At 49.2% G+C, this 142,358-nt stretch overlaps 3 protein-coding genes across 6 annotated transcripts in view; 1 reads left to right on the top strand and 2 right to left on the bottom strand.

The window, feature by feature from the left end:
• Inpp5a (inositol polyphosphate-5-phosphatase A) overlaps positions 1-21,352 on the top strand; it is a 187,945-nt gene extending 166,593 nt beyond the window's left edge. The window contains exons 12-16 of the mRNA XM_040752163.1: positions 6,515-6,588; positions 16,469-16,580; positions 19,033-19,101; positions 19,871-19,958; positions 20,042-21,352. Of these exons, the coding sequence (XP_040608097.1) occupies positions 6,515-6,588; positions 16,469-16,580; positions 19,033-19,101; positions 19,871-19,951 (336 nt within the window). The 3' untranslated portion in view covers positions 19,952-19,958; positions 20,042-21,352. The remainder of the gene's footprint in view (positions 1-6,514; positions 6,589-16,468; positions 16,581-19,032; positions 19,102-19,870; positions 19,959-20,041) is intronic.
• On the bottom strand, positions 21,066-24,644 carry Nkx6-2 (NK6 homeobox 2). The gene is made up of 4 exons (XM_040752169.1): positions 23,974-24,644; positions 23,721-23,893; positions 22,708-23,543; positions 21,066-21,321 (listed from the first exon to the last, which is right to left on the bottom strand). The coding sequence occupies exons 1-3, from the start codon at positions 24,377-24,379 to the stop codon at positions 23,289-23,291; spliced, it is 834 nt and encodes a 277-aa protein (XP_040608103.1). The 5' UTR covers positions 24,380-24,644; the 3' UTR covers positions 21,066-21,321; positions 22,708-23,288.
• A 20,046-nt stretch (positions 24,645-44,690) lies between these two features.
• On the bottom strand, positions 44,691-129,677 carry Cfap46 (cilia and flagella associated protein 46). 4 transcript variants are annotated; one of them, XM_021228073.2, is made up of 59 exons: positions 129,513-129,646; positions 129,208-129,332; positions 128,874-129,005; positions 128,204-128,268; positions 125,967-126,131; positions 125,026-125,149; positions 124,453-124,547; positions 121,507-121,617; positions 117,605-117,704; positions 113,524-113,622; positions 112,786-112,976; positions 108,913-109,141; positions 108,542-108,662; positions 107,010-107,133; positions 105,452-105,582; positions 104,598-104,722; positions 103,428-103,561; positions 102,254-102,466; positions 101,438-101,603; positions 101,181-101,330; positions 100,312-100,419; positions 99,664-99,830; positions 93,580-93,711; positions 92,882-93,044; positions 91,328-91,472; positions 88,951-89,089; positions 88,527-88,710; positions 85,576-85,747; positions 84,698-84,903; positions 84,052-84,192; positions 83,623-83,772; positions 81,184-81,332; positions 80,394-80,492; positions 78,279-78,411; positions 76,677-76,823; positions 72,627-72,827; positions 72,408-72,514; positions 71,506-71,682; positions 70,371-70,506; positions 65,667-65,855; positions 64,698-64,886; positions 62,082-62,222; positions 61,822-62,001; positions 61,274-61,444; positions 59,463-59,560; positions 58,912-58,988; positions 58,406-58,500; positions 57,789-57,919; positions 56,880-56,953; positions 55,234-55,386; positions 50,762-50,832; positions 50,581-50,641; positions 50,474-50,509; positions 50,006-50,108; positions 49,191-49,303; positions 47,576-47,657; positions 47,103-47,239; positions 46,918-46,998; positions 44,691-45,073 (listed from the first exon to the last, which is right to left on the bottom strand). In XM_021228073.2, the coding sequence occupies exons 1-59, from the start codon at positions 129,559-129,561 to the stop codon at positions 44,952-44,954; spliced, it is 7,809 nt and encodes a 2,602-aa protein (XP_021083732.1). In that variant the 5' UTR covers positions 129,562-129,646; the 3' UTR covers positions 44,691-44,951. The 4 variants fall into 4 exon arrangements, with proteins under 4 accessions (XP_021083732.1, XP_021083734.1, XP_012973017.1 ...); XM_021228075.2 differs by having other exon boundaries at positions 57,789-57,910; XM_013117563.3 differs by having other exon boundaries at positions 71,506-71,637.
• Positions 129,678-142,358: the final 12,681 nt, after the last annotated feature.

The raw sequence follows: 142,358 nt of genomic DNA, 5'->3' as shown, positions 1-142,358 counted from the left end.
CGTGCGGGAACAGGCCACTTTCCAATTCATTTCAGAAGAGTAGAGCAAGTTGGGCATGGTGGCACAGGCCTTTAATCCCAGCACTCAGGAGGCAGAGCAGAACTTGATGAGTTCAAGGCCAGCCAAAGCTATATAGTGAGATGTTGTCTCAGAAAAAGAAAAGAAAAGAGTAGAGTAGAGCAACAACCCATATGAGTTTAGAAAATGCTGCGGAAATATGTTTGGGGGCCCCCATCAGAACTTGCTCCTTTGAGTTCCTAGAAGTAAAGCCATTTGAGACGTTGCACAAGTCAAGAAGCAAATGAGGTCAGATGCAAGGATCACTAAGGACACAGAACATTCTGGAAGAAGCAGAGAGACAGATAAGGAGACTCCAGAAGCTAATAAGAAAACAGTTTGACCTTGGGTAGCACTGGGAAAGAGAGTGGGAAAATGTGTCCTAAAAACATCCAGGGGTGTGCCACTGGAGTCTAAGGACTCTGTAAGGCTCTTAGCATCTAGACAGAAAGTTTGTGCTGTCACTGGATTGACCAGCCTTGTTCTTCTTCATAAGATAATCTGCATTCAGTACACACTGTTGTGGCCTTTCTTTAAGGTGAAATATGAGTGGTTATTCCTGTAGTTCCATTACTGCAGGGCTGTAGGCAGGAGAGGCGGGAATTCAAGGTCATCCTCAGCTGCATAGAGTTTGAAGCCAGCCTGGGCTATGTGAGACCGCACCTCCAAGAAACAGAAGAAGGAGGGCTGGGGGGAATTGTTTGGGGTCAGGTGTTTACCACGCAAAAATGAGGAACTGAGTTCAGATCTCCAGTGTCCTTGTTTGTTTTATTTTGTTTTGTTTTACTTTTAAAGCCAGGTGTGACAGTGTGAATCTGTCATCTCAGCATTGAGAAGGCAGAAAGGGGAGGGTCTTTAGCTGAATCAGTGAGCTCCAGGTTCAGTGATAAACCCTGTCTCAAAATAACTTAGAGAATGACTGAATTAGAAACTTCATGTTGAGCCGGGCAGTGGTGGCGCATGCCTTTAATCCCAGCACTCGGGAGGCAGAGGCAGGCAGATCTCTGTGAGTTCGAGGCCGGGCTGGACCGACAGCCTCCAAAACAATACAGAGAAACCCTGCCTCATAACCCCCCAAAAAAAGAAACTTAATATTGAGCTAGGGCCTCTATGTACATGCACACATATGTGTACAAGCACCCCAACACACACATACATTAACACATACACCAGAAAAAAATATTTTAAAGAAGAGGAAAAGAATAAAGATAAGGAAAAATTGCACTAGGCATATACAGATGTATAGACATGGTACAAGTCTATAATCGCAGACGTGGGAGGTTGAAGCAGGAAAATTGCAACTTTGAGACCAGTGAGGGTTGCATAGAAAGAAAGACCCTGATGGTTGGTTTGTTTGATTGATTGATTTTTCCATTTTGAGTTGCTTTTATTGATTTGTTTATTTATTTATTCTTCTTTCATACAATACACATTCCTCACATTCACCACCCCACCTCCCCTCTCCCCCAGCTCCACTGCTCCCCTGTTTCCCTTCAAAAAAGAGCAGGCCTCCTAGGGATATCAGCTGAACACAACATAACAAGATACAGTAAGACAAGGCACAAACCCTCATATCAAGGCTGGACAAGACAACCCATAGAGAAAATGGGTTGGAAGGCTCCGCTGGTGTAAAAAAAAAGTTTAAACATCCAGGAAGTGTTTTGAATTTAACTCTAATATGAAAGAACTCAGCTTTGAAGTAGGGGACATTTCCACATGGTGAATTTTTGGCACTCATGCCTATCTGCCAGAACCCAGGAAGTCAGGGGGGTTGCCAGGTTCCCAGATCTCAAGTGGCACATGCTTCCAGTGCCCAGCCTCTGCCCATGTCACACATATTCAAAGGAATTGGCCACCATCACTCAAGCCAGACTCTGGGCATCGAGTTTCTTCAGTCTAATGAGCAGTAGAGATAATCTCGTCTTCATGGTCTGGTTCAACACCCTGTGCCACAAGCACTACAAACAAACTACCGTCTACAGGATGGATGTGCCCGAGCCGGACTCAGCCCCCAAAATCCATCGCATCCTTCATCAGCCACCGGTCTTGTACTCATCTGACAGAAATTTAATTCAAGCTGGCTCCTGAAAATAATTATTGTATTTTAAGAGTAGTAATCATTGGCCGGGACATGATTGAATGTGTCCATGCGTATTGACTTTTTCTATGATTTATAGCTTTGTTTAGTCGATATTCCCATCGAAATTGTATAATTAATTATAAGTGTGGCTGTCAGGGCTGCAGGATGGAGTGCCCTGGTGAGGATTTGGAGAGATTAAATTTTCCTTGGCTGTCCCAGGGCAGGGCTTGGGAATTTTCTAGGTGCTTGGCCTGTTGGATAGAGATGTTTTCTGTGTGTTTAGCAACCGCCCGGGCTCCGGGTGCATTGATTTTCCAAGCCCTTTTTTCTTTATCAGTGCGGTGTCCACGCAGCAACAGTGGAATTCGTGCAGCTGGGACGGCTCCTGACAGATGCATGAGGCCAGCAGCTGCTTTATCATTGTCCACACACTCCAGTGGTGCTTTTCACTTTGTAATCAAGAAGAACGCTCAAGATACATGTGAAATTGGTTATCATGTTTGTGAAAAATCTCAAAGAGATACAAATTATCAATTCACCAGCAGTGTGGTGCAATTTCCAATCAGAAACTCCTCACAGTTGATGTTCTGTGCGGGTGGCGGCGGCAGCTTTAATCCCCGTTATCCTGTTGATGTGGCAGGCCTGGAGCTCCGGGCATTCTGCAAGCCTGTCGCACAGGGTCAGGGTTTCACTGGCCTGTCAGAGCCAGCTGGTTGAGCAGGGAACCAGAGGCTCCCATCCATACCTGCCCTCAGCACAGCAGGAGCAGTGTGAATGTGTGATCAGAGAGCATGCACATTCGAGTTCCAGAACATGTCTGTCAATGGGCAGCACCAGCTAGCAGGAGGATGGAGGGCAGGGTCCAAGTGTATCTCCTCCAGGATGAATCTGGGGACGTGGGTTAGGGTATGTGAGAGTAATGGGTAGCATGTGGGCTATGGCCCTAAATAAGGACAGAAGACTGAGCCCCCTTGCCATCTAAGCAGTTTTTAAAATCTAAATTTCAAATTCAATATTTTTCCCCTTAAACATTACAAAATTGAGGAAGGATTCTTTTAGAATAGAGGTCATGGTGTGACAGTGCCCTTGGTATCTTGGTACCTAAGCTCTAATACCCCAGACAGAACAGATGTGACAGGCTCTGTGTGACAGACCCTGTGTAATCATGACTAGAAACCAAATCTCTACCAGTTCTGACCCCCACACAACACACGCCTCCAGCCCTGCTTCCTCTACTCTGGCTTTTTCACAAACTTGTATATGGTTGTTTTCATTGGAGCATGTGCCTGCGTGTGCAATGGGTTAATACTTGCATCTGTCGTTATTAGCTGAACATTTCTGGCGAGTCCATGCAGCAGCAGCTTTCCCCTGAATGGAAGGTGGTACATGATATTCACACTGGTGACTTAAGGCGGGAGCCTAACAGGTCGGCCCTGGCCATCCAGAAATAGGTGCTGACCCTGGAGAATGTTGGGTGAATGACAGTGAAGGCCACCCAAACATGAGTTCAGAGTCACAGGTGCTCAATTTCCTCACACACATATGGACACACTCATGTGCATGGCAAGAATTATAGTTTCTTCACTTTTGGGGAAGTGTCCGGAACTGGTTGTGACCAGTGGCCAGACTGGCATTTATTGGTCTGATACAAGTAGTCTCCCATATGCTGCCTCAGCCCAGCCCACAGCTTTGGGCTGTGTATATAAGCATGTATAGATATGCATGAGTATATGTACATGCATATATATATAGTGCTGTGTGCATATTTACAGTCATGTATATTGTGTACATATAAATGTGAGTTTGTGTGCATGGAATGCTTGTCAGAGAGCTTTAATGTTGATAGCAGGGCGTGGTTACCAGGGCCATGGCAGAACTGAAGAACTGGAAAGCTAGACTGTATGACTAGTGGGTGGGCGGGGACCCTTGGCTAGCCCTGTTCGTCTGTCTTTCTCATGTTCAGGGGTCTTCTGGCCTGTGGTAGGTGCAGAGGAGAAATCTACAAGGTAGAGAAAGGTATGGCCTAAAGATCCAAATGTTTTAGCTACCCCCTGTGCTCACAAACTTCTGTGGATGTTGGCAGTCAAAGGCAGTGACTACCCACTCCTGAGCAACACTTAACCTTGTGCAAAAAGAGCACTTCATTATCTAAGGTTAAATAAATCAGCTTGGGCCAAATTCCATCTCTTCAGGGTCCCTGTCTGTGTTCCCAGCCTTTGTGTCCCCCTGCTGCTTCCAGAAGTCTGACCAGAGCCAGGGTGGAAGATGAAGCAGGCTCAAAGCCCACAAAGGCGAGGAGACTCTACCCTGTTGGCTTTTGTAGCCCAGGCAGGTGTGGTTCCAGGACTGTGGGCCTTAGACCACCAGGTGGCCACAGGGTAGTAGGTGTCGAGCCTACTGTTTACTTGCGAGGACTCAAGAGTTTGTCTGCTGTTGTCTGTAAGTGACTTAGGATCTCTAGAAGACCACATTCTCAACTAGAAATTTTCTCAAACTTTGAACCAGCAAAGACAAGCTCACAACCCCAGTTTGCAGAATGTGGAAGCAGCACTCTGCTTCTGATCAAGAGTCTGAAGGCAACAGCCAGAAGCACAGAAGACCCACGAAAATGTCAGATTGTTGGGGATGTAGAACTTGTAAGGTCATAGCTGTTGGGAACAAGTGGATAAACTCAGGCTGAGGAGACATAGCTGAAGAAGGGATTTGAACACTGGAGGCTAGATGGAGGAGTGGCCCAGAAGCAGCACCAAAACTTGGAGGGTGTGGTAGAAGGTATGGGGCAGAGACAAGTGGGTGGACAGAAGGCGCCATCCCGCGGGAAGAGGTCGCCTGCCTGCTTTCACACTGTCTACATCACAAATCCTCACAAGCAGTGGATCCTGAAGTGGAAGAATGGAAAATTCAGACACCAAGTGAAACAGTCGCGCATCACATAGAAAGAACTTACAGTAACCTGAAGAAGTTGCCATGTAACTCAGAAAGGCAGTACACGTCCAGAATCACAGCAGCCGGAAGCAACAAAGTCACTTAAGTAAAGAGTAGAGTTGCAGCCACCTCTCAGGAGCCTATTCAGGAGACCCCACGAGGTTGCAGGTCCCCCTTAAAAGTCCACAGTAAATACGGAGACTAGGAGGGATTTAAGAGGGTGCGATGCTGTGCCCCTCCCACTTTCCTGCTGTTAGCAGGAACTTCTGTGTTTTGATCCAATGCACCCGTTGCTCGTGGTACTTTCTGACTCTGAGCTGCCTCAGGCTTCCATCCAGACTTTTAGGGAACACTGACCCCTTCCTGACTCACACTGGCAACAAACTTTCTGACTCACACCGCCAAGCAAACTTTCTGCTTCCTCTTTTGTTCATATGGTCAAGACCATAGTAGTGCCAGAGGGAAGCCAATGTAGAGCCATGCCAGACAGGGTCTGAGACCCTCTGGCTTGAGTCCGTGAGTGTCCAGCACGCCACCACATGGCTCTGAGGTTATGATATTAAATAAGGAGGCTCTCTCTGGGGTGATGGCTTATCCTTTTGTCCTTCCCCACACCTCAGAGGGGGATTTCAGCTGGCCTTGACTTGACCCTTATACAGTTCCAAGTCAGTCTGGTTGATAGGAGTGGTGCCCAGCCTGGTGCCGATCTGATGAAGACAGCTCTGAGAGAAACCAGCAGGCAGGAGAGCCATGCCAGTGAGCAGGTAGCAGGCTGGCACACAAGTAATTACAGTGTATACATGCTGGTAATTGCACACTTGAGAATGATGGATGAGGTGATGGGAAGAAGTGAAGACACCGTGTGCTTTTGAGGGGAGCCCCAGCACGGTCCCACGGCTACACACAGCTGTGGGGTAGGAAGTGATTAATGGATAGTATCCCACAGGGTGTTCATGGTGACTGGACCGAGCCATGGCTGGTGGGGACCTCTCCTTCCAGCAGGCACAATATTCTGATGGAAGCCTCCTGAGGGAGCCAGGCTGCCTGCCACCTTCCCTGCACCGCTGCGGTTCATGACGCACTGAGTTAGTTTTGCTCCCTCTGAGGGTAACCTTCAGCACTGGACGTTTTCCCTCACTTTGGAAAGGACATCCAGGCCCCACTCGGGATGCATGCTTTATGGGGAGTTTTCCCGTGTCTCACATGAGCATGACCAGGCAGTCTGAGTACTGCTTTTGTGCTGCTCATGACAAAGGCAGCTGGATGGAAGAGCCAGGCTGGCACTCCTGAGTCTTGGTGGTGATGGATCTTGGTCTCTGAGTAGGGCAAGGTCACACTAGATGCTTGAGTCGTTCCTGTTTTTAGAAATTTACATACAATCCAGATACACACAGACTACCACCTTCCAGTGAGGAAACCAAGTGATTCTGTTTTCTTCTTTCTTTTCTTTAGCTCTTGGAATTTGACAAGGAGTTGTCTGTCTTTAAGGACAGACTGTATGAACTGGACATCTCATTCCCCCCCAGGTAAGGAGCCCTGCACCTGCCAACAGCAGGCAACCTTCCCAGCGACCTCCTCAGGTGTGCGTGTGTGTCAGTGTTAATGTGTGCATTCATGTGTATGTGTGTGCATCTAAGTACATGAACATGTGCACTTGTGTCTGTATGTGCCCTGAATACATAAGCACCTGTGCACATCACCATGCCATCTAGCATGTATGTCTGTCTGCATATATTTACCTGTGTTGTGTGCATCTATCTGCATGCATACACCCATGTGTGTGAATTATACCTCCTCCATCATTTCCATGGCCTGAAGAAAGGAAAAGGAATTGGCTGTGAGAAATAAATGATTCTGGTTTTTTTTAAGACCCCTTTCCAATGTGAAAAAAAACGTTGTAGATTAGCAGGCACAGGTTTATGGGCAGCCTGCTGAGTATCTCCCAAAGTCTTGAGACTCACTGTTGTGTGGCTTCCCTGCCGGGGGCTTCTGACTCTTTCTGAAGCAGATAAGTACTCAGTGTTTCACTCTGGTGCTCCTGGGGTCTTGATAGCTGCCACACTGCCCTGGATCCCTTCAGATATGCAGGGCCTCAGTGTGCTGTGGTGTAAAAGAAAGGGAAAGGCCTAACAGAAAGTGATGTCTGGTATGTAGTGAACCTCAACTGCAGGATTGCCCACCGTCTGCTGCGCCTGTGCCGTGCCTCTTGGGCTTTGCATTGTCCTGGAAACCGTGTACAGAATGTGGCGTCTGAGGACGAGGGATTGTTGCTGGCACAAGCCTCCAGTAGCTGTGGGGGCTCCTCCTCCCAGCCCTTGGGCTGTGTCAGATCCCAAGTCTTGTGACCTAAAGTGGTGAGGAGACTTTCCAACAGACTGAATTATGCCAGCGACTTGATCATGCTGCTGGTGCCTGCTTCACACCTGCCTGGTGGGAAATACTGGGATCTTTTCCTCAGAATGGGGGTCCTGCTTCCAATGTGTCTGACAGCAGGCAGTTTTTTTCCTCTCTGCCAGTGTCCTCCATATCTGTTCCAACTGGACATAATCAAACGTGCAGTGGGGAAGTCACCCCTGCACAAGTCTAGACTCCTATGGCTTCTTCCTCTTCAGCTGCGAGCTCATACCCTCCAACCTAGGAGACTAAGGTAGGGGGCTGGATAGAGTTTCGGGGATAGAGAAACAGGGCAAAAGGTCCTAGTAATTCAAAGACACCTGATTAATACCCAGGACAAGAAATTATTGACTCCTAGCAGCAGGCCTCAAGGAGGTGACCTCATGAGACTGCCCAGAATCCCTAGCCCTGCAACCCAGTGGTGACCAACATAACCCTGGACAACTAGGTGACTTGCCAGGTGCATCCTATCGAGCATTGAGGGACCTGCTCTGACCTTCATGTGGCTCTCAAACACTCTGAGTATCCCCCTAATAAACCATGGGTATTGGTAAAAGCATACATATTCCTGAGCAAGAGCTGAGAGGCCCAGGGTCTACAGTGGGATGGGGACATGCCTGCCCCTCAAGACTTGTACACTGAAATTAGCATCTGTCTTGAGATTTTTCTATCAGTGCTACAGTCTTGAAAGTCACCTGATCACCAAAGGTACCAGGCAGGATTCAGCCAGGCTGAAAATCCAGAGGGCCTTGTAATGTAAGCCCAAGTGACTAGGAGAGAACCCTTGACCCACATGGCAACCGAGGGACCTGCTTTCCCCACCTGGCAGGAGCAGCTGCCATCTCTCACAGGGTTGAAACCATCTTGACATGCTAGCGTGTTCTAGTCAATTGAATGTTGTGTTTTCAAGAAGGGGCCCTGCATGATGTTCCCAGCATCTGGAGGCACCAGCCTCCCAGGAAAACTCCCTATGCCAAACCCAGGCTGGTGGGGGGTAGGTCCACCCCCTCCAGCCTGTTAGAGATCCATTCCCCTGAGTAGGGAGCAAAGACAACAGTAGATTTTTAAGGCAGAATCTTGGGCACAAACAGAAAAGAATGTGAGAGCCACCTGTGTGTTCAGTGATGTAGAGAGGTATATGCAGCACAGTGCCCAAGAGTCCCACTGAGGGGAGGTTGATTAGCACAGCGGAGAGTTCCAGAGTACCCCCCGAGATGACCGTACTTTTATTTCAGAACTGAGTTTGTTTTGTGACTCACCATAGGGGGTGTTCAGAGGCAACTGAGGAAAGTGCCCTTGAAATAGAGTAGTGTCCTGGATATTGGGGTAGAGCTAGACAAATAATACGAGCCCTCAAAAGCAGGGCTGCTTTGGTAAGGGAGTCACATCCAGAGTTGTGAAGAGAATTCACATGTCATACTATATGTCATACTAGCCTGGAAGGTGAAGAGAGCCTCAAACCAATAGCCATCCAGTGGAAAGCTAGTAATGAAATGGGAACCATAAGCCATCATCCTAATGAGCAGGGGGCTTCTAGGCATGACAGTGATGTCTTGTCTTCAGGCTTGAGACCCTGAGCTGGGTCCACCTAGCCGCCCAGCCAGGGAGACGAGGGGTAGTCTGTGCTCTGAACCAGAAGGCTGCTGAACTGTCAGGCAGTTGTCAAGGTTGGTGGAGGATTTGGAGCCCTCCCCCTGCTGTTTGCTGTGAGAGCATCTGTATCCCAGATGAGGCTCCCACTAGCAAGCTCTGTCCATCTTCAGTGGCCAGTTATCTCAGGAGCGCCCTGCCCTGTAGGCCTCATACTCCCATCTTGTGGCACGTATATATTTTGGATCTAAGGCTGAGCATTGCACTGTGGTCAGAGTCCTGCTCTGCCTCCCACCCCTTGTAATTGGATACTGAGGCAAGTGTCACCACCTGTCTATATCAGTTACTGCCTTGCAGGATCTGGGCATAGAATAGACACTCATATCCCTGCAGCCTAAATGAGTTGCCCTCCCTGGTATCTGTGGACGTCTTGCCCCTCTGGCTTCACCATCACACATCAGTAGGTGTGTGTACTCATGCCAGCTGCCAGCCCAGCAGGCAAACTCCATGGAGCCCACATGAACTTATGTTTTACATTCTGAACGCATGGGAGGTACCACCATGTATCTGTTGGCTAGTCTTCCAGATATTTCCCTTTATTTAGAAATAGCATTCAAGTTTTCACGATGGATAGAGGGAAAGGAGAAATGATCCAAATTGAACTGTTATGTCTAGAGTATGGTCTAGTCCACATTCGGAGAGGCCTTAGGTCTCTCTTCCAGTCTTAACATGTGTCTTTGGCATGGGCTTCAACAAGAGGCTCCTGAGGCCTATCCCTACAGCTCGGGATGCACACAAAGTCGTCCACCACCACCTCCTGGGACACTGGTGATGTCCCTTACTTCCAGAGAGCACTGGTGTTCCTTCTCCATTTGGCTCTACTACGTTTGAAAACTGACATCCTGGGAATGGTGTAACATAACTGTTACTCACAAAGATCAAGAAGTGGAAGCGAGCATGGAGTAACACGGAGAGCCTGTCTCAAACTGAGATGATAAAACAAATGGTCAGACAGTTCACAGTCCCTGTTGTGTTGTCAAGTGCAGTTTGGAGAGCCTTCCCAGTGCCAACAGAGCAAGCAAAAGTTTAACCTGGGAAAGAGCTGGGGATTGAAGTGGTGGTGTTGAAGTAAAACAGAGAAACAAAAGGTTTCTGTGCCAGATGAATGAAAACATAAAATAAAAAGTAAAGGACATGACTGCTCCTAGGTGTGGTGGGAGAGAAAGTTTACTGTAGAGAAAAGGGAGAACGTAGCCAGAGTCAGAGGCATCTAGGAGTCAGAGTGGACATGACCTGAAGCCATGTGAGGAGTGGGGGAAGGGAGAGAAGAGAGGGGAGCCAGGTGCAGCAGCCAGGAGGCTCAAAGGGAGTGAGGCAACCAGAATGGTTGGATTATACAGGGAAGGGAAGCTGGAGGAAGGGCAGCCCAGCCCCTGGGCTGGTGGAGTTTAGGGTAGGAGGTGGGGTAGGATATGCCAGCCAGAAGGGCCTGTGACAGGTAGGGACTAAGGGATGCTGGGAGAACCTGGTGGCCACTGTCCATTTTGGCATATTAAGTAGATGCCTCAGCCATTTGTCCCAGGCTTGAAACCTAACAGTATGTACCAGATACATTCTTAGTCTATAATAAAACAGACAGCCTTGGGCTGAGTGTGATGGTATACATCTTTAATACCAGTACTCAGCAGGCAGAAGCAGTCTGATTTATGAGTTTGAGGCTAACTAGTTCTACACTGTGAGTTCCAGGCCAACCAGGGCTACACAGTGACATAGTATGAGACCCTGTCTTCAAAAAAAGAAAAGAAAAGCTAGCCTTAGGCATACTGTATGCACAAAAGTGTGTGTGTGCACACATGTGCATAGGTGATATGTGTGGAGAAATTACTGTTGTTTATTTTGTTCATATATGTACATGTGCACACACTGTGTAGGTTTAAATGTGGTGTGCAGTATGTATGCATATGAGGAACTATTTGTATACTTGTGTATAGCATAGTATATGCATATATATAGTGCATATAGTATATGCATATATATATAGAGAGAGAGAGAATATGTTCATGAACCTTTGTACTGGAACATGGATATTCACACATATGCATTACTGTATATATGTATACATGTCAGTACATATGTGTTGCAAGAATTCCAATTGGTTTTAATAATAAAAATCCCGAGTCAGATATAGGGGTAAATGCTGAAAACTCAGGAAAACCAAGCAGCAGTTCTTACCTCTATTGAACCCTCAGATCGAGTGGATGATCCTGTCTCCAGGAATCCTCAGATTGAATCTTGAGCTAGTCTCCTCCCACCTTATATTTCTCTCTATGCCCAGTCATATCACTTCCTGTCTCTACCTCCTTAAGCTGGAATGAAAGGTATGAGCTACCACCACTTGGCTCTGTTTCTCTTTTAGACTAGTTCAATCTCATGTAGCCCAGGTGGCTTTGAACTCACAGAGATCTGTCTGCCTTTGTCTCCGAGTGCTGGGATTAAAGGTGTGTGCCACCACAGCCTGGCCTCTGTGGCTAACTAGTGGCTTGTACTCTGATCTCCGGGCAAGCTTTATTTGTTATTTCACAAACAAAATATCACCACTCATATGTATATTTTCAGGCCCTGTATAGGTATGTACATATGTGCATGAGTGTGTAAATCATGGGCATGTGTATATAGGTATATGTCTAGGGTTTACATGTGGGAGGAGTGGATTTATACATAGCATACATGTGAATAAGCACATGTAACTATATGAGTACCGTTGTATGTGTGCATAGTTGCTAACACAGCAATTTTTCACTGATGACTTGTGACTTAAACCTGTATATCCAGAACTTAACTCCATTTGGAACAGAGATGTGAACCACAGGATACTGCCTAGGGAAATGTGAGCTTTGCTGTAGCCCTGTTCCATAGGCAAGAGGATGCGCTATAGCCTGAGCACTGTGTTATCTGGGGAGGCCTTCCAATGGGCTAAGAGAAGCAGTACCTGAAGCATCTTTTCTCCCTAAGATCTTCACATCCTAGGTTTCTGCCTGCGTCTCATCACCAGGTATGGCAGGCAAGCATTTGGGAAGACCATGATAATTCTACCACTACACTCTCTGGACCCATACATAAAGCCAAGGTCCCCCTTGGAGTGCACCCCTTTTGTTAAGGGACTAGTGCCACCACTTATGTCTAACTAGTGGATATACAACTGCTTTAGGGTGCCCCAGAGTCCCTGTGTTCCCATTACCAAGATGCCCAAAGTGAATCTTAAATACCCATGCTTGCTTTACTGACCCCAGAGCCACTATGGGTGAGTGAAACTGCTCACCTTTAAAAGCACCCCGTGAGGCCTAGAGCTCAGTTCTGTGTTTCTGTGGCCAGAAGGCCAGGGACCAGTGTGAGGCTTTCTGGTCATTTGCGATGTAGCCAACCTCATGTAGAACAAGGTGCTCCAGAGTACCCAGGTTGCATGTGTGAGGAGCCAGCCAGCTTCCATGCGTCCTTGAGGGTACAGGCCACACCGGGCAGGTAGGAAGCTTCCACGTCACTTGCAGTCCTGCCCCCCACCCAGAGGTCTACCTTATCCCATGATTTTCATTTTCACTTCCATTTTCCAGGCTTTTCCCATTTTGGCTATATCTTGAGGAACCATGTGGGTTCTGGGGTCAAACTCAGGTTTCCAGTCTTGGTGGCAAGTACATTTACATGCTGATCTTGCTGGTCCCCACATATTTATTACTTTATTTTAAAATAATAATAATTAAACTCATCACATGTTAACCAAGTAGCACTATAATGGAAAAATGTGGCGGGCACATGCATAGGGAGAGCCACTCCCCCTGGCTATGGGTACTTTGCTTTTCTTTCTGCTGCCTTGTAGAAGGGGTGATTCCCTAGCTCCTCACCACAGTGCTGTACTGAGAGCCTACTGTGGGCTAAGAGTGGACCTGCTCATGGTGTTTGATGGTAGTGTGTACTGGATGTGAGTGGGGCAGGTGATGGGCATCACTCCAGAGCACATGGTACCTTCATCAGAACACATGGGCCTCGGCAGACATGTCCTCATAGGGGAGGGCTGTCAGGTTCATTGGGCACTTGAATTTTGTGGTTGGCCACGAACACCATCACGTTCAATCCCAGAGAAACAGCTCTTTTTGTGCCATCTTGAGAAGACTATCCTTGTATGTCAGCCTGTCTCAGAAGTGGTGCTGAGCAAACAGACAGTTGTCCAGTAGCACAGCTGTACAGCACTGGCCTAAGATCCCACCTGCCTGGCCTGCAACACAAAGGGCCTGGATGTTCACATCTCACACTTTTACTCCCATGTTTCCCGGGGTGGGGTCTGGGAGGGGAAGTATTTACTCTGCACAGGCTTCTGCCCTGCCGTGACTGTAGCACTGAGTGATGGCATGGCGCATTGCCTGGTTCTTGCCAAGGCACCTCTGCTCTTCCCATAGTAGCCTTTGCTTCATCGGTGCAGAAGCAGCACCATGGAAACCATTGTCATCTTGGTGCCATTAGGAGTGGTTTTGCCTCCTGGATCTTGAAAGGATCCAGGGTTCCCTCAACCTGAGACTCAATATATCAAACTCCATGTAGCCCCAAAGCAGCAGTAACCAAAATGCCATGAACTATGGAATGGACATTTGGAGGACAAACACCTTCAGGCCCTGAGAACAAATCCACAAAGTATGTCTGAGCCAGCCAACGTGGAGTGGACCCTTTGAGAGCCTGTGTGCACTTTACTACCAGCCAGACCTGCTGAGGTGCTGAGCTTGGCATCTCCCACCTTCAGTGGAATCTGCTGGTGTGTTTCTGTCCTGTGTGCACTTTGCCTGATACAAAGCTTAACTTAGAAAGGTCCGTTTAAGTGCTATGCAGATCAGAACCTTTGCTCAGGGACCCCTGAATGGTAAGAGCTACACTCTCAGCAGTGAACAAACTTGGTATAAGATCAATATTTTTAAACGACCCACATGCTTATAACATGAATGTTCCAGTAAGTTAAGCATTGGAAGTAGCGTTGGTCATATTTGCCAGAAATCCAGAAATTGTACTTATATCTGTGACTTGGAACCCAGTCAGGGAGCAGTGGGATGGTCTGTCACTGGGTCCTGGTTGCACAAAGTCCGTGCAACATGGGGACAGTCAGTGAACCAATGGACAGAAAGGCTATGCCTGCAAGCTGTGGTCACCTGAGATTCAGCATGAGCAAGCTGCGCCTGAAGCCGTAGCAAAGGGAACCAGGGCAGGCTCCAACCTCACACCTGCAGCTCTAGCCTCACATGCCCCTCCCGCTTCAGACACTTTAACAGCAGCCAATATCTTTGAAACCTAGTATCTGTTCATTGTGTGGAGACCTCAGTGCATGGAGATGTGTCATTAATGAAATTCCTTCTGTGATACACATGCCCCATGGCTAAGTTGCCCTTGATGCCAGTGCCTTTGATGTGCTGTGTAGTCAACGTCAGAAGCAGTGCAGGGACTGAGAACAGGTGACCTTTCCCCAGGTGAAAGCAGAGAGGCCCTGCCTGGCGTAGTGGGCTTCAGCCCTTCCACTCTCCCCATTCGAGGACAATCTCAGTACTTCCTAATGACCTTCTTACGCTTGTTTTCCTGTGGTTCAAGGAGGGCCAAGAACCAAAGCAAAGGCATGAATTACACTGGTTTCCTGTCCCCACCGCCCTAGGCCTGCACTGCAGGACTCTCAAACACAACAGGCTTTGTGCTCCTTACAGTGTGGTCATGGGGGCCATGGCAACACTATCCAAGCCTAGCCTTGTTACTCAAGCCAGGCTGGCTTCAAGCAAACAGCCAGCAAAGGGCCGCTGCCCACATCCTGACAGAGTTCGAGGGGCGAAGAGGGAGGGAGGCAGCGTGGAGGCGGCACAGGTGGGCAATTGTTAATTTTATCAGCACTGCAATTAATTATGACGATTATTCCCAGAGCTGTACGGAGCCGAGATAGGGTTGATTTGTCCTGCCTCCCACCCTTTTGGGTTTGCTTCCAGATAAGTCTGCATGCACAGCCCTGCTTGCATTAATCATGCAGCCACATCCAGTCCTTGCACTCAGCTGAGCAGCCCCTGGCCCCGGAATAGAAGATGGAATGACTCCATACCCAATGTTGGCCTCTCCAGGCCTGCCTGGATCAGAACTTCCTGCTTTTGTATTTTGGGTGTTGGGGAGCACATCAGGCCGTGGAGCTAAGGTCACCCCCACCTCCAGCAGCAGTGTTTGCCTTGAGTCCCATAGGGTCCAAGGGAACATGGAACTCCCAGAACTCATTAAGTGTAGATAGTATGGGGGTACTATCTACACTTAACGAGTGTTTGTTTACCATCCTGGAAGCCAGGAAGACCATGTGGTCCCATCTTGCCATTCACAACACTGCTCAGGGTGGCCATGTTAACCTGTATGCTCACAGTGAGATGTCGCTATGACTTGGGTGGGCTGAGGAGCACTGGAACAAGGTCACTGTCACTGTGAAGTACAGAAATGGGATTGGCCAATGGCCTTTTGCTCTTCCTGAAAAAGGAAGTGTGGGAAATTTTACATTCTTTAAAATGATAATGTTATGTACAGAAATTACATAGACTTTGTTTTTAGCCTAATTTGGGATAAATTTAAGCAGGTAAAGTGGTAATTCATACAAGATGCAAGGGTCACAAGTCATGGTTTCTATGAAAGACATATGTTTCATGCAGCATCTGCCAACTTTCGATGGTTGAGGTCCAGGGAGATATTAGCGCCTCAGCTCCCTTAGGGCAGTGGGAGTGGGGTCGGGCCCCGCTAGTGGTGTGAGCCCCGTCCCATAGTCACCAGCTGGTAAGTGACCTGACAGCCGCAGGATGGAAAGCCAGTCACATTCTCTTCTCAGATAAAGTCAAGAAGAGCATTCCAGATCCGGGTACTCTGGAATTAACCAGAGAAAACACATTGCACTTTGAAAGAGTCTTTATGGTCTGAAAACCATGTAAAGAGTAGATATGCAAACACCTGGACCAGCAAAATTCTGAGAAAGACTCTCCCCCAGCCAGTTCTACATGGAACCCATTCTGTGGCACAGTCCAGCAAGTGTGCCCATGTGTTGTAGGGTTATGGTTTTGCAACTGTGGTAAGTCGGTAGGTTCCCCTGGGTGGCAGGTACAGGAGGCGTGTGACCTCTCCACAAGGCTCAGGCCATGAGTACTGAGGCCTCTGTGTAAGTAAGGCATATATAGAACCAGCCAGCTTGATTCATGTGATCTATAGATATATACAGGGAAAACTAAGTTTGATGGGGGACACTTGGGTTTCAAGTTTGGCTTTATATTCTAGAAGCGGCACAGGGTGCATTCTTTCCTGGATAGTAGCACACCCTTCCCTTCAGAACTTGGAGGATTTCTGGGACCAGAGTGCAGTTGAAGCTTTGTTCCTCTGTCTCCACAGCTATCCCTACAGTGAGGACTCCAGCCAGGGAGAGCAGTATATGAACACAAGATGCCCTGCGTGGTGTGATCGAATCCTCATGTCCCTGTCTGCCAAGGAGCTGGTTCTTAAGGTAGGAGGGAGCTCTGGGCTAGCCATGGAAGAAGGACTCCCCAGTCTGGGGACATTTGAGTAGACCACTCGGTTGATTGTAAAATGAGTGGAAGGGAAGTGCTTAGTCACCTCCCAGCTGGCACTCAGGCCCCTGTAGGTGCCACTGTCATCTTATTAGAAACACAAAGACCCTGCTCACAGCAGGGTCTAACCATAATTTATTGTATGGTGTTCTGTGTTCTTGTGGGGGTTCATGTGAGTACCTACAGGTTAGGTAAAGCAAAACAGTTTACACCTGGGCTCAGCAGGATCAGGATGAAGGGGTAATATGCTCAAGTCACAGATAGGGAGGGTTTTCACACTTCCTATTACTTTCAGTTCCCATATTTTATAAGTAAATTGTATGTTTTGAAAAGCACCAATATCTGAATTAGCTCTTAGCCCCACCCGTGGATCTAACAGTGAAAGGCATAGGCTCATGAAGGGACAGCGGTTGGAGCTGGGTGTGTGCAAAGCCACAGTCAGACTGAGGTGTGCATGCTTGGCTGAGGAGGAAGTGTGAGAAGAGTCCCCGGGGCTCTCCCGGATGAGCCATTTACGCTCTGCTGCTCCATCCCTGCTCCTGGAGCCCCCTCTCATGGCCTCCCACCTCCACCCCTTCACTGTATAGCATTGTAGTCCCCTTGAGCTGCTACTGGCTGTCCCTGTGCCGAACACCCACTCACACACTTTTGGTCCTCAAGAAACCCTCCCCCAGCTTGTGGGATAGCCCTGCCATCCTCTACCTGAGGCTCTGCTGGTCTTTGCGATGTAGCCACTGACCCCCCAGGACCCAGACTTTTCACCACTTCTGTGTTCCAGAACACAGTGGGTGCAGCTGGTGTTCAGGCTCTGGCCATAGAGAGGGTTTTGCAGGCAGTTCTGCCGGAACCGAGGAAGGGTGTTGGCCAGAAGCCTCTTGGATCTGCAGAAGCCTTAGCACACAGCCCTTCCTTCTAGCTTCATGGGCATGGGCAGTGACCTGGGCCATCTCTGAGGAAAGCCGCTCAGCAACCTGAAGCTACATTATCTGTGGCCTGGGCCTACTCATTGGCTCCCTGGAGATAGAAGTACAAGAATTAGGCATGCAGTAGAGCCGCCCAATTTTCCACAATGGTAGCCTCTGCCTCTCCATGGGACTGAGGTAAATGGAAGAAACTGATGTCATCCACCTAGAAAACAGTTAAGATCATAAAAAGTGCACCTTGTGGTAAGGTCCCTAAGATAAGTGCACTTTGATTAGTGATCAGAAGGCTGCCAGGAACCTGGGGGCCATGCAGGGTGCCATGCACAACTTCAGGAAGGTAACAGTGGAGCTCGATTACATGCACTCACATCTCTGGGTCTCCGGACCCATGATTCGTAATTCAAAACCACAATGCAGACCAGGCTCTGCCTTTTATCTAAGCTGAGAATACAGCCTTTAGGAGAGTTTCTGCCTGCAGGGGCTGGAGTCCCTGGGGCTCACAGAGTGCCTCAGGCAGCCTCCCCGGTACCATCCATCATGCCATGCGCTGGTGCCCTCATCATGTTCTCTTCTGCTTCCTGAGTCCTAAAGCACCAGGCGGCGTGGTGCCTGGGAGCCTTGGTGACGAATGCTCAGTGAGGTGTGCCTGTGTCCTGTCTGAGCCCCTGTGTAATTTGTTTATCTGTCCAAAGATTATGCAGCTGAAAACCCACGATTTTATGCTGCCTTTGTAAATTACCAGGCAGCGTTTGATGGATGTTTCTCTGCTTCCGAGGAGTCAGCCACATGCTCCTGAAAGATGGGCGAGTGTTCATGCATGCCGTGCTGAAGGTTATGTTTTCATACTTTCTGGCAGGCGACTGTGCTGGAAAGTAAATCTGACCTTAAGCTTCCTACTGCATTAAAGATAAGTCAGTTTTAACGTTATCGTCGTAGATGCTTCAGCTGTGGGTATAAAACTCCAGCCTGGTCAGAGTTGACTGACTGATTAGCATTGACAAAAACCTCTGCCTTCAAACCCAAAGTCAAGGGTCTGCCAGGAAGTGCAGGGAGCAGTCTATTAATATGCATACATGGCCCTGGACGGCATGCTCCAGGTTAATAAAGCAGGTTTTCAAGAGCAAGTGTAAATAGGGAAAATGGGAAACAGATGAGCTACTCAGCTCTGAGCACACCCTTAGAAAGGAAGCTCTGAGTGGCACTAATTGCAGGGCTAGGGGCTCTGTGCCAGCCAGCAGACAGGCAGAGGAGACCTGGGGAAGTCCCAACCCCTAGGCTGACCTGCCACCCCTCTCCTCTAGAGGCAGAATTTCTATGGCAGAAGAGCCAGCCACATGCTGACATGTAGCAGCAGCTCCTCCCTTCTCTGATCCCAAAGATCCCTGAAGCCCCTGCCTGTCCCCTCCTGGCAGGACTACAGATTGCCTCAGTCTCCCTACACCCCCCTCTCTCTGTTTGCTTCCAGTCAGAGAGCGAGGAGAAAGTTGCCACCTACGACCACATCGGGCCTAATGTCTGCATGGGAGACCACAAGGTGATGTGTGCAGTGTGTTGCTGGGGTCCAGGGGCTGAACCCCTGAGGGTGGGCATCATATCATCTCCTTTAACCTGGCTTTACCAAGTAAGCAAAGTTACTCTGAGTTAATTTAGTTTTTAATAAAACACCAAAGGATGTGTGAATGAGTGCGCAGAAGAAATGATCGGTCACAACAGAAGACAGTCACACTGTGTGTAAAACATCATGTCATCAGCTGGTTATGATTGAAGGCTGCTTCTTGAGTATACCTTAGGACTGTGTTCCTGGCCTTCCTATGCCGAGCTTACTTCCTTCAGAGTGTGGTAATGCATGTCTCACAAACAAGGTGTGTGTGCACTGACCAGCTGCACAGACTTCCCATGTGTGGCCCACCGTCCCCAGTGACACAGAGGCCAGGTGACAAACTTCAGCCAAATCAGACAAGTCCACATCCTCCATACTCAGGCCTCCGAGGCAGGGACACTGCATACCCTAGTCGTGGGTGCATATATATCCCTCTGCATTTGGAACTTAGTCCACAGCCCCTCACCCTGATGGCTGTCTGCAACCCTACACTCCTTAAAGGAGTACAAAGGGGTAGTGCGGGTCCTTTCAGGGCCCAGCTGTCAGCTCCCAGGTCTAGGCTGTCTCAGTCCCTGCTTTTACACACAGCTGCCTTCATCTCCTCTGGACTCAGGTCCAGATGCTCAGGAGATGCGAGGGCCCAGAGTTCGGGAGGGGTGGACAGCAACCTATACATGCTGACCTCCCCTTCTCTCCACTGCAGCCGGTGTTCCTGGCCTTCCGAATCGCACCTGGGGCAGGTAAACCTCATGCCCATGTGCACAAGTGTTGTGTCGTGCAGTGACGTGGTGGTAAATATGGCTCCTCCTTGCTCTCCTTTGTGCAGCTTTCCTGGTGTGTTTGACCCTTTAACAAATCACTAATTCCACTCCAGGGAAGAGGTGCCAGCGCCATGAGAGGATCCTCGAGAGACCTCCCTGTAGCAGTGTATCGAACTCATCCTCCTAACAGCTGCATCGGAACCCGCCCAAGCATCACCTGCTAGACGGCCGGCCCCACACTTCGCTTCAGCCTCCGGACCTCCGGAAAAGCCTCACATACCTCACTGTCGTGTCTGTCACGTGACATTGTAAACATATTGGGTTTAATCAAGCCACAGTCCTATTGCCAAAACTCTAACAGACAGCAGAGCGCCTGTATTTTAGACTTCACAGTTTTCCATTTTTAATGATTGTCTGTGGAGGAAGCTTCTCCATTTAGAGCCCCAGGTGTCCAGCGTCCCTCTCTGCCAGGAGGAGTGTGCCGGGCACTAGCCCAGGCAGCAAGGCTGCCATGTGTGCTGAAGCCCGAGGCCCCGAGGTCTGACTCTACTGCCATGTGACATGGCGTCTGAATCACACTGCAGCTGCTTTCCATTTTTATATATATAAATACATATAAATATATACTTTTTAAAAATAATTTATAAATCTTACCAAAACTTATGCTGAGTATACTTTCCAGTATGAGTGCACGAGTGTCCTAAGCAGGCAGAGCCACAGCCTGGTTGGATGGTGAGTCCAGCAGCAGTCAGCACAGGTTCCCCAGACAAGACCTAGCAAGTGCCCAGGGGAGAGGGGCCCCTGCGGCATGCCTGTACTAGCAGCTTGTCACTCTTCTGCCTTTCTCTGTGTAATATTAAGAACTGAATGTGAAGTTTATAGCTAGCCTGGGTGTACCTTTTAAGAATTTTGTAAACCGTTTTGTCTGTCTTTTGTTACCGTTTTATGGTGCCAAGTATCCTACATTAAAACCATAATCTCGTGGGAGAAGTAGAAGTAGCCTCGTCCACTTCCCACAGATCGCTTCTAGCATGGGCTGTGTGTAAACGTGGCAGAGAAGCGATGGGTGACGCTGGGCACAGCCTGTCGCCCTTACACCCAGCACTGAGTACCACGGAAGGCGCCTGCGGAGCCTGCTGAGGAAACACAGCGTGCTTTTATTGATTTACTTCTGAACACTACAGTTCCTGGATGGGGCGGAGGCGCGAGTTATTGTCTGTCGGTTTCCCTAGAAATCACCGAAGGCCGGCCTGTGTCCTTGATGCCGGCCGGGGTCGGGTCTGTGACTGCCATGGTCGCTCCTTGCCAATGTGCCATGTCCGCAGCGGTTTTGTCTTTGGGTTCCAGCTGTGGGTCCTTCCTCTGAAGGCCTCTGGAAGTGACTGCTCGGTTCCTAAGCAATAAAATTGATCATGGTGAAAACAGTTCCTGCGTGGTCTCCTGATTCACTCTCCAGTGCCTTTGAAATGCTAAGTGCCGGGAGGGGCCTCCTTTGTGCCCTGTTTGCTCTTGCCCATTCTGAGTCTGGGAATTTCAGTGTCCCATTCTGCCACAGGGCACCAAGCCCTCAGGAAAAAATCACCTCTTAAGACTTTTTACTGTAGTGTAAAAATGCTGGTTCCTCACTATTTTAAATGGAATTATACAAATGCTTTTCTTTTGCTTTGAACAAAACCTTTCAACAAGATTTCTCTACTCTGAACTTTGGTGGGGAAGCAACACAGAAAGAATTACACTGCTCCATTTAAGAAAAACAAAAAACAAACAAACAAAAAACCTTGCTCCCTTTTAAAGAAAGTCAGCCCGTGGATCGAAAGAAGCATTTGGCTTTGGCTGATGGAGCCACAGCACAAAAGGCAAAACAAAACAAGCTTTTCATGGCTCTAATAAATATTTTTAAAATGCCCTACAATAGAAATCTTGTGATTAGCTCATTTTGAAATTCCCCATTCAACAGTCAGTGCGTTAAGGTGCAGCTGTGGAGTATCAGGCAGACTGAAGATGCCCCTCCCCCCCTACAGGGAATTGTAGCCTTGAGAGGTCATAGGGTGGAGGACGCCAGACTCTTCCGTGGCCAGGTATGAGCCAGGGTCTTACAGATAAGTCTAGCTCAGGTAGGAATGGCAATGGTGCACTGCTGGTCACTCCTGTGCTTCCGGTCAGCAGTGACCCTAGCTGAGGGCCCTCTGAGAAACCGTGTTGGGTGTCAGGGCTGTTGACATGGGCTGAAGGCTTTGGGCTACATAACCAGAATTCTCACACCATCTCTGCAACCCTGCTTAAAACCATGCTTTCTCCCAAGGAAAGTGTGTTGACTGACAGCCTGGGGCCCGGCAGGGTGCAGAGCCTCCTGCCTTATTACCCACAGCTGGAGTTTAGTAAGTAAGTACATCATATTGGAATTTTGGCTAAACGGGATAATTAGTATGACATACTTGTGACAGACCACAGCCCATACTTTAAGACAATGCTTATTTGGCCTGAACCAGGACAGGGCACTGACTAACAGGACCCACTCATTGCCCCAGCTTGCAAAAAAAAAAAAAAAAAAAAAAAAAAAAGGAGGAAGGGAAGGGGAGAGAGAGAAGAGAGATTTTAAAATTAGCACGAGGGTGCTGGCTGCTTGCAATGCCATCAAGTCTTGCTGGACTTTGGGGCCCCTTCAAGTGTTTAATGTCTGTCCCGCTTCATTCATTTGAATCAAGGGCACATCATGGTTCATCTTCGGGAGGGGTGCAGCGGATGCCATACCTCTGGCTACAGGAAATAGAAATCATACCTGCTTTGGGGTCTCTTCCACCGAGTTCTCTGCTGGTCTGCCTCCTTCAAGCAGTACGCTGCGGTGTCCTTCCCTTCCCGGGCTGCGGATACTGCCTTTGCTGGTACTGGGGCTCCAGATGCTCAAATCTCACCACTTCTGTATTCGTGTAAGCTGCCATCACTGTGGGATCTGGGACCATCACCATGCGCTGAGCCTCTGAACCCAAAGCGCACACGGGCCCCGGGTCGTCATCAAGCACTGTCGCGCCCCCCTGTGCCAGGCCCTGGCGCCCACAGGGGCAACAGGCTAGGTAGGGGCTGGTCGGTCCTGCCGCCCGCCCGCTGGCACCAGTTCCGTAAGGAAGAAACACGATGTGCAGCCTTGGGAGCCACAGCTCCGACGGGGACGTGTTAAATAATTTATTGATTATACAAAGTGACCGGCCCAAACCCCCGCACTCCGCACCTCACGCCGAGGCCGCGCCAATGTCCGCTTTATAACTTATTCTGTAAAAATATATATACACACTGCGGCTGGGCGGCTGGCGTCGGGGCATGCCGCGAGCCCCGGTTCCCGGGTTCTCTGGCCTGGCCGCATCCTCACAAGGTGTCCCCCGCGCTGCCGCCGCACGGGCTAACCAGCGCCAAGTTCGAGGGTTTGTGCTTTTTGAGTAGCCGCGTGATCTTCTCGTCGTCGGAGTTGGGGTCCAGGGGCCGGTTGTATTCGTCATCGTCCTCCGCGTCTGAGCCGCCCACCTTCAGCTTCTCAGCATCCGAGTCCTGCTTCTTTTTAGCCGACGCCATCTCTGCCGCGTGCCGCTTGCGCCACTTGGTTCGCCGATTCTGGAACCACACCTGGAGGTTGGAGAGGGATCATCAGGCGAGCACCGAGGCTCGCCACACCAAACTAACACTGGCACCAGCGCTTTCCGCGGTCGGGCCGCAGCCGAACGGCCGCTCTCCCGCCGTTCGCAGGACGCGGGCTCTGGGCCCCGCCTCAATACTGCTGGACCCCGGCCCATTCGAGCTCACCTTCACCTGGCTCTCGGTCATTCCCAGAGAGTAGGCAAGCCTCGCGCGCTCTGGGCCTGCCAGGTACTTGGTCTGCTCGAAAGTCTTCTCCAGCGCGAAGATCTGCTGGCCCGAGAAAGTCGGCCGTGAGTGTTTCTTCTTGCCATCCTTGTCCAGGACCCCGCCGGCTTGGGCTGCGAAGAAGAGCCGGTGAGCGCAGTCCGCGGCCCGCGCCCAGCCCCGCTCCTCACCGAATCCCGAGTGGGTCACTTACCCGAGCCCGCCAGGCGCGGGTCCCTCCAGGGAGAGCCCTGCACCACTCCGGGCCAGAAGATGGGCGGCCGCCCAGGCAATTCCGCCAGCGGCTTGGGGTAGCCCCGTGCCACCGCTGCCGCGGGCCCGAAGTAGACACCTGCAGACGAGGCGAGTCCGTTGAGGCGGGGCAGTCCTCCCAGGAGGCCTCCACCCGCTGCGCCCACCGGCCGTCCCAGGATGTCGCTGATGCCGTGCGGAGTGCCCAGAGGCAACTGCGCGCCAAGGCTGCCTAGGGCGGGTGCCTTGAAGCCGGCCGGGCCTTGCAGCGCGTAGGGGAACAGCGACGTCTTCATCTCAGCCATGTTGTGCAGCGCAGCCAGCGGCGCGCTGCTCAGCACAAACGCGCCCGGGCGGTTAGCGTCCATGGGCGCCGCCGCCGCCGACCCGGGCTCCCATCCGGGCCCCGCTGCCACCGCCCGCGCCCTCCGACTCGGGAAGTTTGAGCGCGGCGCCGATGGGCGCCGGCTGCACTAGGACGCGTGGAACGCGTTCAGACGGACGACGACGGCCCCCGAGGGAAAGCAGGAGCTCCGACGGCTGCAGCGCGTTCAGATTGAAGGCAGCGGTCAGAGAGAAGGCAGGGGTACTAGGATGCGCAGCGGCGGCGGCGGCTGCTCCGGGCCGGTCGGAGCGGCGCCGCGCGGGACGGACGCACTGATAACCGCGGGGCCTGGGCGCGGCGCGCGCGCTGATTGGCTGCAGGCACTGGCAACCAGGCCATTGGCCAACGTCCGGCCCGTCTGCGCGCGCCCCCGCCGGCCGTGCACTCCATGAAGGGCCCATTAGCGCGGCAGGTGCCTCCGGGGCTGTAAATTTGCCCCCTGATTTATCTCCCCAGAGATGAAATAAATCCCGTTGGATGGGAGTTTAGTTAGGCAAAGGTTTTAATGAGAAAATCAGGAAAAAATACGAGAACATATTTTATGACCGAAAGAATGTAAATTTCAAGATCCACTGCTCAAGCTCAGTATGCTCAGTTCAGGGAAGAGCCTGGAACTGCTGGACGCCACGGGTCAGGAGGCTCCATCCTGAACCAGGGACCAAGCCGAGTATAGCGGCTCCTCGGCCTTCCCAGTTTGTGATGGTGCCAGCTGGATTGAACTTGTGGGTATCACTTTCCTGAACGCAAAGGGATGGATTCTAGTGACCAAATGGCTAGATTTGACTCTCTCTGATCTACCAAATTCCGCCAACTGACATTGGCTCCAGACAATGTAGGGACAAGGCTGGTGGCCCTGGTACCGTGTACACACCTGTTAGACTACGTTGCCCGGCCCCAGGGTTCTGAACTCCCTGAAGTTGGGTAGGGTATTAAGAGACTTGGCTTTTCCCTCGAAGTTTTCTGATTATGAGGCATTCCCCTGGGAGGTTATCAGAGCCAAACTTTGAGACCCAGGACCAGGATTCGTCTGCCCGTGACTTTCCAGCGAGCTGAAGCTCAGGCGACCAGGCCCAGGATGCTATGACCTCGGAATTCAAGGTCCAAAACGAAAAAGATCACCACACCCAGTGGCTTAAGATGGACACGCGCTTTCAGTCTAGAGGGCAGCGTGGGCTATAGACCGGCCTGTGGGGCCCACTTGGCCCTAATTCCTTTTCTAGTACAGGGGCTTCTCACCCGATAGAATTGCTAGGGAGAGGGTAACTGAAATTGTAGCGGACTAGAGCCTGGAAAGGCAGACTCTGAGAAGTTTGCTCGCTGGCATATTCTTTCCTCTTGGATGATGCCTCCGGTTAACCTTGTAATATCTACTAGTGATTGTGATACAACCTGTGGAAACAGACCGTTTTCTGTTCTAAGGATCTAGGCAGAGGCCCTGTGCCTTTGTGGAGCAGTTTGCTAACAACGACTTTCCCTTTTTGCCCTGATCTGCAGAGTTTTTGTGTCGTGGATGAAAGTGATCCCAGCGGCTCCATGTAGGGGCCTAAAGTCCATTCCCGCTGCTCCTCTTGGAAGTTCATTTTCGTTTTTGTTTCTTTGTTTGTTTTGTTTTTTGTGGGGTTTTTTTTTTCAGTTAGTGTCAGGGTCTTGTCGCCACGGGTCTCCACAGGTCAAGGTTTGGAAAACCGTTTTGTGGCAGGAACTGGAAATAAGTTCTGTGGTCGTCCTTGACTCGTGAACAACCTGGCACCTGAGAGAGTATGGGTGATATTCTCACATACTCCCGTGGCCCCAGCGCCTAGAGGTCTCAGTGTGTTGGCTTCGTTGGCTGAATCTGGACTCGCGGGATCGGTTTGGGCGCAGCCAGCGATTAGAGGGAGTACAGTTCCCTCCAGCAGGGAGCACAGGCCCTCTGGACCCCTGGGCTGCAATGATACCCAGCCTTTAGACCGACCCTTTGCCTCTCTCTCGCTCCACTTTGATTACGACCGCGAGCGCTCCGAGGATCTGGCCATTGGAAGAACAGTCCCGGTAGAGTGTGGACTTTACTGGGCTCGCGGGAGACCACAAGGGAGTCCAGAGACTCCAGCTCTTGAGAAGAGGGATCCAGAACTGTGAGCCGCGTGGGGGGTGGGGTGGGAGAACGCCGAGCGGGCGGAGTCGGAGATGCTGAAACCTCCTACTCTGCTCCAAGCAGACCCTGAAAGTAGGAGCTGGCTAGGGAGAGCGCGGATCCTCGGGAAAAGTGTTCCGCGAGGCACACCGCGACAGGGCAGGTGTGTTACAGCCTTTCGCAAGCTCGCGGAGCCCCCGCTGTGAAGGCAGAGAGTGCCACAGTTCCACTCTCCTGCTCTGTTTTTTTCTCACAGGCCTGTCCCAGCCTCGTTAAATCTGGGAATCCAGAGATGCAGCCGCCCTTGATCCGTGTACACCTCCCGGCCCACTCCACTGGGTACGAAACCCGCGTTCTGTCTGGATACACATTTCGTTGCTCTCTCTGGACGCGATGAGCCCAGTGTGCCAGATGAGTGAAACTGGAGTGTGGGCTGAGGGCTGGAGTGAGTTGTTTCGCTCTCTGCGGGCGCGCTGGACCCTACCTAGAGCCGGGAACGGGGGAGGGGGCGGCGCTTCCTACCCCTGAAGGCTGGGCGTAAAATCTTTTTTCCCCAGCGCAGCCAGCCTGAATGGAGCGGCTAAGCTGCCCCTTCCCCACAGAGTTCCCACTTGCAGGAGCTCCTCCTGTACCCACAAGTTCTGCCCTCTGGGTTGGGCCAAAGGTGATGCCCCTCCAAGCCCCAACCCCGCGCACTCCAACCGATCAGAAAACGCTAGATCCTTCGGCCGGCCCACGGAGACTCGATCCCTAGGGGGCTCCTTCCGTGTGGCTATAGAGAGGTTCGCCATCTCTGGGTCTTGAAGAAAATGTCTGATAAGGAAGACTGATGGCTCTTTCTATGCAAACCTAACTCGAGGGGTTGGGAGATCATTTGCTTGCCATTCGGCACTTTCCTTAGTCTGCGTAGGTAATTTGTTGTGCCCCCGTTGAGTGCCTAGTGGCTCTGCCTTGGGTGAGTGCCCTGAAGGTAGCTAACCGCGGCTTCCAGGTCCCCTCCCAGCTACGGGAAAGGCGAATGGAACTTAGGAAGCAGTGTGGGAGTGGAGACTATTTGTGCTCCTAGAATGGAAGGGCTCGTGGAAGGGGACAGGTTGTCACAGTGATTTGGCAAGCGCGAGAGGCGTCCAGACTCCACGCTCAGGCGAGACCCTAGCCTTGAAGCCGTTGACTAGAACTGCTCGAGGCGGCAGCTGCTAGCTTTCCTGCGCTGGACTCCACCCATTCTGGGCTGCAGTCTTGGCAGCCCTTTCGGGAGCTTTGTCCTCTGCACAGGTGTGAACACTCCCCAAAATGCCTGTGAGAGACTCAGCAAGCGGGGTTCCAGCCTCGGAGTGCTTTCAACGGTTTGGGGCGGGAGGGAGGGGGTGACAATTGCTGAGTCACTAAAGCTGTTGAACTTCCTAACCGCACTCACCGGCGGCTGGGGATAAAAGGGAGGAAATGGGGTACAAAGGCCCCAAGGATTCCCTAAGTGGAATCTACCCTTCCCTATTTCTGGGACTTTTGAAAAGGCCAGCTAGGATGATGCTGTGAGGTTGCTTAAAGCAATAAAATGAGAAGATGGGTGTCCCTTTCTCCAGCGCCCTCTAGCGCCCTACCCCCACCGCGGCAGCAGAGGCTAAGGTTGTTGGAGACCCTAGGCCTGGCCAGGAGTTCTGGGAGAAGAGCATTGGCCTGAGGGACTGGGTGAAGGTCCTGAGGCAGAGACCTTTTCCTTTCATCTCCTACCTGCTCAATTGCTGCTACCTGCCTTGACTCCCTTTCCAGCAGCGGTCAGAGTGACCAGGCTGGGGCCCCGTGCTTCCTGCTCCAGGTCCCCTGTGGATGAGGGGTCCAAGTTCCGTGTACGCTGAGGCTGAATAAAGACGATTAAATAGCTAGGGCTACAAAGAAGACACTATCTAAAACAGTACATGGAGGCTTCATATGAGAGTGTTGCCAACAGTTGGTAAAAGGGAATTGAGGAAGAGGATGGGGAACAGGGAAATAGAGGCCCTGGTACATAGCTGGGTCAGGGAGGGAAGAGGCAGGCCTCCGTTTGCTTGAATAGCACGCATGTGGCTCTCAGACTCAAGAACTGTGTCAAAAACGGTAGGAAGCTGAAAGAGGGCCTGAGGCAGGACGGAAGTCTGCCCTGACAGGAAACCGCCTGAGCAGCAGAAAGGGGTGGAGGAGTCCAGACGTTGGTGAAGGATGAACCCACTGAGATTGGCCATGGAGGGTGGGGCCCCTTTTTCTTTCCCCACACCTTTGGGATTTGCTGAACCTCGCCAGGCATCTTCTGCCCTGTGAGGCCCCCCCCCTGCACTCCATCCCGTCTCCTCACTCCAGATCTCTTCTTTACAAGCCTTTCGCTTTGACATATGCAGCAGCTTCCAGGGAAATGTAATGAACTGAAGACTTTTGCCATCCAGTTTCTTCCATGATTCTGCTGAACTGACTGTTTTCTCCAGAGGAAAATGCTACCAGCAGCATCCAGGACCCCTTTCTGCAGACCCGGTGGCCTGTGACACATTCTTCCAGCCACATGTACTGTAAGGGGTGTTGGTCTCTATCACAAGCCTGTCTTCCTATAGTTCTCTGGGTATTAAGGTCAATCCAGGCTGTCAGGAGCAGCATCTCCAGAAGGAGGGGTGAGGAGGGAACCTTGGACGGGGAAGTTCTTTCCCATGTTTTCACTGAGGCCCTGGGAGAAGAAACTACACTCACAGGGGTGTGAAGAGCCTCTGAGATCTGGCATAACTAGTGCAGGGCAGGAGATTCTGCATTCCCTGCTTCCCAGAAATTCACAGATTCACAGATGGAGTCACAGATCCCTGCTTGCCCGTGCACAGGGGTGACCTCAAAGAGAGACAACCGGTTGTGCTAGGGAGTTAGCTTTGCCCTGCTAGGAATTGGATGAGCAAGAAACTGCAGTGACCTCAGAACTACCTCATTAAGATGCCTAGGGTTCTAGAGAGCTCCAGGCCATAGCCTGAGCAATGACCAAGGGAACAGATGGTCGCATAAGTGGGAAGGTCCTCACAAGAATGTGTGGGACCCCTCTCCAACACACAGCCTCTGTGTGTGTCCACACACAGGTGCCATCCTGGAGCCAGGTAAGATCCTATATGTGTGCAAAGAAGAGGCTAGAACTCCTTAGTTTAGATGTCTTCTGCTGACACGGTCCTGGTACAATTTGTGGTCAGGGCAGGTCTAAGGATGCAAGTAGCTACTTAGGAGCCTGAGCTCTGGCTGTCTGTCTTAATTAGAGTTTCTATCGCTGTTAAGAGATACCATGACCATGGCAAGTCTTATAAAGGAAAATATTTAATTGGGGTGGCTTACAGTTTCAGAGGTTTAGTCTATTATCATCATGGTGGGGCATGGTGGTGTTCAGGCAGATAAGGTGCTGGATCAAAGGAGTTGCGAGTTCTACATCTTGATCTGTAGGCAGCAGAAGGAGTCTGTGTCCACACTGGGGACAGCTTGAGCATAGGAGATCTCAAAGCCCGCCCCCACAGTGACACACGTCCTCCAACAATGCCATACCTCCTAATAGTGCCCCACCCTATGAGCTTATGGGGGGCAGTTATATTCAAAGTACCAAACTGGCACAGAGTAATCTAAAGGTCTCCTTTTGCTCAGCCTCAGCCCTGCTAGGAGACATTCATTTCTGTAGTCTTCAAGAATGATGCTGGATATACATTAGCCTCACTGTGTGGTAGCACTGGGAACCCTAGTCCTCAGGTCTCTATGGCTGCTACAAGGTGCCCAAAGGCTTCACTCCTCCTTGTGGATGCCTTTCTCTGGGAGAATGAAAATCTTTGGCGCTTCCAACTCTCCTGGGCTGCTGTGTTTGGGCTTTGGCCCCATCCAGTCAATTCTTTGGTCCCAAACTAGCACTGACACCACCAGGCACCAAGCTTCAGGGAGCTTGGATGAACCAATGGCTAATAACCCTGCCACGGTGGCAGTTGGATGCTCATGGATGTGGTGTTCCATGAGGTGTTCTGTTGCAAACGAATCTGAGCCCCGGCCTCATCTCCTGGGCCAGCCCTCTTGCCTCTGGTTTTGGGTATCCAGTCCCTTCTACTGCTGTTTGTTGAAAAGTACCTGGCTCTCACTTGGAGACCTATATACCTTCCTTCTCCACAATTGTATCCAAGCAAGTCAGGCAGCAGGACTTCCCCACCTTCTCCTGTGTCCTGGAAACCTGAGTGGGGGCAAGTTAGGAGCCAGAGAGCAGAACTGCCTAAGTCACAGGAGGGCCTGTCCTAGGAGCAAGCAGACTTGCTATGGGGCTATAGAGACCAGGAGGTGGAGAGGGGCTAAGGCTTTCTAGGAGACATTCACATGCCACCCAAGGTGCACTTTTCTCTGGGGGGGGTTCAAGAATCTTGTCTCCTTCAGGGAAGGACAAAGAGGAGAGGCTGTAAATCACAGTGCAGAGCTAATTCCCCAGGGCCTCTCAGGCACAGATGTGCAATCGCTTGTAATGAGCTCTCTCTTGGGGCCTCCAGGGGTCTGACCACGTGCCACATGAGCTAATTGAGTGCTGAGCCTGGTAAAAGATTTGTGTTAAGGCTACTGCTCTGGCCATCACTGCTGTGATACAGGAATGGGATTGGACAACATTGGCTGGTGGAAATGGTAAATTGTGTGTGTGTGTGTGTGTGTGTGTTTCCAGAGGAGCTCTTGGCATGATTCAGGCAGGAGCTCTGTGAGTGGAGGTATCTTTCTGATGGTGAGAGACTCAGTTGGTGCCAAAGTCAGTACCTTCTAAGGCAGGCAACCTCTAAGTTTCTTGGGAAAGACTTTCCTGGGCAACCTTGCACAAAGCCCTGTCCCAGTGCTCCCTGCAGCCTCAGCTGTCCATGTCCATGATGGGGAGGACCAGCAGCAATTGCCCCTAAGGTATGCAATCTGAGTGTTCTAGCATATAATCATTTTTTCCACAGCCCTTAGATTTTTGTCCACCTCTCTATCTGACTAAATGGGGACAGGGACCTTGCTGGGTTCTTTCTTGCAATGGAAGATGGGCACTAACCAAATCAGCAAGTTGCAGGTTGACTGCCATGTACCTTAGAATTGCACCACAAGGGATAGTGGTCTGTTACTGAAGATGCTGATAGGGGAGACTGTTTGTTCTGAAGACAAGTGTGGCACCATAACATTGAGAGTAAAAAATGACAAGAAAGCATAGTAAGTGCACAGAAGCCCTGTGGTCATGCACCACCACTGCCCTACCTGCCCTTTCTCAGATGTTCCCATCGGTTATGGAGGAATTGATGAAGATGGTGGATTCTCTGTCCTGAGACACTGTGTGAACACCATGACAGTTACTAGAACAGATCCACCTTATCCTCAAGGAAGATGCCCCAGTTAATGCAAAGGGGACACACTTGTTCGTTATTCAGTGATCACCATCACAGGAGAGGTCCAAGTGTGAACAGGAAGTGCCCACAAGCATGCCAAGTGTGTGTGTGTGTGTGTGTGTGTGTGTGTGTGTGTGTGTGTGTGTGTGGCAGAATTGCATGTCGGATGAGCCACTTATAAAAATATGCTCAATGTCTCCTTAAATAGGTTTCTGATACTTGGTTGTGAAATAAACAGCATTTACTCTAGTGAGGCCTGGACGTCTCTGAGGGCGCCACACACTCAGGCAGGTATCACACAGGACTGGTGGACAGACAGTCTGATGCTCCCTTTGCTGCTCAGCACAGGACTTTCTTCCTGTGAGCAGGTATCATGCCACAAAAAACAGCACACGTTCAGGTCTTCAGAAATGAGTGCAAGACAAGTGGCTCATTCTCCATGACGACCAGGCTCTGAGTGTTCCTGGAAGCACTGCTTTTGTTTAAGCTCTGAGACGGATTTGAGTGAGGTTAAGTTCAGACAGACCCAATTGCTATAGCCATAGATTTCTCTATGTGCTTGAGCGTATACAAGCGTGTGTGTGTGTGTGTGTGTGTGTGTGTGTGTGTGTGTGTGTGTGTAGACAAGAAGGAAATACACACATGAAATGAAGAATGAGGAACACACAGAATATTTCTGGCCTGTGCATAAGAGCATAATTAGAAAGAGAAAGAACAAATTATGAAATCAGGTCCACCCTGGGGGGCCCTGAAGGGGTGTCTTTGAGAGGGATAGGGGTGCAGTGACCAGATTCAGGCCTAAAAATGTGGAATGAAATTACCCTGGGGAACCCTTTACACCTCTAACCCTAGTCCATGACAGGTCAACCTCAAAGGGGCCCTGGTGCATCCCCAAACTCCTGATGATCCTGACCCGCTTGCAGAGCTGTGGCTTCACCCTACGGAGTTAACTGTGCCCTTGGCATTGTTTTTGACTGTTGTTTTCTTAATTCACAGGGAAGGAGGTGAATAAAGCTATTCTCTGACATCTGCATTTTCCCCTAGTAGCTTTGGTCTTTAGCAGAGGACTTCACCCAGATTGCCCCCCATGAGGAAGTGTGGTGAGCATTCATGGTGCCTGGGTCTGTTGTGAGTTGGGATTTTGGGTGTGACTGAGCTTCACGGGGTGGCATTGTACTCTTGAGCAATTACCCTAGGAGCACCATGGGGCCTTCCCTTCTATTCCCATATTGGGTGCTCACCCTGGAAGTCCTGCGGTGTGCTGCCCTGGAAGAGGCCCGAGGCCCTGTCCAAAGGCCCCTAAGCTGCCAGCCAGCATTGTTTGTGGCCATGGGGGATGATGGATTGGAAGAGGCTCCTCTGGACAGTGTCCTGTGAGTCTCAGATTAAGGAATCATATGTACATTTGACCACACAGTAGCAGATATCCAAAGCTCTCCTCTGGACTCCAGGGAAAGGGAGCTGCCAGGAGATGGGGAGGCATGGGAGATGGTGCTGGGATGAGCAGGAGGGGCAGAAGGACCTCCCTTCATGACCTTTAGGAGCCAAGTCCTGGGTTGGAGCAGTCAGCCCCCCCCCGCACAACTTGAGCCCCATCAAAACCTGTAACTGCAAATCAAAGCCAGTCCAGAGGCCACTTACTCTGTAGATTACTCCGTAGCAATCACAACAGTCAGTGGGCAGAATCGGGAGGCTATGTGATGGGAAATATTGGGATACCAGGTCCCTGCCAGCAGCTGCCCTAGGGGAAGTCTGTCTGAGGCAGTTTGCTGTTCACAATGCCCAGTCCTGATGACCACAGCTGGCAGCAGCGATTGACTTTGACTATACTTCTCAGACACTACTGTCTGCACTGGCAACCACTGACCTTGGAGAAGAAGGTGATAGATAGCCAGGAACTGAGCAGAGCTCCTGGAAGCAGGCAGTCCGAACTAGGGGGCCCCGTGTTTAGCCTGATGTATGACTTGGTGACTGGTAGTACCCATTGTCACACTGCATCTCTGGCCAGACCTATCCTCATTTCACAAGTGCTTTTAGCTTATTATTATCACCCTCATTTTCTGAAGTCCAGATTTGACATCACAGTATAGCCCACCACAGTAGTGAACCCAGCAGCCATTCCAAATGTGGCCTGAAGGTGGCAGTGAAAAGCCAGCCTGACAATTTGACCAACCCTTCACTCTTCACACCTGAAATACCCTGAACAGAAAGAAACAGCATCCTAGAGCAGCCAAACCCCATGAACACCGTAACACACTGGACTCTTAAATTAGGAAACTTTGACTCTTTTTTAGGCAACCAGGCACAAGAGCAGCAGTTTCCCTCCTGTGTGCTAGCCTGCATGCTGGACTGCCCAGCTGCTACTGACGCTGGCTGGTGTCCGGCTCCCTGCTCTGGTGCTATGCACACAGAGGTCAGTTCATGTATGAGACTGGTCAGCCTGCTGGACAAGAGATTCCCTCCAATATCAGCAAGAGAGGCAGAAGCCCCTGCCCTAGCACTATTCCTGACTTGACTGCATTTGTGTTAGTGGGAGTTAAGCTACGCCTGCCATGCCACTCCCTCCACTGTGCCCTCAGGACAGGCCTGCTACCTCCCTAGTTCATCACATGGTTGAATAGCATGCTATAGGTCCCCAAAGTTCAGAGAGACAGATTCCTGTGGCAGAGTCCAGCTTTCTCTTTTACAGGTTGTAAAAACAGAAAAGCAAAACGAACAAACAACAGTAACAATAACAACAACAAAAACGTAGATGTCAGCAAAGTTGTAGGCATACTTAGGAGCAAACACATGAATGAGATCTAATACAACTGGGAAATGGAGAGGAATGTTCCCAGTGTCTAAGATGAATCTTAATGCTCAAATTATGCACAAGACTAGAAACTAAAATCCAGCAATCAAATCTAGCAGAGGAAAAGGGCTAATTGTAAACAAGAACTGCAAATCAGGAGTCCAAATGGCCTGTAAATACAGAAACGCAGCTCACCAACAGGGGAAGTTCAATTTTAACAGTGCAGCAGGTTTCTGGAGAGGTCAGAGTCACCGCCGACCTAAAATGGCACAGGCCCTTCACAGACAGCCAGGGTGAGCAACACCACTAGAAGTGTATGCTGTTTCCTCTCCCATGGCTTGGCTGGGTGCGTGGTTTTTCTCTCTGGTTTGGCCTAGAGGTCCCTGGAAAGTCGTTGTGAACCCTAAAGCTGCCTTACAGCCTAGGGAGGGGCCATTGTGGGAATGTGCAACTGCCTTACATTTTATTTTCTGCTCCTAGCAAATGGCCCTGGTACCCAAGGCTCCTCTAGAACCATAATATGTGTGCTGGCTTTGGGAGCCCCTTTCTTCCACTGGATTGATTGCTGACTTTAAAAAAATCACCATAAGAAGGTAAGTGCATTTCTTTAATTAATGACTGATGTGGGAGGGCCCCAGTCCATTGTGGGTGGTGCCATCCCTATGCTGGTGGTCCTGGGTGCTATAAGAAAGCAGGCTAAGTCAGTAAGCAGCATCCTTCCATGGCCTCTGTCTCAGCTCCTACATCCAGGTCCCTGCCTTTAGTTCCTGCCTGACTTCCCTAAGTTTTGGACTGTAAGGTGAAATAAATCCTGTCCTCCCCAAGTTCCTTTTGGCCATAGTGTTTTATCACAGCGATTGAAACCCTAACTTGAGTATAGAGGCTCCAGTCCATTCACCCAAGTGTCTACAAGAGAGCAGAGAGTGGGAAGGAAGTTAGGCCCAAGGTTGGTAGTGAAGTAAGACATGGATGAGGTAGCACAAGACACAAGAAGGAACAGGCAGGTATCACTCCAGGTCCCCGCAGAAGAGGAGTGCCCATAAAGGTTGATGGAAGCAGCCTGGGTACTGTCTACAGCCATCATGTGGTGAGCCAGAGGAAGATGGGCCTGTGGGAAGACCTTGATGAGGGTCCAGATACCATTTAATTTTTCCCTGAAGTTCTCATTGGTGGGTTTATAGTGAAACTAAGCTCCGTGGGTCCTGCAGGAGTAAATGTATCACCAGGGCACCTCTGCCCTGTTCATTCAGGCCTAAGGGCCCATAGGGACAGCACAGCAGGCTATTCCTATAGAGCCCATGAGAGGAGGTAGGCAGCAGCAGATAGCATTAGCGGAAACCACCTGAGGGATTGAGAGGAGGTTACTGGACCCTTTCATGGGTGATAGAGCCTTGCTCCAATGTAAGAGCTGAACTCATATTCAGAACACACAGGTAGAGAGAAAGTGAAATAAATTATAGGCCTGTTTCTGTACACATTTTCCAATTTAATTTTATAGCTCAATCAGGTCTTATGTGGGGGGGAGCTGCTGCATTATAGAGTGAGAAAACCAAGTTGCAGAGAAGTCTGATAATTATAGTTTATTACAGTTTTCATGACCAAATGGTGAGATGCACACAGCCCAGCCCATCTTGCCCTACCCCTGCTTTGAAGGGTTCAAGGGGGTCTCAGCCTCCACACTTAGGCATTTTCACGCACAGATACAAGCAAACGTCCTTGTGGCCTAAGGCCAACTGCATTTCATATAGGGGGTATTATGCTAGTGCTTCTGGGTCAGCCTCAGGTCACAACCCACTGTCAAATCTCAGTCTTTATATACGCACTCCCCTGCTAAGGGGCATGTGAACTATCCCCATCCCTTTGCTAGTTCGAGGCAAAAATGATACCGAAAGGGAAGGAGAAAGGATAGGATATGAGAGGGGAAACCTGAGGTAGTTGTCTGGTGAGTCATCTCTGCAGAATAAGCTGATGGAGAACAAGAGTATTATAAAGTCAGGAAAACAAATTGTAGGGTTGTTTGGTAATTATAAAACAGTACTAAGGGGACCAGCATCTCACAGTAATCTAATCAGCGCAACTCAACAAAGAAATCTGTCAATGAATTTGACACGTTAATGCACTAAAAGGAGAAAACCTACACAATCATTTAAAAATACTTCACAAAAGGCATTTGACGGTGGAGTAGCCTACTTATGATTTTTATATTCTTTTTAGAAGTAGGAGCAGAAAGGAACCTCCTAAAATTGATAGAACATATTTTAACCTCCACACCAAGGTAAGTCAAGTATGGTGACACAAATATTCCCAGAACTCAGGAAGTAGAGGCTGGAGGATTGAGTTGAAAGTCATCTGGGCTGCATCATAAAACCCAGTCTCCAGGGAAACCACACTTTTTTTTTTTTTGGTTTTACGAGTCAGGGTTTCTCTGTATTGTTTTGGAGGCTGTCGGTCCAGCCTGGCCTCAAACCCACAGAGATCCGCCTGCCTCTGCCTCCTGAGTGCTGGGATTAAAGGCATGTACCACCACCGCCTGGCGGGAAACCACACTTTTAATGAGGGAATTTTAAGGCTTGGGTTGAGACTTAGATACCTGCTGATGCCAATGCTATCATCTAATGTGATCATGGGCATCTTGGTCATCCCAATAGGACAAGAAAAGAAAATAAGATGCATGGGATCAAAGGGAAGATATATATTGCCATTACTTGTCAGTGGTGTTGGTTAGCTTTTAGTTGAAACTGATATGACACATTCCATCAAGTTTCTGAGTAAATGGGTTGGGGAAAAAATCAACATTTTTTTATAATAGCAATGCCACCAAGAGATGTAATAGAAAACATTACTTATAATAGTTGTAAGAACCATTAAACCACTAGGAAATAGCAAAGAATGCCCCAGGACCCACTCAGGCCCTGTTCTGCGTGTTCCTGTGTTGCTGGGAAGCACCTCGCTGACCACCCTCAGCCCTTCTGGTGATACAGGCATGAGCCTGTGGGGCAGGAGCTATTTGACTCATTCAGAAGCCAAGAACCAGAGTTGGAGACAGAAGAGGGGGAGGAGTGCAGTGGACCCCTAAAAACAAAGGGACTAGACTGGGGAGAAGGTTCTCCGGGGTCCCTGATGGCTTGAGTCTGGGCTCCTCTGGACTTGAGGGCAGTTTTTCCTGGCTGCTCAAGTGCTCAGCATCTCTCCTGGATTTCACTACAGGAAGCAGGGAGGCAGGGAGTTGAATAGCTGCTAGAGAAGAACACCAAAACAATGGAGCAGAGACCTGGCCTTCCCCTGGCCTTGGGCCTTTTCTATAGCCCAGCCAGCTCATACATCTATCCACCCTTCTGTGTTTTCATCTGGATAGAATCCTAGGCCGAATCCAGATACATATTCTGCTCTCAAGTGACTTTGGACCTGGACAAACAGAAAGGAAGGCAAGTCCCTATTCTTGGACATAGCCTTCAAGATTCTACTTAGTGACACAAGGTGGATTACTGTCATTCTGTCATCCTTAGTGAGATACTCAGGATGGACCAGTAATCCTAAGGGTCTAGGATACCCAGGTTCCTCTTTGTGACGGTATCATCCTCATCATGTAAATTATGTTTCATTGCATAAAGAAGCTGCCAAGAGACAGCCCTCAGGTTTCACTTCAGCCAGTAGAAAGGGGTGTTCCTCTACAGGGAACTTGGTAAAATGGTCACACTTGTGGTCAGGCAGAAGTGTGGCTATGCTCTCTGTAAGCATGAAGGGCTCTGCTACTGAGCAATCTTCTGACTCTCATTAGTTCCTAAAATCTGCAAAGCCAGATTATGGCCCAGGGAGCCTGGGTGCCTCTGCTCTGCCCTGCCACAGCAGGCACAGTGAGTACCTGGCTTCTCTGAAACAATGGGCTTGGCAGAAGATGCGCATCCAGGTGCTAGGATTGAGCTGCCTCTCTGCATCCTGTCCATCACTGAGGTTTAGGGTCTGGGATCTCCAAGCTCACCAATGAGCAGGACATTCAGGGATTGGGCTGCTCAGGAAAAACCCTAAACTAAAGCCATTGAAAACGCCCACAGGAGCCCACCTGCCCTGTGCAATTTTCTGATGGCCCAGACTTGCCAGCAGCCCCAGCAGGATTCCGGGCTCAGGCTGTAGAACTCAGGCAGGTTCATCCCTGGTCTCTGCCTGGCTGCTCAGGTCACCTGTCTCTCCATCCCCCCTCACCAGCCTGGTTCAAAGCAACAACAGTGGGGGTGGGGTGGCGGCAGAGGGCGATGGCTTCCACCTTGTCACAGCAACACTCTCTCTCACCTCTTGTCACAAAGATTAAAATCTTTAATAAGGACATTTAAGAACTCCCTGTAATTTGGTCATGAGCTCTATCTCGGCCATTAGCCGATGGCACCGGGGTATTAATCTAGTCAATGCTCTGGACTCTGTGAATTGTGATAAAAACGTCTGGTGATGAGAATACACTGGCCACAGGGCTGTAGTGATTGAATGGCGAGGCAGGGAACATCCTGGATCACCCTGACCACGAAAGCCAGGCTCAGAATTTGGCAGGGATCTGAGAAGAGTGAATGAGTGGAGCTGTCCTTTGGAAGCCCACAGCCCTAGAGTCCCTCAGATTCCTACTTTGGAGCCTCTAGGGCCCTGGGGTTGCACAGGTACAAGAGAGCCAGGAAGCCTGCAATGGAGAGGCTGCCGACCTTGACCACAGAAGAGGGCAGTCTCCAAGGTCGCCGAGCAGGGTAGCCTTGGGTCTGCTTTTCTTGGTCCCACTAGGGTAAGCTCACTGTGTCTGTCATCAAGCTGGCAGCAGCCACCTGAACACACCCACCTGCCCTGCCCTTCCCAGGGACCAGGCAGCCTCTTTCATAAGGGGTGAAGACATATTGAAATTGATTTCTCTCTTGGAAATGGGATAATTAAACCGGTTGTTTCTCTCTTCATCATCGTCATAATAAAACGAGAGGACAGTGGGGTTACGTGTGGCATGAAGTAATATTGTGCTGGCTTAATGCGAGGGAGCATTAATTGAATACAAATGGCCTTTCTGGGAGTTGCTGAGTTATATTTCAGAGATATGGGATAATGATGCCATTTAATCATTTTTACAAGATATAAAATTACTGGCTGCTCTAGGAAGATCATTAAGGAAAACAATTGTTCACAGAAATTGAAAATAGGGTTTTAATTATTTAATATAGAAATTAAACTATTACAGACCAATGCTGGACAAGGCAACTTAATAGAAATTTATATACAAGTGTCTGTGAACATTTTAGTTTTATTAACCTGCCTAATTCCTTAATCCAGACCAGCCAGAGGTACCTTAGCTGTGGCTGTAACTTCACTGCTTGGATTGACTGGAGAGGAGGAATCTGGACAGGGCAGGAGCAGGCTGGCTTCTGGGAAGTAGTTAGCTGGTGGATGGGCAATCTGGCCAGTAGGGAAGTAGGGGACTCTCACCTTGGAATTCCAGGGGCAATTCAGGTGCCCCCAAAAGTTCCAGCAGTCGCTCTGTATGTTATATGCAATGGCCCTGGGGGAACCAGACCTGGAGAGAAGAGGTTGTTTTCCTGTGCAGCAAATGGTATCCTAAGGCTGGGCAGGCAGCAGAAGAGGTGGCTGGGATCACCATCTGAGTGCTACCCTAAGCAGGGTGCCCCCAAGAATGATGTTCTGGAGAGCTTCATGAGAAATGGATGGGAAGTGTTGGTGCAGTATGTGGCCCTCAGCTTTGGTGATTCCCCTCCAGAAACCAGGGGTGGCTCCTGAGTGGATAGGAACAGAGTGGGGGTCTGATCTTCAAAGGCCTGACTCTCATGCCGGGTTAAAACTTCCCAGAGGCAAGTTCCTTGGGTGGAGGAGGCAATAGACAGGGAATGTAAGCAAGGGACACCAGGCCCACGGGAGATGACTGCTGGGTCAGACACGTCAAGGACACAGGTTGTGCATATCTGTGTTTCTGCCCCGGGCTGCAGCACACTTGACTGTTGTCTCCACTGCCCCCCACCCCAGCCACATTCCCTGTCCCTGTCTTATGGCTGTGCCTAGAGAATCCTAGGTACTGAGATCTAGTCTCTAGGAGATAAGGGCTACAGGATCAGCCTCGGGGCTTTGTCAGGGACTCTGGCCTATTCCCAGCTTTGGTTGCCACCAACTGGAGGAAAGGAGTTTTTAAGATGGGACTCTGGTTACAAACTGTGGGATGCAATATGCTCCATCTCCAAGTGAAGACTGGGGGAAGTGAGACAATGCCAGGGAGAGACACTTGCCCAGCCTTCATGCAGCTTTGATATGGACTACAGGAAGGTTTTCTCCCCACACATGCTCTTCTCATTTTCCAAAATTTAAGTCTTTATTTTAAAAATTGGACACTTTCACCACATAAAGAGAATAGAGGGACATTTAAGAGGCTAATTGACCAGCTATAGTGGAGATGGTTGGCCTGACGTAGACACTTACACAGCAACCAGAGTAGGTTCATAGGCTATGTAGACAACACCCTTTAGTATTGTCAAGGGGCTGGATGGGGCCAGACCTTTGATCCCCTACTCCTCCTAGCCCTACACAGATAACTCCTGGTTCCTGCTTCCCCTGGGGATTTCCCAGAGGGGAAGGTGGGGCTATCGAGTGACCTGCTTAAGGTTGAGATGAAGACTAGCCAGCATGGCCCCTTTTTGACAGCAACCTGCAGACGGCCCCACCCCCACCTTACCACCTGTGCCGGGTCACCTGACATCAGGAAGTCCAGGCTGGATGTGGACAGCAGTCATCACCCTTGTGTCCGATGCCCCTGCCTATCCTCCTGTCTATTGCCTCCAGGAGAGGCATCTTAAGAGGCAGGGCTGGGTGCCTTACTCGGAGGCCATCCACTGCTGGAATTACATCCTGTCTCCCATTATGACCAATAAATCCCAAGCAATCTTTTTTCTCCTCATAGTTTTTAGGGTTACATAAATTTCACCTATGCAATTTTTTCATGCTTGAATATATTACAGAATGCCACTTCTGCCGCAGGAGCTAATTGATAATGTGATTTGTTATGTTGCCGGGGCATAATTCAGAAAGTTATTTTAACGTCTTTGATACATGGAATAGCACTCACTGTTTAATATTTCTCACATGAGCAGACACGCTGTGAGGTGAGGAATGTGATACCGCAGATGAAATATTTCCAGAAGCTTTTATTCTTGTTGTTTGGGTGAGTGCCAACGTCTTTGTAGAAGAAAGCTCATATTTCCAGTACTGCTCAGATTTCAATTTATCCCCTGGTCGTTAGTAAGCTTTGTGTGTGGGTTTTTCTTTAATTCTGGAACAAGTATGCATATATGTTTTTAAGGAAAAAAAATCAAACAAAAGAGAGGAGAATCACACATAACTCTTCCAACATCATCCAAGACGTTTGCATTACATATTTGTGCGTCAGGTGAAGCATAGATTCTCTGAAGTCAGAGAAACTGTGCAGCCCCCTTACCCATGCCTGCACTGTTGGTGGTTTCAGACACCTGACTTCAAGTGAGGTTAGAAAAAAAGGAAAAACTCCACAATTCAACAGCTTGTAACAAGCTATACACCATTCTGTGTAGCTTGTGAATGTGCTAACATCGTCCCAACAAGGTGGATCATGCTACATGCTACCTGACCGCTAGGCTTGGGCCACCATCTCAGGTATCATAGTTCCTGTCCTGTCATCTCAGGACTGTGTTCACATGACCCTTGTTCTACCAGCTAGTGGAACAAAGCCCAGGAAAGGGGCATAGAGGAGGGGGCAGGGCAGACTATAGGCTCCATCTCCAGCAGAGACTGATTTTGGTATCTCTGGCAGCACCTCTCGTGTTCTCTCACATTCCCCTCTGGGGTTGGGTGCCATCTGTGGTTTTCTTTGAATCCTAACCTTCAGGATAAAGGTCTTTCAGTCCCTCCCCCTCCTTCCCCAGTGGTGACATTTTGCATAACTGTCATGAATGGCAGAACAGAGACAGTGATATTGGTCCCAGGTGTTGCTGAGGTCAACAAGTTTCTGCCTATGTGTAGTAGCTCTGCAATACTATCTCTTGTGCAGGCAGGTATCACTGCCACAGTCAAAATGCAAATGAGGCTGCCACCAGGCTTCCTGCTGCTGTTCCTTGACCTGTCCCTATGCTCTGAAGTACTGATTTACTTGTCTCTATACTTTGCTATTTGATAATGTTATATAATGAAACCTTATAACTTCTGTATCTCAGAAGGGACTCTCCAGGTCCATCTAGGTCACCCTATCGATGGCGTAATTTTTTGTTTTTAATACAAGAATGAGTGCTATGGTTCACTCTGGATGGAGTATTCGCCAAGGCCTGTATATCAAAAACTTGGTTCCCAGGTTGGTGCTGTGGGAAACTGGGCCCAGTTAAGGAGGGGTTCTTTAGGTCTTTGGGTGTGGGGCCTTGAAAAGGTTTGTGGGACTTCAGCCTCATCCCTGTTTTGCCTTCTGGCTATAAAGTGGTCAGCTCTGTTTACCACAGTCTCCACCATGTTGTATTGCCTCTTCATAGGCTCAGAGCAAGACCGTGGGCCAGAATAGTCCTACACTCTTTATCACGGTGAAGGGACACTGGTCCACACTGGGATGCAACATGGATGTTGTCTTCTGTTCACTGAAGGACACTTGTGCTGTTTCTGGTGTTTGGTCATCAGGAGCAAGGCTGATCTAAACACTCAGGTATATGTATGGGGGGGTGGGAGATGAAACTCCACTTCTCTGGGATAAAGAAGTATCCAAGACTGCACTGGGGGTGGGGGTGGGGGTGGGGACGTGCATTGCAGGTTTTGTTTTGCATAGACCTCTTCTGGCATGGCAGCAGTGTTGTGTGACATTGACTTCATCATCTTCAGTTGTTTTAGTAGAGATTCATTTCTGCTTTATAGAAAACAATCTTTGACCACATGTGTCCTGATCCAGGAAACCTTGGCATCGGTCCCTGTGGCTACAGCCAGAGGCAGGGAAAGATGAGTACACAGAAGCAAGGCTCAGGGGACACTGAGCAGGTTTGGCACTCTGGAGATGTACTCGGCTGTCAAGAATGCCTCCTTCAGACCCTGCCCTTCCCTTAGGTGGCATTTCCCCCGGGGCTACCCATCTGTCACCAGTTCTGTGGAGACAGCTCTGGGCCCCACAAGGCTTAGGACAAGGAACAGCAGTCAGTGTTTCTGTGTCCCTTGCTTTCACGGTTCTAGTTCAGAACAGAGGAAAAAAAACCCCACTTATAAGATAGTTTGAGTGCCCCCACCCCAAGAGCTGGTATCCACAAGTCAGCGCCTGTTGTGAGGTATGAAACAGTGGGTGCTTGGGCCCAGCTTAGGAAGTGACTAAGATTTATCAAGGTCATGGTGTATGTAGACCGTATGAATGGATCCTAGAGGCTTTATAAGAGGAAAGGCAGACCAGGGAAGGTATACTCCCTGCCTCTCACTGTCAAATATGTATAGCACCTGGGGACACAGAACTCTTATCAGCAAGAAGGTGACTGCTGGATACAATCCCCTGGGGTTCCAGAACCATGAGGCGAAATGACCCTCTGCTCTTTCTGTAGCGTTGTGTCATTAGCAGAGAAAATGGGAAGTAGCTCCACCCTGACCCTTTAGCAGAGGCAGCAGGGAAGCTAATGGAACGCACTGGGTCTTCAAACTCCTGCCCTGAGGACAGCTCTTTGCTCTCCTCCTTTCCTGGACAGAGTCAGGATGGGCAAAGAAGAGCCACAGCTGTACTTTGTAGTCCTCCAGGACCTCATAGACCACTCTCGACTGTCATACCAGGAAAAGCCTGCTTGGAACTGCAGGATCGTGCCTAAGATGGGCATTTTCCGGAGAGCCCTGACACAGCAGCCAGGAGAGCAGGGGGCAGGAGGACTGCACACATCTCCAGAGCTGTGGGGGAGAGTGTGGTGAATCTCAGTTCACACGAGGAGAGCATCTTCCTGTCAGCTTTGATGGTGCCCGAATGTGCTGGTGTTCGTAGCCAGATGCTCCAACTCCTGCCTGAACCTCCAGAAACACACCACAAACTTAGTTGTGTGTAAACTTTAGTTGTTTACTAAAGCACTGAAACCAAAAACAAGCTTGCAGGCTAACAAGAACGAGCAAGAGCTTAGGTGCTATACCCAGCAACAGCTGTCTTCTCAGGACTAGGTATCGTGGACAGAAGGACAGACATCAGCCCGTGTGTGTCAAGGCTAGGATGAGCCCCAGAAGGTGGGAAAAGGGCCCCGAATGGGGAGGAGCCTCAGAGGGGTAGAGCTAGGGGTAGCGGCCCCAGACTCCAGGGTTTAGTTCACACGATGGCTTGGTGAGGCAGTCCGTACAGAACCAAGCCGAGGGCGGTAGGATGTGACTCAACCTGCTGAGGCTGCAACTCAGAGAATATCTCTTCCTTGGAGGTCTGGGGAACGTCATCTGTGGAGCAGGAGACACAAGTCGTGAAGCCCAGAACCTTCTCTGACAGCAGCTCGGGTCCTACCAGGATGTCCATCCTCACCAAGGTCGTGGCACGAGGGAGAGGGGAGCATCAGAGGGCAGGTTGGTGCTTCTGGCTGCAGGGGCCATGAGTTCTCCCTGCAGCTTGACCACAGCAGCCCTGCCACCCCCCCACCCCCGTTGTTCCTCAGTGCTGTCCAGTGTAGAAGCTATGGAAGTCTGGCTATGTGATTGTCAATGACAGCACCAGAATGTGATCAGGACTGACCCCATGCCCTGTCTACCTCCCCCGAAATCCCTGGGTCATCTTAAACCTGGAGACTGGCCTCATAGCTTCCTCTGTGATGCCTAGGGGCACTCCTACCCTGGACAGGACAACTCACGGGTATAAGCATCATTTGGTCCCTTCCTTCCAAACACAGCTTGGGCCCCTCTGTGATGACAGGAACTAGAGGACCAACCCTGACAGCAGTGGCCATGAGGCCTGCACAGTTTGTCCTTCCTGAATTTAAGGCAAAGCAACATGCTGGCCACTCAGTAGAGCAGGAGGAGTGGGCGGAGTCATGTCCGGTCCTGTTTCTGGTTTGTTAGGAAGGAGTGCCAGACTTTGCCACCTTTGTCCTCCTCTCTGGCCCCTCTTCCTTTCTTTGACTGCTCAGTCACTCGCTCTTACTTATTCTCACAAATCTATTCATTCAGTCACTAACTCACAACTTCATTCATTCATTCCTCACTCATTTACTCATCCATTCACCCACTTAATTCACTCCTCAACTTACTAGGTTACTCACTAATACACTCACCCAGGCGCTCATTCACTCCTCCCTCATTTGTTCATTTGCTCACTCACTCATTCACTCTTCATTCATTCACGCACTCAAACTCATTCACACATTCAACTCCCCTCTTTTCCCTGGCAGCTACGTCCCAGGCACTGGAGAGCACAAGGGTTTTCAAAAGTTAATCTCCTACTGAGTTGTATTGAATGCATTTCAGATTTCTCAATTTTAAACCCTCCCAGGATAAATCTTCGTGAGTTATGGTACATTTTCACTTTAGTGTATTGCTAAATGCAATTAGCTAGAGTTTTATCTGATTTTTTTTAACACTACTATCCACATGTGAAATTTATCGGCAAATTCTTTCACTGCAGCTGGCACATCTTGGCACAAGGTTTGTGTGAAGGATGGGTAGGTGGAGTTTGTCTCATCTAGAACAGGAAGCATCCTGCAACCCTGCCTGAAGCTTTACCCCAAGGCTAGAGGATGTCAGAAAGTTTACAGGGACAGAAGATGCAAGTAGGCTGACCCTCCTGACTCTATCAGGACACACCCTCTGGGAGTTCCTCTTCCCAGATGTTTCCTTGTCCTGGCTTAGGAAGATCAGGCGGCCTCATAGGGCCCATGGACTGGGTAGCCCAGGTGTTCACCCCCCAAAGTCCTCTCTTTGGGCAGAGGGAACGTGCAGGGACCACCCAGACCTCCCCATCTCTTCACAGAAAGTACATCTGAGACCTTTTGCTTACTCTTCCGTCCCTCCCTCTCTCCCTTCTTCTTCCCCCCTCTCTTGTGGGCTACAGGCTGGGCTCCTCTGTGCTCTTGTTCAGCACCGGCTCTACCAGATCTGAGAAGACTACATTGGCTTATTGACTCGTACATTCTTCCCCCCTCCCTTTCTTCCTTCCTTATTCCCTCCTTCCCTCCTTCTCCCTCTCCTTTTCTCTCTTGAAGTGGGGAACACCCTGTCCCTGAGGGTGGTGGGGTGCAATGTAACCACTGGTGACTTTCACAGACAAGCAGATGGGTGGGCAGTCTCTGCCTTACCTTGGTTAAGACTTGTTTCATTGCCTATCTTCTGAATGAGACGAACTGTTTTCCCAAGTGGCTTGCCAATTGCTAACAGGTCTAGAGGGCGGGGGAAAAGTCCCTTCAGGTGGGCTATGGACACCCTTGGCAGACTTCTAGCAAAAGCCCACGAAGACTTTGGCATAGCCAGGGTGTCCACTCACTATCCCACAGAATGGTGGCCCTCAGTGCATTGTCCTGTAGAAGCGTGGGCCACTGGTTAGCCACGATGCTCTCAACTCCCACCAGGCTCAGAAGGATGGCAGTCTCGATAGGCTTCTCCAAGGACTGCTGTGATTCACTGTGGGGATACATAGACTGACACCAAGGGGCTGATGGCCTTCCCTCCGTCCTTCCCTGCATCGCGGCTAGAATGCATGTGTGCACCAAGGCTTTTACAGGTATGAATCTCAGCCACAAAAGTTAAATGTCATTTAACAAGAAATGGCATTTTTGAGTATTGTCAAATCCATCTGGTGGCAGCTCCCAGCCCTAGCATGGAGCCTGGCAGCAGTGAGAGTTGTTACCATGAGGAGGAAGGTGCCGTCCAGCAAGCTCTGGTAGTCCACCTATCCCTGGGGTGAGCTGTACCACCCCCCCATACACAGGTTCTTAACGACACAAGGACACTAGGTACCTCTTGTTCTCTGACGACTCTACCTTCCGCTTCCGGCTCTCGGAGGACCTTGTCAAGTCCAGCAGGACCATCATCTGGCATTCTGCAGGACACAGTGAGGCTCCTCAGTGGTCACCCACACAATTACCAGATCCCCATGGGAGCTGCACTCTAAGCAGCCTGAGGCTTGGGCTTTCACAGGTTCTTTACAGGTGCCCAGGGAGCACACAGGGGAGACAGAGAGCAAGCCTACTCAGGGCCACTTCTAATTCTTAGCATAGTTGACTCTGTTCCCCCACCACTTACTAGTGCAGAGAGAGAGAGAGAGAGAGAGAGAGAGAGAGAGAGAGAGAGAGAGAGAGAGAGAGAGAGAGAGAGAGAGAGGGAACCTCAGTTCTTACCTAGGGTGTGATGTGTTATGCGAGTGGGCCACCTTAGACAGGCATGCTCACTGAAACAAGTGGCAGAGTATGGTCCTGGTGTGACTATAGGACCAACATGGATACAGGGAAAGCAGACATCTGTGAAGGGATATGGCCTCCTAGGGACAGTGGACACCAGGAAGGACTGCCACTTTTGTGCATGCCTCATGTGTCTCCTACTTTATGTGACATATCACCCAGAAGTAGTCCTTCTAAGAGGGGTTTCTCCATCACTGGGACAAAAAGTGTTTTCGGGGTGTTTCTGATGATGAGGGTTCCGCTCACTCCACTGGTGCATGCCCAAGGCTACCCAGGGTTGGAAGTAGACCTGGTCAGCATGTGGTCCAGCCATGGTGGACCCAGGTGCCTTGGTGTGGAAAGAGCATCCAGGCAGTTGCTGAATAGCTCTACAAGGGGCCATATGCCTCACGAGGGAGGAAGGGACATCTCCGAGGGCCTGAAAAGGCTTGCCCATTGGCTGTGCATGGTGGCTGGCCCTGAACAGCCTAACAGAAGCAGCCTCCTACTAGTGGGAAAAAGATCTAGGAGCATCTGGCAGGAATATGGTTCTGTTGCTGAGATGGCTGTGGACCACAAAGACCAGCACACGGCAGCACATTCTCTATATGTCTGAACACCGAGCCTGCTGTCCTGTAGAGCTGGTGATGTCAGTGCCATGTTAGCATGGCCCTCCTGGCAAGGTGCCTACAAGCACACCGTACTCAGCCTGCCACCTGGTACTTCATCCTTCACCTGGACTCTGAGCCCTTCATTCCCTGGGATGTCTGGGTACAGCACTTCCGGGGCTCACTGACCTCCTGGGTCTGTTGTTAGTAGACACACAGAGAGAACAAGGCTCCCAAATTACCATGTTCTGACTGGATGGGTTCTGCAGGGAGCTATCAGCCCAGCCATACAAGGTGAAACTCCACAACTGACTCTCATCTGTGAGGGTCTGGAGTTCTGAACAGGGGTCCTCTGTATGTAAGAAGGGCTGAGGGCAACCGGGAGAGCTAGTGGCCCTGTGGCTGCCATACCATTGATAGGAGGAGGACAGAGACAGTTTTCCAATAGGTGGAGGACAGGTTAGGGCGGAATGTTATGCCTTCCTGAAGAATCGCAAGTCTTGGACTCCGGATCAAGAATTTCTCCCAGTGATTTCACTTGTGCCTGAGGCTCTGGCTGTTAGGCTGTCGAAGGGGGAGGGGCCTCACCTTGTAGATCCATGGCTACCAGTCTTTCCACTATCAGGTGGGACAGGAAGCCCTCCATTCCGTAAAAGAAAAAGCCTCTGCAGCTGTCCAGTACCTGCTCCCAGTCAGTCTGGCTACATGGGGAAAACAGCGGTGGGTGTGACCACACATCTGGGCTGGGTGCATGCATCTGCAACCCCCTCCTCCAGATCTGTTTGCCAAGCAGGGAATGTCCCTGTCACTCGCACAAAATCTTTTATGCTTCTGTGGAACCCAAATGATTTTTGTTTTCCCAATGTATAGCTGGCCTCAGATGGGTTTTCCCTACTGAGAATGGCAGTCTAGGTACAAACGTGCATCTCAAGTCAGTGGGGCTGGTCTGGGAAATACTGTAGTACCTCTAATATAGGAAAGAGGATCTAGGCAGGGTATGTGTCACCCTCCATGTCCTACCTCCACCAGCTCTGCTTTCTATGCTCCACCTGAGCCCTGCATAGGCTTACTCCTGTACCCCTGTTCCAACAGCCCTGGCTCCCCCATGCCCTAGTCCCATATACATTAAGGGACAGGGATGACAGAATGCATGCCACAGGGGCCAGTGACATGTAGCTACTTGACCCTATGCTAGTAGCATACCTTCTTTGGGTGGTTTGGCCTGAAGGGGACCTGAGATCATCTAGGACAGATTCTGTGTGGATGAGTGACCTTGGGATTATAACAGATTCCCTTGCCTAGTGCTGTGCCTGGGGCTCTACAGGACATATCCATCCAGTGTGGAAGGTGTTGCATGAGGGCACCAGCCTCTCTAGCCAACTTTTGGAGACCCAGGTCCCAACCTTAGAATGTGGTAGCTTCCCAGATGCCCCGTCCAACGTGCAGTGTACGTGTCTCGGAACTTCTCCAAGATTTCCTGGGTTATGGAGACGGGACTCAGTACCTCTGCAGAAAGAATTGACTTGGATAGGCTGTGGCTTCCTCATCAGAGCATGGGGGGCGTGGGCCCTGTGCCACTGGGATGGGACAGGGGCTGGGAAGGAGTGAGCGTTAAGCACAGGCGGGAGTGCTAGTGCTTCTCCTTTCCCTTGTAGAGGGAGGAATTGGTAGAGGAGGCTAATCAGTGGGAAGAGGAGGAAGAGGGGGAGGAAGAAGAGGAGGAAGGAGGGGGCCCCAAGGGTTAAGAATGGCAAGGTGGTCAGCTTGTGTTCAGACCCAAGACTCCTAGGCCACTTGAGGGGATGAGAGCAAGTGGCACAAAGCCTAGGTGGCCTTGGCCTATATGCCAAGGGCCCGTGTGATGTGCTCACCTTTGACCTCGGCCTCCTCATAAGGGTCCACAACAACTGGTCTGAGTCAAGGACAAACAAGAACAAAAGCAGAGTCCTGGGGACCGTGAGCACCCATCAAAGGATACACTTGATAGTGTCGGAGTCGATTAGGATGCATTCGGGTGGGGTGACCCGGATCATGGCGCTCTGCAACACAGAGAGAGGTGTCAACACCTGGGGCCACCAACTGGGCCTCGGTGGACAAAGTGGGCCTCACTAAACTCAAGCTGAGAGGAGCAAGGGGCCCCTGGCTTCCCACCAACCTACCTTCCAACCTTTCTTTCCTGGACTTTTCTTCTTGAATTCCTTGCCTTTGATCTCTTTCTTCATACTACCTTCTGCAAAGGACAATGACAAGTGTGATGTGTCAGCAGGTGCTGCTCAGCTCAATTTTGGGTGAGAACAATTGGCTTTCATTTTCGTCATGTCAAAACACAAAGCTTCTTCTCTGTATGTGTGTGTCTGTATGTATATGTGTGTGTAGCACACATACAGAGCCCCCTATGGAAAGAAGACTTTATTAAATTAATGCTAGATAATTCTGTGAGACACATAGCACATAAATGAAACATAAAGCTTCATAGGGCCAAGAAAAGCTCTTGAGGAATGACCAGACCCCAAGGCGTCGAGGCACCCATTTCTGACCTTCACACAAGGTCACTGTGTGGTCACTGACCTTTCACACAAGGAACTCGCCAGAATGCCTGTAGTATTTGGATCCCTGATGGCTCCATAGTCTCTGTACAGAGACTTTTAGCCTGTGTCTTTTCTGTGCTGACTTGTCCCCGTGAGCAGGTCTTCATGTGGATAGCTCCGCACCCCACTGTGACCATCTCCCTTCTCCACCCTGTGTCTTCTACTCCATTTTCTGCCTTTCAGAGTCGGATTTCCACATGGATAGGCATGGCTCTCAGCCATCCTCATTCTGCCAAGGACACTTATCAGAGACACACTAAGAGGCTACTTGGTTCTGATGGATCTTCTGTCAGAGCCAGACCTGGCCTTCACACAGGCCCTTAGATACATCTCAGTCTTGCATTTCTAAGTGGAAACCAATTTACCCTTTGCAGAACTTTTCAGAAATGAAGGCATCTGCTGTGTGTTCTCTTTTGAGTCTTTCCCTGATCACAATCTCCTCATTGATGATATGTTCCCATACGCCCTCAAGTGACTGCTCAGTTGTGGGGAGCAGAGGAAGACCTTGATGAATGTGTGCTTTTGACAAGGACATGGCCATGGGAAAATGGCAAAGATCACTCCATGTCCCAAGGTAAGGCTCAGAAGAGAATGGCAAAGTCTTCCTCTGGTCCATATGTGGATGTTGGTAGTGTGTTAAGAAAATGTCCACCATGGCTTTCTCCCTCCAGCAATTTACAATCTGAGGACTGCTCCGCTACTCCTCCTCCTCCCGACATTAACTAACTTGTTTAGTTCTACAAAATAATTTTGCCTCCTTGTTTATCTATCTGTAATAACCCACCTCCATGTCCAGCCGTGTGCGATAACCCTACCTCTCTGTTCAACTCTATATAATAGACATGCTGAGCTTCCAGTATGGTCCTGTGACTTCTCCATCAGGGAACCCAGTCTTCTCTCTCTCTTTCCCCTTTCTCTCTCTCCTCTCCTCTCTCCCTCTCCCTCCTCCCCCACCCTCTCTTTCTCTCTCTCTTCCTCTCTCTCTTTCTCTCTCTCTCTCTCTCTCTCTCTCTCTCTCTCTCTCTCGTGTGTGTGTGTGTGTGTGTGTGTGTGTGTGTGTGTGTGTGTGTGTGTGTGTGTGTGAAGTCATATCTTCATTCCTTCAGTCCCCCAAACTGCATCAGGACATGAAATTGAGTGTTTCAGTTCAGTGACTTCCAGGTTTGAACTGTCATAGGGAGTTGTAAATCTAAGATTTTTTTTATGTCTACACATGCCTTCTTGTCTCTTGTATAAAGTCCTAGGAGAGGGTGCATGGGTCACCCTTGGCCTAATGTGTTATGACCTCTTTGAGCATTTCCCAGGGTGGGTCTCATTCATGCCACCAACCCCATCAACAGTGCACAAGCATGTGCCTCTGCATCTTCCCCATTACTTGGAATGGTGGACCTTTACATTTAGTTATTTATTTAAAATTCTAATCATTAATCTTACACTTGAATTAGCAAGCACAATTGGCGCATGGCAGGCTACTCTGAAGCATGCATGCACTGCAGACTAGTGGAGCTGAGCCTGCCAGTCACGCCACTCAATCCCGTTGCTGCTGCTTGGCAAAAATCACCTAACCCTACTCTTAGCCACTTCCAAACAACAATAACAAACAAACAAACAAACAAACAAACAAAAAACCATGGCATTGCATTGCTACCATCACCATGTCACTCAATCAAGCTCACAAACTTTTTTCTCCAACTAGGATTTTGTGCCCTGAGCCAGCAGCTCCCTGCTGCCAGCCCCTGCCTACCCCTTTCTCTCTGCTGTGGAGTTGAACCTTCTAAGACTCCCAGTGTGAGTGACATCGTGTATTCTTGTTGTCTGTGCCTGGCACAGTGCCCTCCATGCTCATCCATGTCGTCTTAAAGTAAGACGTCCTTCTCTTCTAGGACTGAATAGTGCTCTATTGTGTAGATACGATCTACCTACTGTAACCATTCGCCCAGTGATGGACACTTAGGCTGCTGTGAATGGGAATGCCACAGACAGGAGAGAACAGGTGTTTCCTCACCCGGCTGATTCTATTTCCTCGGATGGGACACCCACGGTGGGATCCCAAAATCGTTCATCCATCGGTCATCCTTGGACATGGAGGCCTCCAGTCCTCACCTTCCACAACTAGTCACCTGCAGCCGGTCTAGAGTAAACTCTGGGGCTTGGGCTGTTCTTAGCGAATTGCTTGAGGGTTTAGTTTACATTTTATCACAATATCTCTTTAAGTAGCACTGCCCTGGATCAGTTACAGCATAGGGCCCTTACATAGTTTGCATCATCCCCCTGCCTCAGCTCTTGCCCTGGTCTTGTCACACATGTTGTTATTATTTTCTTTCACTCAAGGGTTTGCTCAAAATATTCTAAACAGATTTTTGAAATGAAAAAAAAAAGTTATCACCCCCTTGCTCTATGGCTGCTAGTTTCTTTCCCTGACTTTTGGGTGCACCATTGCTGGCCTCACTTCTGCTGGCCTCCATAGGATCCTCTGTAGGCTTTTTTAGACAGTTGTCACTTCTCGATAGGTTGTCCCCAAGTTTCTCAGCTTTCCCTCCATGCTCAGCCCAGGAGCCCCCTGGGATATTCCTGCTGTTCCTGCCCATGTTTGAACTACAAGACTCTAAGAAGCACATGGGTCATGCGTGGTGGTTTGAAAGAAAATGGCTCCCAAAGGAGGTGTGGCCTTGTGGAGTAGGTGCGGTCATGATGAGGGAAGTGTATCACTGTGGAGTCAGGCTTTGAGGTCTTATATATGCTTAAGATACCACTCAGTGTCTCAGACTACTTCCTGTTGTCTATTAGTTAAGATGTAGGAATTAGCTTCTTCTCCAGCACCATGTCTGCCTGCACGCTACTATGCTGTACCATAATGATAATGGACTAAAACTCCAAAAATGTAAGGCACTCCCATTAAATGTTTTTCCCTTACAAGAGTTGCCTTGGTCAGGGTGTCTCTTCAGTGATAGAAACCCTGATGTGATATTTTGTTTATGATCTAACAAATAAAGCTTGCTTGAAGATCAGAGGGCAAAACTAGCCACACTAGTCAGCCATAGAGGCCAGGCAGTCTGAGGAGACAGTCTGAAGAGCAGTGCAGTCTGAATTAGTGTGAGAAACCAGTCAGTCTGAGGAGGCAGTCTGAGGACAGAATCGCCCTTTGGTCTGAGCATTGGTAGAGATAAGAACTCTCTAGTGACTGGCTGCTTTGTTTCTCTGATCTTTTAGCTTTCACCCCCTGATAACTGACTCTGAGTTTTTATTATTAATACCAATTAGAATTCATGCTATAAAACCGTAAGACACCAAGTATCTCCCCTTTCTTGGGGGTGAGCGTGTAGCCATCTTGGGTTGACTAGTACCTTGCTTCCTCTTTCCTGGTTTCTTGTCATCCTGGTTGGAAGAATGTGGCTGGCATTATTTTATCCAGACAACAGACATCTAATTGATTTTTAACTTAATTTGGTATTTATTGATCACTGTATGCTTTTCTCTTTTTGCCGTCCTGGGTTTATAACCAAGGACCCTGTTCACCCTGGGTGAATGCTCCATCATTGAGCTATATTTTCAGCTCCAATTTAGTATTTATTGATGTACAACACGTATTTCAAAGTGGCAGTATGCCCCAGGAACAGTTTAGAGACTTTCACAGACCGGAGTATCATGCAGTCTCACAGATGATGGTCTCCAAATCCTTTTTTTCTACCCTGCCCAGGCCTGACTCAGGGCCTGCCTTCCCTCACTGCCCCTCAACATCTAGGCAAATGATTCTGGGTATCATAGTTTTCGACCAGCAGGATTCTTCATGAAACATGGACTCAAGTGGGCTTCCATTCACAGTACCGAGTGTCTATTCTGGAAATGATTTTGCATGACTACGGGCCAAGGAAAATGTTAAAACACTTGACCCTGTACATGCTAGTCAAGCACTCCACACTGGGCTGCACCCCGGTGCCTTGCTCCATACCTTTTGACAGGAGTCAACAACGATTTATCTGAAACGTAAATTTTAAAATTTCCATCTTAAAACTAAGCATTACTGTGGCTAAGGCACTGCTCACCTAGCTCCTCCTTATGGAGACGATTCCACAGCATCTGGAGAGAAAATTCTCTTGACAGGGAGGTGACCTCATTGAGCCTAGAGAGTCCCTCAAGGGGCAACTCTAGTAGGAGCTTGTCTACGATCAGGATCATGTACTCGGGGTCAGGCTGCCCTGTGGAATGGAAAGGACAGCAGCTCAAAGCGGGGAGAGACCAGCTCTGGAGACAGGGCAGAGCCTGGAGCCTGGGCTTCGTCTCTCCAAGCTCTGACTCTGTGGCTAGGTGACTAGCCTGGTGGCGGCTGACCCTGTCATGGAGATATGAGTGAAAAGTGTGACCCCGCCCAGCTTGCAGAGGTACAGCTACACTGGTGACGTGATAGGAGAGATGACATGCCAGGGTCCCTGAGCAGCCATTGGTTTTAATGGTGAGAACAAGCTGACAATGTGATCCTGGACAGAGCCCATACTTAGTGGCACACCTTACAGTCTCAGAGGACTTTCCAAACAGTGAGTCCTTCAGAGGGCTTGGAAGGAAGGCTCGCTCTCATGACCAGCCTCTCTCTGCCCATACATGTGGGCTGCCAACTGATGATACACTGCCATTCTGCCTGCTTTATGCTGGTTGCAAAACCAGAACAGGTTTGCTTGAAACCCAGCAGTAACTCTTCGCTCCTGTTTTAATCCTGGGAATTTAATGCAGGGCAGAGATTCGGTTTAGGAGAGAGGACTCAGGGAGTGACCAGCCTGCCCACAGAGTGCAGAACCTGCACTCACTTCCCTGGTCGCTGCAGTAATTCTGAACAACCTCCCCTCAGCCCAGCTTAGGCCTGACCCATGTGTAATTTGCAGGTCTTATGGTGCTTGCTGTGTCTGGGTCATGGCAATATGGTCAGCTTGACTTGGGAGAAAGCTTGTGACTTTTTGCAGGAGGAGGGCAAGCAGCCACCCCCTTGACAGTCTATCAATAATTCTTTGTGGGGATAGAAAAGCAGACAACAGTTAAGATAGGAAATTGTCTTTTAAAGGGGAGGTTGGTAAAATCATAGAACTGGCCAAGATGGCACCCACTTGGCCTTCCTGCCGGGAGTCATGCAGCAAACATTCCTCCCCTTCTTTCCAGCAGGAATAAAAGCTGCAGGGTTGTGCTAAAAGTACCCACAGACAGTGCCACCAGCAGAGCCCACACATGGGTATCAGGTGGATGGGACGGAACCCCTTTCAGTGAGTTGTCAGTCTCAGTGCCCAGATCCTTCCAGGCTGTAGTCCTCAACCTGTAGGCCACAACCCCTTTGGGAACCAAATGACTCTTCATAGGGTTTGCCTAAGACCATCGGAAAACACTGATATTTACATTACAATGCATAACAGTAGCAAAATTACAGTTTTGAAGTAGCGATGAAAATAATTTTATGGATGGGGGCCACCACAACATCAGGTCATCACATTAGGAAGGCTGAGAGCCACTGACCTATGGCCTTTTACCTAGCCTGGGGTGATTGTGTGCTGGGGACCTCAAGGGCTCTGTGTAGCACTTGGGGTGGGACTTGCTTGGATGTGGAATCTGTGACTCTTGACCCACTTAGGTTTTGCCTGAGGGGAGGGCGAGTACCTGCACAGGCTCCTGAGGTGCCAGCACTGACCTGTGGTTCTGTCCTGCCACTCACCTGAAGGGACAGACAGTTTCCTTTCCTTGACTTTGTGTTTCCCTCCATCAGTATTGGCTGTTGACATCTGTGTTCTGAAGTTAGAGTGACAGACTTTAGATGGGGAGATACTCAAAGACTATGGGAAGCCCCACTCAGCCTGTTCCTCAGCCAACGATTGCTGCTTTGTTTTGTGTTTTTAAGACATAGTCAGTCTCACTATATAGCTCTCGCTGGCCCACAACTCTCTATGTAAAACAGACTGACCTCAAACTCACAAGATCCACCTGCTTCTGCCTTCTGAGTGCTAGAGTTGAAGGCATGTGCTTCCATACCCAGCAATCACCGAGCGCCATCTCTACACCAGGGGAATTTCACAGAGTGTCAACAGATCGGGACCACAGGATGCCCTCCTGCTGCTGGAGAAGAATGCCACCTCCAGCTCCGTCTGCCATTTCTTCCAAAATGATTGCCAGAGGCTGAGTCCTGGGGACTTGCCAGTTCTCCCACACCACACTCAGACAAGGAGGTCAGTGGGGCAGGGACAGCAGCAGCAGCTACAACAACTAGATTCCTGCCCACAAAGCACACAGCCAAGCTCTTACGTTGTCCTTAGTAGGGACAGGGCGCTCAGAGACCAGTTTCCACATGGAGGGAGATCCTAGAAACCAGCTCTGGCTTTCTGCCCATCACAACAGGCTACTCAGCTCCCATCAGTACTGTAGGGTCCAGATCTGGGCTTAGAGCTGGCCTTCAGTCACACCCAGCTTGTCTTTCCTGTGGGCTCCAGATTCTGGTTAATGTGGGATTTGTAGCCCACACACAACAGTCTCTAAGCCCCTTCTGCTTCAGCTGGAGATAACTGCCTATCACCTGGTGTTGGAAAACTGGCTGCCCCGGGAGCTTTCAGAGGAGACGACATGCTGATACCTGACATCTGGGAAGATGAGCAGGGGTTCGATGGGCTTCATATATTCCTCCATGTGCTCCAGGATGCTGTTGAGCCTCTGCATACACAGGTCTCGCTCCGTATCATGCAAGGTGTCCGATTTCTGTTCCAACTCAAACCACAGCCTATTGTCCAGGGCTGCTTAGACATGACTTCCCACCAAATTGGGGGAGACCCCAGGGAAAGAACTGTGCTCCAGTCCTTCCACACAGAGTGCTGGCATGCTCTGGTCCTTCCCAGCACCGTGCTCCCAGTGGTTTTCCTGAGGCTATCCTGACTTCTCAGCCCTGTCCCTGTCTTCTGCGGACACTGCGGAGTAGCCTGCTGGTAGGAATAGGCCCAGGACAGCTAACCCCATGCTCTGCAGAGAAGAGGTAACCAAACACCTTTGCTGGGGCCAGACTCAAGTTAAGGACTCAGGGGAGCACTCCACCTTTCCCAAGGCTTCACCTTCATCCTCTTGAAATCTAGTCCCAAACCCTGGCCCAACCCAAACTTGAAGGCCTGGCTTTCCCTGGGATGGACTACAGTCTGCAATATGGCTTGAGAGCCTTAGACCTCAAGTGCTTGGGTTCAAGGTCATATCTTTGCTGTGTACCTGGGTCTGTGTCTGCTTCTGGAACCACTGGACCCTGGTCAACAAGTCTGAGAAGGCAGTTGGACTCATAGTCACCCGCATTACCTTGCAGTAACCTGTATGTAGAGACATACCCATGGCCTTTACAGGACTCAGAGTGAACCAATAGGGGTGTGTGAACAGTTACAGATGTAAGAGTCCTTGTGGACATACTCAACCTTGATGTGTCAGAGGTGAGGCATGTGATAGGAATGTCTTCACATGTCCTCTCTGGGCAGCACAAGGGCTGGTACCCAGAAAGTTCAGGCAAAGACAAAACACAGTGGTTATTGGCAAGGGAGCTCTTCGGAGGTATAGATTCTCTGGATCCCTGAGAAAGATGTGATGATTCTGTTTTCTATTCTGGGCTCAGCCTCCCCTCCCCCCCCATCTGGAAGTGAGAGGTCCTCCTGTGTGGTAGGGATTTCTCAACCCACCGCAATCCATCTGGAGTCTATGGGAGGAGCCCTGCTTATACCCAAGCTTACCGCCCACTGGTACCGTTTTCCCCTTGGGTGCAGGCATGGACTTTGGTCTCTCAAAGGCAGCACCATACAGATAGGACCTGCAAGTAGAGTGACGGTCACAAGCCCATTCCCAGAGGAGGTAAATAGCAAGGCACACAGGTCTCAGGAGCGCATCGAGACAATCTGCAGCTGGCACCTAACAGGTACCTTTCCTTGTTTACTTTGCCAGGCAGAGGACTTGGAATTACAAGACTCAGCAGTGTAGGCCTACACAGACCTAAGAGGAAAACCCTGTGTGGGCACAGATCACAGAGTGTCTCCATCCCAATATAGTCCCCAGTATCATGGAAATTCATCCTGGCCTTCTCCAGGAGGGTCAGAGGAGGACTTTCCAGGTCTCTGGATTGAACGCCTGTCAAGTAGGCTAGCTGAGTCTGCCCATCATGCTTTCTAGCTGGACCAGTCTGCCTCAGTGTAGGAGCTGAGGTGTGGTAAACTTGCTATGCCCATGCCTCCTTGCTTGGCTTCTCAAAAGGGCAGAGCTTTACAGCGATGGGTGGGGGAGACCTCACCTGTCTTGTGAGTGCTGCAGAAAGAGGATCCGGAACATGGGTGGAATCTCATTCAGGAAGGTGAAATGCTGATCTGTGACACAGAGGCCCTGCCATGCCTGTGTGTGACAGGGGAAAATCACTCAGGGCCCAAGGCCCTTGCTCTGTGAGATGCATTACTACCACAAGAGGGCAGTGGAGGCATGAGAAGTTCACTGGCTCCTCTAAAATGTCCTGCTCTGCCTATTTGTTGAAGTGGTTTCCAGAAACCTTAAGCAGCATTTCTTCAATAAGGTCCTTACTGCCGGGCAGTAGTGGTGCATACCTTTAATCCCAGCACTGGTGATGCAGAGGCAGGCAGATCTTTGTGAGTTCCTGGCCATCCTGGTTCCATGACAACCAGGGTTACACAAAGAAACCTTGTCTCGAAAAGCAAAACAAAACAAAAACAAAGCCCTTACTACTTCTTCCAGAAAGAGTGGCATGTGGCCCTCAACACTTGCTGTGGGGATGATGGAGAGAGTGCCTGATGTTCCCTGCAAGAATCATAGTTTGGCCTGCTGCTCCTTTTGTATCCGCTGGGGGATTTGTCTGAGTAGAATGCCACTAACCTGGCCCAGAGTTCTCACTACTCCGAGGTATCCAGGGGTGGCTTCTCATGGGGTTTGTGCTGGTGTAGGGTCACCTGCATTTCTGAGTCTGTGGTTGTCACTAGTGCAGGGACGCTCTCTGTTTTACCTCTATACATGGTCCCCATCCTGGTAATACTGAACACACATCAGCTCTTCCTCCAGGCCCAGCATCCAAGCCAGTGGCCCTGCTCATTACCTGGCCACCCTTAAACCTTGCCCCTCTGTTTCCTCTCTTCCAAGTCCCAGGGAGGCTGGATTTTTCATCTTGGGGGATAGACCCTGGTTCTCAGGTGTAACTTCACCCCCAGTGGTGATGCCCAGAGATGTCTTGAGGGAGCACTGCTGTGTGGTTTGGGAGTTGTCACAGAATGCTCCCAGGGTCCTTGTTGGTACAAGATGTACCTCGTACAACAGAGAAAGAGCCAGTCTGAAGTGAAAAGTGAGTCTGCAGGAAGGGAAAATATCCGGGCCACCCCCAAAGAGGACCAAGAGGCAGCTAGGGGTGAGGAGGAGTGAAAGGGGCTTGGCCAGCCCGCTCTCATCATCTGTCTTGTCTGTGGTTGGCGAAATTTCATCACAGTTTTTCTTGACCCACTTTGTCAGAGCACAGATGAAACTGGCTAGTCGCTGCACTTTACCAAGGTCTAGGTGTTGTGGAATATTCCTCCACACTGTGTGAAGATACGTCACTGTGACTGGTTTAATAAAAAGCTGAACAGCCAATAGCTAGGAAGGGTTTTGGGTGCCGAGAGAAGAAGGGCGGAGTAGAGAGGAGTAGTCAACCAGATGCAGAGGAAGCATGACAAGTAGGAGATGAGTCATATGGCAACTGCAGATTAATAGAAATGGGTTAATTTAAGTTATAAGAGCTAGTTAGAAACAAGCTTAAGCTATTGGCCGAGCTTTCATAATTAATAATAAGTCTCCATGTCATTATTTGTGAATTGGCGGTACTACAAAAAAAAGTCTGACTACACCTAGGCTCCCCTGGGGCAAGTGAGGGGAAGGAACTACAATTCTCTCAGCTTGCTTGTCCTTGTACCCACAGCGACTGAGGCTCAGAGGGGTTGAGTGGTTGGTCCTCTAGACCCACACAGCTAGACTTGGTAAGGCATACATCGCTGTCCTCTTAGCCGTCAGTGAGCGAGCACAGAGGCCTGTAGGCCACAGGAGGAGGTTTGTAGGCTCCTTTCCCATTACCCTGGAAGTGGCTGCCAGCCTCTGCTCCACACTGGCAAACAGGCTGGTGGAGGTCCTGTCCTGCTGCCTCAGCCGCTGGTGGAGGTGCAGCAGGGCCGCCAGCTGGGAGCTGCTGGTGTTGTTCGTGGCAGTGAGCAGAACATCCCGCATCATCTGTGAGGTGGAACAGCTCTGAAAGCAGAACAGAGAATGGCAGTCTGTGCAGTGTGGAAGGGCAGAGGGTGAGTGGGCATCTGGGAGTCTGTGTGGGTCACCCTCAGCTGGACTCCGTCCACCGTGTAGCTGTACTATGCCAGCTCGGAGGGTAGTACATTATGGAGACTTGGGGTACAGGGTGAGCACAGCATGTGTTCGCTAGCTACAAGAACAGGTACCTGGATGGCTTCCATTACTTGAGGACTAGCACAACCTAAGACTCAGAGAACAGGGTGGGGTCTCTTCATCTTTCAACCACAGGGCCACCCTAGTCCTGTCTAATAGAGAGCAGTGTGGCTGCCTGAAACTTACAGACAAGGGCCCTTTTAGGGATGGGCAGAGGATGTGCGTACCTGAGACAGTGACAGGAACTGACAGGTGGTTATGGGGTCCAGGATGCCAATGCACTCCACCATCTCTAAGCTGGCCATGGCTGCGATGTCCAGAAGGCTGCTGCTCAGGGCAGCCTGCAAACACTGCAGCAGTACCTCTGACGTCTGAGCCAGGAACCTCTGGGCCAGCACCACCCTCTTCTGTGGACAGTGCAAAGTTCAAGGTAAGGCGGGCTCTTCAGGCAGAGGCCACCAGGAGACAGGTAGGGAGTGCTGCATACCTTCAGACCCTCAGCCTTCCGGTTTTGCTCCCTGGGGGCTTCCTTCAAGCTTGTGGAGTCCCTGGAGGAGGTCTCTGCATTCTTGTCGCTTGTGTCCGTCTCCACCTCCATCGATCTCAGGCTGTTCTGTTTAGCACCTACCTATGGTGTACACCATGTGGTAAGAGGTGTTTGTGGATTCCTACCTGGTTGGCAGGGAAAACAGACGCCAGGGGAGGGGAAGATGGTAGGGATCTGTAGGCCCTGGAAGTTGTACGCAACCTGGAGCCATGTTTTTTTTTGGGGGGGGGGTCAAAGGTGTTACCAATTTGGTGGGAAGGGAGAAGCAATCTCCCAGTGGCACACACAAAGAGTGCGAGAAAAGCCAGGCCCTGGCCCAGCTGGCATCGGGGGACGCCACCTCTCATACTTTGCCAAAATTTGTCAATGCTGTCAAAACCCACCAGACCCTGGCCACCAGCAGCTTTAACAGATCAAGGAAGAAATCACAGTGGCATTTGGGAAACAAACTCGGAGAATGAAAGTTCTACACATTAAACTTAGAAGGTTTCACAGAAATGTGCTTAGAGGAAGATCCTGCCTGGAAGACAGACAGAGAGAGCTCGGAAGAAGGAAGGTGAGCTTTGGTGTCAGCGGCAGCCAGCCACACCTAAGGAAGAGGAAAGGAGCAAATTATGTAGGCAGCATCTCCAGGGGTCTGGGAGGAAGCTGGTGTGTTTCCTGGAGCCTCCTGAACTCCACACAGGGGTCATTACCGTTTAGAGATAGCCTTCCTTGTCTTACAGATGAAGACCCTAACTCGGGACAGACAGGCGAGGGGCTCGTGCTTCTGCATCTCAAGCCCCTGACTTTGTGACCTGGGCAGGAGTTACAAACATCTGCTTACCCAGCGTGGGTCTTACTGGTCTCTTGCTGTCTACATCCTGAGGATTCAGGACAAACAACCCTGGGTACTAAGCCAAGGTCTTCAGAGCCAGCTGACTGGGAGCTTCTCTGGGTGTTGAGTCCTGGGGAATGGCTTGCTACCCTGGGTTGTGAAGGCTCCTATAGGAGCTTGTCTGCTAAGCACTCTGGCTTGTCCCTTGAGGCTGGTGCCATCTTGGGGTAGAAGTGCCTCTGTGCAGGCTCTTGGGAAGGGGACCTGTGCTGAGAGACTTCATCATTCATTGCTGAAGTAGCAATTAATGATCAGAATTAACCTCTGATGGAGAAAATAAACTGGGTGCTTTATATTCTCAAAAAGGCCCTCGAAAAAGGAAATTCCTTCTCACTGGGGCATCACTGGTAAGAGCTGCAGCCCCTGATCTCATGTAGGCCCTCCCTTTGTTCTAGTGCTGAGAGAAAATGCGAATATGAACCAAGGGTTCATTTTCCTTCCACAGCTTATGCAAGTTGCCATGGCTACTGTGATGCTGTGTTTCCAGCTACCTTGAAAGCAAAAGCAAAACCCAATGCATACATTTTTACATTTATCAATTCTAGTGTTTCCTCCTTGTTTTACATTTATCAATTATACACTTATAGTTTAACTAACCACATAAATGTAGTTTTACGCACTAACCCCTTTCTCCCTTCTTAGCAACCATAGCCATTTAACCCTTCCCCACCTCTTAAATTTACAAGTTGAGTTCCCCCTGGGACTTAAGTTTGCCTGGTGAGTCACATATCCTAGCTTTTGTCAAGACCTTGCCTGCCTTGCTGGCTCTGGGAGATATGCATGCTGGGTATCCTTACTGTTGTCAGAGCATCGCTAATTGTATCGGTGGGAATACAAACTTGAAACCTTGTGGGGATCTAGGAGGATTTTTAACGGGAGAATTTTTTTGTTTTGTTTTGTTTTGTTTTTTTCTAGACATGGTTTCTCTGTTTTGCTTTGGAGCCTGTCCTGGAACTAGCTCTTGTAGACCAGGCTGGTCTTGAACTGACAGAGATCCACCTGCCTCTGCCTCCCAAGTGCTGGGATTAAAGGCGTGCACCACCACCACCTGGCTAAAGGGAGAATTTTTTAAGAAGAAACTTCTGAAGAGAAATTTAAGAGAGCTTTTAGAGAAAGAACTTTTGAGGTGAGAACTTCTGGAGAGAAACTTTTAATGAGAACTTTAGGGAAGAACTCTTATTGAAGAATAAGGGGTCTTGAGGAGAATGATACCTGTGTGAACTGATTTGTTTTCAGCCTCAGACCTTTTTAGCCGACCCCTACCCACCTGCTATAAGCCTCCTGCCTGAACTGTCATTAGACCTGGAACAGGCAGGCTTCTAAGAGCTGTCACAGGGTTCTGAATTGGGAGGGTGCTTCTTTCAGAGAACTCAGCCCTAAAAGAGGGTGGACCCTGGGAGGAGCAGAGGAAAAGGTACCCAAGCTGTGTGTTATATAGAGGGCCAAAGAGGCAGACAACATCCATCCTGGTGTATCTTAGCATGGAGACACCCCAGATAACGCACAAGCTTTCTGAAGCTCTCAGGGGCCTGTGCACAACCAGACATAAGCCACCAAGACGGAGAAGCCAGGGCCAGACCCTTCCTACTTGAGTTGTTGGAACACCTCTTACATCCCAATTCTACAGCCAAAGTGGAGCAATCGAGGATTGGACTTCAGTGGGAAGAAGGGGCACCTACCAAGAGGTCTTCATCCCAGCAGAAGGAAGCATACACAGGGTCTGTCTGCACGGAAAGCAGATGGAGGGCCTTGCCAGCCAGGACCAGAAGCTGGGCACGGATGTCCACGCAGCCGACACACAGCGGTTGCAGACTCTCCAGCTGTGCCAGCACTGTGTGCGGCAAGGTCCGCTTCAGCATGAACCATTGCTTCAGGAAGACAAGAAGGTGCCATGATCACCAATGGCTGCCACTCGACCTCCACCCAGTCACCTAGAGACCTCAGATAGATGCCTTCTAGGGCTGCCTCGCAGGGAACATCTGGGCACTTTGAGCTGTGCCTTTGCTCTGTGCAGTCCTGTATGGTAGCGTAAGGGGGTGTCCCTGGGACTTAGATATTGTGAGAATAATAAAAGACAACTTCTAGTAATATAAACCAGAAGTCATTATAGATAGAGGTTAACTGTAGGATTCATTTATGTTTACCCTAAATTAACCTGACTCGTTTCATGGCATTTAAGAGAACGGGAGAGTGCTGGAGCTACAGTTGAGCATGTGCAAGGCCCTGAGTTCTATTTCTAGAACTGCTTAAATGTAGGAAAGAAGGGAGGGAGGAGGGAGGCAGGCAGGCAGGGAGGGAGGGAGGGAGGGAGGGAGGGAGGGAAAGAAAGTAGAAGGGGGGGTTTTCTTCCAAATAGGTATTCACTTATTCAGTTTATTCTGTTTACAGTGCTGGGAGGGATTGGGGCAGGGGCTAACCCCAAGGCCTGGGAATGGAAACTGTAAGCCTACACAGGAAACCCCTCCTAATAAGCTCTTCATTATTAGTTAATTCCTCTTGGTGATCAGACAGTGCCTCTCTGCACCAAGGTGTGAGAGTGGTCAAAAGCTGGGTGGGTGGGGACTGGAGGTCCCATAGATTGGCACCCTGCTTTCAGTGTGACTGCAGACCCCCAGGAGAGAACATAGGCTAAGGGTCCCTGCGGTCACCAGGCCAATGGATGAGTAGTCGCTGGTGTTCTGAAGGAAGTCTGCAAGTAGCTTCTCAAAAGAGCCCTGCTCCAGCTGCAACTCCAAGGCCTCCTTGCAGACTAACTGCTGCATGTCCACGCATGTCTCTACCAGGCGGAGTTTGAGGCGGGCCAGCCTCCTCATCAGTGGGGAGTTGATGTTCTGCACCTGAGACAGTTGGGAGGTGGGTAAGGCAAGGCGCACTTCCCGCTGAGACCAGCCATTGGTAAGCACTGTGACAAAGGCACAGCTGACATGTCATAGACAACACACATTTGAAGTGGAAGCTGAAGTGTAAAGTGGATATACTTTGACATAGCAATAGGTGCCACACCATGCCCAGCCCAAGTAAAGGAATGTGGCCTTCACTCTCTGGACTTCCCCACATCCTTTCTTGAGCCTGTGTTGACATCAGGCTCTTTTCTGCTCTAAGTTACTCCATATTGTATAAACAGTGTTTTTTTTTTTCTTCTTCAGGCTGGGCCTTTGCCCTAAGAGACTCCTCTTCACAAACAACTTTGAGGGTGGAGGTTAACTGAATTCCTGGCTGGACCCACAAACACCACCATCTGTCTGGCACCACCCATGCAACACAGACAGATAAATGGGTTATTCCTGGGAAAATGAAGCCACGCTATACAATTACTGGGCTAAACTGAAACCATATGGGTATGTATATGAGTGTATCAAAATCATATTAAGGAAACCAGGCCTAAGAACTTTATCAGAACATCAAACCAGGAAAAGGACTTGACTCCCTCACCTGCCCCCATTAAGGGATGGGCACCTAACACTGTTTATCATCTGTTACCTGGTATGTGTACATCAAGGACTCATGGGCAGAGAACCTCCAGCTGTCCTGGGGCACCTAACACTGTTTATCATCTGTTACCTGGTATGTGTACATCAAGGACTCATGGGCAGAGAACCTCCAGCTGTCCTGGGGCGTCTGCTCTGCTTGGTTGCCCAGCTCTCTCTAATTGTTCACACATTCGCCCATTCAGACCCAACCCTGCTCTGACCTGGTTGTGCCCTGTCACCCCTGCAGTTGACTAGGTTTTTGCTCTCAAACCTGACTCTTCCTCAGCTCAGTCTCTATGGCAACAGCTTCTTCTTTTCTGGATTCCTTTTCAATTCACACTCCACTAGAACTTCTCTTAGCCCACCTCCAGAACGTCTTGAACCCTTCAGTAGCCTCTTTAACTTGCATTCTTTCTGTAATTCACACATATTCATATGTAGACATATTTCCTGTGTGCTGTGTGATATAAGAGTCAACATTTGTAATTAAGATTGGAAAACAAAAACTCGAATTTGTCTTGGCCAGATTACTAAAGTAGGCAGATAATCTGGCAAATTGCTGCCGTTAACACTCTTAAACCTTGTGAATTTATTTTATTCAACAAACCCTCATGCTGTAAAAAACACACAAATATGTTCTTCCCTGTTTCTGACATAGCAGGATCAAGGCAGCTTTCCCTTCTCCCAAGTGACAACGACTTTGTGGTGCGATAAACCAGTGTTGTATAAATGGCATCATACAGCACGAGACAGTTTTGTCCACTTTACCTCGGTGTGGTTATTTTGAGACTCATCCACATGCACAAGGATGGTGCTTGTCTCTTCACGCGCTTGTTTTCCATGTATTTGAAAAGATGTCTCTTCAAATAATTTACTTACTCTTAATATTTTACCTTTAAAGTTTGAGAGTTCTTCATGCATTCCTCTATCGAGGAATAAAATTTGCAAATGTTTTCTCCAAGTCTGTGGTTTTTTTCACCTTTCTCTTGATAGTATATTTTAAAGAGAAGAATTTATCAATTTATCCTTTCATTGGATTGTATTTGCCAAATATGCCATCACCAAGGGATTTTTCCTGTGTGTTCTAGGCTTTTGGTTTAGGTTTCTGATCCATTTGAAGTTATTTTCTTCTTCAGTCTGAGGTATGAGTGGAGTTCAGGTTTTGAACATGCATTTTCTACTGTTCTAGCATCATCTAAAGACTATCCTTTGTCCATAGAGTTGTGCATCTCCTACAGACTCTATGTGTGTCTCTATTTCCGGACTGTCAGGTTTGTTCCGTTGATCTGTTTGTTTATTTTCCTATTAAACACACAGTCTTTCTTTTTTCAGCTACTGACCATGTAACATTTAAAAAAAAGATTTATCTATTTATTTATTATGTGTACAGTGTTCAGCCTGCCTGTATGCTTGGATACCAAAAGAGGGCAAAGTATATCATTACAGATGGTTGTGAGCCACCATGTGGTTGGGAATTGAACTCAGGACCTCTGGAAAAGCAGTCAAGTGCTCTTAGCCTCTGAACTATCTCTCCAGCTCTGGATTGTTGTACCTCTATAATAGGATTTAAACAGGTACCACTGGACTTCTAATTCTCTTTTGAAATTGTCTTGGCTATTTTAGACCTTCCTTACTTTAAAATAATGTTGTCAATATGTATCAACAAGTATCTGTAGTAATCAGTTATGGTTAAGGAATAATTGACATCTTACCAATATTTAGTCTTCTGATGTAGGAATGTGAATTTTTGCTTTCATTAATTTAAGCCTTCTTTAACTATTCTCAGCTGTGTTTTGTTGTTCTCAGAGCATAAGCATTCACATTTTGGGGGTCAAATTTTATACTTAAGTAGTTGTAAATGATACTGCTTTAATTTTAATATACATTTAATCATTCTTTGTATAGAAATATAATGTATATACTACATAACCATGAAATGCAACTAAACTTGCTCATTAACTTTAATTTAGCTTGTAGTTTTTCTTTTTGGTATATTACATGATTTTCTATAAAATCATGTCATTTCTGAAAAAATGTTTTCCTTGCATGTTCCTTCTGTCAATCTGGATGCTTTTTAGTTTTGTTTTTGTTTTTCGAGGCAGAGTTTCTCTTGTATAATTTTGGAGCTTTTCCTAGAACTCACTTTGTAGACCAGACTGACTTTGAACTCACAAAGATCTGCCTGCCTCTGCCTCCTGAGTGCTGGGATTATAGACGTTGCACCACCACCACCTGGCTGTGACTTTGTCCTTTAAAGAGTTGCAGTGAGTTTGAGCCTCAGTTCAGAGCCTCACTATGTCCAAGGTCTTAAGAATTCTTGTTTGGTGGATTTTATTTGTTTTGGGCATTGCTGTGAATTTTCACTGACTTTTTCCCTCCATCTTTAGTTCCTATTCTACTCTTTGTTTTGGATTCAGTTTGTCCTTTGTTTTTTTAAGGTAAAGGGGAGACCATTGACTTCTGGCCCATTACTGTAACTGTTATTACTCAGACATTTAGTGCTTGTTCCAGATTCCCCCGAAGTACTATACTGACAGCATCTCAAACTCCTTGATGTCCTCTCCTTCCTTCATCTCAAAACATTTCATCTCTGGCTTCTTCCATGGCCTAGAGCTGCTGGCTGTATTCTACTTAAATTCCAAACATTTGGGGTTTCCCATGCACACAATGTTTTTGCTTTTTTTATCTGAAGTAAAAGCAAAATAATGGAATTAACAAATTTGAAGTATGAAGACTAGAGAGATGACTCAGTGGTTAAGAGCACTTTCTACTCCTGCAGAGGACCCAGGTTTGATTCCCAGCACCTATGTGGTGGTTCACAACCATCTGTAACTCCAGTTCCAAGAGATCTCATACCCTCTTCTGACCTATATGAGCACCAGGCTTGCAGGTAAAGCACTCACAGGCAAAACACTCATAGACATGAATCTACAGTGTTATGAAATCATTATTGGTCCAGTTCCCAAACATTACAACATCATTCTACAAGGACACTAATGCTAGTAGTCACTCCTTATTCCCATCCTTGTTCCCCAGAAACCACTAGCACATTTTCTGTGTCTATGGATTTTTCTACTCCCTGTTATTTTTTAGGATTTATTTATGTATGCCTGCATGCCAGAGGAAGGTGTCAAATCTCATTATAGGTGGTGTGAACTGCCATGTGGTTGCTGGGAATTGAACTCAGGACCTCTGGAAAAGCAGTCAATGTTTTTAACATCCTAGCCATCTCTCCAGCCCCTACTTCCTGGTTTTGTCGTCCAATCTAATTCCATCCAATGCTCTGTGTGGTTCAAATTTGATGACACTCATCTTATGGTCCTTCAGGAACCATCTATCTTATTTTTTGAGACACAGTCTCTTGCTGGTTTGGACCTTGCCAAGTATGCCAGGATGCCTAGCCAGTGAGCCTAGGGATCCACCATCTCTTCTCCAGTGCTGGAATTAGAAGCACAAGACATCATGTCTACTTCTTCTGCTACATGGATTCTAAGGTTTTAGGGGTAGAAGGTGAGGTTTTCTTCTATACAAGAGTACTTCCAGCTTCTGGACCAGATCTGATGGAAGGTGCTGAGGTCCAACGTGAGAGAGGCCTAGACGGCCCAGAGAATATATACAACTTTCTTGACTGAACTATGTCCCCATCCCTTGTATATGGGTTTTTAAAAAAAATACATTGGTGTGTGTGTGTGTGTGTGTGTGTGTGTGTGTGCTTTTATTGGATTGGACCTCACTGGGTAGCTTAGCTTGGAACTCATCCTCCCCTTGCCTCAGTTTCCCAGGCATGCCCCATGCACCTAGTTGGTTTGTCTTAAAATCAGATCTGTTAGGCAATGCTGTCCTATACACAGACATGACTACAATGTGCAGGCTCATACTTACATCGTGAAGGGACAGTATCCCCTGGATTCTGTGAAATAACTCTTCTTCCTCAGCGATAGCTCTCTGGGACAAGTCATACACTTCTAGGCAATAGGCAGTTTTTTGTTCCTCATCTTCCTCCTTTTGAGCACATAACCTTTATACAATAAAAGAGTGAAATTTAGAATAAAGATGTTCTAACTAATATATTATACTAGTATCTGTTATACTGCTTAATATATAATATACAATTTCTACATAATTGTGGTATACATTTTATCGGTACCTAAAAATTTTGCAGTTAAATGTTTTATGAAGTTATTTTCAGTACATCTTATGTATTTATTTTCAATGTGTATGTAGATTTGTTCATTTATATTTAGGGGTACATGTATGTGCATACGGAGGTCAAAGATCAACCCTTTCTTTGGAGACAGGATCTCACACTCACACTGGCCTAGAACTCACAAAGTAGGCTAGACCGCTAGCCAGCAATCCCCAAGGATCAACTTGTCTTTATCTCCCTAGTGCTGGCATTGCACACGTACACATCATTCTTGACTTCTTTGTATGGATTCTGTGGGAATGAACTCAAGTCCTTGCGCTTGCAAGGCAAATGGTTTACCAACTGAGCCATCTTCCCATCCTTCTAAATACACTTTAAAACAAGATGTCTAACAGTTGGAATGACACAGTACATACAATGTGATGAAGCGACACACCAATTTCCACCTGCTGGCTCAGTCACCTACTTCCCTGCCTTCCTGGTGGCCCACAATGGTGCTGCAGTACACCTGTGGTGACTTGGGTGTTGGCTGATCATGGCTCCTGGAGGCAGGGTCACACCTACACAGGATTTGTTCATATGTAAAAGACGTGTGGGTATCCAGGACAGACAGAGACACCGTGAGAAGCACTGGGGGCTGCACAGCCATTGGAATATGCAGCTGTAGCAGCAATAGGAATAGCTTCTGGGGACCCTGCAGGATTGAAGTGGTGGGTGGCAGGGAGGAATTTGGGGAGGGAGCTGGTTCTAGTCATGTCTGGGGCTGAGGAGGAGAGGGCTGTCTGGGGGAGCTCAAAGGTGGGCCCTGCTCAGAGGGCAGAGCCATGGGCAGCTCCACTGTGTGGGTGGAGTGTGTGGTGATGCCCTTACTTCTTTATCTGCGCATGCTCTAGTTTTAAGTCCACACATTTCTTCTTGTAGCCATTGAGTATCAAGTTTTTTTCCACTTCCAACAGGTGCTGTTCTAGATCCTCCAGCAAAAATGGGCACTCAAGAAGTTCTCTGTCAACCAAGTTGAATGAAAGTTGGACTTGAAGTGTCACACACCTGCTAGACAAATATCTCCTCAGGATGGTGGAGACTGAAGTTTCCCCCACCAGATTCAAAAGCCCAAGACCACAGCAGCCCTTCTTCTGCCCAGTGTCTACCCAGGCACATTGAACCTAGTACCAAAGAGCCTTTTCCCCCATCTAAGATGGACATCATACAGCCATGGCCTTGGATCAATAAAGTTAGAATCTAATAACCCCACCTAGGTATCAGATTCACCCCTGGAAAACAGGAAAACCATGCTGATATGAGACTGCCTACAGACTCCCACTAGGACCAGCTGGTGGGACACAGAGCTCACAGCACTTTCCAGAGAGGAGTCAGAAGCAGAAACAAGGCAAGGATCCCTGCATCTGTGGTCAGTGAAGCTCAGAGGACTCTTGGGAAAAGGGTCTGTGATGTGACTTGAAGTCTGTGCTGGCATGTGTGGGAGAAGAGGGGTTCTCTGACAGTACCCCACAAGGGGGCAAAATCCAGAGGCTCGGGGAGTCATTGGAAAGACACTGGACATGTGAGCTGTCTGGGAGGAAGTCATGACTCCTCTGTGGCACATGGTAGAAGGAAGGTCTGCTACTCAGAGGAACCTGAGGACGCGTGGGACACCCAGAGCAGGGAAAGAGTGCATGGTTCTGAAGGATTTGAGCCTTCCTGGGTTTGGCACATATAGCATGAGAGACTGTATGGGGAAGTAGCTGTAGCTTTGGTACAGTAGGCATCATTACCTGACCTCCAGGTCCATGATGAGGAATTCCAGCAGGGATACTCGGTTTGGCCTTTCTTTCTGGAGGACCTTGAAAGTATCTATGAGTTTCTGAAAGAGTCTGCAAACCTGGACGTGATGGTCATGTGTCACCATGTCATTCAGCAAGGTCTGGGGACAGGACCTCAGCACATACTCTCCCCCATGCATCCCACATTGTCCATTGGCCACCCTGACTCACTGTGATTTCTTTGTCATCTTCTTCAGAGGATAAGATGGCCTCAGCCAGAGTCAGGGTTGAGTTGTACCAGAACTCTTCAGCTCCACCTAGCTGCTGGGCCCTCTCAATCAGGAGCATAGCTTGTCCATGGTTCTTTTCCTTGTTGGCCAGCTGTGCTAGAAGCAACATGCTCTGTGCTTCTGAACAGGTATCACCTAGCTCCTAAAAACAGGAATAGACAATACGCAACAGACAGATGGGCAGATCCACTCAGGTTGGCACAGCCACTGATTGGGAGTGATAGTCCTCAGGAGTGGAAAGCAGGCCCAGAGAGTCACAGGAGCCAGCCTGTGCAGGATTCTGGTTATGCTGGCAACTCCTTTCTGCCCTGCAACCTGAGGTTGGCAGCCTCTTCCCTATGGAGGCTACTGTTAGAATCAGCTTTGCCATGTGTGGCAGCTTCCTGTCAACTTAACACAAGCTAAAGTCATCTGAGAGAAGGGTGTCTCAACTGAGAAAATATTTTCATAAGATTAGGCTGTATGCAAGCCTGTAGGGCATTTTCTTTTTCTATCTTTTTGTTTTTAAAGACAGGGTTTCTCTGTATAACAGCCCTAGCTGTCCTGGAACTTGTTTTGTAGACCAGGCTGGCCTTGAATTCAGAGATCTGCCTGAGTGCTGGGATTAAAGGCGTGTACCACCACACCTGGCTTTGTAGGGTATATTCTTAATTGATGATTGATGTGAGAGGGCCCAGCCCTTGTGGGTGGAGCCAGCCCTGGGCTGGTGGTCCTGGATTCTATAAGAAAGCAGGCTACACAAGACAGTAAGAAGTACCCTCCATGGCCTCTGCATCAGCTCTGGCCTCCATGTTCCTGCCCTTTTTGAGTTCCTGTTGTGACTTCTTTTGATGAACAGTGATATAAAAGTGTAAGTCAAATAAACCCCTTCTTCCTCAAGTTGTTTTGGTCATGGTGTTTTCATTACAGCAATAGAAACCCTAACTAAAGCAGATGGTGGTGGCACACACCTTTAGTCCCAGCACTAGGGAGGCAGAGGCAGGTGGATCTCTGTGAGTTCAAGACCAGCCTGGTCTACAAGAGCTAGTTCCAGGACAGACTCCAAAGCTACACAAAGAAACCCTGTCTCAAAAAGCTTAAAAGAAAGAAAGAAAAAAAGGAAAGAAGGAAAGAAAAAAGGGAAGAAAAAAGGGAAGAAAGAAAGAAAGAAAAGAAACCCTAACTAAGATAGCATACATGGACTTAGGGTCAGATAATCAATAACAAGCAGTGATGGTTCTATCTGGACCTGAGGAAATTCAGGTCTAAATATGGGCCAGAGGGTGTCCTTTGGAAGAGGGTATGTGGTGACCTATCTGAGCAGTACAAGGCCAGCTCCCTAGTCCTCCCAGGTTCTTGCTGGAACTGATCTCTCTCTTTGCAGAGGACTTCCTGGGGTCAAGGCCCAAGGGCAAGTCCACATGTGGATATTTCTTGGTGCCCAGAAAGATTCCAGCAACCATCCTCACCTATTCTAGGCAGCTGTGTAGCAAATGCCAGGGCAAACAATAAACCTTATGTGAAACATTAAGGGAGGGAGAAGACTCCCCCAGCACTGGACACTACTGTTCTCACAGCGGGAAGTACAGGACATTGCTTTCTGAGAAAATGTAAAGTCATGTGTCTGCTCAGACAGAGACAGATGGTCTGCTTTTGCAAAACCTGCTGAGACATGGGGTGCTACCTGTGCCCTGTGATGTGGAATAAACATAGGCAAGTTCTGGGAATGGTGTGATGATCATTCTACAGATTCACATATTGTTGGCCAATGGGATGGACCGGACCAGGAGTCTGCAATCCTACCCAGCACATGTCCTACTTGGATTCTATACCCTGAACTTCCCTGTGCTGGTGAGAGGGTATGCTGGACTCCAGATCCACAGGACAGCCTGGCTGTCTGCGGGGAGAAGGGGAGATTTTCATCTATACAAGAGTATTTCCAGCTTCTGAACAAGATCCTGTCAGGAGGGTGCTGAGCTCCAAGGTGGGAGAGGCAGGGACCTAGTGCGCCCAGAGAACAAGGCTAGCACACAAGCAAGATCAGCTTCAGCCAAGGCTGGGTTCTAGTAGACAGATCCTGAGCTGCAGTAGGGCTGGTGTCTGGGCACAAGCTGAGCAGAACCCTTTACATAGAAAGGACAGCATGGAGCCCAGGTAAGACTGCTATCTGGGAGGAAGATGATGGTGGGAGAGGAGTTAGGGAGCAGGGGTAAGGTTACATAGGGTCCTGGACTCAAGTTTGTGTGCTGAAAGTTGAGATTAAGAAGGGGGACTCCCTTCAGACATCCTATAAGGGTCACCCTCACATGACAGATGAGCCTAAGGTGATCGAGATGAAGGACGTAACCCCAAGAGAGGTGATGGGAGGATCCGAGCATGCCACAATGAAGGAAAGTACCAGAAGAAGCAGAGCTGCACACTCACATTAGCTCTGGCCCTGTAACTGGGATCTTAGTCATGCCGTCTGTGTTAGACAGCAGTGAGTCATGGGTGAGATGAAGAGGAGGAGGAAGCCAGGTGTAGATGTAGACTGTCAGGGCGACTGCAGCTGATGACAGAGTGCCGAATGCACAGACTATAGCCGACCTGTCAGCTCTGTCACCTCTAGGACAGGTTATCTCTGTGTACATACCTGTCCCCTCTCTGATACATGAGCACAGCACCTGTCATCTCTGAAATTTGAGCACCTGTCCTGAGTGGCTAGTCTTATGCCAACTTGACACTAGAAGTTAGAGTTACCTGAAAGGAAGGAACCCCAATTGGGAAAATGCCTCCATGTGATCTGGCTGTAAGGCATTTTCTTAATTAGTGACTGATGGGGGAGGGCACAGCCCATCACAGTGGATGGTGCCATCCCTGGACTGGTGGTCCTGACTTCTATAAGAGAGCAGGCTGAGCAAACCATGGGGAGCAACCCAGTAAGCAGCACCCCTCTGTAGCCTCTACATCAGCTTCTGCCTCCAGGTTCCTGCCCTGTTTGAGTTCCTGCCCTGACTTCCTTCTATGATGAGCAGCAATATGGACATGTAAGTCAAATAAACCCTTTCATTCCCAACTTGCTTTTTGGTCATGGTGTCTTGGCCATGGTGTTTTGTTGCAGCAATAGAAACCGTAACTAAGACAGTCCCTCTCTGTTACCTGAACATCTGTCTGGTCACTATAACCTTTTACTTGTTCCCTTCCTACTCACTTACATCTTTCTCCTCTTTTGCACCTCCTTCTCTGAAACCTGCAATCTCTTCCGCTAACAATACCTTCACACTTGTTCTCTTCACTATGCCTCTACATGGCTCTCATCTCTGCATACCTGTCTCATCCCTGATGTCTGCACAGCTGTTCTCCTACCCCAGCACCTGCACATCTGTTCTAAACCTGCTCCTTACATACCTGCTCCCTCTCTGGTACCTGCACTCCTCCTCTTACTGTACGGACCAGGGCCTGGGCTCACAGCTTTCTGGTGACACTGGATTTTTCCATCATTGCTGAACCTTCCTCTTTCCTTGAATTCTTCATAACAAGCCACAGGCTGCTTGTATCAGGATCTTGACCACATCCTCCCACTGAAAGCAATTCTAAGTCTGTCTCCAGGGGTTTGGAGGAGTTATGGGGATTGTAACTTGGGAGATTGACATTATTAGAACAGACAACTCAAACAACTTCTTCCATCCAGACTATCCAAGGTCAGTCATTCATTGAGGACAGAGTCCAGGATAGAAAATCCCTGCCAGGTGTAGTTTGGATCTTGGCACTCAAAAGTGGGCACTGGGGCCCCAGGTCTGGGTGCAAGTTCCTCTAGTAGGCAGTTGCTTAGAAAAGAACAGTCAGTGCTCCCAAGGCTATTGAGAGCTGGGCTCTGAGCAGTGCTCTGTGGAAGGTGCTAACTCAAGCCTCTCTGGGGACTCGGTGGAGACTCTGAGAAGTCTCTGACATCCTTAGATGAGGAGGAAGAATATATCTGAAGAGTTTAGGCCCGGGTCAAGATGGCTTCAGTGGGGATGGTGAGGTGTATTACCTGGAAGGTCTGTTGGGCCTCTGACAGGAGTAGCCGTGCTGGTTGGTGCAGCTCCAACTCCAGTAGGACCTCCCCTTTGAGCATCCACAGCTGGGGGTAGGACATCCCATCCAGGCCTTTGCCAGTCTCTCTGTTTAGCTTCAAAATCTGTGAGACACCGTGGCGCTAAGATACTCTGCCCCAGTCTGTGTCCCATGATGTGCTCGAGCTTAGAAGCAGTAACGCTCCATGACGCCAGCGTGCCACGGGGTGCACTGCCATAGGGACATCCCCAGCGTGCCCTACTCAGAACCTCAGGCCTTAGGCTTCTGCTTGCCTAGCTTCTGACACACCCCAATGTGGTTTCCCTTCTCCCTCAGGAATCATCAGCTACCTGCCTTCCAGGAGGGAGGGAGCAGAAGTGAGTGATCAGGATAGGATGGCTTATGGGTTGGTAGAGACAGCTCTCTGGGAGACAACTTCTGTGAGTCAGCTCAGCTTTATTCCCAAGTGCAGGGAACATATAGGATTGCAGATGATAGCTGGGGAATCACCTAATCTGAATTAAACAACACACTCCTATCACAAAGTTCCTAGTACAAGTCTTAGTTATTTGTAGAAGCACAATGTCTAATTACCATATGGGCAGCAGGGGGAGAGCACTAGCAAGGGATTATGCTAAAGGTCACATCAAAGACAAATCAGGCATCCAGGCTTGGGGAAAGCTTTCAGATAAGGGCAGGTAGAGAGCAGGAAGTCTCACTGGGGAAGGAGTCCTCTTTGTTGTAGAGTTTGGAGAGAGCTTCAAGACTATGGTAGACTGCAGCCTCTGACCAGTAAGGCCTCCCAATGCCCCAGGCCTTTGGGTCCCTTGTTTCTCCTTATCTACCCCATCCTACTCTCCCACTACTGATTGTAACTGCTGCTGAGCTGCCTGGGCTTCCCCTCTGTGAGTCTATCTGGGAAGCAGATGTGAGACCTGCAGGGCTGCCTTGTGTACAGCTGTGCTTTTTTTCTCCCTTTCCTGTGTCCCCGTCAGCATCCCCTAACCCCATTTTGGATGGGTCACTGAGTCCTTGATCCTCATTTGTCCTGAGTTCAGGTCCCAAAACAAATCCCACAAGTACTGACTTTAACGGACTCACAGATTCAGCACTCAGAGGAAACAAGGTTCTTTGGGATGGCTGTACATGGACTGAAGGGGACAACCAGTTGGTGTCAGGACAGCAGGGGCTTCAGGAGTCTAGCCAGACTAGATGTACTCTGCTCTGCAGAGCACCGCCCTCATTTTACTTCCCCTTGCTGGAACCCAGAACCTTGCACATTTTATGTAAGCAACTACACTGTATCTCTAGCCTGCTGATGCTTTAAGTTGCTGCTCAGGCCCCTGGTGATCTGTTTTATGTATAATTCTTGCCTTCTCTGAGGAAATTCAGGGTCCCTTAGTGGTGCAAACTTGGTCGGGTCTCTGAGTTTCCCATGACACCATGCCTAGCAGCGTATACAGTAAGCACTTCAGAAATCAATGGTGGATGGCTGGCTGACTCTTAGGTCAGTCCTACACTGCAACCAAGATGATGCCACCTCTGGGCTATGGAACCCACCGTGGCAGTGCCAGCCTACCTGGTCTTCAGCTATCAGTGGCTTCACCTCTACAGGGCGGGTTGGAGCCAGCTGCTCATGCAGGACTGGCAGACTCTCTTCCATCACAGGTTCCTTGTTCTTCTCCTTTTTAAATGCAATCTCTTTTCTGCAGCTAATTGAGGTGAAATAGCATGATGCAACGGAAGAAATACAATCGCTGGTGACAACGGTCAGTTTCATTGTAGTCAAAGAAACACAAACTAATACAACTAGGGGTAGCCACAATTCACCCATATGGTGGTTTGAAAGAAAATGGCCCCCAAAGGGAGTGGCACTATTAGGAGGTATGGCCTTGTTAGAGGAAGTGTGTCATGTGGGGACAGACTTTGAGGTCTCTTTTCTCAAGCTTCCCTCAGTGTGACTGCAGTCAACTTCCTGGTGCCAGCAAGAAGTAGGACACTTGGCTATTTCTCCATCACCATGTCTGCCTGCCTGCCTGCCACCATGTCCTACCATGATGGTAATGGACTGAGTCTCTGAAACTTTAAGTGAGCCACCTCAATTAAATGTTTCCTTTTATAAGAGTTGCCATGGTCATGGTGTCTCTTCACAGCAATAAAAACCCAAATGAAGACAACACATGTCTATGCACGCCAAAACAGCCTGCAGTTGGGCAGCAATCTGGTTCCCGGGACCATACCAGGCACCTATTCTCTCTGCAACTGTCTGATGAGCTCATGTGTAGTTTAATGAGCTTCTCAATCTTAATGTATGTGTAGCAGACCTGCCTCTGGAAGCCCTCCAAAAGGGTAAAACCACTTAGTGCTCAGGGTTTTTTCCTACAGAGCAACAAGGCAGCCCCTACACCAATGATGGTTCTTCTCCTTGCCACCTACCCCAGACCTGAGTCACCCACCTTACTACCGAGCAGTTCATTGGGAAGTGGGCCAGTGTATCACAGCACTCAACCTAGTCAGGCCAGATTCTCAGTCACGCAAGGATTCTTCCCTTCAGGGTATTTAAAACTTCCACCCCAAAGTTGTCACTTCACAGATCCCCAAAAGTCTTGCTCATCCAACTGCCCAGGACTCCCTGACTGCATGCACTTGGAACCGAGGCCTCTCTGTATCCCCAACCCTGATATCACCATTGGCACCAACCCTTCCTGTCAGTCTTGGTCATCTTTCTTCCTCCACAGGCCACCTGCAGTGCCTCCCACACTGCACAGCAGGTGCTCAAAGTGAAGCCAAGAACAAGAGGAGGCAGGAGCCCCTCTCAGGCTTGGCAACTGCATTTCTTAACCCCATCGGAGGGCAGGGAAGACTCAGCAAACACTCTCCCAGTCAGTCCAAGGATGCATAGATAAGTGACTGTGCTAACAGCATGAAAATGATTTCGTAGACAGATATTTGTTGCCAGAGGCTGAAAGTGAAAAATTGTATGCAGCAGAATTACATTTTCATAACTGATCTAGTGTGCAATGGCAAAACCCCAGAGGGAATTACTGCCAAGGGATGGGGCCTGCAGGGACGTTTATTCTCTTCCTTATCTGTTTTCTAAAATTTGCACAATGATCATATAATTTATATAGGGGGAGAGCCACATTGCAACAATTAACAACAATATGACTATGTATACATTCTTACGTATTCTTAGCATGTCTAAGTCTGAAAAGGATTGCTACAGAATCTGTAATTGGCTAATATAACTGTTGGACAACCCACTATCAGCCAACCACAAGTGCTCCAGAGTAACCCCAAAACCCAGAAACAAATATGTGCCTCACTCAGCGTCATAACTCCTGGCACCCCCTGGGAGGAGCCTAGGACTGGTGAAGGGCATCTTTCCCCTATCCTGTCCTGGAGACCCTCCTTCCCTTTTCCCTGCTGGGCACCCACAGTTCAGCAGTTCCCAAACCTGTCATGAAAACCATGAGGGAGACTCACACATTTCTCTATGCACTGCCCTCCCAGGTACTGTTTCTAGAAATTGCCCCCAGGACCTCCAGGCCCAGACTGAGGATCCAGAAGCCATAATGGGCTGGTACTGAGAGGAGCCACAGCCCAGGGCTAGGGTTTCCTCAGTGCCGTCCTTAACGGATTGTACGTCACTGGAAAGAGTAGCCCCGCACCCGGGAGCAAGTACTGCAAGTACCTGGCTTGCTCCATGTCCCCGATGTATGTCTGTCCAACCACCTCTTCGTGGTGAGTCGTCGCATTGTGCAACCTCAGGTCGGAACACACCTGCGCAAGTCTGAGGGGAAAGGGCAGGGAGGGAAGAGGTGCTGTCACATGGGATGCTTTCATCTCCAAAGGAAGTAGCACTGGATTTGGCATGCTTAATCAGAGCTGGGAAACTATGAAAAATGCACTTTGGTGTTTCAGCATTTTTCAGTAAACAAGCTAGGAGGTTCCTAGAAACGTCAGGGGAACATTTTCTCTGTCATTCACTCACATATTTTACTCACTATTTCTACATTTTGGGGCACCGTCAGAGGCTAACAGTCATGTGCCCAGATGGGCTCCGCCAAACCCTGCCGTAGCCACCAACAGGAAACTCAACTAAGGTTTTGCTTAAAGCACTTCATTTGGACACAGTCATGCAAACACAGTCCAGAATTATCTGTGTGCTCCTCCTCCCCAGAGTGTTACTGTGTTCTCTTTGCCAATGTCTCCTCCATTTTTCCTTCTAGACCCTTGGTAGGAAGCATTGTGTCCCTTGATCCTTAACTGTCACATCATGAGTGCCCTCAAAACAAGGTATTCTCTAAGGATCAGGTAAAGATTTACGATAAAGATACCGTTCCATTGTCTGGCAGTCTTGGGGATTTATTATTTACATAGTCAGCTACAGAATTAATATCTAAGGTGCTGTTGGTTGTATATTGTTTTGGACACACTGTCACTGTCACTCTCACCACTCCAGGTAAAGGAGAGATACCAACCGCAGGTGGTAGAGGTCTGCAAGGCTCTTGCTCTCCACCACGGCATCTGCAATGAGCACAGCCAGCTGCAGGATAGGGATGCTGAGCTCATGAAGGTGCATCTTTTGCAGGGCTTTGGCCAAATGGTCTATGTAGTACAAGCTGTATGTCTGCATAAACACATAGCAAACAGGTCACTAGTGGTCACTAGTTCCCTAAGGTGATGGTTAATACTGATTGTCAACTTGTCATGATTAGAATCACCTAGGAGGCAAGTCTGGGCATGCCTATGAGAGATTTTCTAGAGTAGATTAGAGACTCTGGGTTTCTTTTATGAAGGATTATCTTGATTAGGTTAATTGAGGTGAGGAAAGCCACACTAAATGTGGGCAGGGCCATTCCATGGACGGGGGTCCTGGGCTGCATAATGAGGAGAAAGCTAACTTAGTGTGACCATTCATTGCTCTTTGCCTCCTGAACGCTGATGGGTTGTGATGAGCTGCCTCAAGTTCCTGCTGTTGTGGTTTCCACACCAGCATAGACCCTCAAACTGTGAGCCTAAATAAATGCTTTCCCCTTTAAGGTGCTTTGCTATTTTGTTCATGGCAGCAAGAAAAGTTAGCCAATAACACCCAGCTTTGCCTGGCACAGTGCCGGCACTCAGCAAGTATTGGACAAGTTTGTGGGCTGCCCTCTTCCCTGTCTGTCATTACAGGTTTTGCTTTGTCATATACAATTCTGTGGTTGTCCACACCAGAGCATGGTTAAAGATCCACACGAGTGATACATCCATTAATTCATTAATTTTGTATTCCATTTCGTTTTTTTCGAATTAAAACTCATGATCCACCAAATGCAGAATCTCTTTGTGTGTGTATATAACTGGGTATATAGGAAAAAAAGAACTAGTGTCTACTATGATGTTAAGGGTTGTTATATGGGATGTCGGAGACATTAGATGAGATATTAAACACAATTTTATGGTTGCTGGATAGTGGACAGTGTAGAGAAAAGAACAGGGCTAAGATCTGGAGGAAGATGTGTGTCAGAGATGTGGGCTGGCCTGTGGGCACACTGTCCAGGACTAGTGTCAAGGCTGGGTGGTCTCTGACCCCTGTACACACAGAACATGTATGATAGACTAGATTCAAATTGGACCCGAGGCTGTGTAGGTGAAGACTATTTGTACCTTGGGGAGAATACTAGAGAATACTATCTCTGGCCTCACAAAAGGAAACAGTGTTTTTAAAAAAGGACAGAAGGAAACGCCCATCATAGAGGAAAAGATTCCTAATTTTCATAAGAGTAAAGTTTCCATTTCTCATTTCTACACAGAAGACCCCATCATGGGAGGAATGTGTACAAGGGCTGGCAGTGTCCCTCTCAGAAGAGGCCTGTGTGGTTTTTGTTTTTTGTTTTTTAGTTCCATAAGAAAAAAGAAAAATTGCTAAATTATAGTGATGTGCTGGACAGACACATCACAAAAGAGGAAGGGCTAGTACAGTCTGATAGGGCATCCAGCACTGATATAGCCATGAGAGATGCCATCACACGCACAATAGCACAGGCTGGCAAGGATGTGGGCATCAGGAGCTCCCCCACCACCAGGGACAGGGATGGAAGTCAGCACAGCATCCTTGGAATGCGATCTGATAATTGGTAATGTTCACCATCATTGGAAAGTTTCCCACACTGTGGCCCAGCAGTGTGGGCACCGGCATTCACAGATGCTTCTTTTGTAAGAATCGGGGAAATGGTGTCCATTAGCAGGTGAGCGGGCGTGCAAGCCAATGTCTGTTCACAGCATGGGTGAACCCCACCAAACTACTGACCAGGAGGAATGTGCCAAACAATTCCATTCCTGTGAAGCCCCAGCCAGGCAGAAGAAGGTGAGCTGGATTATGGACCCCAAGAACATGGAGTCCTAACACATGGAACTTCTGAGTGTGACTGCGTCAAAAGGTATTATGCTCTATGACCAGGGTGAGGCTCTGGCCACAGTTTAGCCCTGAATGTATAATCTTGGAGGTCTCTACAAGAGCTGGATTTGCTAGAGAGGAGAGATTGTGTGGCCTTGGTGGTGGAGATGTGGTAGGGTGAAGTATCCAGAGGGACAAAGTCCCTGCTGATACTGTGATTCTTGTGGTCACAGCTGCCTATTTTGTGGAGATATGACAGCAGGCAGAAGTGGTGCCAAGTCTAAGTATGTAGACCTGGGTATGGATGCAGCAGGACAGGGCTTCTCACAGATGTTGGCAGCTGTTTGAAAGAAAGAGTATGTAGACCGTAGCTTTGTAGGTGGAAAGCTACTCCCTTTTGACCCTTACTGTGAAGCCTCTGTCTCATGGGTCCCTCTTTGGAAGTATTTGCAGTAGAAATCCTAGCTGTGGCTTTAAGGGAGGGAGGTTGGCTTTGCCAGCCCTGTGGCATAGCCTGGGCTGGCTGCTCAGATCCACTCACCGGCTTCTGGAAACTTGATGCATTAATAGTAGAGTCACTCCTGTCTTGCTTGAACACAGACAACAGATCCTCAGAGCAAGAGTAGGAGGCCCACTCTTCTATGCTGGTGGGAATGTCATCAGGTGGCTTGTTGGGAACTGGGGTTGAAATCTGTGCGTGAGAGAAAGCATGGTTTACTGTACAATGTGGAGTCCGGAAACCGATGTTCCCTGTGGTACAATATGGAGAGGACAGGCTGCCAGCCTCTGGCACAGTGTTTGGAGGCTGTGGCCCAGGATGGGGATAGCATGTCTTACAGAAGGGGAAACTGAGGCATGGCACGATTGTAAGACCCCCCAATGTGAATCTGGTGGAGTCGGGGTTCAGATTCCATCACCATTACTCTCCACCTCCCGCTCCAGGGGAGGATGCACCATAGAGACCACTCACCTGTTTGATGTCTTTCATCTTCTCCTTCTCCTTCTCCTTCTCTTTCCCCCTTTCCTTCTCCTTTTTTGGCAGTAACAATTGGGAACTAACTACTTGTAAAGTTTTTTCTGGAATTAGTTTTCCTCCTGCTATCAAGGAAATCTGGGGGGAGGGGAGAAAATACAAATTGGAAGCATGAAAAGTAGAGCTTGTATCTCCCCTTTCTGCACCTGTCGGAGGCAGCTCTCAGATCTGAGGGTGCTGCTCAGCCACGGTTGAATCCAGGAGCCTCCACAGCACAGAGCAAGCCTGGTCAGTGACCCAGACCCACAGGTTTTTGTGTTGGATGGAGAGCAGAGTGGGGACGGGTTTGGGGAGCATCCTCCTCTAGGAGCCTCAAGAAGAGGAGTGTGGCAGGGCCTAGAGAGATGCTGATGTATCTTTCAACCCAGAGGAGGAGTAGATGGTGCAGGAAAAAAAAGGTGTGTGTGCTTCTCAAAGGCTTTTACAGAGTACCTGGGAAGGCTCTGACTTCTTTGAAACATAATATTATGATTTTCCAAAGAAAATGGTGTAATAAGCCCTTCAGAGTCTCCTCCCAGGGGTTGTAGGATGGTGTCGGTGGGGACCTTTGCTGTTTGGTGCAACATCTCCAGCCTGCCCTCACCTGCCAGATGTGCCTGAGGAAGCTGTAGGCCATGAAGCAGTCATCTTCATAGAGAGGGGAGGTTGGGGACACCATCAAGGCCCGAAGGATGTGCACACGGGCCAGGGCCTCCAACTGCCTCACACTTCGAAACTGGTCCAAGGAGATTGCCTCCAGATTCAAGGACACTGCACTCCCTGTGAGAGACTGGGGAGAGGAGGCCTGCCCTGCACAGCATGGTGGGGGGGAGTGAGTCTGGGGCCATGGACAGGCTTAGGCTCCTGCAGGCCCCCGGGTATCTCCTCTTCTGACTTGAGATGCTGACCCAGCCACCTGACTGTTCCAGGTGCCTAACTGTGTGCTGCTGCCTGCCCCAGACAGGAGTTTCTCCAGCAGGGATACCTTCTATGCAGCCTTTCCTGCGTCCCAGACTTTTCTCTCTGAGTCTGGGAGTCAAGGAGACCCACTTTCCTTTTCTGTGTCTCAGACTTCTGGAGTTAAGGAGACCCATTTTCTGGGAAGCAAAGGGCTGCTGGCCTTGGACTTTGTACCCGTGCAAAAGCCCAATTGGTGTCCTGACACCTTTATACCAGTCAAATAGGCCATAGACTGGCTGCTCTGTTTTGTTCCTAGCTAGTTTGACCTGCCCTATTCTGCTGTATGGATCAAATGCTGAGTGGACAGGCCTACAGCTATCCCTTCACACAAGTTCTGGAACTTTCCAACTTTGTATCATTTTCCGTTTTCCCACTCCTAACTGATGTAAGCCAAAAAGGAAGGTATGCCTGTACTAGAGGACATTGGTGGCCCAGCAACAGTCCACCTATGTCCTGCCATCCTGGGCCCAGCTAGGATTTACAGTGTGTGGGGTCAGCAGAAGCCAGCATGGTCACTCTCACCTTCCTTCTTGGGCTCTGGCTCCGGGGAGTCTTCCGTGGGCTTCATGGATAGCAGAATCTCCATTGCCCAGTCGAGGTGAGAGATCACATCTTGCAAAGGGAACTGCTTGTAATACATCCACTGACTGAACTCCACGATGTAATCCACCTTCTGCCAGTTGCTCTCTGGCTTCTTTGGGACAAGACAGAAAGGCATATGACACTTGTCAATGTGCCATTAATTAGCATGGGGAAGCCACCTATAGCAGAAAGACTTGATGGTTCATGTCACCCTAGAATTTACCATGGAGTCCCTCTCCCACTCCAGGAAGATGTGTTTTGCCACCAAGATTGCTCCAGATGTGTGGTAGGAAAACAAGGATTTGGTCAAGTCCCCCAGATCATCTGCACCTGTTTCAAGTGCGCCCTACCTGTCCCACTGGTCCCTGTATTTCCTAACACTTCTCCAAGTCTCCATTACAACACAGAAGATGCTGAGCAGGGCTCCCTGCCAAGCAGTCTGGCTAATCTGAAGCCTTGGATGGGTGGTTTTGGGGTTAGGTCCTCTATTGAGGGTCCCATACCTCCCTCCCCATGCATGCACAGCTTTTTCCTAAACTACCAACAGTTTCCATGGCTTGTTGTGGGCCTGTGGGAGGGGGTGTCAGAGAAACTCCAGCCCAAGGCGTAGCATGGCACATGCTTGGCCTATGATCACTGAGAACACGCAGGCCAGCCTCACAGAGCAGAGTCCCGTGCACAGCCCATAGCTTTAGTGTGCTGACCTGCTGCATGCCACCCTCCTTTCCAGGCCTCTCCCTTGACTCAGCCTCAAGGCATCACCCCCACACCACTTATCAGGACCTAGGTTCACGGCCCCCTCGCCTCTGTTGCTGACTCTGTAGCTTTCCTGAGTGCTTGCCTGCACTTTCTCGTTTGCTGTGAAATGAGCACCTGTGAAAGGCTAGTCTGTGCTCGCCCCTGCAAGGGGCTCAAACAAGAAAACCAAACACAAAGAAGTGTTGCAGGTCAGGTGGCGGTCTCAAGTGGGACGTAGCCATCTATACAGGGATGCTGTTGGCAGCAGGAACTGGCCTCAAGAGGAAGGGGGAAGAAAGCCCCTGGGAGGACAACGTGGGGGGCAGGTAGGGTGTGACCCCCAGGCAGGGTGCAGGGCCATCCAGTGGAACCCAAGATCCAATGGAGGAGAGAGCAGGCATCGTGTGGAGATAAGAGGGAGTCCAGAAATGCCATGGAAGCTGTGACTTAGACAAAGCTGTGCAAACATGGGAAGCATGGGTACCTCAGGAGAGGGGTTTAGGAGGGAAAGGACAATCCTCTTTTTTCCCATTTTTAATTGATTTAAATTAGAAACAAGCTTGCTTGACATGTCAATCCCAGCTCTCTCACCCTCTCCTCCTCTGCTGCCCCCCCACCAGCCCCCGAACCCCCACCCTATTCCCCCTCCGCTCCCCAGGAAAGGTGAGGCCCTCCATGGGGAATCTTCAAAGTCTGTCATATTATCCCGGGCAGGGCCCAGGCCCTCCCCCTGTGTCCAGGCTGAGACAGCATCCCTCCATGTGGAATGGGCTCCCAAAGTCCATTTGAACACCATGGCTAAATACTGGTCTACTATGCAAGGCCCCATAGATTACCGAGGCCTTCTCACTGACACCCAGGTTCAGGGAGTCTGGATCAGTTCTATTCTGGCTTAGTGGATAGAATGCTTATTGCGCAAATGTGAGGACCAGGGTTTGAGTGCCCAGACCCACATAAAATCTGGATGTGTCAGTGTGCATCTATAATACCGGTCCTCCTGCAGCAAGATGGGAGGCCAAGCCAGGAGAAAATCCAGGAGCTTGTGGGTCAGCTACCCTGGCCTAGTACACACAGTGGAGAACAGACCCTGCCTCAGACAAGGTACAAGGCAGGAGAAAGTCCAGGAGCTTGTGGGTCAGCTACCCTGGCCTAGTACACACAGTGGAGAACAGACCCTGCCTCAGACAAGGTACAAGGTGAGGACTCACACATGAGGCTGTCCTCTGACCTCCATGGGCATGCCATAGCCATGTGCATGCTCATGCTTGCACACATGAAAACACATACACATGTATATACACCATGCACATATTTTATACCAAGTACATTTAAATGATAAATAAGTAAAAACAAATTTCAAGGATGAGATTCAAGGTCACTGAAAACAGATATACCTACAGTGTCCATCTGAATGTGTTGAGCTCTCTGCCCTTCCTCTAGGCCAGCCTGGTGGCTTCTCCTTCTCAGGGAGCTGCCCATCCAGTTTCCTCATTGAGATGCCCACATACTGCCTGACCCTGAAACCCAGCAGTGAGACTTGAGGTGACCAGTTACTTGGGCTCCAGGAGCAAAGTACAGGGCTCCCTTTAACCACATGCATTAGTGTCAGGTCTCTGAAGCCACAGCCTGTGCCTTGAGGTGGACCTAGTTTTCTTGTTGAGAGCTGCCCTGGTCCATGGCACTCAGGACCTCATCATAGCAGGGTATGCTAATGGCCTGTGAAACTGACTAACCTCCCAAGGTGGTTTCTCACAGTTCAGACCTTTCTTTCCATTTAGAGGCCTGCGCTAGGGTCCCAGGGAGCCCCCATGTGGGTCTCATTCATGAGAACCAGTGTCATCAAATTAGAAGTCAGAGCACCCTCCCACTCAAGTGCTTGGAATGGGGACAACAAGACCTCCTTGCTCAGCAGTCCCAGGTTCCAGGAAGCCCAGGCATTTACCTCAGGGCTCTTCGGAATCTCTCCTTTTCAAGATGGGAGACTAAAGGGCAAATCAGCAGAAGGGAGTCTCTCCCCTAAGCCAGGGCTTGCTGCACAGTGGCTTCCTCTGAGCTGACCCAGTAAGTCCTTAATTCTGAAGCTTTTCATATGACTCTCTCCGTAACCAAGAGACAAATCTGCCTGCCATTGCCGACATGGACACCACACAGACCTGCAGTGCCTGGATAGCATTCTGATAACAGGTGAACTCTCCACAGATGTTCCTCGAGTTCTGGGCCAGACGGTACCACATGTGTGCCAAATAGTCTTCGCTCTCATCCTTGAACTTCTGAATTTCCATAGTAAAGTTCTGGCCAAGTTTGGCCTTCACAATGACCATGTGTTTGAAAATCAAGCTAAAGAATAGCAAAGGATGGTCAGCTGAGATAGCAAAACATGAAGCACATACATGACACACACAACTACAGCTGCCTGTGCTCTTGTTGGCAGGGAGGGGACCAGACAGGGACCTAGCTGGGGTTTTCGTGCTGGGGTATGCTAATGGGGAGGTGAAGTCCTTTAGTGGAAAGGAACCATGGGGAGACCCAGCCGAGGGGTGAAGAGAGCACTCTGGGGCTCAGGGTGAGGGCACTCACAGGCGGTGGGCTGTCCTTGGCAGCACTTGAACAGCCTCATCCAGCACCTTCAGGCCCATCTCCCAGTCATTCTGGTCAGCGTGGCTGTGGAAGAGCAGGCTATAGAGCGCAGCACGGAGTGTGAGGTCATCCTCAGACCCTGGGGTAAAGAAGAGATGGAGTCTCAAGGGGACTGGGTGGGCAGTTAGCTCCTTGCCAACTGACTTGATGCCCTCTGACCTCTTACTCCACACCCCTACTCCCTCACAACCCGTGTCACAGTCTTCCATTCATACGCAGGTATGCATCAGAAGACGAGAAGCTGCCCTGTAGGGCAGGTGGTAGGTCAGTGTGGCCCTCGCCTGCAGCGCCCCGCAGCTCAGGTACTCCTTTGTCTGAAGGAACCAGCTCCAAGTGGCCCCGCCGGTCTCCAAGGAATTGCTTCTAACTCTCAGGGAGTGTCTTGGTTGCCTAGCACATGGTCTGAGGGCCAGGGTGCCAGGTTTTCTGAGTCCCCATGACCTCTCTCTTCTCAGAAAGCCTGCTACTTTTCTTTCAATCTAAAGGTAAACAGCATGACTGGGAGGAAATGGAAACCCTTTCTTCCCTCTGTATGTTACATGCTCCCAGTCACATTTAGGGAAGGCTGCAGGCCTGGTCACCTAATTTGTCACACATCCCTAGGGCCAGCCCTGGACTGAGCGAAGGTGGGACAGGAGGATGCTTCCTCTGCTTTTGTCATGGTTCTCATGCTGAGTGTTCCAGCACAGGGGTGCTGGGGCAGGCATTGACCATGTCCTTGCTCTTGTCACTCGCTGGTTGAGGCACTGCCCAGGTTGGCGGCTTGGCTGGCTTTCCCCTAACTCAAGGTGGACTGGAAAAACTGGCTAACCTTGGGCACTTGGGGACTTCATAGTTCCTTTACCTGCTGAGTTCGTTCTCTGAACCTGCCAGCCACACTGGAATGGAAGGGATGTTTATGTGCATGCTCTTTTTTTTTCATTCTTGAGACAGGGTTTCTTTGTAGCCTTGGAGCCTGTCCTGGAACTCACTCTGTAGACCAGGCTAGCTTTGAACTCACACAGATCTGCCTGCCTCTGCCTCCCGAGTGCTGGGACTCAAGGTGTGCACCACCACTGCCTGGCTGGCGCATGCTCATTCTTAATCCTACGTAGCAGCCCAGACTCCACTTTTGGTTCTTGGTTCCTTATTGAAGCATACCACGTACACACCTGATGCTTTACCAGTCAATGGGAAAGACACTTAGAGCAGAGAACCTGCTTGTCAAACCTCCCAGCCATCCAGCGGCAGGGACAGGGGACTTCCTATCAGTATTGTCCTTACATGGAAGCTCAGTTTCAAGCCTCAGGATGCACACTGGGGAAAAGAAGGAAGGTTTGGAAGAGCTGAGCCCTGAGCCAGAGCACCATGCTCATCTGACACGAGTAATTGATGGGTCTTTGACCTCCCACAGCTGCCACATTGAGAATGAGGATTTCCCACATTGTTATTCCTTAATTTTTGCCTTTCTTATTAGTTGTAAAAGTTTGTGTGTTTTTTTTTTTTTTGTCTGTTTGAAAGTGTGCCTCTTTCTACAGAATTGTCTGATTCTACCTTCTGATGCTTTTCATCTGGAGCAGAAAGTGGTTTTGTTGTTGTTTGTGTGTTTGAAAGTTTTACTATGTAGCTCTGGCTGACCTAGAACTCGCTGTATAAACTAGGATGGCCTCGAACTCACAGCAATTTGCCTGCTTCTCCCTCTCAAGTGCTGAGATTAAAGGTGTGCACCACCTCTGCCCAGCAGCAGAGAATCTTATCATGAGAAGAAAATGTATTCTTTTCAAAAACTTGAGAAGGAACTGAACAGAGCTCTGCTGGGCTGTGGTCAGAGTGTTTCCTCGTTTTTCTGAGGAGCGCATCTCCAAATGTTTTATGGTTGAAAATATGGTTAAGATGACATGAAACTGGGCACATATCTTTAATCCCAGCACTCGGGAGGCAGAGGCAGGCAGATCTCTAAGAGTTTGAGGTCAGCCTGGGCCACAGAGTGAGTTCCAGGACAGCCAGGAAACCCCTGTCTTGAAAAACCAAAAAAAAAAAAAAAAAAAAAAAAAAAAAAGAGGAGGAAGTGGAGGAGGGGCCGAGGAGGAGGAGGAGGAAGAGAGGACTCATCTAGCACAGTGAAGGGCTCTTCACTTTGGTAGGATGGAGGGCACTGAGTGTTCTTTCTGCAGAATGGGCTTCCATAGGATCTTAAAGAAAAACATCGAGTCAGAAGCAAATGAACTTGTAGGCACAGTCGTGGTTGTGGTGCCTCATGTAAGGACACAGGATGCACAACATGGAATGTTCAAACTTCTAGAAGTCTCCCTTTGCCACTGGCCCCACAGTTACCAACCTGGAAGGAATTGGCCTTCAGGTGCTGTCCCTCCACCCTGGAAGTCAGCTGTTGGCCACTGGTGCAGAAGCAGGGTTTTTTCTGTCTCCTTAAGTGAAACGAACGGCACATTTGGAGGGGACTGCTGTGTTCCTCCATCTTGTTCCTCATTAGCATCAGTAAAAAAACGAACAAAAACCAGAAATTTCAGAACCATCAAGTCACAAAATGTTATAAGTATATACGCCATACATGCTGCATGTACACAATACCACATGTGCACAACACAGTGTGCTGTATTATACATGTACCATATCATACCTGACCATACCATGCAATACTAGACATACAAAAACCTTCCATACCATTCATACATAATGTCACAGCACACCACACCATACCACACACTCTCACGCTATATACAAGACACTACATTGTGTACACACCCTACTACACACATTCCATGCACACCATAGTACATAGCTGGTCTTTCACTTGTTTGGTTAGAGTTATTTTATGTTATTTGTAGCTATTGTAAAGGGTGATGTTTCTCTGATTTCTTTCTCAGCCTGTTTATCATTTGTATATAGGAGGGTTACTGATTTTTTTTAGTTAATCCCATACCATAGTACAATACTACATAACCATACACATATGGTATCACACACAATTATCATACCACACATACCAAATTATAAGCAACACACTGCACACACTCATACACATATATGCATATATGTGTATACTATACCCAACACATACCATACCATATATAATACATCAAACATTATGCCATACATACACTCTACCATACCACCCACACTTCATACAATACATACCTCATACCATACAACATATACCATCCACATACTAAATCACAGCACAATACACACATAACATATCCCACATTATATACACATGTACAGCACACAGACTACTTCCTCAATATAATATAGTTGTTTTCAATGATGTGAAACATGTTAAATCAGTGGAATAAAGAATTAGAAAAAAAACTTCTGGGACATAGTGAAAGCAATGCTCAGAGACAAACGAACAGTTGTGACTATTCCTGTCAATACAGAAGATCTCAAATCAATACTTTGCCTTTAATTCTCCAGATAACAGAAAAAGAATAAACAAAACAAAACCAGAAATGGAAGAGAATAGAGGAAATCCTCCATTTCAAATTTGCTTGAAACAAAGAGGGAATGGGAGAGAATTCTGGGCCAGGGGGACAGGAGGTCAGAGGCCACCACTGAGGCCGGTTAAGAACCTCCTACCTCCCTGGGATCTGGAGAGTGTTGTGCTATCCAGCAGGAGAAGTTGTGAAGGAGCTAACTGGTAGAGATCATGTCTAAATGTGGGTCATGTGTTGTTGGGAGTCATAGTCTATGGGAGCCATGCCCCATGGGGGCTGTGTCCAGTGAAAGTCATATCCCACAGGGGCCATGTCTTAATCAAGGCATAACCTGAGGCAGTCATACCCAGTGGGAGCCATGCTGAGGCTTTTTCTGTGAATCTGGTCAGGCCTGAGGGTAAGGCCTCCTAGGACCCTAGCCCGTGTCCCTATAACACCTGTTTCTTGGACTCTGTCTTGTTGATGATGCTGATGATTCGCTGGAGGGATCCCTTGGCCTTCTTCCTGTTGGCCGGTGAGGACAGAAGTGGGAGCCATGTGTTCCAGTAGTGCCGGGCGGCCATCATCACCAGGGAACTGCTGCCTGCCAGGCCCCCAAACCTGAAAGGACATGCCTCATCCAGTTATGTAGGCTGCTCAGGTTACTCAGTCACACCTTTCCCCTGGCACAGTCAATCCAGAAGTTTCTAGACTTGGTAGGGAAGGAGTAGAATCAGGATGGTACAGCTTTGGCACTTTGTGGCAGGCACCATGGAAGGGCAAACCTGCCATACCTTCTCCTTAGCAAGTGGTTTGGGCCAGGTGCTGCCCACATCACAGGGCAATGATGGACTCTCTTGGTCTGACCCTTGCTGTGTCTATCTGTCCCTTGCTACTTAGGCCCCTGTATGCTTAGGGATCCTTCAGACAGCCTTGGCAAACCACTTAGCTTAAGCTCAAGCTCTGTTGAGCTTCTTCCATTACTGCCCATGGATACCCTGGTGTCTGTGAGCTCGGCTGCATGAAAGGATATAGTTGGAGGTTTACTGGCACTACCCAGTTCCTTCCCTGGGACTCAGGAATATCCCCATAGCATCACTGTGGTTCTGTACCAGTTTCCCCACACACATTGCCAGACCATTCCCCAGTTACACACCTGGCACTCTCTACAAAGACCTTGGCTGCTGCTAGCCGTAGCTGCTTCCTACCCTTCAAGTTTTCCATGATGCTCCTGCCCTGGATGCAGGACGCAGTACACAGCATTTCCGCCGCCAGCTTGGCATCGGTCCTGGAGAGGGCACAGAGCGATTGAGAGGAGGTGGGGAGTAATGCTGCCCTTTCACCCATGGCCCTGCAAGTGCAGCCAAAGATGAAGGTGCATTTCTACCTCCACCTGGGCCTTAGGGACTCACCCAACTGAGAGACGAGGACAAGTGACTCTGCCTTCTGAGGCATTCCTTGATAGTGAGCCGAGATGCCTACATCTGGCATGGGTGTCTTGAGCGCTCATTGAGGGAATGGTCTCTCGGTGCTTGCATTCACAGAGATACTACACATCAAGGCCCATGGCAGTTAGTTCCTGGAGATGCCCACCCACAGAGAACTTCTGGGGATGTGGGAATCAGCTGTATGGGTGCCTGGCTGATGAGCTCTCTAGTACCCTTATAAGAGACCCCAAACCAGAACTAATTGGCAGAGTCCAACGAACCCACGGAACCATGAGACAGACTCCTTAACTGACTTTTAACCACTTGTTTGGGGGGTGGCTTTCAGCATCAGTGAGACAGTACAACTATCTGTTGGGTCTGTCCTCAGCTCGGCTCTGCTTCCTGGGCAGAATGTCTTGTCCCAGGCATTCTGTACTCTTTTCTCAGAGGGGGCACATAGGCCTGCAGTACCATATCAGTGCTCCACAGACACTCTCCCGGTTCCCAAACCGGTGCAGCAGTGAGTGGTCTGAGCACTGCAGAGTGGGGGTGGGGTGGGGTGGGGTAGGGTGGGAGGTGAGAGCATGTTCCGGCTACTCGGCTCCGCAGCCCAGATTTTTATCCTGTGAATGATGTACTTGTTCTGAGAACATTTCCTTTGGATCCTGGGGCCCTAGAAGATGGGCACCTGCTTGCTGGAACAAAGAGTCGCATATGTTCCAAGGAGCCCGTGGAGGGGAGGTGCATCTGACCCTTTGCCTGCAAGGACCTGTTGTACAGTGGGAACTTGTGTTTGGAGGTAACCGAGGCTGGGTGGTAATGAAACCTCCCTTCAGAGGTGGTAGGATGGTGTAAAGAAGGTTGTGACCCTAGCCTGGGGAGCCACAGTTGGAAATTTTGACCATTGCAGCCTTCAGGGTGCAATGACAGCAGTCACCAGGAGGGGACAACAGCGATCTACTAAAGATCTTCAGAAGGCCTAGTGAGGCACTCAGCATGGCCGCCTCCAGGTTTCCTGTTGCCTGTACACATGGGCGTCTTTGCTTTATGTATCACGGGAATTTCCTTTATAAATTAGATTTGACTTAGTATCACTGATGGAAGGGTGTGTTATCCTTGCCGAGTGCTGTGCCTGGCTCTCTTCCTGTGCCCAAGCAGGTCGTGGCTGTGTACGGTAGCACAAACAGCACACAACAACCCTTTCTGCAGAGATGCCCAATTTGCTTATTTCTTCTAAGGATAATGTTTGAGTGATGAAGTGGATTTTGCACATGGTTGAATATGACCACCTCTGCCAGCACCCCACAGGGTGAGACTTCTTACTGTTCTTTGCCTCATGCATGCTCCTGGCACTACCCTGGGGCCTTGTCAATCTTTCCTGCAGGGCCTATGGCAAGTGGACTTCAGCTCCTCTGCCCTCCCACTGCCCCTTCCAATTCACTGTTAGATCTAAGTAAGAGCGAGACGAGTGTGGGTGAGATGGGTTAGTGGCAAAGGCCCTGCCCACTAAGGTCAGGCACCCAAAGACACTGCATTAGTCACTTTTCTCATGACTGTAATCAGATTCCTGGTAAGAATAATTTAAGGAGGGAAGGGGTTATTTTGGTTCACATTTGAGGGAATATAGTCCATCATGGTGTGTGGCGATGCAATCTTATGAACATATCTCTCCCATTCTAAGAGACTGGACCTTTTGCTGGACCTCACAGGCAGCCTTAACCACTGTGAGGTCACTTAAGATTTAAGACTGCTGTCCTACTGTGTGCTCAGACTTTTTCTTTAATCTGACTTTATCAATCAACCTTACTTGCCTTGAGTTTACATGATGTCAACTTTTCCAAGCTAAACTCATGCATAGCATTAATCTTGAGTTATATACACTTCCTTGTCCCTGACTCAGACAATGCTTGTGTATCATTTGCTAAAAGCAACAAACACAGAGGTTAAAAACCACACCCTAAAACCTAAAATGAAGGTTGAAAGCCACCATTTGTGGATATTGGCTGATAAACAATGATGTCTGTTGTCTGGGCCATTTGGAACCAGAGACCTGATCCCTCATAAAACTCTGTTAAAGATTTCTATAAAGCACCCTATTCCTTCTCCAGGTACTGTTCAGAAAAGCCAGAGGGAAGTCCTTTGTTAGACACACACAGACAGAACAGCCCAGACACTGGGAGACAGACACAGGCTTCAGAGGACAGGCACAGATTCAGACTCAAGCACCAGACAGACAGAGGACAGAAGACACAGGGAGCAGAGAGTTCCAATCTGAACTGGCTCTTAGTTAAATGACTTCAAGGGGAGGTACTTTTCATTCTTCCTTTAATGTGAGCCTGATGTCTCGGAGCTCGCCACTAATGCACACGACGGGTGTGATGGTGGAGAGGCAACTGGCCACGTGGATCTGACCCACAATCAGAAGGCAGGGAGAGATGAATACTGGTGCCTTCCTGGCTTCCTCCTGTCCCTCTCTGTAATACCATCTATGTCCCCAGCCCATGGGATGGTGCCACCTGCATTCAGGATGAGTCTTCTTCTCCAGTTAAATCTCTTTGAAAACAACCTCAAGGACAACCCCAGAGGTCTGTCTCACTATCGTTCTAGGTACTTCTTAATACAATCAAGCTGGCAATTGAAGCAAATTAACCACTACAAGCCTACCTATTGTCAACTTGACACCCAAACACTTCGCTTTAAGCCATGACATCCTACCTCTGAACTGAAGTTTCAAAGGAAAAAAGAAGTGTTACAGAGGCTATAGGACTGACTGGTTAGAGCATCATGATTGCGGAGACCTGGGATGCTGCAGATCCAAAGTCAACATCATCCTGGGCTGTCGTTAGTCCTCACAACAGCCATTCATTTGTCTTCTTGGTATTTGACTGAACACGTTCCTAACTAGAGGTAAACCCTTGCAATGTATCAATATAAAGATCCTGGATTATTCTTCCAAGTCAAAAGTGGTGGATGTGACCAGAGAGCAGAGTTCTCTGCTTTGCTGCCCTCCTGCTGGCCCCACCAGTGTGTTGAGAAATACACTGATTTAGGATTTTCTTTTGTTCTGTGACTAACAAAATGCAACTGCTTTCAAGGAGGAACATAGCGTTCATAGCAATCTGATCTGAAGTCCTGTTTCCAGGCCATGGTCTCTCACATGTGGCTCAGAATGAAGCTATCTCCTATTCCCCGTGTGTTTGCACATCACTGGTCTTCCAGTCCCATGGTTATCTCATAATGGAAAAATGAAGCTGTTCTAACTTCTAAAGTCCTCATGGTTTTAACCAGTTCAATCCTTCAAAAGACCCAAATCTCTTCGGAGACTCAGCAGTCTCTCACTTATGAGACCCTATAAAAACAGCTTAAAAGTTACAAACTTCAATATACAATGCCAAAGAAATACAGACTCAGCAGGGCTAACACCAAACCCAGCAGCTCACATGCAACATTTGGAATTATCATCATAATGATATGGGCTCAGCAGCACCAAGGGGCCCAAACCTCCAGTTCTGCCACTTGCAATACAGGGAGCTTCTCTCTTGGACCAGTGCCTACAGCGTCCCTCAGTGGGTTTCTGTGGTCCTGGCTTCTCTAACACCCTGGGGCCCCTACTGATGCTTAAGCAACACCTTCACATTTCACAGATGGTTTCTTAAGATATCCCTTCAGGAGACATGATTCTGTCACACATTATCTGGTCCTAACGACTTTCTAGAACCTGGGTGAAAGCCTCTGTAAATCTCTCATTCTTGCATTTTGCCTGTCTACAAAACCAGCATGCTGTGGACACTGCCAAGTTCTGATGTTAGCCTGAGATGTAGTTAGGTCCCCTCCTACCACAGCTGTGGTGGTCTCTGTACCCTGGCTGAATCTGGGAAAAGATTTGCCTAGACAGTTGTTTTTGAGCAGAGGAGACTTTGTGTGTCCTTTCCTATCTTTCAAATGAATTTGCATTTCCAGAGGCACCTTTCCTGTGATCTCAGTGCAGAGCTTTAGGTTTCTCTCCAATGGCACCAATCTCATTAAGAACATGTGGCTTTGCTAAGACCGCCATAACTGCACAAGTTCAGAATCTGCCACCTCTCCTTTCCTCACCAAACTGCACACTTTTCTTACCTTGTGGCTCCTTCTCGCTGTAGATCTAAGAACAGCAGCCAGTCACCATGCCACAGCTTGGTTGCTGTGCTATCATGAATTTTCCATTGCTTTTGAATTCAGCCTTACTAAAGTGGTCAGGACACAGGAAGAAAGCAGCCAGATTCTCTGCCAGAATAGGACAAGAATGTGGCCCAGTCCCTGACAGAGCTTTTCTTCCTCTCAAAAACCTCACAAGCCGGGGCTCCCCCTCTTATCCCTCTCAGCATTCTGTTCTTGCACACTCTGACCAAAATGGTCCATTAAGTTTTGCTTATAGCATTTCTAGGAATTGTCAGCCCTACAGCTACTATCTCTTCCACACTCCTACAAACAGTTCTGAAGGCCCATGAACCACATGGTCACGTTTGTCATAGGAACAGTGCCCTATTCCTCAGTGTCAACACTCTGTCCTCGCCCCCACATGTGCAGGAGTGTCTGGACATGTAAATGCTTCAGTTACAGACATTGCAGGTCATGGGGTTCTGCTGACTCTCAACTCTCAGCAGCTGTATGAACATAGCCGTGGAGCTGTCACTGTGAGCAAGACACATGCTTGGCAGCTCATGTGTTTGCACTGGTTCCTAGCTGTAGGCACTGTTGTGGAAGGTTGTAGAACCTTTGGGGGGGACACTTCCTCGGTAGGGGAAGCCAGTCATGCAGGACAGGCCATGAGGCTTTTGTGGCCTGGCCTTACTCCCTGTCTGCTCCCTGCTTCCCGTTCTGCCAAACAAAACATGTGGTGAGGGATCCCAGCTGCACACTTCAGCTGCTTTCTGGCAGCCTGCTGCCATTCCTTCCCTTCATAACAGACTGTACCTTGAAACCAAAACCCAAAGTAACCCTTTCCTCCCTTGGATTGCTTTTCATCAGTCCAGGGCAGTGAGAAAAGCAGCTAATACACTTGGTGACTGGCAACTCCAGCAGTTGCCATGGGAGACCTGAGAGAGAACCTGTCTCCCATCTAACAAGCCAGGAGATGGCCTGTCCAGGGTCGTTGCTATTATATCTCAGTGTCATGCATCTTGTCTCTCCAAAACTAACTTGGGCAAAGCTGTCTGCACCATGATTGGAACATGGCTGATCTGAGAACTACTATGTTCCCTAAAGTCACATACTGAAATATTCCCCGGGTGACGGCAGTAGTAGAAGGGCTGTTGGGTGATGAAGGCAGTGATGGGTAGGCTTGGAGCCTCAGGATGGAATCCTGTCCCATAAAGGAATATAAAGGCACTTCTTTCTCCTTCCCCAAGGGAAGTGGCCATGACATTCACTAGACACCAACTATCATGTCCTGAACTTGAACATCCAGGATCTATGCCATGAACAACAAAATCCCATTTAGTGGGCTTTCCCGACTGGTATTTTATCACAGCAGACTTACCACAGAGAACCATCTGCTCTTATCTGTCATACACAGATAGCTGCTACACAGACCTCCTCACCGAGGCCTGTGTGTCTCGAGCCGCTGTTAACACACAGCTTCATGACTCTGTTCACTGTGCTGTCCTGTAGCGCGCACAGACAAGCAGACAAAGGCTCATGGCAGCCAGATTCCTGCCAGCTATCCCTTGCTCAGTAGGGCTGCCCCTCCGACCCCTGCTCTGTGGCATGGGGCACACTTCACACTCTGCTTATGTTACTGTATGCTCTAGGACACCATTGTGGAGGTCACTTACGTGTCAAATGACCTCAGGTGCTTGAGGCCCATCTGCGTGGCATTCTGAGAGCATGCCATGGTGATCTCATGGTCGTGGGCCACGTAGGCGAAGTGGGCGAGGCGTGTCAGGATCTGCAGCTCCACCAGGGGTTCTGACCAGCTGCACTCAGAGGCCATTCTCACCACCTTCCCAGCATGTGACGCAGGGGACAAGGACACCACATTAGTACCAGTTACTTTCTAGTAGTCTGCAGCCCTCAACAATGACCACACACGTCTTCATGGATTACTAAGCATATGGAGTTCTAGACAGACCACCTATTTGTGAAGCCACTGATCTCAGCATCTCCACCCTTGTGATTTTCCCGCCACACAAGGCATGCCTGGCCTTTATATACCTCTGCCTGTGCTGAGGTTTCGGGATGAAGTAGGACACAGACAGGCCACATGGCATCTTCCTCACACTGGCATAAAGGACTGTTCCATACAAAAGCCAGGCATGTGCACTTTGAGACAAGACAGTGAGTTGTCAGGAGGCAGAGGGAACTGTAGTGTGGATGTGGGTTTGAACTCTGACTGCCCTGGGCAGGACCCGAGGCCTTGGCTTCCTCATCTTTCCTGGATAGGGTCTGTTGACTTACCGCTTGGGATACCTGGGAAAACCCACCTGGGCTAGAGAAGGAACAGTGAAGTCCATGAGGCCCAATCCATTGCATGAGTACATCTCAATGGCAACAAGGACTCTGGTTATAGAGCTGATGTTCTCATTGGTACTCTGGAGGGATAGAAGGGCTAGAGTGTCCAGTTGCCCAGGAAACAGGGAAGGAAAGCTGTGGAAAACTGAACCATTTTTTGAGATAATCCTGTGTAGCATTAGTCTCAAGGGAGAGCCAGACCCCAGTATTTGGAATGTTACTATCTTAGACTATTTTGGTAAGAATCAACCTCTCCACTATCTTCTTAGGCAACAAGGTTGAAGTCTGTATATTCCTGAGCCTTGAAGGCAGTGTGTCTGGCCACTAAGGAGGGCTTTCTAGAGGGAAAATGCTGCTGAGCCCTGGTAAGGAGGCTGCTGGTATGGGAATGTCACATTAACCCCTTCTGTTTGGCCCAGTATAAATGTCCCTCCTGGGCCCTCCCCTGCTCCCTCCCCCCAGCTCCTCACAGTGATTTACTTGCTACAAGGTCAGGGTCATGGTGGTAGTTCTTGAGTTCATATTCCCTTCTCCTTCCCAGACCCTGTTCCCATAGGTGTTGTGTTGGGGGTGCGCTGGTGCCTGTCAATATGATGACTCTGTCAATGAGTGGCAGCGAGGGGGGGCAGCACCCCAGTGACCCAGAACTCAGACCTGGTGGAGACGTTTTGCCTTGGCTCCCAAGAGTGGCAGCTATGTGATGGTAGAGAGCAGCCTCAGACCTTACTAGGTGGAAAGATCCCCTTGCCAACGACTGTGACTACGCTTCGGACCATATGATGAGAACACCGGGAAGGGCAGTCTGTGGGTCCTAACCCCCTAGGGTGTCCTCAGCATCCACCTGTTCATCAGTGCCCAGTCGCTGCCCAATCTGCTGCTGCAGTAGCTGCTTGGTCTTCACCCAGGTGGCGATGAGATGTTGTCGCACACTGGTGGGGACAATGTCATCTGGCACGTTCCCGTTGGTAAGGTTCAGTGCGAACTCACAGACCTAAAACAAGCGAGTCTTCATCACAAGGCAGACACAAGAGGGGTCCTTGAGCCATCCTCCCTTTGGCCTTCCCCCATGGCCCACCCCTGGGCTGCAGGGTGGAGTACCTCCAAGGCTGCTCTAATCTCAGGTGAGGCAAAGGACTCCACTGGAACATGAACCAAGTTGGGGCGCACATTCTTTTTCAACTTTTCAGGTGTCTGGGTGGGAATAGAGCTGATGATCAGGCCCCGAGCAAGGGCATCACAGAGCATGACCAGCATGACAGAGTCCCTGGAGGGTGTGACATGAGAGCTTCTGTCAGTCAGGGCAGGACACGGCTTAGCCCCACGTAGAAGCTCACAGCACCACACCAGCAACTTCGGCCTCCCAGTCAAGATGAGAGGATGGTTGTAGTTTAACACAGACCATGGGCGAGGGCCACTGAGCATTAGCTTGCTTCTCCTTCCTCCCTCCCTTTCTTTTTTGCTTTCCTTCTTGACAGGTTCTCACTATGTTGCTCTGGCCGGCCTGGAACTCAGTTTATAGACCAGGCTGGCCTCAAACCCAGCCTAACGTGATGCCTTCAGACTTGTAATTTCTGCTGGGGAAACATCAATCTAAGGTCTCATTAGTCTGCATAAGAAACACACAGTCATGGAATTCCCACCCTCTCCCCAGCCCCAGCCCAAGGTGGGATAACCACTGAGCCGCTTCACAGAGTGCAAGTGCGTGGGCCTCAGCTGACCTCTGCAATGGCTTGGAGCAGAGCCACCAGAGGGCAGAGAAGCAGCTGAGTACTCTGGGCCATGGAGACCATGCCTTCTCCACGCATAGGCCTTACACATGCCTACTAGTCTCTCAACTCATTGTCCCCACAACAGTCATGCCTGACCCCACAGCTCTGACCCCTAAACATAAGCAGGTGTGGTGTCCACACCTACCCTTTGTAGCCAGTGACCTTGAGGGTGTTCAGGAGGTGACACAGGGAATCCACCAGCTCTTTCTGCCTCCCAGCCAAGATGAGGTGGCGGTTGTGGTTCAGAACATAGACCACAGCATTTTGCACGATCCAGGGCTCCCCTAACTCCTGCCCAATCTCTGCAGCACGCAACCAGTTGCTCATTGCATACTGTGACAGGCTTTCTATCCAGGTTCTGAAACAACACATGGTGCATGCAGCAGTTAGCTCAGCATCCCGCCTCCACCTTCCCCATCCCACACACCACTGTGAGCCTGGGCTATCTGAGTCATCCCCATTCGGGTCTGGGGGCATTTCTAGCTGTCTGCATAGGCCAGGGATCCAGGCTCTAGAGAGACTCTCTTGGTGCTGCTCCCATCGTGCAACTGTCCCAAATGTCCCTGATTACATCTGGTCCTTCCTAGCCCTTGCCATGCCCTCTAGACATGCCAATCTGTTCTTCCTTCCTACCCAGATACCTCTCCTCCCATGCTGTGAGTCTTACAGGCCCTGCTAAGAGCTCCCTGGTTTGAGGAGTGCTGGCCCAAGGCCTCTTCCAGGCTGCCTTCTCTCACCTCTTTGGCTGCCTGCACCCCCTAGCTCCAAGAAGCTCTATAGCTGTGCCTGCCCCCAGCACACGTGGCCTGCTGGGTGGTACCTAGATCAAGCAATGTAGCCACTCATCACAGTGCAAGTAACTCACTCCCTCAGCCCAGACGGGAACCTTTTTCCCATCAGGGCCAAGTCGGTATTTTAGTAAGTCTCTAAGGTCTCTATATCATGCTTCTTCTGTTTGGTTTTACAATTGTTTGATTAGTCCAAGCCACTCTTAGCCACTGCTTACAAACAGCCTAGGCTCTAATTATGCATATCCTGCTTTATCCACTATGGGGTCTGGGCAAATGAAACAGTTCTTCAATCCTTGGTCCAGAGCAGTGGTCCTCAACCTTCCTAATGCTATGATCCTTTAATATATGCTGTGATGACCGCATACTATAAAATTATTCCATTATTACTTCGCAATAATTTTGCTGCCATTGTAAAGTGTAGTGTAAATATCTGATATGCTGGATATCTGATTGTGACCCCCCCCAAAGGGGTCATGACCCACAGATTGACAACCGCTGGTCTACAGGGTGGCTGGGACTCCCACCCACCTGTATGTGATCCACTCTGGATTGCTATCTGGTGGCTCAGGCACATATCCAGCTGGGTGTTGGCTCAAGTCCTCAGGGGGGATGGCCTGGTCATTCAGGTCCACACCTTCCAAGCGCAGCAAGTGGACAGTGGCCTGTGAGGGAGCATACAGTCATAGAAGTCACAGCTAAGCAGACTACAGCACTGGGGAAACGTGGAGAAAATCCTGCTTTTGAAAAAGCCAAACACAAATGTTGAGTGCACGATGGACCTGCATAACCCACCTGCCTCAACAGCTGCCAATCCGCGCATCCCAAGAAGAGGAGGGCGTCTTTCAGAAGCACGGCCCACACCCACCATCACACCTGTTCTACCACAGCAGCTGGCTGACTGTTCATCTCCCTGAAGCCTCCCAGACTTCGTCCGAAGCCTCAAAGGCTGCAAAGCCCATCTGGCAGGTAGGTGGAGTGAGTGGGAGGACATGGGTCAGGCCAGCCCCGAGCTGGCAGTCGGGTTAGTCAGTCTCAGCTACTGGTCTCCTTGCAGGTCAACTCTCAGCACTGCCGTTTGGCAGTTTGCTTCCTGAGCACAGGGTTTGTCTTTGGTCACACTGTGTCACTAGACTCTGATGGAATAAACCAGTGGGTGCTCCCAGCCTCTGCTTTGTTCCCACTGAGCGAAGCCAAAGGAAATGCTATATAATTGTGAGAGTAAAACGGATGGCCAAGGTTGCCTCTGACTTGGCAAAGGTGTGGGGGCTTTGGGTTCTGCTAGGTCACAACACATGCCGTCCAGCACTGGCTCTCAGTACCCTGTCAGTAGTAAAGGAGCAGGCCTATTGGTTTTGGGGAACCAAGATCTAGCCCAGGTCTCCGCTGAGCCCACAGAGTTCTACAGCAGAGATCACAGCTCCTTCAAGAGCTTCCTGAGTCAACTCCAATCCCCGAACATAACTTCACACCCAGAATTCAGAAATGATTTCCCAAAGATAATTCAGACCAATGCACACCGCACTGCAGCTCCATTCACACTTTTCTCACGCAATCCTCGGAGAACTGAATTCATTTCCTCTCTCTAACATACTGTTAGGGATGTGCGCGCCAAGGGGAGCCCGCATGACAAATGTCTCTGGTGTGTTAATGGCCACCTCAACACTGGCAGCTACAATGGCCAAGACCTTCATGACGCACCTCAGCACTGAGGAATGCCACCTCCGCGATCTTCCTCAACAGGTCAGGGGACATATGCCTCTGCAGGATCACCTCAGTTGGCCCCCATTCATGCGCCAAGCTCTCTATACCTTTCTTTTTCTTCCCTGGGGGAAGAGCATTAGGGAAAGATAGGTTCCTTTTGAACAAGTCAGAACAAGTCAAACCGCAGCAGTGTCTCCCCCAGTGACCTGCTGCCCAAGCCTCTGCCCAGCTCTTTGTGGGACGAACCCTTCAAGAGGGACAGCATGGGTTGCTCTAACCATGTATCTCTCGTGGCTACTATTGGTCAGTTTTAAGCACAGCTGCTACTCAGTGTTGCTGGGACACTCCCAGGGGTACTGAGGCACAGTCCCTTTTATAAAATGGTTTCATTTTATATAACAGCCCTCCTTTGAACTATGAATCATCTGTAGTTGACTGACATTAGCTTCAATGTACACTCTGTGTGGACCACAGTTAAAGGGCAATGTTCAGGAATAATGGCCAGGAGGCAGGCAGTGTATGCTCAGCATAGATGCTTGTTTTTGTTGCAAATACTTTCAAACCTTTGCGATTTGACATTGTGTATACAAAGTCTACAGATACAGAGGCCAGACCAAATATGTACTCAGAAATGTTGCTATCTGTGCAAAGGCCCTTCTAAACAAACACATGATCAGCACCCATGGGGGGTGTCCCCTGGCTCTGTGTTACACATCCTTTGCCTGGTGTCCCATAGTGGGATCTACTGGTTCAGAGGTGCTGTGGCTGCCACAGCCACCAGAGGTCCATGAAGCCCTAAAGCCCAGCCTACCCACATGCCAAGGGGACACACACATGGTAGGATTGCATACCTCGTTTTAGCTTTGCAGTCTTCCTTGCCTTGGCATTGTCATACAGAAGGCAGAAGCGGGCTGCTGTGCGACAGACATCACACACATCTTGCTTCCAGGCAACCTTGGCTAGCTCGGCCCAAATCACAATTCTGTACATCAAGACCCACGTGGCAAAAAGAAAGCACAGGTGAAATTAGGAACACCTGGAGGGATTGTTCTATGGCAAAGCCAGCCTACAGCACCCTACAACACCCTACAGCGCCCTACAGTATCCTGCAGCATCCTACAGCTTCCTACAGCATCCTACAACACTCTACACAACACCTTAACACCCTACAGCATCCTACAGCATCCTGCAGCACCCTACAGTACCCTAACACCCTACAGCATCCTACAGCACCCTAAAACACCCTAACACCCTACAGCATCCTACAGCACCCTACAGCATCCTACAGCATCCTACAACACCCTAACACCCTACAGCATCCTACAGCACCCTACAGCATCCTACAGCATCCTACAGCACCCTAAAACACCCTAACACCCTACAACATCCTACAGCACCCTACATCATCCTACAGCATCCTGCAGCATCCTGTAGCACCCTACAGTACCCTGCAGCACCCTGCAGCATCCTGCAGCATCCTACAGCACCCTAACACCCTACAGCATCCTACAGCATCCGACAGCATCCTACAACACCCTACAGCATCCGAAAGCATCTGGCAGCATCCTACAACACCCTACAGCATCTGACAGCATCCGGCAGCATCCTGCAGCATTCTGCTGCATCCTACAGCATCCTGCAGCATCCTACAGCATCCTGCAGCATCTGACAGCATCCAGCAGCATCCTACAGCATCCTGCAGCATCGTACAACACCCTGCAGCATTCTGCAGCATCCTGCAGCACCCTACAGCATCCTACAACACCCTGCAGCATCCTACAGCATCCTGCAGCACCCTACAGTACCCTGCAGCACCCTGCAGCATCCTACAGCACCCTACAGCATCCTGCAGCATCTGACAGCATCCGGCAGCATCCTACAGCATCCTGCAGCATCCTACAGCATCCAGGTGCCAAGTTCTGACTTGAGACACACAAGTGAGCTGGCTGAGGATTAGAATGGGAAGACAGTCCTAGATAGTGGGGTCATGCAGGGGTCATAACTCAGGGTCCAGAGTTGGAACATTTTGTAGGGTCAAGGCCCAGAGGTCAGAGCTAGGGCTGTCCCCCAGGTCATGTGTAGCTCTCTGGCTGTCCTCTCCCCAGTGCCAATGACACTTCTTGTCATTTAACAATGAGAAATGCCCCCACACAATTCATTTCCCTGTATGTGGTGTGGGTGGGTCTCCCTGGGATATGGACTCCTGTGGTGGCCTTCGCCAGCATGCCCTAAAAAGTGGCTCAGTGTTCCACAGGAAAGAGCCACACCCTTCAGCACAGAGGCTACATGTGGAGCATCTGTGGCTTGTCATCTCTCACAGGGTCCCAGGTACCCGTGAGCTCAGTGCCTGGATGAAGGTTTCAGCAGACAGACCCTCCTCCTGGCACTGTTTCCTCCTTCCTGGCTCACCTCTCTCTGTCATTCTCATATCCCAGACGCCGCAGGTGCCCAGCAGCTTTGTCCACGCTGAGGATGTAATGTCGAGCTTTTGCACAGAGGTAGGTGAAGCGACCCCTGGTTTTCCCGGTGGAAACTGAAAGCATGAAGCATTCAAGGTGAGGAGGTGGGCCAGGATTGGGCACTGCTGATCCAGGCAAATGGGACCATAGTCTGCAATGAGGTTTTGACAGCTGAGATCATTCTAGGGATATGAAGAGGCCATCACCAGGGCATCTTTTCTCTTGGACCAGCAATGACATTGAGCTACTGTGGTGTGTGTGGAGCCTCCTGCTCTCAGAGACAGCCTGTGCTAGCTCAGAAGGACCAGGCCTCTCAGACAGCACCCACTATGCACTTCCAAGCTCAGCAGTCATGTCTGCCTGATGTAGAGGCTCCGAATCACTGTCCCTTTTCCAGATCTAAGATGAACACCCACCCAGAGCTCAGCTTCATAGTGAGAGCTAGCTGCCAAGTGCAGAGCCAGGCACAGGAGACACCAGATAGGAAACTAGGGCTTGGGTTTGGGTGGGTGGGAATGCACCTCCTCTTGGGTGACCTCCTGCTTCCTGTGTGCTTCCGTATAAACACAGGTGTTCACTTGCTGGGGTATCCTCCACACTGGAACCCCATGCCTTGGTAAGTCCTACAGGTGCCAGCCTGGCACTATGTCCTTGGGTGAAAATGCAGACTCTTGGCTAACCAATTATGTTCATCTAATGAAACCAAGTAGGACAGGCTGACCCATGTAATGTCAACAGACCTACAGCTTCTCAGACTTTGAGAGTCAAAACAAAACCAGAGCCACAAAAAGGGCAAAGGATACGGTGGAGTAAGACAGACAGCTCCTGGGCTGGGAGGCCTATATTTTCGGGGGCTTCATTCATCCCAGCACAGGGCCATGACTCCATCCTCCCTTTCTTGCCCCTGCCTTGGATCCACAAAATGGGCTACAGCCAACTCAACTTCAGACTGTCATCTTCAAGGCTCACGTCTCTATAAGACTTTTTGTCAGAGCTGTGCTGGAGCTTTGATACAAAGAGCACCCCAGAGCTGCCATGTTTTTCCTTAGATGGTACCATGGACTGAATTGTGCCCAGAAACAGGTTGCTTCCAAGCCCTGTCTTTGGGACTCCAGGATGAAGGCTTGTTTTCAAGAGAGGGGGTCTGAATAAGTGATAAGGTTGAAGAGACTATCAGGAGGTCCTGTTCACTCAATGACTGAGACCTTGTACAAAGAGGACATTGAAGTAGACTTACAGGACAGCCAGTGAGGACATAGAGCAAAGCTGACTATCTACAAGCCAAGGGAGATGGCATCAAGATAGACCAGCCCATCACATCCCCATCACAGATGCCAGCATCTACAACAGTGAGGTTAAGTTCTGGTTGTGGTAGTCTACTAATAATAGTCACTTGTAGACACAATCCTTCTCTAGTGCTTCCAGAGACTGACATGATGTGTCACAAGGTCAAGAGCAGTGATTACAAGGTTAGTATTTAACCTTTGGCCTCATTCTCGCTGTCCAGCACGATCTGGAAGGTGTCAGGGGCGAGGGCCAGGCCTGCATTCACCAGGAGTGCACGCCTCTTCCGGGCACTGTCTTTCAAGGTGGCTTTCTTTGCCTGCAAACAGTATGATATGAACAATGTGAGGTAGTCCCACCACTGGGACAGCTGAGACTCTTGAGGCACCCTAAGGTTACACCCTCAGGCAACAGAGCTCCCACGGGCCTTCTGTATGCCAGACAGACCTTGAGCAGCTAAACTTGGGCCTCATGCCTGGGTCTGCATGGCCCCTAAGATTTTCTCTGTCTAGGGTTCCCCCTTAGACTCTTCATTTGAAGGCTGGCCTCACAATGGGTTGGGTCTGTACCTGCTCAATGGCCATGGTGGCCTTGTCCTCAGGGCGGTCGGGGGACTGGTACAGCATGGTACACAGCTGCAGCCGGCTGTAAGCTGTGCTCATCTTGTCCTGGTAGAGGCCTTGGCTGTCCAGGTGCATGGCCTTCTGCAAGTGCTCAATGGCGGGCTCCAGCCGGTCCTCATCCTGCTCAATATAAGCCATCTCCATGTGGACTTGGCAGCGCATCACGGTCATGAGGCTAGAGATAACAGCACGTGTGAGTGAGGAAGCTGTGGGTTGCTGATGTGCCTATGGGACTTTTGTCCAGTCATCAGCAAGAGGCACGGAGTCATATGACTACCCAGGACCCTGCTTTCTAACCTCCTTCCTGCCTTGTCTAGAAATCTGACAAAGGGAGAGAAAATCTGCAGTGGTTGTTATAGGCCCCTGGAGTCATGCTCACTGAGTCAGAAGAAGCAGACAAGGAAAAGGTTAGTGTAGTGCTTCCTGCTGTGGCACAAACATAAAGGCAGGCTCAGCTTTCCTATGGCCACCCAGACATCACTGTCACCCTGCTGTCTACTGTGATGTACCTCTGTCTCCGGAAACATACTTGGTGTCGATGTTGTAGTTCATTGTCTTTGCTGTGACGGATACACTGCTTGTTTGCCCAGGAGGCTTAGCCACATTCTGACTGGAGCTCAGCCAGGTTTGGAGAGTAAAAGCTTCATACAGTAGTGATGGGGGTGGATGGCACCTCAAGCACCACTTCAGAACACAGAGCTAACAACCTATGGACTGCTGGATGGAGATGCTCTAGGGCCTATACGCTCACCGACTTTCTACCAAGATGGAGATAGAAAGCATTCTCATGACCTCAGGGGTAACAGAAGTATTTTGCGGGTGTGCAGAGAAGTGGAGAGAACCTGTGTTAACAGGTGTTGGGGCACTGATACCCAGAGAAGCAGGGATCCAGTGCATCATGGTGCCCACTGTGGATGGAGTAACAGGGGCCCATGTGAAACTTGCCAGGAGCAGATAGCAGGACATCATTCATAGAGAGAAGCCCATGGGGGATCAGAAATGGAAATCACAACAGGAAGATGTAAAACCAGAGTTCACAAAAGCCAGATAGCTGCCCCAAGACTACATCTGCTTCTGCTTCCAGCTATGATAGAGTCACCTGGTCACCCATAGCATCTGAAAAAAAACGATCTAACAAGAGGGCAGCTGTTTATAGGCAATAATAGTATGTAACCGGGGTCCCTTGGAAGGAAACATATGAAGGAAGTAGCCATGGGCTTCCCAGAGGCAGAATAGGTGGGCACAGTGTCCTCTGAACAGGTGGCAGTCACAGCATGTGATTGCTGAACAGCAGGGATCTCTGTACCTCTGCCCCCGGCAAAACACAAAGGTCAGTCTGAAAAGAGCCCATGCCCCAGGCAAATTTTCTCTGAGAAGGGTGTGGGAAACCCCAGAGATACACTAGGACAAGGTGGACCAGCCAATGTGACTTTAAGACCATCAGCTAATATTAAAGTGCCCACCAAAACAAAAACAGCACTTCTTTTAAAACAGAAACAATCATGGTGCATTCAGAGTAGTTGGGAAACAGAGGCAGGAGGATCATTGCAAACCAGAGGCCAGCCTGATTTATATAAGAAATTTAAGGCTAGTCATGGCTGCATTGTCTACTAGCTATATAGGATCCTATCTTAAACAAATGCAAATGCAAATACTCCATAGGATACCATCTACAATGCTTAACACAGACTTATTAGTCATTTTAGTCATGCCCTGGGGTGAAAGACTATAACATAGATAGGCTGGCTGTTGGGTTGTGCAGATAAATCTTTTAAAGTAGATATCACAGCCACGAAAAAAGGGAAAACAGTGGTTACAAGTAAATACTACACCCAAAAGCTGTGTTAAGTGAAAGAAGGACCGTTCTAGACAAATACAATGGCAGAATGGACAGTCAGGAAGGCCATGAGCCTGGAAACAGCAGTGACCTCATCAGAAGAGAGCAAGAGAATTTAAAAAAACCAAACAGTGCCCAGGAACTGTGAGGAATGTCCCACATTCCATGTGTGTATAGCTAGCATCCCAGAAAGAGGAATGCATTCAAAGAAACCATAGCTCATAACTCCCCAAATCTTATAAAAGTGTCATCTAACATGCTTGAATTATATTAAAATTTTAAAGGCTCCTAAGAATATTATAATTAACATGCTGAAAAATTAAAGACAAGCTTAAAAACAGGAGGGAAATGGTGCTCCCAGAGAACCACACTGCACTGGACTGTCCATCAGAGATCATGGAGACCAGAAGAAAAACAAATCCCTGCAAGATGTTTAAAGAACAGTGTGTCTGCCAGTCCCCCATCCAGTAACAAGCAACATGTTTTCTGAAACTGAGACGTGTGGGATCCGTTCAGATGAGCAGGGCTGAGGGTGTCCACCAGCCTTGCCCTGTGGTTCGGGATGGATGCTCCCCCCCACATGGTGAACTCTGCTCTGTGGAAGAAGGAGATGGTCCTGGAAGTAGCAAAGATGAGGTGAGCATAAGAGGCCATGGTTTTCCTAGAATGAAACGATTATCAGCAATAGGCACAGATTAGCTGTGGGGTGGCACCTTGGTGGCATAATAAGGCCAGCATCTCCACGGGTGGCAAGAGGGGTGGTGGGAACTAAGTGCCTCAGGCAGGCTGTGCCGGGTAAAGGGAGCCCAGCTGTGACCTCGGAGATACATAAAAGGCAAGGAAGCCAACAGAAGGAAGAGGGAATTCTAGACTATTCAGCTAGCTCCTGGGGATAGCACAGAGGCAGAATGGAGAGAGGAAGAGCATACTGGTGAGCGTCCAGACTGTCACCTCATGGTAGACAAGCTGTGTAACAGTGGCACTGGGAGCAGGCATGTCAGAGTCTGCATCGAACAACACAGAATGCCAGACTAGGCGTGCACACAGCCTTAATGGAGAGTGCAGGGAAGGCAGTGTATCACACCCTAGCTAGGACATGCAATGCTCCCCTCCCTCGGGTCTTTATGGCTGACAAAACCAGGATGCAGAGCATGAGCCATGTGACCACCCAAGCATGGTGACACAGTGCTCTGAGGATGGGCTCCCTCATTTCAGTCCACACTTAGGGACTGTCTCAGACTGAAGACTTCCAGGATACAGATGACAAGCACACCCTGGGCCTGGATGATTTCACTGACGATTATGGGAAACAAGACAAGTAGTTGTATCGGTTCCTCTGGAAAGCAATTTTCGAATGACACCTCATAAGTCATTGTATAAAGCCAGCATGACCTTGGTGCTAAATTGGCAGAGACATAAGGTCTGAGCAGGCAGGTCATCAAAACAGACAGGTGAATGTCAACATCACGGCAAAGACACTTTGTTCACACAGGTAAATAAAAAAGTACCTACTGATGAATAAAAATGTATATCCGCAGAGCAGCTGAAGTCAAGGAATAAATAAAACCAAGCGTTTGTGAGGACAGTGAATGACAGAGCCCCTGCAGTATGCTGGGTGAGCAAAGAGCACTTAGAAGGAGTCTTTAGATTATGGTGATAGCCTGTCTACCACATGCCCACAATGGCTATTGAGGCTACGTCTACAAGTCTCTCTCCAGACAATCACCACCACTATATATCGTCACGGAGATAGAGTGAGGCCTGCTTATGCCATGAGGGTTCTTGATCTGGTTCCCCGGGTGACAGAAAGGCATCCGCTGAACAAGTGCAGCTGGGCTCTTGTACCTGTGTGCCCCTCAAATGATGCTGAGAACAGTGTGCACACACCCTGGACTCTGTATGTTTGTAGTACTAAAAATCCCTATCCCGGCTCTCCCCCCACTAAGAGCCCTTGGGGCTAACACAGGAGAAATGGTGCCTACCTATCAACTTTTTCCAGAATCTCAGCGATGGTGGTCAGTGGCTTCCGGAGGTAGTGCCTCAGGTTGCGCTGCAGCAGGGGGAGGCAGGCGTTCCACTGTGTGGTACATAGCACATGGATGGTTGTGGGGTCACCCAAACGGATGGCCCGCTGCAGTATGACGTCCAGTCTCTTTATGATGTCCAGCTGCTCCTGTAGGGATCATGTTGAGTAGCCAGCTAAGGGTTGTGAGACTAGGATAGGAAACTAGCTATGATCACCATCTGGAAAGGCCAGTGCTGGGGATGGCCATCAGGGTAGATGGCAGATTAGGGGGGTCAGGCACCAGCTATTTCCAGGTCATCAGATCCCTCTGAGAATGCCACAATGATCCTTCCCATTCCATAGTGGGCACTTGGCGAGACATTCAGACAAAAGGCTTAGACAAAGCGAAATCAAAGTTCATTTATTTCTTACTGGAGTCTACTCATTCATTCACTACTGAGACCCACCACCTCTGGTTTGTGTTATGTGTCCTTTCCAGAAGAAATGCTCCCAGGCAGGAATTTTAGAACACTCTCACCATGCTCTGAGCCTTCCTCCCACCCCACACCTATCCTATTCTCGGCCGCATGCCCCATGGCCTCTGGCTTCCTGGCCCCTGGCACCTCACTGTCACACTGTACCAGTGCTTTCAAAGCTGGCCTGGCCCCAGTAGTCCTGGGCCTAGGGGAACTCTGACTTGGGCTTAAGGATTTACCTCAACGGCTCCTCGAAGGTACATTTTAAGTCTACTCTCCAGTCTCAAAGCTTCTAATTCACACTCCAGGCCTTCGATTTCTAGCTGCTTGGCAAGATCCTGTGGATGCAGATGGAGTTTGGAGCACAAAGACATAAGTGACAGCAATCATGCACACTCATCAGCCTTAAAGACCCTTAAGATGCCTTGAATTTCCCAGAAGAAACAGAAACCAGAAAAATGGACAATCAGAGAACGGCACAAAGTCACGGGAAGAAAACATGCTGTGTCTCAAAAGACACAAAGGGAGAAAGACTTTCTGAAACCTTTTAACAGGAGGGGAAATAAAAACCTCACTGATTTTTAAAGAACTTGATTTTCCCTTATTTCTTCATTTCTCTCTTTTGTAAAATGTAGACTCTCACATTTTAGCTAAGACTTCCCCAGAAGCTCAGGACTCATGCCAGTCCTACCTCAACTTTCTGAGTGTGGGCATTACAGAAGTAAACCACCACATCTGACCTAAATGAAAAAAACATGATTGTGTGAATGCATGTGTGCGAGTATGGAAGTCAGAGAACAACCTGCAAGAGTTAGCTCTCTCCTTTTGCTACGTGGATTCCACGGATCAAACTCAGGTCCTCGGATCTGGTGACAAGCACCTTTACACTAAGTCATCTCAATCTCTGGTTTACATTCTTCTTCCCTTTGTTTTTAATTAAGAATTTCATATGTGCATATAATGTGTTTTAATGAAACTCACCCCTATTCACTCCCCTTTAACTCTTCTATCTCCACAGCCTCTATTCTGTAATGTTGGGGGGAGTCTGTGAGTTCCTAGCTTTATTTTTAAATAATAAAACTAGCTTCCAACATCTATGAAATTTAGCAACTGGCTTTGGTATGAGGTACCATGCCCTTGTGGGAGAGTGTGACATAAGCCCTGTCCCTGCCATCATTATGACCATTGCAGGGTTCTTTGAGTGAACCTTGTTCAAGGACCTCATCCCAGTCTTGAAATCTCACAGCTGGAAATCTGAAGTTTAACGAGGCAGTTTATGGGGAGGCGCACAGCCAAAATTTCTGAGCTTCTCAGTGTTACACAGTTACACTGTTCAAGTCTTAATGACAAAGCATTTCAGAGAACACATGATGCCTGTGCCCAAGGTACAGGCTTCCATAGATGGATGTGGCTCCTGCATGGATGAAACTCATCTCTGTATTTCACTACCAGTTTTAGTTTATTTAGAGAATAAAGGGCATATAGTCAGCTCAAATATTTGATGTGTACAATTTGGCAAACCTTGGCTTGCGCCTATACAAATCCAGGAGAGCCTAACCAGCTGAAGACACAACACTGACCCATCTGTTTCCTGTGCCTATGCCCCTGCCGACTGGCCACCCAAGCAACTCATCGACTTTTCAAACAGCATCTTCATTTGCTTAGAATGAGTGAGGGAATCACATGGTGTTCCCTGTTCTTAAACTTTGTTATACACAGTGAGAGCAAGGTAAAGTGGAGATGCTTCCCCTACACTCCTGAGCACTCACTTGAGAATTCAGAGTTTGGTTCTCTGGCTGAAGAGGACGGGAGCTATATCCAGGTTGTCTGCAGAGAGTCTCGCTGTCTTACTTCTCCAGGTAACCTGCTTTCCCAGCAGGAATGCTGCCCTAGTGTGAATGTGCTTACAGTGTCCAGCAAAGGGGTCAGGGCAGCTTTCCCGAGTGCCTGTCTCCTGCTCCTCTGCCCGGTGACCTGTAGCTGCTTTATCCCCACTATATCCCACCACTAGCAGGTTGACGCCTAGGCTTCTCCTGAGGCCCCTTACAGATGGTTAAACGGCACAGGACTTTCCCTCATTATCTGCTGTCCAGTGCCTTGAAGATTGTAGTTTCTTGTATGCTGTGTAGTGTTTAGGTACTTCTGACTTGAGGACAATGTTGCTGCATCTCTGCTGTTTGGGCCACAAGGTAGACTCCATCACTGTCTCTCAGCACTGCTTCACATGGCAAAAGGCTCACTTATTTCTGGACAGTCACGTAGAATTGTGTTTTTGCTTTTATTTTGCCAAAGTTCCAGATGTTTGGGCTCAGCGCTTCTTCCTCCTATGTATGTCTCCATACTGACCCTGAAAGTGGCCTGACTCTTCCACTCCTAGCCATAGGTTCCCTGAAAGTGGCCTGACTCTTCCACTCCTAGCCATAGGTTCCCTGAAAGTGGCCTGACTCTTCCACTCCTAGCCATAGGTTCCCTGAAAGCTGGCCATCTTCAGCAAGATGGAGACGTTTCTTGAGTACCTCTTAGGCACCAGCTTCTGTACCAGGAGGTAGCGGTATAGGAGGGAGTAAGCCAGATGTGTTCCATTCTCAAGAGGGCTGCATACCAGCAGGGAAGATGGACAATGAGCACAATATGGCGCATACTTCTCAGGAGACCCAGGAGACTTCACTGGCAAAGCATGGCCAGTCTTCCCTGAACTTGTACCAAGGACCGTAACAAATAACAGATGTTCTTTGCCAAATTGAGACATCTGTTCTCACAGGGAAAGAATGGGGTGTTTTTCACAGAAAATAAAAACAGGGCAAACAGGATGTAAAAAGTTGGAAAACTTACCGACACTAACGTTACTATTTCACAGTTGTCTACAGAAGCCTTAACTAAAAATATAAATTTAATGTCTCTCAAGTATACATGAATAAGAATGACACACTTTAGACACATTGAGGTGGAGGCCTAGAACAGACCAGTGAGGAAAAGGGAGGGTGTGTGAAATCAGAGGCACAGCACCCTCAATCCCCCCTTGTCCCTGAGTTAAAGATACTCAGAGCAAGTGGCCAAGGTACACTATTACAAAGACTGCAGCTTCAATTAGGGAAGGCAGAGCCAGGAAGCCCAATGGCCTCCTTGGCGTGTTAGTTGGGCTGCTTCAGCAGATGACAGAGAGCCTTGTGGATGGGCAATAGCTGTGGAGGAGGAGGAGAGAGGCCTGCCCCTGGGCAGTGCTCTTGGGGTGGAGTTGGAAGCTCTTTGGTATCGTAGGTTTCCCTTGCAGGCCTACCTGGCAAGGTGGGTCTGTCCCCAGCCCTCTCCCCTCACCAAGTACAGATGTCATTGTGAGATGTGCCCCATTAGCACTGCTCTCTTAGAGACAAAACCCAGGATTCAGAGAGAGAAGGAAGCTCTTGTTTGGTGAAGAGGGGGCAATGCTGGGTTTGGGTGCTGGTGTCAAAGACACCTAGAAGAGGAAAATGGACCACAAAAGAGTTTGGTTAAGTGCCGCAAAATAAACCCCACGTATCCCCAGCCTCAACTGCCTCCTCCTCACCCCGCTGGCCTGTCCTGTCCAAGTGTCGCCCGATGGTTAAGGTCCAGATAGTCTTATTTAAACCAGTTCTATGTTGGCACCCCATACGCATCCTGCTCTCCCTTTGGCTATGTGAACTGCTCTTGCTTGTCTGCTGTCCTGTGGATTTATTTAGTTAACAAACTACAGGCCACATAAGGTCACCCTCATAGGTAACCGGGACTGTGCAGGTGTTCAATCGAGACAGCAGGAAGCGGTGGTCCAGACAGAGACCAGGTTCTCCAGCACAACCGTCATTTAACCTCGTTCTGAATGCAGCAGCTCCACTCTGGAAATGCCTCATTAAGAGCCCTGCCATCCCAAAGCCCGCTTCTAAGCCTGCGTGTGCTCCTAAACTTCCCCTGGATAGCAATATTGTCATAAGCATAAAAAATTTAACAGTGACAGTTCTTGATGATCCGTGTCACCGAGGAATCCCTAATTGCTAAATTATTAGTTTAGGCATAGAACTTCTATTGTAGTCCTTTGTGAAATAAGCAAAAACTAAGTATGACTTAAATGTCCAGGGGTCAGAGGAGCATGAGGTATGTCATTACTCCTATGAGCATTACACAGCCCTTCCCTGAGCAGTGGTGACAACACAGGTCAGAGCCAGTGACAAAGGTGAAAGGAAGGACCAGCAGACACAGCCAGTACACTCGTGCAGGAGGCTGAGGACAGAAGGCCTTTCCCACCAACACTTCTTCTTTTCAGCCCTGGGGCCATAGTTTTCTGAGCTACCCCCTGTAGCCACTTACTTTGGTTTCAAGTTTCTTCAGATCTGAGAGGCAGTCGCTGGCCACTGACACATTTTTCAAGGTCACAGACAGGCGGCCCAATTCAAAAAGCAGAAGCATTCTAGAAATAGAGGAACAAGCAGGCACTGGCTCAGCACGGGGAAGAAATGCACTGTTTGACAGTGACAATGCCAGTCTTGCTGCACCGTGACAGTTGTGTGACAATGGCTAAGAGTAAAGTAAGGAAAGCTACAGACCTGCTGTGCTGGCCCTGCCCCGTGACCCAAAGCTCTCCGCAATGCTGCATCTGTCCGTCCCCACTGGACACACTCTTCCCACTCAGAATTCCAGGCTACTGCCCAAATGCTGTGAGGCCACAGCAGCACTGGGCCATCACAAACTCCCTGTACAGTTACCCTGTGAGGCTCTGCCGATGTTCACCTTGTGAACTCAATTTAGGAAGGCCATGTGGGGAGAGACACGGCACAGGCTCTTCCTCCCTGTGACGGGCATATGGGATGTCACCAATGTAGTCAGCATCACCAATCTGAGTCACAGTGGGTGATGCTTAAATGTGTCTTAAAGTGTAGGGCCTGTGATTTGTTCTTTGAAAAAGAACAAATTGGTAGAGGCAATCGCCCATTTCTAAGACTTACGCCAGGCTGTCGTTCTTCAGGAGACTGGCCAGAGCTCCCTGACCTCGACCTTGAACCTTCCCCGACTCATCATACTCTGTTCCGTCACCACATCCCTGCTTTCCTCCCATTGGACTCCAGAAACGTCACCAGCAGTGACCACTAAGGGTCTCCAGATACTGGCAGCCATTCTGGCAGAACAGACCCAGTGTCTCCCTGACTTTGTAATGTTAGAAACACATCCAGACAGAGTCTCAGTGACTACATGTGGTGGCGCCTCCTGTTGCTTTGGTCTTGAGCTGTTTCGGGTGGGAGGCAGGGTTAGGAAAGGGAAATCTATTTTCTGCCCACCCTTCTCTCCTCGGGCTCTGCATATCCAAGGCATGGCCCTAGGACTTCTGCTTCCAAGCTTCACCTGAGCTCTGGGCCTGATAGGCAGGTCTAGAAGGGGGAACTCAGGGAAGGGTAAAAAGTTGGTCCCTGGACCATTTTGGTTTTGAACAAATGTTACATTTTTTTTCCTCCAGTCAGATTCCTAGACACAGAAGCCCAAATGAGGATATTGCAGTATGGATCTGTAGTGTTGGGAAGCTCCAAGGCTCTCTGGGCGTGGGCAAAGGTCCTACATCTATTAAAAGGCAGTTCGGGCTGGTTATGATGTACCCTGGGCAAGTGGGGAGCTATACAGCTGTTCCCTAGAAGTGGTAGTTGAGTATGGATTGCACAAAGAGCTGTGAATCTGAAACAGTCCTGGGGTCCTTCTAGACACAATGGGTTCAGCTAGAGGTTCAGATGGAAGTAGAGCCTTGGAGAGTAGCTCCCCAACAGCTCTCTGTAGAGAATGCCATCTGAGGTATGTCGATAAGAGGAAACATCGGCCAGGAGGCTACGGCCAGTGAGTTCCTCAGAAGTCACATATCCTTTCCCAGGTTCCCCTAAGTAGCTGAGTTCACACATGTAAAGGACCAAAGACAGCATCTGGCCCAGGATTGGTGGGAATACATGTTAGCTTACATTAGTCTTATGTTAAGTATAACATTCTGTATATCAAAACTTAGAAAAGCTTAACTGGTCACCTGGATAACTTGTACCTATAATAAAGCTGAAGGGCTCAGATCTCAATACTTGAAAGACCTTACAGCCGACTGCATAATGGGTATGTATACCGTATTTTAAAAGTCAGATAAAAGAGGGAGCATGGACAACAAAGAAAGCGGAGCTCATACATGTATGAGTAAATGTCTGGCTTCATCATGGCCAAGCACTGGGACTTCGATCTTACAGGCTCAGCGGAGTCACCAACACATTAGAAGGCAAGTTCCCTGTGTGCCTGCCCTGCGCAGCACCCTACAACTCCATTTCTAGGAGTTTATCTCAGAGAGAGATGCAGCAAGCGTTTTCTCATAAGGGGTCTCACCATCACCAAACCCCTGGTACAATACCCTGCTATGGACAGGACGGCTGGAGTCTGATGTTGGGTAAAGTAACTTGGAGAATCTGATGACAGATTTGGCCTTCCTTCCAGGAGCAAGCACATATGCATGTTCACATGTATATGAGCACTCAGTCCTCTCAGAGAGCTGTTATTAACCTGATGAGAGGGTCTGGGGGCTGGTGAGGGGAGCCCAGAATACAGAAAGACCTGATCCCTCTCCTCTGGCTATCACTTAGGCTTTAGGGTCCTTGGGACTCCAAATGCGACCCTTTGCATGCCCCTCCCCCTGAGGAGTATGTGTCACACACTACACAGCCACTGTGTGCAAACAGAGTCTACCCCAGGCCTGAACCACACATTGCCAGGTCTATCGACATATGGTGCTTTCTGTGGCTGTTCTGATAAAGCAGGCCATCCTCACTGGAGATATGCTATGGGCCATAGGGAACTAATTGTGCCAGCAGCCATGTGAGCAGGGATGCTCTCTCCCAGCTTAGCTGCTAAAAAGGCCTGGGGGAGGCAGCTAACATCTTGCTGGTGAATGAATGGGAGTCTCGTCCACAGACACAACCCGATAGATACAAATGTGCCCTGTTACAAGCCTCAGCTTGTGGCCATCTGTCACACAGCCACAGACAACTGACACATGCTCTGGGTCAGTTTTCTGGGTTCCTACAAGCCAGGCATCAAATGGCGGGCATGATTGTCTCAGACCTCAAATCAAAGCATTCCCCAGGCTACATTCCATTTGAAGACTCAGTAGAGGATCTCTCCTGGCTTCTCCAGGTTGTGGCCAGTAATTGTTGGTACTTCTGTTCCCATATGAGTCTCTGTGCCTTAATTTTCCTTTTCTTAAAAGGACACCTGTCCTGGGTGTCCTTATTGGGCATGACACATCTGAACTTATAGCTACAAAGGCCCACTTCCACATTTCTGCGCAATCAGATGCAGACACCATTACCATCAATGGTGCATCCTCTTGGACATAAAACTCTAGACACTTCAGCCCAAGTCAGTGGTCAAATGAACCTAGAGGCTAGCCGGTGCTCTGCCTCTGGTAACACTGGCTGTCATACGGAGAGGCTCTGCGGCTAAAACAATTATCACAGTCAAGTGGTCAACAGGTTTCTTACATTAGAAGTGAACATTAGTTAGTGAGAAAAATCATTGAGAATTCAGAAGACAAATCCTTGGAGGAGGCTATTTGAAAGCCCCAAACATAGGTGAATGATGAACCCCAGTGGTGACCAGAGACTTGGAAATCAAAAGCCACCATGAGGGGGCAATTACGATCTCATCATCTCAAATAAATGCAGTGCTCACAAGGGTGTGATGAACAGTCACTGAGGCGAGAAACAGACCCCTGCCACCACTATGGGAGAACATTCCAGATCCCCTCCTCTGCATCAATACCATCGACTCTTCATTCGAGAGCCAGCCCAGAACTCCTCCCAACTCCACCAGTATGCAGAAATGCCAGAAACCTCAGAACTAAGATGAGCTACTGGGAAGGACTCAGGTCAATGCATTCTTCTGTGTAGCTACTAAGAAGTTTACGAGGCTCCATGGCGAATTGAAAATGATTGTGCTTAGAAGCTGCAACTGATTTTCCATGGTAGGATAAGAAGGGTCATACCCCAAGTGCAGTACCTAGACAGTATAAATGTCAGAACAATATTGTCAGAAAGGCAGCACCAAATCCTCCCCCTGGTGTGGGGCGGGTACTTGCGTGGTTCTAGGTGCTTATTTTCATGTATCTATATCACATTTTTTTAAAATGGTACTTTCTGAATAGTGTGTGGTCGCCATGTAGGTGTCTGTGTGTGTGCAGACACAGGAAATCTTACACTTACTTTTCTTCTTTGATAGAAGGGAAGCGGTGGTGATTATAATGACTTAAATGTTTATAGGTTTTTCTCAGAATTCCGTCGATGTCTTCTGGCAAATTATGTTTATCCAATTTCCTAGAATTGATTTAAACGCTATGTTGTCAAATCATCCTGTCATATTTATTAAAAAACTATTCTCTGGGAAACTCTTAAATCAATGAGCCCATGCTTCTTAAGAATGGCAATCTTAAAACATCCCTTCTCTCTTTGTGCCTAATTTCCCAGGCAAATTTTGATGACTCCTTATCTTTCTCTTTGAAGGCAATATTCCTTTTCTTATACCACTGCAGGGAAATGCCAGGGAAGTGTGCAGGGCATGTCTGCCAAGCCACCATTGTATGTAGGAGCCCTGTTCTGTGATATTTTGGCCCTTAAAAGACACTATGTATCTCTGCATTATTACCAGGATGTCAAAACCACTCTAAAATAAGCAATTCCCTCAGCTTCAAACATGTTCTTGTCTCCACACTCACATCAGGACTGAACATATTGCAGTTTCTCACTCTGCTCAGGACCAAGCATCCTGTAATCTCCTCACACTCCTCAGGACCAAGCATCCTGTAATCTCCTCACCCTCCTCAGGATCAAGCATCCTGTAATCTCCTCACCCTCCTCAGGACCAAGCATCCTGTAATCTCCTCACCCTCCTCAGGACCAAGCATCCTGTAATCTCCTCACCCTCCTCAGGACTAAGCATCCTGTAATCTCCTCACCCTCCTCAGGACCAAGCATCCTGTAATCTCCTCACCCTCCTCAGGACCAAGCATCCTGTAATCTCCTCACCCTCCTCAGGACCAAGCATTCTGTAATCTCCTCATCTCCTCAGGACCAAGCATCCTGTGATCTCCTCACTTTCCTCAGGACCAAGCATCCTGTGATCTCCTCACTCTCCTCAGGACCAAGCATCCTGTAATCTCCTCATCTCCTCAGGACCAAGCATCCTGTGATCTCCTTTTCTCCTCAGGACTAAGCATCCTGTAATCTCACTTTCCTCAGGATCAAGCATCCTGTAATCTCCTCACCTTCCTCAGGACCAAGCATCCTGTGATCTCCTTTTCTCCTCAGGACCAAGCATCCTGTAATCTCATCATCTCCTCAGGACCAAGCATCCTGTAATCTCATCATCTCCTCAGGACCAAGCATCCTGTGATCTCCTCATGACCAAGCATCCTGTGATCTCCTCACTTTCCTCAGGACCAAGCATCCTGTGATCTCCTCACTCTCCTCAGGACCAAGCATCCTGTGATCTCCTCACTTTCCTCAGGACCAAGCATCCTGTAATCTCCTCATCTCCTCAAGACCAAGCATCCTGTAATCTCCTCACCCTCCTCAGGACCAAGCATCCTGTGATCTCCTCACCCTCCTCAGGACCAAGCATCCTGTAATCTCCTTTTCTCCTCAGGACCAAGCATCCTGTAATCTCCTCACTTTCCTCAGGACCAAGCATCCTGTAATCTCCTCACTTTCCTCAGGACCAAGCATCCTGTAATCTCCTCACCCTCCTCAGGACCAAGCATCCTGTAATCTCCTCATCTCCTCAGGACCAAGCATCCTGTGATCTCCTCACTTTCCTCAGGACCAAGCATCCTGTAATCTCCTCACCATTCTCAGGACCAAGCATCCTGTAATCTCATCATCTCCTCAGGACCAAGCATCCTGTGATCTCCTCACTTTCCTCAGGACCAAGCATCCTGTAATCTCCTCACCCTCCTCAGGACCAAGCATCCTGTAATCTCCTTTTCTCCTCAGGACCAAGCATCCTGTAATCTCCTCACCATTCTCAGGACCAAGCATCCTGTAATCTCATCATCTCCTCAGGACCAAGCATCCTGTGATCTCCTCACTTTCCTCAGGACCAAGCATCCTGTAATCTCCTCACCCTCCTCAGGACCAAGCATCCTGTAATCTCCTTTTCTCCTCAGGACCAAGCATCCTGTAATCTCCTCACTTTCCTCAGGACCAAGCATCCTGTAATCTCCTCACCCTCCTCAGGACCAAGCATCCTGTAATCTCCTCACCCTCCTCAGGACCAAGCATCCTGTAATCTCCTCATCTCCTCAGGACCAAGCATCCTGTGATCTCCTCACTTTCCTCAGGACCAAGCATCCTGTAATCTCCTCACCATTCTCAGGACCAAGCATCCTGTAATCTCATCATCTCCTCAGGACCAAGCATCCTGTGATCTCCTCACTTTCCTCAGGACCAAGCATCCTGTAATCTCCTCACCCTCCTCAGGACCAAGCATCCTGTAATCTCCTTTTCTCCTCAGGACCAAGCATCCTGTAATCTCCTCACTTTCCTCAGGACCAAGCATCCTGTAATCTCCTCACCCTCCTCAGGACCAAGCATCCTGTAATCTCCTCACCCTCCTCAGGACCAAGCATCCTATAATCTCCTCATCTCCTCAAGACCAAGCATCCTGTAATCTTCTCACCCTCCTCAGGACCAAGCATCCTGTGATCTCCTCACTTTCCTCAGGACCAAGCATCCTGTGATCTCCTCACTTTCCTCAAGACCAAGCATTCTGTAATCTCCTCACCCTCCTCAGGACCAATCATAGTGTAATCTCACTCTCCTCACTCAAAAACACTATGGATTCCTCATGGACTACCTCAAGTCTCATCTGGCAGGACTTGTGAGAAGAATCTGATTCAGTTGTGGACTTTTTTCACTTGCTGGGACTCTAGTTACTCTGTTGGTGGCTTCACTACCCCCTTGCTTCTCAGTAATGGATGTAGTAAACGAGGATTACTTTAGAGCCTCCCCACAAAACTCTAGTACCACCTCCTTTAGAGTAGCCCCTACAGCCAGCCCTAGACCCTAAAACTCCCTGTCACTGACAAAGGGCATCCTAAGGGAGGGGACAGTATCCTGATCCCAGCCCAAGCTCAACTTTCCCAAACCACTTACGCTTTTAGTGAATTGATGTGGTATGTGATGGAGAGACTGGTGGAATGCTTCTTCTCTTCTATTAACTGATGATTGTCCATCAGCTCGTAGCGAACCTGTCCAGGAATGTGGCTGAATGTTACTTGGCATTCAAATAAGGAATTGGAGATTCATTCAGATTTTGTGCCTAGACATTATTTTATCCCCCCTATAAAATTAATATTTGTAATTAAGACAAATTCTCACTAAGTTTTATACATTTCATATATAACTTATGCTGATTCTTATACATCAAAATTAACAGATTGTAGACACTTTGGGGGCATGATGCTATAGTAGTCACTTGTATTTCACAAATTTTCTGTTAATCTTTTTTTAAAAAATTGAAGCTGTTACAAAGAAGTATTTGAATAGTAATGAAAGGACTTCGCTTTTTCATATAGAATGAACTGCTTATTTTTCTTGCTTTGTTCACGTATGTTTGTATTTTTATATTCCTCAACAAATGGGCCTATTGTGGTTTTGTGCGTAGTCTCTGAGCAATGACTTGTAAGAATGCCACTTCTTGCCTTTCCTTTTAAAGTGTCTGCTTACCATGATTGAGAACATATACCGGTACTTGTGCGGCACATGGGTTTTGATGAAGGGTGCAGCCGTCAAGCAGAACTTGGCAGCCTCCTCATTTTTTCCTGCTTGCAGGTAGCATTCAAGAAGTTCCCTGGACAACAGAAGGCAGCCGGCATCAGCCTCCTTAGCGGTCTTCTGTGGAAAATCTCTAGGAGCCAGGTTCTCAGGCTTTTGCAAACTCTGTGTTTCACAAACTTTCACAAGTTTTCCCAGGGCAGCGCCTGACACTCAGCAGGATTCATGGCAAGGCCAGCAGGATGGAAGAAACTACTGCGGACAGCCATCGGCATTTTAATTATCAACAACATTTCCAGACACTTTGAAGGAAGATCTCATTTGCATCAACTTGCTCTTAGCGGCTCCCCAAATGGTCACACTGTGGTCTAGACTTGAGCTGACATCTTTGGTGCTGGGATCTAGATTGTCAAAAATCTACTCCGCTCCTTGCTTGTAGCAAGTTCCTGACAAAACCTGTGGAAGATCCCCTCTGGGTCTAGCTGCTGGCGCTGTGACCAGGTGTTTGCTGGTGTCCCGTGGCTTCACAGCAGCAACCCCAGAGCTCCCATGCACAGTCACCTGGGAACTCAGACGTAATGCTCATATTGGCACGCCCATTTGCCAAAGTGCCTACCAACACGAAAACCACAACGAGAGCGCCAACAACAAAACCCCACCGCACTAAGGTTTCGAGGGCCAGGACTAGTGACTGTGTCACATCTCCTTTCATCTGAACCCTCATGCATCTCTAAAGCCTGTTGCAATATCCATAGATCTCTGGAAAGAACATTCTGACAAATCAGGAACCCAGCCCCTCCCTAGGAAGAGAAAGAGAGGTACATATGGCCTGGGTCATAATAAGCTTAGGACTTACCCAGGGCTGTTAATTAAGGTCTACTGTCCCCACTCACGTCATCAGCTCTGCCTGCCACTCCTTGTCCTCTTCTTCTGTCTGGTTTAACACGCTGATGATTTGAGAGAGACTAGGGATCACATACTGGTGGTATCCAGGCTTGAGAAATGGCCGCACCATGTGCCAGTAGAGAACAGAAGCATTGAACACCAAGAAGTAATACCTGGGCGGGGAGTGGACGTCGGAATGCTAGAGGCACAGGGCTGGACCTGGTTCCTGGACCCATGGGATAGGGGAGGTGTGTCCCATCATCATCAGGTACAGGTACCTCATTTGATGTATTTCTCTGCAATCTGCATCAGCACCAGGATGCACAGCCACCCCTGACAGCCCTGTTCCACATAAACAGTGGTGGTCTCACAGTGGTGATGGCATGGTACCTGTCTGGACTAGGTTCCTTCCAGGAAAATACAGTCATAGGCAAGGAAAGAAGGGACATGGAAAGCTTCCTGGAGGAGTGGCATCCTATTGTGACCAGGAAGAAGCCCAAGAATCGGCTAGGGACCGAGCAGACGTAAGATAGCCAGACGGAGTGTTGAAGGTGGAAGTGAGGGGCTGGTGACAAACGCCATGTCTGAGCATAAGCCCTTGAGGAGGTGCTGAAGGTGTGTGAAGAGGCGCTTCCCAGACGTCTCCCTCTGCGTGGCAGGGTATCACGTGTGGGGGTCACATGGGGGAGCTGCAGGACTTTCTTTCTGTAAAGCCACTGTCTGGAGTGGGCAGCCCTGCCATTCTGTCAGCTGACTGGTCATCAGACAGGCCATTACTGCTCATTACTCAGGAAGGAGGAAGGAAAACCAAGTGGCCAGCAACCAAAGCAGTGAAGTCCCAGTCACCCCTCGGCCCATCTATCATTGTCTCCAAGACCCTTGCAGTGGAACATGGCCAGGAACTAAAGGCTGTCTTTGGAAACATTCATTCCACTTAGATCTCTGGTGCAGGGTCGGCTCCTGACCCCTGGAGGGAAGGTCTACGGGGCTGAACTCTGTGCCCTTGTACATATGTAGTTTGTGACCTGACAGGGCCTTCCACAGACGAGCAGAGGGCACGGGCAGAGGGAACGAAAGCTTCTTCTAATGCTGGGTCCCACTGCATGTGTGCCAATGGAAGTGTATGCCAACTTCACTTTCCAATGATGAATTTGGGTTTGGGTGGGGAAAAGACAAGCACCAAACAGAAAACTGCGCTGGTGTTTTGCAGAGCCAGAAAGAAGTGCAGGGGACAGGAAAAGGTGAAGACGCAGAGCACCACGGTCCAACAGAGGATCCCCAGGGTGTGCCCTGGGGGACAGTCCAACAGAGGAACCCCAGGGTGTGCCCTGGGAGACAGTCCAACAGAGGCTCCCCAGGGTGTGCCCTGGGGGACAGTCCAACAGAGGCTCCCCAGGGTGTGCCCTGGGGGACATGTTCGGAAGGAGGCCATAGAGAAAACCCTCTGACAGTCAGCAACACACCTCCACAGGTCCTAAGAACAGCAAGGATGCCACTTTTGGGAAGGCTGCATGAACGTGTCTGATACTACCAGGTAATAAGACTGTAAGACCCCGAATTTATAGAAATAAAATATAAGCTTAAACAGGGAGGGCACCCCACTAGAGAACTTGGGAAGTGAACAAAGGACCCCATCCCAGGAACCGGCCATACCACAGAATGGAATGTATGGGTTAGAGACCTTAATTGCAGAAGGGCTGTAAATCCACAAAAAGCCAATTATGGGCTGCCACCTGTGAAGAACTGACCAGGGCAAACAAGACTAGTGGGAAACAAGGAGATAACACTATTTACTTAGGGAGAGATAAATTAACTCATGCCAAGGTTTGATGTGAAGAACATCTACTTCCCCGGGACAGGAGTCACGTACCCCCTTCCCCCGTCACGAGATAGGGACCCCTCCCAAAAGCTTGTGGTTTTTGTCTTTAAAAGCTGATTGTAACTGAACCTCGGGGCCAATCGGTCTAAAAGCTGACCGAGAGGCCCATCTGCAGATGCCTAATTAAAGCCTCTTGCGTGTTGCATCAATTGGCGCGTGGACTCTTGATTCTTGGGGTGATGAATCCGGCTTGGGGACCCCTCCTCAATTCGGGGCACCCCAACAAGACAAGCCTGTGCTATAACTCCATTAAACGCAAAACAAAAAGGAGAGGGATGGATGATAGTGCAAATAATTAGCATCACTTGGTACTTTGGGGCACCAAAGTCTTATGCAATCAACTAGAAGGCAGTTTTGCATGCCTACCTCGGTTCTCCTTTTGCGAAGTTTATAGCCTTCATGTATTGAGTCACGCAATTTTCAAATTCCTCCTAAAACAGCACAATGAATGCACAGGTAAGCACTTTTGCCATTCAAGCACCCATCACTGCTCATCTCCATTTCTGTCACCAAATGCAAACTACTTGGTACCCTAGCTTGTGCACAGTTGGGGTACAGTGGAAGACTCTTGGGAAGCCACAGCTGGCTGTGCTCATGGGTGCCAGATTCTGCCCAACTCAGGGAAGGCTATGATAGAGAGATGACAGAAAGGCCATAGCACTGTAGCACAGAGACTGAAGGTCAGACGGACTCACCCCAGGCACTGGCAAATTCGGAGTGGAAAGAAAAGCACAAAAAGGAACTGTAAATGTTCTGCATCGCGGTGGAGCAGTCTTTCTTTAAATCTACTCTTTTTTTATGTTATGTGCTTTGGTGTTTTGCCTGCATGTATGACCACATGAAGGTGTTGGATACACTGGAGCTGGAGTTACAGACAGCTCTGAGCCACCATGTGGGTGCTGGAAATTGAACTCCCGTCCTCTAGAAGAACAGTGTTCTTAGCGGCTGAGCCATCTCTCTAGCCGAAAAGCTACTCTTAAGACCTCCCCGCTGCCATCCCTGGAGGTCGGGTGAAAAAAGAAGGGGGTGTTCTCACCAGGTTTGCCTCTGACTGTGGGGCACAAAGCTGAGCCCTGCACAGGTGCGCTCGCCCCAGAAACTGAGTGACTGGCGCCTTCACTTTGAAGTACATCTGGATGCAGTCCTCACTCATCTCAGGTTCCCCCATCTGTAGGACATTGAAGCCAGGAAGAATAGGGAAGATGCCCAGAATAAACGAGCTTTGGATCACTGTGAGACTAGCTTGGCCATTCCCATCTCCACAACACTCATCAGCGTCCCACCCACCCTCCTCTGTGCCATTTACACCCAAAAATGGGAGAGGGGGCAGGTTCATTGTGTGCCAGTGCCAGCCAGGCTTGGAGCTCCACCTTGAGTGCCTCCTCTGCACACAGCACGAAGAGGTCCGGGCTAAAGCTCTCTGAGGGGTCGAACTCCGACTTTCCCAGGTTTGCCGACTTGATCAGCTCATAAGCTCGTCGCAGGGCAGCAGCGTCTATCGGGCAGAGGATCAGCAGAGGAGCCCGGCATGATTCCTGGCCAGGCTGCCCACAACCCTCCCGACTCAGCAATCAGGCCAGGTTCAACAGCTGTAACCACCGCATAACAGGAGGCCTTCTGTGCCATTCTACTGGGGCCAAGGGGTTCCCATCAGCGGAGCTAGGATGAGACCCACCTTGTTGGTTCTGGGCACGGGCCAGTTCCTGTGTGATGACCAGGTCCATGGCACCTAAGGCCCACAGCCAGACAGCTGCTTCGCTGCTGTACCGGTTGCTGTTGCCTAGAGACGGACTCAGACCGAGGACGCTGGAGCTCGGGGCGGGACTACACTTGGGGGCACGTGACGCCAGGAGTAGAGAAAGGGAAGGAGGCCAGAAGGGGCGGGGCGGGACTGGCGGAACACTGAGTGAGGCCAGGTCAAGAACTCTTGAATGTGGAATTGGTACCAGCGACCTGTTTTCCTCAGTTTCCTCGCCAGGCTGCGCTCACCTCCCATCCATCCACCCATTCTTCAGTGTTCCGCTTTGCTGCGTCAGGGAAAAGATGAGCGCTCCACAAAACTTTCCTGCTCTGGGTGAGCACGGGTTGGACGCATGCCCGCAAAGATCAACAGAGGATGTCTACAGGATCAGGAAGGAGGGCTGCTGGTTACTGGCGGACAGGGAAGCCACCAGCCTGGGAAAAAGTGCCCACTTCTATCTTCAGGTGCCACGTTGGCAGGTCTACATGTGATATCCATCTAAGCCTTTAGGAATCTGAGGAGTGGAGACTGGGCAGATGTGCCTGTAGCTGCGGTCTGGGTAGAAGCTCCAATTGCAAGGAATTGGAGCGGTCGTGGGGTAGGGAGGGTGGAAAGACTGCTCCTAGACTCTAGGACTTTTGGGCGAGGACGACTGTCGGAGAGGACTCCACAAAGACACAGTAGTCTTGGAGGTCCTATCTGGGACAAAGCTCCGGGCTGCAGATGCGGCTGCGCTTCAGCGGTTGAGAAGCAATAGTGGGTGGGCAGCGATGGAGACCCCTGGAGCATCAGGTAAGCAGGCGCATAGGCAAAGACAAAGCTGGCTCTAGAAGCCCAAATGAGCACTTAGCACGCAGTGTTGTGCGGAAGGACAAATGTATCCAAGTGCTAAGGAAGGAGCGGCGGTTCCCAAAGCCACGCCTCCAGTGACCTACTTCCTCTAGCCAGCGCCACCTGCTGGGGTTATGAGTCAGCACATGAGCCTGGGAGACCTTAGCAGACACAAACAGAAAAATCACAAAAGGAGAAACAAACTGATCCTCAAAAGTAAAGCCTTCTGATCATTGAAAGAGGCTGCTAGGAAAATGAAAAGGTAGAGTACAGGTTGGGAGAAAACACTCACAATAAAATCTCTGATACAAGACCAAGAGTTCAACAGATAACTCAGACAAGTTTAAAAGATGCTAAAGACTTGGATAGACACGCGACAATGTGAGATACGTGACTATGCAGCGAGCACAGAAAGAGTGCTGACGTGGTCAGTAATCAAAAGAGACAACACCAAGAGATGCCTCCCACATCCAAACCCATCGCTGCAGCTAAAATTAAGAAGCCTGATGAGGACAAACAGCTGCATTTGCCACACAGCTGATGGCAATGTAAAATGACAACCGCTGGAAAACCGTTAGCTCCAAGTAAACTGAGGCATGTGCTTGCCTCATGACCCAGAAATTCTCCTCATAGGCGATTGTCCCGAGGGATGGATGCATCTACCCTTTGAAGTCCTGTAGAGTGGCTGCTTTATTCATGATAGCCTGAGGGCAGAAATGACCCAGATAGCCAACAAAAACCTTGCTAAGGATGGTCAGTTACACAACTGGGCTGTTGCTCAGCAATAAAAGAAACAGAGGAGGAGTTGATGTGGGGGAGAAGGGAGATGGAGGGAGGGGAAACTGCAGTAGGGATTCAATGTATGAGAGAAGAATAAAAGTTTAAAAAGAAAAGCAGAATGAACCTTGGCAGGCAAAAATACCATGATGAGTTCTGGAAATGTGAAACAGTGGGTCCAGCCCTGACACAGCATCGTGTGTGTGTGTGTGTGTGTGTGTGTGTGTGTGTGTGGTGTATGTGTGTGTGGTGTGTGTGTGTGGTGTGTGTGTGGTGTGTGTATGTGGTGTATGTGTGTGGTGTGTGTGTGTGTCTGTGTGTGTGGTGTGTGTGTATGTGGTGTGTATGCGTGATGTGTTTGTGTGGTGTGTGTGTATGTGGTGTGTGTGGTGTGTGTATGTGTGGTATGTGTGTATGTGGTGTGTATGCGTGATGTGTTTGTGTGGTGTGTGTGTATGTGGTGTGTGTGGTGTGTGTATGTGTGGTATGTATGTGGTGTGTGTGTGATGTGTGGTGTGTGTGTGGTGTGTGTGATGTGTGTGTGGTGTGTGTGTGATGTGTGGTGTGTGGTGTGTGTATTGTGTGTGGTGGGTGGGTGGTGTGTGTGTGGTGTGTGTGATGTGTGTGTGTGTGTTATGAGCATGTTGGTGAGCTGTGAAGGCTTCAGTTTGAGAAACTGGGGTGTTGCATTCAGACTTACTGTCAGCTAGGATTGATGGTGAAGTTCTTGGTGGTGGACACTCGTAGTACGTGGTTACCAGACCTTAGAGGTTGGGGTTGGTCTTTTTGCTGGGGGCCTCTGGTTTATGAAGAGCCCCAGTAAGGAGCCCCACCTGGAAGGCGGTGTGACGAGACGGGTGCTCCCCCGGCCCTGGGCAGTTCAAGGAGTGATATGTCTACCTCAGGGGTTTAGAGCCGGGAAGCTGAGACCTGAGACATCTCTGAGGTACTTTCTTACTTTCTAGAACTTAGGGATGTGGAAGGTAAAGGTCTGCTTGGGGTGGCCACGGATGAGTGGGGGGCACATACATGATTACGGAGTTGGTTTATGACTCCAGCTATTGCTCTGTATCACTGAAGCTTTGCCTTTCATATGGCCAACCAGGGAAGAGACTGGGATTCAATACTGAAGTATGGATTCTACTGAATATGGGTCTCTTTTGCATCATGAGGTGGGAAATTCCCCGTGAACCATCTGAGTGTGTGTGTGTGTGTGTGTGTAATAAAGTTGGATATGCCTGATACAATTTTGAAACTTAAATGTCACATTTTTTTCCAATGATCCTAGAGCAGTATTCCACCCTAGAGGTAGAAGCCTCATGTTCCTCTAAGTTAACCATCTCTCCATTCCTAAGACTAAACTGTTGTGGGTCTCTGTTTATTCATAAATATTCTTCATAGTGTGTATACAAAAGTAAATATAAAGCTATTTACTCCCAGCAAGGAAGCATCACTTACTCATTATGTAGTAAGATCTCAGTTTCCAAATCTAAGCACGTCAAATATTAAAACTCAATTTTTTTCTGGTTACAAAGTAGCTGTAAATAGGAAGAATGCGACACAAAAGAGTTTTTTCTCACTAGGTGTGTTTCATTTTGCCATGGACCACTTGGGTCAACCCTCAACTCCAAAAATGTGAAATTGTGGGGTTCTTTATGTCATATTTGAAACCCATTTCCCCTTCTTGCAGATTCCACCCACTACCCTTTGTCTGCAGAAGTGCTGGAGACAGAGCAGGGGCTCCTGGCTGACAGCAGAGACCCTGGTGTCAGACTCTTCCAAGGTGGGGACACCTGGGATTGGGGTTTGCTGGCTTTTATTTGAGTTGTTCCTCATACCCCCTCATACCCCTCTCAGATGCCCAGCTGCTGCTGGCACCCACCCCAGCAGGAAGTCTTTAACACCCTTCCGGTCCTGAGGTCAGTATCTAGCAAGAAGACAGTCACCAGACTTTCTGATGTGAAATTCAAATTTTCTTCTACTGAGGGAGGATACATTCCCACCCCCTGTAGGCATCACTGGGTGTCCCATAAACTAACTCACCTTGGGCAGTGTTGAGTTAGCATGGGGCCACAGGCTTTGACAGTGTCACCAGGCGCTCTACTCTGAGCGTCACTTACAAAGAGTGAATCCAGGAGTTCCTACTCATCCATCTAACGTGGTTATGGCTCCCTGACTCCTTGAAGGTTATTTTGCCAGAGCTCAATATGTCCAAGGGAACAGACACCAAGACTCTCCTGCCCATGCCAGCTGGTGAGCAAACTCCAGAAGGTAGGTGCCCAAAGTGTACCTGGCATTCTAGCAATGGCAAGAAAGAGCAGGCGGGACGCTGGCCACTCTCAAAACACTGTAGTTCCACTGTCACAAAGCGGTTTCCAAAGCTGGGGAGAGAGGGTCCATGGGCATAAGTGGCTCCCCAGGGGGATACAAAGATGACACACTGATCCAAAGCACTGACCCTTTTCCTCCTGACACAGCCCACCCAAACCCATCCAAGCCCATGCCTAAGGTTTACCTAGCTCACCACCTCCTACGCACGTCTCTGCTGGTGGGCTGGATATCCCCTGGAGGAAGTCAGTGCGCTGCTGGTCTGCGTCTCCCACACTAGGAAGGAACAACTGCGGGGAGTGTGCCCTCTGTTCGCTGTGGTCAGCGACCCATTGCCACTCTTCATGGCTGTGTATTCAGTGTGAAACCATTTAGTCGGCTTTGATAGTGGTGTGAGAGTTCAAACATGAAGTATGGGCAGAACATTGGGGTGAGCATAAGTGGGGATGGTCTGATCAGAGGCTATCGAGAGACACGGAGGTGGTATCCATGTCCTGCATCAGAGGAGGTCATGGGCGTGGAGGGGATACTCAGCCAATCAGTGGGTCCTCCAAGTTGTCTCCTGTGTGTGCTGAGTGCACATGTATATGTGAGTGTGTGAGTTCAAGGTGTGTGAGAGTGTGGGAACATGACTGTGAGCTATATGTGTGCATGAATGTGACTATGCTGATGTGTGTGGCTGTAGATATGCGAGTTGTATATGGATGCTGAGCAATAATGTGTGTGAACACAAGTGTGTGAAAGCATCAGTGACAGTGTGCAATGTAAGTGTTCATGAGTGGGACTGTAAGAGTGTGCACACGACCTGCTGGCCCAGGACACAGAGGAGTAGTCCCCTACCCTCAGACATGTGTGTGGGACCAGGTTCTGGGTGGTGGGCAGAGAACAGGGGCAGAAAGTCCTGCTCCTCCCCCAAGACCAAGTCTATACTTGGTCACCAGGAGGAAGAGGCTGGTGACTTTAAGAAGTCCGAGGGGAACACGGAGCAGGAGGAAATATCCACTTAGACTCCATCTTCACCTTTCTCAAGGAACAGTCCCAGAACAGAAAGGACATTGCCCCCTGGGCAGATGAGTTCCTGTACTTCCCTAGTGGGCCATGGGAGGGTTCTGTACACCCACCTTCCAAACACAGAATGAAGTATCACAACATCCTAGCAACCTAACACCCCAGCTTCCCCGAAACCCTAACACCCCAACTTCTTCAGCATGCCAATAGTCCCAGCGTTCTCAGGGTCTCAGCATCCCGTTTCTAACTTTCCAGCATCTCCAGCATTCAAGTGTCCAGTATCCACCATCCCAGCGCACAACATCTCTAACATCCAGTATCCCCAGTACCCCAGCACCTGGCATCCCAGCATCTTGAGTACATGGGGTATCTCTAACACTACAGACTTCTCCGAATCTCCAGGAAATGGCCTTATGGCTTCTGCCACCTTCTGCATTTCAGTCTGTGTCTTTCTTCATTGATCAAACTTGTCCCTTTTGTCTCTGATTTGCCAGTATCCCTTCAACAAGGAATATGCTCAAACAGGCCACAGAGACCTTTTACTGCTCTTCCATTCCAGTGGGGCCCACCACCTTTCCTGGGTCAGCCAGGTACACACGAGGCACCAGTTAAACATGGCATCACATAACGGATGATAGTTTAGTACTGTGCAAGCATGTGTAAAGATTTTATGGAAATGCTAAAAAGCTTATTTATCATTTAGCTGACATTTAAACTTTACTTGGCTTCCTGTGTTTTCCTTTGACAGTGTGTAAAAGTTGTTTGGTGCTTCTTGCCTTATCTCTGCATCCTACAGACACAGTGTGGCTCAAGTGACAGGTGCACAGCTATTCTGTCCTTGTTCGCGGAAGTGGCAATGCATCACAACCTGTTTTGTGGGCTTTCCTCCATCTAAGTGCCATCCATATGCTCAAAATCATTTGCTAAGGGCCCATGTGGCGGCTGCAGCACTGCAGCTATGGCCACTTCAGATCAGGACTCCTTAGTCTCACCACAGAGACACTCTGGACCACACAGCTCTTTGGGGAACTGCCGTGTGCATAACAGGATGTTGACTGGAATTGGCTGTCAGGAGCACTGTCCTCCTACTTGGGTTACAGCACCCTGAATGTTTGCAAACTTGCCTTCCTTGGGGGCAGAACTGAAATAGAGACCCTCAGGTTGTTCCAGATCATGCATCGATTTTGTTTGTTTTAAAGCATTTTAGCTTCTTTTTATTTTTAAAAATGATGATATAATTTCATCATTTTCCCCCTTACCTTTCTTCCCTCCAGACCCGCCCATATACCCCTCCTTGCTCTTTTCAGATCCATAGCCTTCCTTCTCCTCTCTATTAATTGTTGTTACATGTGTATATGTGTACACACACGCACATATTTATAAATACAGCCTGCACAGTTTGCATGATGTTACTTGTATGTTTTCAGGGCTGACCATTTGTTATTGGATAACCAGTTGTTATACACTTCCTGTGGAAGACTATTTCTCCTGTTCTCAGTGTTCCTTAATTACCTGCAGCGCTTTGTGCAGAGTTGAGGCCTCACGAGCTAGCTCACCCCACCCTGTCTAGGTTACTATATCTATTGATGTTGTTCTTGTTCCTCTCCTGCTATGCAGTCATGTTTGCGAGACTATGGGCGTAGCTTCTGACATTACTAGGAGACACAATCTCACAACAAACTCCCTGATCTGACTCTTATGTTCTTTCTGGTCCTTCTTCCTTAATGTTCCCTGAACCTTGGGTGTGGGAGTTGTTTTGTAGATATATCTCTTAGGGCTGGTTGTGGTTTTCTTTAGTGGTCTCTGTCTGTTGCAAAGAAGTTTCCTTAAGAGCTTCAATCAAGATTAGAACTTCAGTCAAGAACTTCAATCAAGCATCTCCCACCAAACAGAGCCTGGGTACTAATATTGTAGCCTGTCTACTCGAGACTTTCACTACACTAACATTTTCTTCCTATAGAACCCCATGAGGTTATCATCGTCCCATTTCAACAGGAAGTAATTCTAAAAATACTACACCCCTTTCCTTACTGTTGACATTACACCTGTTAGAGTTAGTTTTCAATTACTTAGGGTTGGGATTGGAAGGAGGTGTTCAGACTTGGGCACCTCTTTCAGATAAATTTAGGTTTAGATACAATAGATATACTCAGAATAGGATTTAAGTAGATTATAATTTGTTAATCATCTTCTATGTATATACGCTATATATATGTTTGAGTTTGTATCAAGTCTAAATCTTTTCTTTAGACTAAAAGGGGAACTGTAGGGAGAGGTCTCACGTACCTCCAGCACTGACCACGCCCAACGGGTGGGCGTGGTCACAGGTGTGTGGGAGAAAACCAGGGATGAAAGAAGGTACAGGAGGGGATGGCTCTCTTTTGGATTCCAGCCGAGGCTCGGAGACCATAGAGCGCTGACCTGGTCCTTAGCTTCTCATGTAAGTGACCTCCCTCTAATAAAGTATCTTTGACCCCCTTTTCTCAGTATCCTCAGTACGGCCTGTTTACTGGCAATATTTGATGTTAATATTTTAATTTTTGTGTGTCCTTAAGGGTCTCCAGAGAAGGAAAAGGAGCATAAGGCAGGAGGTGGGAGGCCCTGGTGCCTGCAGGCATCTCAACAGATGTGAGAAGCATGGAAGCAGGAGACCAAGGAGAGGGGCCCTGGGGAGTAAACACGTGGGAGGAAGGGCTTATCGAGACAGCCTGTGGTCTGCTGTGCATCAGGACCAGACAGGAGTGGGCAGGGCTTTCCTTGCACCCATTTCCTGGTTTCCTTTTGTGCAGCATAATCCTCTAGCTATCTTGTCTATTTGTCAGTCTGTCAGTTTGTCAAGGAGTTTGCACCAGAGTTGTAGCAACACAGGCCCCTGTGCATCTAAAACTTTGTCAGGATGGCTTAACTGCCCCCCCCATGATGTATTGATGTCTATTTCCTCTGACAAGGAACAATAAGAATGCTTCCTCACACCCAGTCTACACAGGTTGCTGTCAGATTCACTGAGTATCACCAGTGTGATGGGGAACATGTTTTCTCCCGGAGTTTCATCTTGCATTTGTTTGCAAGTTATTTCTGTTAGGCTCCTGGCAAGTTTAGATGACTGTCAGGACTTCTTTAAAGGCTAAGGAAATCATCACTTTGTGACATCTTTTTCAAAGTATGTCTCGTGCTTTGTTGTTCTTTTCTTTGATTTTGCTTACTTTGATTTTTTTATCAGTCAAATTTTTAAAAAATTAAATGTTGCTAAGTTAATCTGTCTGTTTCTGTCTCCCCAGAAGACCTGCCTGGTTTCAACCCTCCAAGAAACTCCCGGGGATTCTTAGGTCTTTGATAAACCGGTTGATTTGGGGGTGAGGAGTAAGCCAAGAACCTCTCTTCCACACACACTGTCTTGTGTATTGTGGCCTCATTTCTTCCTGGGTCTCTGTGCAGGACTCACACACGCTGTCTCGTGTATTCTGGTTTGGCTTCTTCCTGCACCTGTGTGGGGCTCACACACAGTGTTTTGCTGTTCCCATCTCCAGCATGTTTCTGCATCTGCTTTGCCAGGCTGAGCCTGTCCTGTCTCTGTTCTTAGCATCTTTCAAATCCGTATTTGCATGTTTATATAAATGCTGAGTCATCTGGGTCTAGTTAAAATATATCTATAGAAGACACAAAACTGAAAACACTCCGTGACCTTTCTGTTAGGATGATAGGTACTCAGGTATAGGCTGACTGACACCCCTTAGGTGGGGACTCCTGCTCCAGGACCCTGTGTGGTGTTCCGTTTCCCTGCTTTCCATGCACTTTGCTGATCTTGCATGGACTCTGAGGCTTGATTTGATACACAAGCTCACTCCCCGTTTCTCCCCAAGCACCACACCTGAAACGGGATCTTGCTGTGCTGCTGTGTGGGTTCAGAGGCCATGACTGTGTTCCTAGAGGTTTCCTTGTTTCTACTAGGTAGGGATGCTGCTTTTCAGTCTCATGTGGCACAGGCGTGTGTACATGTGTGTGTTTGGGTGAGTGTGCATACAGATGCATGCATATCTATGTGCATAAGCACAAGTGTGTTTCTGTAGCTGTGGGGGCCATATTCAGGGTAGCCCTTTTACCCTGGGGAAGCAGCCAGGTGAGACAGCAAGTCGGTGTCTATGCAGGTCACTTGAAGCTGCAGCCAACTGTCATCATGGGGAATGGAGGGTGATGCCAGGGCAGCCCTGTCCCCCCTTCCCTGTGCTTCCCTCAGGCTACTGGCCTACTTTCTTCAGGGAACATACATAAATGTGCTCATAACCTGGCAGTTTGGTCCCACTATCAAAAGTGACTGTGTGAAAGCTCCAAGGAAAGGGTGGAATCCAGTTGTGGCCGAGGGACTCATCTGAGACAATAGCAAAGGGCCTCTTCCATTAGTGCAGGTCTGGGCCACCCCTTCAGGGTCTCTTTAGCCTCAGAAACATTTTTGTTGGGTTTATGAGGCATGTGCAGGGTCTGAATGGATGGGAGGTGGGGTTGGTATCTACTAGATACACAGAAAATGGGCCCCAGTGACTTAGGGCATTCTTGGTGCCTCTGGCCTTGCCTCCTGGGCTTCTCACTATAGAGGCTTGAGTAAGGTGCCTGCATGCTCAAAGTGTTCTTGGTGACCAGCCTTCAGGAAGGCAGAACTCTGACCTGATGGGGGAAGTCCTTCTGTGTATATGTTTGTCTTATTGGTTGATTAAATAAAGCACTGTTAGCCAATAGGGAAGCAAGATAGATGGGACTAGGAGTCAAGGAAGATTCTGGGAAACAGAGGCACAGTCAGTTACCACGTAGGATGCCAGAGGAGTAAGAAGTCCAGACCCTTTCTCCAGTATGAGAAGATCATGTGGAAATACTAAGATTAGCAGTTATATGTTAATAGTTAAGTCACAGCTAGCCAATAAGAATCCATAGCAAATAGCCAACAGCTTCATAATTAATATCGTATCCTGTGTGTTCTTTTGGGACTGATGCAACTCTGGGACCAGGCTGGCAGGAAGAATGCATGTTACACTGATCAACTACCACCCACCTCTTCAGGCCACTCGGGGAGGCATGGGCCGATGTCAACCTTGGGTGCCCAGCACAGGACCTCTCCCTCTCCCTCACAGCCTAGGAACTGAGGGCACTTCCGGCTCTCCTAAGTATCGGGGAACAGCATGCAGTTGTTTCAATGCAGATCCGGGTGCCTGTGACAGAATGCATTGACCAGAGAGGAGGATGTCACAATTCTAGCCCCCAAGCTGGAAGAGACTACAGTGGAATATGGATCATAACCCCACTGTCTGGTGACAGACAAGCAAAGGCCATGCTGAGCTGCTGTGCTTGGGGCAGCCGACTCTTGGACACGTAGCTGCCATCAGCCTCAGTGGGAGGATCCTGTGGTGCTCATACCAGAGAATATGTAAGGGGTCTTGGGGTTTCTCTTGAGGAGGCAACCTCGATTGGGCATAGGAGGAGGAGGGCAAGGTGCCAAGCTGTCCCTGGATGCTACTTGAATATACAGCCTGGATGTCCTAGGCTAGGGCTGCCTCTGCTGTCATGGGACTAGGACTGGAAATGCACGCTGTTCCAACAGCAGTGAACAACTAAGCCCTTCAGGGAAGCGCCTTGTGCAACTCGGTTTGCCTCACCGCTTGCTTGCTTTTTTCCCAGAGGACAGTCACCTTCTCTGTGTGGCCTGGATCCTCACCCCTCAGTGAAATCTTGCCCCTCTGAATCTTCTAATTATTTGGCAAAGGTATGCTGTCTTCATCCACCCCTTCATATACAAGTATCTCACCATCGTATTATCTCCAAGGTCTACCCAAGCTTAGGTGGTGAGATCAGGGGTCACCTGCCTTGTGGAGTGGGGCTTCCTAAGAAACTAAGGGTGATCCTCCAAGGTGTCATGGTCAAATGTGTGGTGGCAACCATGAAGACTTGGAACTTCCCTCGGGACTCTAGAATGTGGAGGGTGCACCTGGGTGTGACAGGGTGGACAGGTGACTCCTGAGATGGCCTTGGGGTCACTGCTCATCCCCTGCAGGTTGAAATGGATAAACAAGCAGGTTCTGGAAGGGACTGTGAAACTTTAGGAGCAGCCATGCCAGGATGGACATCATGGGGTCTGAGACTGCAAGGCAGGGACTACAGCACTGATCTGCAGGAGGCCTCAGGAGGTGATGGCCAGATTGTCACGACCCTCTGAGAATACCTATGTGAACACTGGTCCCCGGGGCTCCTGGCTAAGCCAGCCTAGGCTCTTGATGCTGCCTCCCTAATCCCTGTGTACTGCTTACACCAAAATCCCCTGCAGGTGTTCTGATGTGTATGGGTACTACGGACATGGCCTCGGTCTCTTTGACAATATGCCCACAGTGGGTATGCAGCATGTTCTTGCTGTCCAGTCAGATGAAACTCTCGTTGGGAAGATGCTTCCCACTAGACTGGAGATGCAGGTCCCCTTCCCAGGGGGTGATCCCATCAGCAGCCCCAGGCTCTCATCTCGGGCAATGCCTGGATCACTTAGCTTCTCAGAAGTACTAATCAAAATGACCCCTTCCTGAAAGGGCCGGTGTCCTCTCAAAGCCAGGCCAATTGAAAAAGGCATTTCTAATGTTACAGTGTGAATAGTCTGAGTGTGTCAGACCCTCCCTGCTTAGTGATCGTGTGGTCAGGGTTAGGGGGTCTGAGTGTGGAGTGCACATGCGTGTGTAGTGTGTGATCTGAGTGTGGGGTGAGCATTTGTGTTCAGGGGCACGTGAGGCTTCCACTTCTTTATACACACACACCAAGGCAGATACTCTGCGTTCACACCTCCTTAGTTAATGTAACGTGGGTTGGCCCTGTCACAGCCACTTGCCTGGCACATGACCTCAAAGCCAGGCAAGGGCCTTCTGAGGAGCTGACACCAGTCCTCTGGAAAGAACCTGGGGCAGCACTGGAGGTGTACTGTGATTATGAGTCTTCTCTCCGATGAACTGGAAAACGGAAGTGGCGCCTGTGTTCATTTTAAACAATGACATCAAGAGGGTCTTGGGAAGAAGGTGTCTCCCTGGCAGCCTTATTACCGAAATCTGGGAGAACCTTGCACTATTTGCTGAAATATTCATAGAAGTATGAAAATTTAAGCATTAGCAATTTGTTCTGTATTCATTATTTATTAAGCTTATTTTTTCCTTTTGGCAAGGCAAGCCTGATCTTTTCCAAGAAAACAATGGGTAAGACAAACAGCTCTGGTATCTCAAGCCGCTGAAATTAAAATTTAAATGATCTCCCTGTCCAATGTGAAAACAAAATAAAGATGTTTACAATTGCAGATTGGAAGGGGAAGGTGGTAGAGGGCCTAGCTACTCATTTCACAAATGTAAATTTCATTCCCACAACTCCCAGGATTGAGACTGGGGCTGATTTACATCTGGATTTTATCTTCACTTCCCAGGGGACACCCAAAGCCTGCTAATTGCTAGTCCCTTTCTGCTGCTCTGGTGGGCTGCCTGCAGGGAGAGGCAGCTCTGTCACCTTCAGAGGTCCCAAGGAAGCCTCTCATAGAAGGATGGACGTGGCCCCAGGACGGCTGACCAAAGAACTCCAACGGAACCAGCTGCATTGGAGAGTTCCCATAGCTCCTTGTTGTCAGGAGGAAGTGGCCATGGGAACCTACGGGCTCTAGTCTCCTGGGCTGCAGCAGCAATGGCAGAGTTAGGGACTGAAAACAGCACACATTTATTCCTCCCAATCCAGGAGCCTAAAGCTGCACCATTGGAATGCTCCAGGAAAGGCGGCCCCTCCCTTGATGCCTCAGGCATTGTTCCATCTTCCAATGTGTCTGTGAGGGTTTCACGC

The sequence above is a fragment of the Mesocricetus auratus genome, unplaced genomic scaffold (assembly GCF_017639785.1).
Source record: "Mesocricetus auratus isolate SY011 unplaced genomic scaffold, BCM_Maur_2.0 Super-Scaffold_4256, whole genome shotgun sequence".
NCBI lineage: Eukaryota > Metazoa > Chordata > Mammalia > Rodentia > Cricetidae > Mesocricetus > Mesocricetus auratus.
This window is presented reverse-complemented; position numbering and strand designations above follow the sequence as displayed.

Coding starts and splice junctions, on each gene's coding strand:
- Nkx6-2 (XM_040752169.1), bottom strand. CDS start 24,379: ATGGACGCTAACCGCCCGGGCGCGTTTGTGCTGAGCAGCGCGCCGCTG. Junction 23,894..23,973: donor CCCGCGCCTGGCGGGCTCGG/GTAAGTGACCCA, acceptor TCTTCTTCGCAG/CCCAAGCCGGCGGGGTCCTG. Junction 23,544..23,720: donor TGACCGAGAGCCAGGTGAAG/GTGAGCTCGAAT, acceptor TCCAACCTCCAG/GTGTGGTTCCAGAATCGGCG.
- Cfap46 (XM_021228073.2), bottom strand. CDS start 129,561: ATGGACCTGGTCATCACACAGGAACTGGCCCGTGCCCAGAACCAACAA. Junction 78,412..80,393: donor GGGGACATGGAGCAAGCCAG/GTACTTGCAGTA, acceptor CACCTCAATTAG/CTGCAGAAAAGAGATTGCAT. Junction 76,824..78,278: donor CACTGATAGCTGAAGACCAG/GTAGGCTGGCAC, acceptor GGTGTCTCACAG/ATTTTGAAGCTAAACAGAGA.